At 51.7% G+C, this 110,000-nt stretch overlaps 4 protein-coding genes and 1 pseudogene across 7 annotated transcripts in view; 2 read left to right on the top strand and 3 right to left on the bottom strand.

Annotated features, from left to right (window-relative positions):
* Positions 1 to 3,682, bottom strand: part of LOC119112759 (sorting nexin-4) — a 9,004-nt gene extending 5,322 nt beyond the window's left edge. The window contains exons 1-5 of one of the 3 annotated variants that reach the window (XM_037237040.1): positions 3,663 to 3,682; positions 1,826 to 1,975; positions 963 to 1,286; positions 552 to 657; positions 260 to 369 (exon numbers count right to left, since the gene is read on the bottom strand). In XM_037237040.1, the coding sequence (XP_037092935.1) occupies positions 260 to 369; positions 552 to 657; positions 963 to 1,286; positions 1,826 to 1,948 (663 nt within the window). In that variant the 5' untranslated portion in view covers positions 1,949 to 1,975; positions 3,663 to 3,682. The other 2 variants (XM_037237037.1, XM_037237039.1) reach the window with 2 other exon arrangements.
* A 930-nt stretch (positions 3,683 to 4,612) lies between these two features.
* LOC119113109 (hexokinase type 2-like) lies at positions 4,613 to 17,668 on the bottom strand (annotated as a pseudogene).
* A 13,925-nt stretch (positions 17,669 to 31,593) lies between these two features.
* On the bottom strand, positions 31,594 to 47,435 carry LOC119112609 (transmembrane protein 134). Its single transcript, XM_037236828.1, has 4 exons — positions 47,321 to 47,435; positions 37,108 to 37,421; positions 35,596 to 35,746; positions 31,594 to 33,029 (listed from the first exon to the last, which is right to left on the bottom strand). Exons 2-4 carry the CDS (start codon positions 37,378 to 37,380, stop codon positions 32,851 to 32,853), a joined length of 603 nt encoding a protein of 200 aa, XP_037092723.1. The 5' UTR covers positions 37,381 to 37,421; positions 47,321 to 47,435; the 3' UTR covers positions 31,594 to 32,850.
* Positions 47,436 to 53,297: 5,862 nt separating this feature from the next.
* LOC119112209 (cyclin-D-binding Myb-like transcription factor 1) lies at positions 53,298 to 99,620 on the top strand. Of its 2 annotated transcripts, XM_037236305.1 has the most exons (15): positions 53,298 to 53,410; positions 53,608 to 53,691; positions 55,529 to 55,630; positions 55,906 to 56,062; positions 57,535 to 57,773; positions 58,464 to 58,628; positions 66,733 to 66,860; positions 85,181 to 85,353; positions 86,729 to 86,844; positions 87,275 to 87,387; positions 88,140 to 88,297; positions 88,702 to 88,875; positions 96,660 to 96,899; positions 97,240 to 97,353; positions 99,407 to 99,620. In XM_037236305.1, exons 2-15 carry the CDS (start codon positions 53,623 to 53,625, stop codon positions 99,475 to 99,477), a joined length of 2,019 nt encoding a protein of 672 aa, XP_037092200.1. In that variant the 5' UTR covers positions 53,298 to 53,410; positions 53,608 to 53,622; the 3' UTR covers positions 99,478 to 99,620. The 2 variants fall into 2 exon arrangements, with proteins under 2 accessions (XP_037092200.1, XP_037092201.1); XM_037236306.1 differs by lacking the exon at positions 53,608 to 53,691.
* Positions 99,621 to 108,248: 8,628 nt separating this feature from the next.
* Positions 108,249 to 110,000, top strand: part of LOC119111753 (astacin-like metalloprotease toxin 5) — a 26,413-nt gene continuing 24,661 nt past the window's right edge. Inside the window, exon 1 of the mRNA XM_037235566.1 lies at positions 108,249 to 108,437. The gene's annotated coding sequence lies outside the window, so the exon portion shown is untranslated. The remainder of the gene's footprint in view (positions 108,438 to 110,000) is intronic.

Below are 110,000 nucleotides of genomic sequence, written 5' to 3'. Positions count from 1 at the left end.
AACTCGGGCTGGGGCGCATGGAATGCGATGGCACTGTCCGACGTCTGCCACGCTCTCACGCGGGGCAGGGGCGTCAGCCAACGATGCCACTTTCTGACACGCCTGTCGATTTTGCAGGGTCACAGGCAACTGTTCTAAGCCACGGTCGATACCAAAAGGTGCAAAACGAGCTATAACGAAAATAACAGCAATGAAATGACAGGAAGCCCTGGAGATAAGTTCCACACAGCACTGGATTGGTCGCCCCCAAAATAATCACCTCCAGTTCCTTTCCATAGCTGAGTAGCTCATCGAATCGGCTGTCTCCCTTCTTGACGCGGATTGTGGCGTTCAACGATTTTAGCTGTTTCTCCACCTTCGCCAAATATCCTGTTTCGAAGCGAACAAGGGTTATGTGAGAGAATCATGCCAGGTTTAGCTCATAGTTGTTGTAAGCCATAGATGGTGCCAGTGCATCCGATGATAGCGCAATATTGTTAAACAAACCCGATCGTAGACCGAGCCCTACAAAAAATGAGCCATCGACGTGCCACTGATGAGACAGCTCTTACCAGTGCCAGTCACTATTTCCTTCCAGTCTTTTTCATCTTGTAAAAATCGCAGAAAAATCGGATCCCAAGACAGAATTGGGTGCGATGCCACGCGCAACAGGAAGCTCTGTGGACAAGGAACAACACCGACTGATCACACATGTCGCCTAACTATCGGTGACAACCAGGGCCGAGTCTACATCTCACCGCACAAATCACAGGTTGGGACCAATGTGAAACACAGCCCTAGTTACCAGGCAGACGACAGCCAATACATCACCTCCGGCAACAACATCCCCGCTTCAAACTTCCCCACGTTCCCCCATCCCCGCAGACCCGGCCGACCGTCACCGGCCAGCGCCGCTGCCCCAGACCTGCCCCCGCCTCGCGACCCTGCCGTCAGGTGACGGACGCCGCGTCCCTGCTGCCCACCTCGAGACCGATGCGGCGCCGGTCGATGAACTCCGAGTCGAATGGGTCGGTGGCGAGCTTCTGCCAGACATGCGAGGCACGCTTCTCGGGCAGCGGCGGCACAACCACGAACGGGTACGCCTCCACCAGGTAGGTGGAGAGCGTCTCGAACTCGCTGTAGCGCCGCCAGAGGGCGCCCAGCCGCGTCAGCGCGCCGCAGAAGCGGCTGTCCGAGACGCGTGTCTCGATCAGGTAGGCCGTGTAGTACTCGCTCAGGTTGATGGCACCGTTGTAGCGTCGCTCCGACTCGGACACACTGATCTCCAGCACGGACGAGAGAGGCCCCTGGCGGCTAGCGGCGGCAGCCTCCGTCACACGTGGGACTCGGACGGCAGACCACGCAAGCAGCTCAGACAACACACGGTGCCGCACGCAACTCGGCGCTGATCTCCAACAGGGATGAGCAGGGCCCCTGGTGGCAGAGGCGATGGCGGCCTCCTTCCCATGCAGTGCTCGGATGGCAGGCCATATGAGAGCCCCAGACAACACGCAGTGTTGCTCGCAACCAGGTGCACGCAACAGCAGCTGTACAATCTGATGTATATTGATGAGGAAAGTGACTAATGGAAATAATCATCCCCAAGATCACCAGAAAGCAAAAAAATGTATTTCCAAAGTAAACAAAGAACTTTCCCAAAGCAGACATCCAGCAATCTCAAAGGACAATTGAGGCAACACAAACCTACACACTTAAAATGACCATCAATTGTGTGACACTAGAGCATGCTGCAGGTTATATAGCAGGGACCTGCCATCAAAGGTGAAGACAACTGTCTTTACCAGTTAAACTATGCATGATTATGAGCAAAGCAAAATTTACATACCTTTTTAGTGCCTGGCTCTTCAGCATTTTTGGCTGCTGAAGGTGTCTCTGAAGCTGCTTGGTCGTGCGAGGCAACTAAATTACCCTTATCAGAACAAACAGTTTCACCCCTGTCCTCTTCCATGCTAAGTTAGTTACTTTTGCTGGGTTACTGTGACAAAGTCATCATATTTTCATCAGCACAAATGGTTCATAGATTAATCAGGATTGGAACATCTCATCCCACTGCATTTGATGTGATATGAACTTCGGCTCATGAAATACATCACTGAATCAAGGATAAGAATTGCTTAGGAACAATCTACCCTGCCACCATGAAATGAATGCAAATTTGAATTTTCATGAACCTAAATACATTTATGAATTTGAATAATGATTCCAACAGTGAGTCTGTACATGAAGTGTGTCAAAAAAACTTGAGTGTGTTGAACTGTGTTATGCATGGGGATAAGTATGGCCTAATATGTAGCATGCATGGAACTTTATGATCTATACATGTTTGGACACATGCAACTTACTTACTTAACTTGATTACCTAGAGTTCCTTGTCCTTACTTAGATGAAGCTTAAATGTATAATGGAATTTATGTGCATGTGCATCTTATTGACTAAACTTGATTACATAGAGTACCTTGTCCTTACTGAAATGAAGCTTAAATGTATAATGGAACTTATCTCAACTCAACATACCTGCACATGCAGGTTTACCATATCTAGGTATCCATGTCTGATAACTATGCTTCTTTTTGCTACATAAAAATGCAACTAATTGTAAGAACCCATGCTACCCTTTTTTCTTTTACATTAATATAAGTGATACAGCACTTTAAAGAAATCACAATTTTGAAGTTAAGCTAAATCATTATACAACACAGCAGTTTAAGGATCAAACTTTTTGCACAAATATTCAGAGATTACTAGGAACCAGTGGTGTCAGGAACAGACATAGGTCTAATAGGCACAATATCCAAGCATAAAACACTGGTGATGAGTAAAAGTGCAAAAGGTCAATAATAAATATGTTTGGCCATCTCAGCCTTTAGCCAATGTTTACCTCACTTGACTTTTCAATGGGTGCATACATAAAAACAAGCACAAAAGCTATTGGAAACTTCTTGTTAGTGATCATACAAAATGCCTAAAGGCTGATACTCTTAGTTACTTTTTTGCACACAGCCTGCAATGAAGAATGCACCAAACAGAACATGTATCATTAATGTTTGTTTCTGCAAAGTATTCATTCTTTCCATTAATGTATAAGCAGTATTTTTAGCCTCAGGCAATTTGGACATTTCTTAGCATAATAATCAAGAGATTTTAGCCTGATTGGGCCCATGTTGGATGATAATGTGGGCTGGAGTGCATGAGTTATTTTGTGAAGGCATCACGCATTCAGCCTAACACAGAAAGAGGGGCAAAACCCATCTGGACAATAACAGATATACCAGCTCCTACAAAGGAAATTCTGGAAATGTACAAAATAGATGCATGATGGCCTTCATAGTGATACAAATTGCATGCTCTCAAGCAGATGCACACATCACAAAACATGGCAAATTAATATTTAACCAGTGATTTCAGGGTGAAGACTTGACACTGAGCACATTTCCTTGCAGAAAATCGGCCCTGCTGAGTGTATATCATATTGGAGACATTCTATTGGCATGTAAACAGCGTTAGTGCTAAGCCTCAGAGGGCGTGGGACAGGATATTTTTGGTGGCAAAACATTACAAAATTAATATCGTTGTTCATGATACAACTATGTATTCAGTAACTCTCAAAATTTTACTCTAATTTCAAGACATCCCAAACGCCGGCAATCAACTGCAACCTGTACCCGACGACAATGAACTGGCCTTACAGCACGACTAGGATCAAGGACCACGCTAATCTCAGCTGATTGGGGGTTAGCAGGAACAGCTTTAAAATGCTGTCAAACGACGCGCTTGGCATACATAAAAGTTGGGCTTGTACACTATAATCATGTCATTCGCATCTTTCGAGTAGTTGGATTCGTTTGTTTCAAAAGACACATACTGTATGAAATTTAACGTCTCTGTCTCAAAAATACCCTTATATAACACCTAACAATTACGACAGTCAGGTGTCTGTCGTGCCGCCACTGCTAATCAACTTGGCAAATAGTCGACCCTCGTGTTATCCAGACATGGTTAGAACGGCTAGGACTATTAAAGGCCATTCCACGCTGGCTGGTGGTCTGATAGAGCTGGTGGAAGTCTGTATGTCATGACACAACGAGGTGTCAGTCGAGCCCGGCGGGTTGCTCGCCGCATGGAAAGAACTGCATCCCAACCGCCTTCGCAACGTTTCTACGCCATGGCTTGACGCATTTAAGGCCAGGGGGCGACCAAGGGAGAAGAGGGTTCCTGAAATCCGCATGTGTTCTTTTTCACCTTGGATGGCTGCTGACAAAGTTAGAAACCGGCGTGATGTGCTCTCAACGAGCTCGGGCCTGAGCTCAATGTGTTCCGTCCCCCCCCCCCCCTTAACTGAACAGAAAAATTACACCCCTGTCTCCTGCGAAAACAACGAGCAAAAAGCACTTCATGGAAAGCACGGGATTTTTAAACATATAGTTCGAGGCGTTGGGAAGGATGTTGGCCTACCCGCCCCCCCCCCCTCAATGAATGATTAGGGCTTTCTTCAGGACACGACGGCCGAAATCGTGTTGTGCCCAACACAACCTTCCCAAGCGTACCCTCAGTGGTTTACAACGAATCTAACAGCCGTGTTAAACGGCGTCTTCTGTGCGCGCAACCGCGAAATGTGATACCATCTAGAGGTGAAGTTTTCGCGACGATTTTTCCCGTTTCTCGCGCGAAACGCCACGTGAACGCGACAGCCATGGCGCTACGTTCCACCGCGCGTGTCGCATATATTACACATAAGCGTGTTTATTTTTCAATACACATATCGCACATTTAGCAGTCGGCTGTTGAACCAAGGCTATTCGTTAGATGTCACTGTAGCGTCGTAGTATGGCCGAGTGTTTGTCGCGGGACGCGCGCGGTAGTGCAGTCTGTACTCAACCTCTGAGTAATTCGGTGCCCTGTGGTGATTTGCCGTTTAGATGCGTGTTTAAATCATATCTGCACACGTCATAGGCATAACAAGTGGGCTGGGTTTTTGGGCGTGGTGTTCGTGGTTTCATCGAGTTACTGACTGACCATTAGCCCTGTCGAAGTGCTCGTGGCAGCAACAAATAATGTCTCGCATAGAGAAGAAGAGGGGCACGGAGAACCATGTAGCATCATCTACCTCACATGGAGTGGCATGTGAGAATGGAGCAGCACGTAGCATCACCTACTTGCAACGTGGCACACGATATTTGTGATTACTCAGCCAGGGTGGTTTTATTGTCCGCAGGCCAACCAGGCACGTCACTCGCCATCAGTACGAGCCCGTCCATTGACCGCAACGGCGTAACAGCTGTGCAAGGCTGCCACGCCCACCGTCAGCAGCGTGTTTCACGGGCCTCAACCTCCGCACACGGGAAACAGCGTCATCTACTGACCCTAACGGCACGGCCGACAACACTGTCAGCCAAACCAAACATCGTTGGAGAGGCCCAACCGATAACACTATATAAAGACACCAATAATACAAAATGTCTATTACCAGCACCAGAGAGCATTTAAGGAATAAACACGGCAGCATAGCCTCCCTTATTGCAACAAACTTACATACGCTACCATGAGTCAATTTTCGCCATAAAATATCAACCTCAGGTCAACAATACAACAGATTTAACAAGATGCAGTCTATTCAAAAGAGCATATTACGCATCGTCCCAGGTCTGGGGATTTAAGTACATGATCATTGCTGAAGACGGGTCAGCGGAAAATAACAATGCACCACAATCCACGCTAGATCACTTCTTTTCAAGTCAGGAGGCTGCAGCGGCGGGCCCATCGGCCGCCCGAGCCCTCTAGGCCACCATTTCGGTCTGGCGCGCGGACCGGCGCGCGCGCGCCGCGCCGCCGACCGGGTCGGCCTCGAGCGGCGCCACCTTCGCCTCGCCGCAGTGGAATGCGCTGCCGGCCGGCCGTCTCCGAGCGGCCACCTCAGCGGAAGCCCGTGGCGCTGGCTCAGTGGCGCGGCCGCCACACAGAGGCGCCTCCGGCCGTCTCCGAGCGCGCGGGTCGACGCCAGTCTCACGTGGTGGCCGCGCGGCTCGCCACGGCCGCCACCAGGGCGGCGCCACGGCCGCTGCCGTCCTCCGACAGCATCAGCTGAAACTGCGGCCACGAGCAGACGATTAGCCAGGACCGGACACCCGCGGCCTCCAGCGGCCCCAGCCTTCCTCCTCCCGCGAGTTTAGAGCGGCCCACCTACAACGCAGACAGGCTTCCAGTCGCTGTATGGGGCCGGGCCGTGGCGGCCGACGATCCCGTGACCAGTCTGGCCGGTAGCAACAGACAGCCCCAGCGGCCGGCCGCGCCACAACCATGGAGCTCAAGCATCGCGTTCAGGGGTACGCCGCCGACGTGTCCACGGCGGCGGCGCTCAACACACGATTCTGCCGGCCGACGCGGAGAGAGCGGGGCGGCTGTCGGGCTGGTCGCAACCCACCTGCATGCCGGGCCGCACCAGCCGCTCGATCTGCTCACACATGAGCCGGTGCACGTGCGGGTGGTACCGGTACACGGATCCGTCCACGCCCACCGTCACGTTAGGCCGGTCCATCTTGTTGAGCAGCACGGCCAGGCCGGTGCCGACCAGGAAGGCGGCCCTGCGCACGCAGTCGGCGACAGGTCAGCACCGTGACGCCGGCCCAGCAGCACCGGCGTTACGCCACTACACGGCGTTCAGGTCAAAAGCCAACACTCATGATAGCGGCTCCACAGGTAGGTGCACAGGTCGCCACATTCTCCGCGCGCGCGCGCACGCGCACGAACGCACGCACACACAGCACGCACGCACGCACACAGTTAAAGATAGCCCAGGTGCCTGCCCCAACTGCCCCAACTTCGAACTGAAATCCGTGAGGATTGTCATCTGCACTGAGCAAAGAAAAACAAGAAGGCTTCATGCAATTATGTAAAGACCGCCATAAAGCTCGACAGCACGATGCTCGGAGGTTTACGACCCAAAGCACCCTGTCCCTTCCGCCCGCTGCCGACTAGCGCGCACCGCACGAGCGGACACGCCAGCCGGCGTCCCGCGCGGCAGCCGTCGCCCACCTCCGGGAGACGAGCTCGCACACGTAGCGCACGTGCTCGCAGTCCTCGTCGGTGGCGTCCTCGAGTCCCAGCTCCTCCAGAATCATGCGGCAGTTGGTGTGGTCGCCCGGCTGGTCACTGCAGCGAAAGTGCCGCCAAGTCGGGTCAGGCGCCAGCGCCGGGAGACAGCCCAACGATGGGCCGACGGAGAACACGCTCGCCACGTGGATACGATGACCACTGAACACGGCCAGGCGCCAATTATCATGAACCAGCGGACACGCAGGAGGGTGGACAGCACTTACACGCCACTAGGATGGCTAAGAAAAAGGAGAGTAGAGGGCAAGACCGTAGACAGTAGATAGTAGAGGGCAAGACCGTAGTCTGTAGACACTGGCCATGTGCTAAGAGTATCAGCGGTGGCAGTCAAGCAAAGTTGCTCGATGAGGACCATGTCAACAGAACAAGTCAGCCAGGTTCGTGACGCACCTCTCCACCTCGGTGATGTACTTAGTGAAGAAGCTGCCGCGCTCGTAAAGCATGTCCGAGCCCTGGCCGGCGAACAGCAGGCCCTGCTTCGTCAGCTTCTGCAGCACCAGGCGCGCCACCTCGCCCAAGTACATGCCGCTGATCATCTTCTCGAACAGCTGGCGGCCAGGGTTGATCGAGTGCTGGTCGATCTCGCGGTCGTACTCTGAAAGCGGCCGGCGGTGGTAGCGAGGGCCGACGCGGCGCCGAGAGCGACTCGGAGTCCAGCGCCGACAACGGCCGGATCCTGCCCGGGGCGGCTGGCGGCGGCAGCGGGCGCGTACCGCCAACCGGAGGTCACGCGCCGCTCGCTACCCTTTCCCCATCGGAACACCTCCAGGTTCAGCCCACCACTAGCACCACACACACAGTCCAGTGACCCCAGCTGCTGGGCCTCTGGGCCTAGCGCGCCGTAGCCGGCCGGCGCCCTCGACACGCGCCGCCCCGTCCGCCTCTCCAGCGCGTCCCGCCGGGTGCGCACGACCCAGACCCACCGCAGCTGACACGGCCGGCACACGCAGCGGCCCGTTAGCCAGCGGCGCCAGCAGCGAGACACGACGTCCCGCCGCAGACCGCCGGTGCCACCTACCGGTCAGCACCGAGTCGAGGTCGCCGCTGTCGCCGAACGCGCCCCACTCGGTGTTGATGAGCACCTGGCGCGGCTCGTCGCAGCTGCCGTCCCACAGGCCCACGTTCTCCAGCCGCTCCACGTAGCAGGCGTTGGTGCCGGTGCCTGCCGGTCGGCCCCCGGTCACGGCTCGTCGGATTAACACGACCCAGGCGCGATCACCAGCGCGAGCACGAGCACGAGCCCGCTCCGGCGCGTCCGAGTGGCACGGGCGGCGGGCGCACCGCCGCTCGGCGTGGGGCACCTCCTGTTACGCGTGGACCGCACGCTAGTCACCAGCCGGACGCGTGCGCCCACGGATCCCCAGTAACCCGCCTGTCATGCTCACTCTCAGGTAAACGTTGCGATGACCGGATGACCTGACGCATTGCTGGTGCTGGTAATACAGGAAACAACAACCAATGCAATGCCAATTCCACGTAAGGATAGGATGTGCTGGTCGCTGGACGTCACACGAGTACATTGGCACGCAACGCGGGAATCACACTTAAATGACCACAGCATCATACGCAATGATATACCGCGCACCGCACTGAAAAAAGGCCGAGGCATCGCGTCACAGGCGTGGCCAGAGGACTTCTTCGCCCCGCCGCCGCCGCGTTCCGAGGGAGGGCCTTAGGCGTGTGCAAACCTACCGATGATAAGGCCGACGTAGGTGTTGTGGTTCTTCCAGGCGCACGACATCAGGGTGCCAGTGGTGTCATTCAGGACGGCACACACCTTGATCTGAACATCCTGAAGAAGCACAGACGCTTTAGACAGCACTGGGCGCAGCAGTGAGTCAGCGGCTGCCTGCCAATACGAGCGGGCTGTGGCGGCGGGCTCCGTACCGGCGCAGGCCGCGGTAGCCGGTCCAGCACTGACACAGGAGACTGGGCACGGATCCCAGGAACTGGGCAGTGGCACCGATGACTTCGTGCTAATCCCACCGACTCTGCACGATGTAGTGGCCATGCTCTTTGCCTCGATATTGACACAGCTGACTCGGTTTAACACTGGTGACTTGGTTCTCCCCCCCCCCCCCCCTCGAAGAGCCTAGTATCGATCTCACTGACTTGACACTAACCCCGATGACTTGACTCTGACACCATGACTCAATAGGGATCTCATTCGCTCCCACTCGGTACTCGCCCGCTGACTCGATTTTGAGCCCGCTAGCTCGGCACTGACTCTGTTGACTCGGTGCAGAACCCGCTGACTCGTCACGTCCACTGACACCGCTGACCCGATGCTGGCCACACCGAGTCACGAACTGACAACAGTGACCCGATACTGGTCGCACCGAGTCACGCACTGACACCATTAACCCGACACTGGCCGCACAGAGGCGGCCCTAACTCGGCTGACTAAACACTGACCTTAATGACACGGTCCTGACCCACAACACCTGACTCAATACTGACCCCGCGCCGCTCGATGGCCTCCTCCAGCAGTCGGACGACATCCTCGCCCTCGACTCCGCTGCAGCTGAAGCCCTTGGTCCACTGGGCCAGGCGCGCCTTGGTCAGGACCCTGCTGGCTGCACGGGAAGCTGAAGGTGAAGCCCAGCGGCAGAACCTCGCCCTCGATGTGCTGGGCGTGCGCGAACGTCGAGAGGCACTCGGCGATGTGGTCAAACAAACGCTGCAGGAGCACACCGACTTCGTGGTCCGACGGCTGCAGGCGCAGTCAACACAGAGGACGGCTGTGTCCGACGACTGCAGGGAAGCAGGTGAACAGGGACGGCGTGGTGGCTCAGGGAAGCGTGCACAGGACGGCGTGGCCGACGACACGGGCCGTGCAACACATGCCGGTTGTCCGACGCTGGGGAAGCAGGTGCAACACAGGCGGACGGCGTGGTCCGACGGCTGCAGGGAAGCAGGTGCAACACAGGCGGACGGCGTGGTCCGACGGCTGCAGGGAAGCAGGTGCAACACAGGCGGACGGCGTGGTCCGACGGTACCATGGGAAGCAAGTGTGCAACACAGGCAGCGTGACTGCGTGGTCGACGGCGTGCAGGGCAGGAAGCAGGTGCAACACAGGCGGACGGCGTGGTCCGACGGCTGCAGGGAAGCAGGTGCAACACAGGCGGACGGCGTGGTCCGACGGCTGCAGGGAAGCAGGTGCAACACAGGCGGACGGCGTGGTCCGACGGCTGCAGGGAAGCAGGTGCAACACAGGCGGACGGCGTGGTTCCGACAGGCTGCAGGCGATAGCAGATGCAACCACAGGCGGACGGGCGTGGTCCCGACGCGCTGCCAGGGAAGCATGTACAACACAGGCGGACGGCGTGGTCCGACGGCTGCAGGGAAGCAGATGCAACACAGGCGGACGGCGTGGTCCGACGGCTGCAGGGAAGCATGTGCAACACAGGCGGACGGCGTGGTCCGATGGCTGCAGGGAAGCAGGTGTAACGCGCGGACGACTGCGGAGCCGGCACTACAAAACCTCCCCTGGATGGATGCAGCCATGCGGGGTGCCATCCATCACATCTTACATGCTATACGCCACCTCAGACACCTGCATCGAGGCCAAACAAAGCCACCACTACTTTCCATTTTTCCTGATAAGTCTTTGAGTTCGGAACTTTGTCAACTTGTCTAACGGAACCGTGATGAAAGAAATATCCTTGATGACCGGTTCGCCTTTAGCGAACTGTTATTCGCCAAACTTCGCGCCTGACCTCCGCTCCAAGGGCCTGACGACGCAGACCGACATAAACGTACCCAAACCTAAACAGACCAGTAGCACAAATTGCACATGGCCCACGGCCATACATATATAGTTCGCACGGCGCTGTCCTGTAAACAGACCTGGCGTCTGAAGGTCATCCACACGTTTAATGAGATAAATCATGTCTAATTTGTCTAAAACGGCCTTAAACCAGCACGCATGAGCGTGTGCTGGTTCTCCCAGCGTTACAGCACTGTACCAGTCAAAACACAAAATGGCAAGAGACAGCCTGACCGACTGGACGACAGGACTTGTCATGAACAAGCAGTGGCACATGGCCCCTACCAAAGGATCGATATCCGATCTGCATTAAAAAATTAAACACACGACTGCGGTGTGCAGCACTCCACCTTACGATTACATTACGTTACGTCACCACTGACGTTACGTTACCACTGAGCCGGGTCCATTCATGACGGTCCCGTCCCTCTTACCCCCGAGCTGGGACCCTCCATGACTGCCCCGCCCCTATTACCCCTGAGCCGGGACCTTGCATGACGGCCCCGCCCCTCTTACCCCTGAGCCGGGACACAGAATGACTGCCCCGCCCCTCTTACCCCTGAGCCGGGGCCTTGCATGACGGCCCCGCCCCTCTTACCCCTGAGCCGGGACCCTGAATGACTGCCCCGCCCCGCTTACCCCTGAGCCGGACCCTTTATGACGACCCCGCCACTCTTACCCCCGAGCCGGGACCCTGCATGATAGCCTGCGGCACGGCGAAGATCTTGGACTCCATCTTGAAGCTGCCGTCATTCAGCTCGATGAGCAGCACGCGGAAGTTGGTGCCGCCCAGGTCCAGCGCCAGGAAGCGGCCCCGCTCTGCGGCACACGACACAAGCCTCAGGCACGGGGCAGCCGGCACCGGACACCGCAGGCACCGTCAGAACACTGACTACGAGCCGCCCAGCCCACACGCCACGAGCTTGATATGTCCTGGGGAATACTCCATGGTACCATATCTTACTTGTGTTCTTCGCATGACTTTGGCGCATGAGTACGACTGAACAGATGTAACATGACGCCTTCGCTCGGCGCATACCGTACACATTTCGATAAAAATATAAAAAGTAAGACAGATGGAAAATGCTTGCACAACGCTTTGGAGCAAACGAAACTAGGTCATATCGAATATATTTAATTAACACCAAACACATGGCTCTGACAAGGATCGGTAACGTCTTCCGTACGCCAGTGTGTCACTGCTTCCAAGAAAGTACCAAGCCATGTTGTTGGTCATGCGCATACTCTGGTTTTGAATACAGGATAACACCTCACCCGGTCTGAACGCTGAATACCTTGGATAAGCAGTTCAAGTTCTGCCACATGGTAGACTGATAGTTACAATCAAAGCAACATATCATCCATCATATCAACACTATCCATATGGCCGATCCACATGCCTGCAGACTAGCGAGCAACAAATACACGACATCCATAACTCAGCATGTATTTGGAAGCGAACACGACTCTCGATCTTGGATCATGATTGCATGCCCCACATGCTGACGCAGGTGTCCCGATGAAGCCATCGATCAGTCGATCAGCTCGCAGTCGGCAGGGAGTCGGACCGCTGGTCCTGGCGCTGAGCGAGCCGCTCAACTGAGCGGCGTGCCCTGAACGCCGCTGGCCGAGATCGGCTCCGCACCTGGGCCCGGCTCCAGATGAGAAGCTGTCAGCTCGCCGGACGGCCGCATTCCGACCTCTTTTTCCGGACGTTTTTTTTGTGATTGGCCGACTCACACGCGTGGCTGGGCGCACATGACCGGAACACGGACGCAGCTCAGGCCGCGCGGCGCCGTCCGTGCGTGAGCGAGGAGCGGGCAGCGCCGGCTGGCGGCAGGAGCCGGTACTGATGGCCGACCTACCCTGCCACGAGGGCGGTGAACGGCCGGCGGAGAACGAGGCAAGGACGCTGGCGTGTCTGCTTCGGACGGGGCTGAGAGGTGACACTCGGGCCGCGACAGGCCGTTCACGACATCCCAACGCAGCCCGGCCGCGACGCTGTTAAGCCATATCGTCACGTGTTAGCTGTTCTCTTGCGAATATTTTGCAACCCGTTATCGACATCGCCCGAAGCATTTCCGCACGGGCGATACGGCCGAACGTGGTATTGCTTATCCACTCGTCACACTCACCTCTCCCACAACACCGCTTCACCGCGAGAACCGTCTCCTATTTGATCGGTGAGGCTGTGTACTGTCTGCTTCTGTCTAAGAGTCGCCTCAACGATGGGAAATCGCTTCTACACTGGCTCATGCCTGCGTGAGCAGCTCGGCTAAGCCACAGCGCATTATCTACTGCGAGGAGCCCCTGGCGTCAGCACCTAAACCGTGCTCTTCACGGTGCGTCAATAGCTTTTGATCCACCGCCACCACTGGAATGGACAACCACGAATGAACGTCTCGCACTGCCTGTCACGCCGAGTGACGTCGGCAATCATTCACCGGCCATTAATTCACATAAAACCCATCGCCTTTCGACTGGTAATCGGTGACGAAGGAATTCAGTCAAGAACTCATCACCAACAACGCGAATACTTTAGTTCTTATCCGACAACCACATCACAGGCGCTCATACCAACTGGCGCTCCAATCGTTTTTGTACTGCATAGTTCACATGATAGACGCCGGGGGATTACGACCAGGCCAGTCACACCGATCAGGTCAGTCACGTCTACCAGGTCCGTCACATCGATCACGTCAGTCTCGCCGATCAGGCTAGCCACACCGACCAGGGCTGAGCGTGCCCTTGGTACCTGGCTAAAACTGGCACAATTCTGCTCAGGCGGATCAGAAGTACCCGTTAAATCTAGACACTGGTATGACAAGTTAGCAGGTCCGTCTGTGAGGTGGGGACAGACCCATGGGGCAGTCTTTGGACTTACGACTTCCACCCAATTTGTGCGACAGGTTAACCCTACAATGAGTTAACGTTACATACAATTGTTGGAGAACAAGAGGAAATTGGGTTGGACTTGACCGACATCGATGCCGGACACCGTCATCTTACGGGACGAACAGTCGGCCACGTACCGAGAGGGAAAACGGCTGTCACAGAATGTGCGTCCTGCACTCGTCCGGTATCGGTATGAAATTATGGGATTGAATGTCATATAAATCGGTGCATAATTCTTCCCGCACTCCAACTGCTCGCCAAAGTTACAGCCGAGCCTCCACTATCCCCGAGACAAGACTAGCGGCGGGTTCGACATCAGCCTCACACACATGGCGTGCGCATAATTCCCTGCCCCCCGATCCGTGGGCGACTGGCGTGGCGGGCCGGCCGATCCAGGCCACCGGGCCTGCCCCTAGCGCGGCGGGCCGGCCGATCCAGGCCACCGGGCCTGCCCCTAGCGCGGCGGGCCGGCCGATCCAGGCCACCGGACCTGCCCTCAGCGCCGCCGCATTGGATGTCTGCCGGGGGCTATCAGTCTCAGCCGCCGCCGGCACCAGTGTAAACACCAAACGAGCCGCCGACCTCGGTCCGCGCCGTCAGCCCTGACCCGCCCGGGTACCGCCCCCTGCCCCTGCCCCGTCATCCGTGCGACCTTGATCTGACGACGGCCGGCCCGCGACGGCGGAGGCGGAGGGGAGGGTGTGCCCGTCCGGCCGCACGTACCGTGCCCGTTGGGTAGCTCCTGCACGTATGTGGGGAAGCACTTGACGGACGCCTGCGCGTTGGTTGTCTTGCCAAGGCCGAGGTTGATCTGGTTAAGCAGTTTGTCGTAGACATTCTTCACCTGATCCGGCGTCAGCACCAGGTTCTGGCACAGCTCCTCAATCTGCCGGTCACCACCCAATGGTCAGTGAGCATCCTTAACCTGCCGGTCACCATCCAATGGTCAGAAAGCATCCCTGCTCTGTCGATTGCTACCCACTGCTCGGTAATCATCCCTACTCTGCCGGTCACCACTCAATGGTCAGAAAGCATCCCTAATCTCCCGGTCACCACTCAAAGGTCAGTAAGCATCCCTAATCTGCTGGTCGCCTTCCCATGGCCGGTAAGGGTCCCTTATCCACCGGTCACCACCCAATGGCTGGGAAGCATCCCTAATCTGCCAGCCACCACTCAATGGTCAGTAAGTATCCCTTCCCTGCCGGTCACCCCTCTATGGTTAATAAGTATCCCCAATCTGCCGGTCATCTACCTGTTGGTGATCAGATCATTCAACGATCAGTCAAAATGAACTCTCCCGCCTTTTGGTCATTGTCTATTCAGAACGGGGTCCTAAGTTCGCCGGTCACCAGTCAGTGGCTGGTCAAGGGGTTCAACGTCCTAGACATCCGTCGCTGACCGTTTTAAATAAAGCCTTCAGCGTCCTCGTGGCAGTCATCGGATCCACTCGCACTTCGCACCACAACACTGAGCACCACAACACTGAGCACTACAATCCAGCACGAAAGACCTTGATGTGAAGAAACGAGGTAGAAGCCGGCCGGTATGGTATTTGCTTCCCGTTATCTGCTGTCCGAGTTGGGGTAGCAGCCAGACGGCGCCGCCGTGCTCGAGTGACGGAAACTGAGGTGCAACCGAGCGGGGTTCGCCGAATGTCTGGTGACAGACAGGCCCGGGAAGTGGCTGCCGACGACAGACCCGGAGAACTGACGCAATCCACCCCGCCGGGGCCTCCCATCACGCAACGCGCGAAACGCGCCATCGGCCGGCTGCCCGCTTCCCTTCAGAGAACGATGTCGGGAACCCCATACTTATTCGTGCCCTTGGAACGAATAATGTAAGTCACATAATGGCACCGATGGATCGAAAACAACTGCGTACCTCTCGCTTGGCTTGATGTTGATATCACACCAGACGGAATAGCTGCCCCACAAATCACTAGCTGTAAACGTACACCATAAAAAGGAGATATAAGGCCGATGCGCCAAAAACGCCGACTTGCGGTATCTGGTAAGCGGCGCTGTGCTGTACATTCCGTCTGTTGGAGCCCGTCACCCTGGTCAGACGAGCCTCTGCCGCTGGCTCTCCCGTCGTCAAACGAATCACCCCACGGTAATGCATGACAAAAAGCCATGACTTGCAGTACAAATGCCGTGTTCCCTCGTCGCGTCTGGCCCGTTCCTACGGCGGGTCAAGCTGCAGCCGCGCTGAGGGTCGGGTACCGTCAGGTGCCGGCCGCGGCGCCAGCCGACCGAGACACCTGTGGCGCACCTGACAGGCGCGGCGGCCGGCGCGCCGACACGTGCCCGTTTGGCCGGCTGTCAAGCTCTCACTCCCGCCCGGCCCGTCGCCGGCAGTCCACCCGCCGGGCCAACACGCAGCGCACCGGTCTGCAGCCGCCAGCAGTACGGGAGTGGTGTGACGTTTGGGGGGAGGGGCTCCCATAATCAATGCCGTCGATAAGGTGGTAAGTCATACCGAACAGCCAGGAAGCGCATTCCTTAAAGCTCTGCAATAAGGGGAATAGCAAACACCCCTGCAGGTAAGCTGTTCCGTAGCTAGCTGGGACTAACAATCAGAATGATTGCATACATATACTTGTGCTCTCACGCCGCACAAGAAGTAGCCTGTTACAGCAGATCAAGATGTTGGGCGGTGGACCAGGTTGACCAGCCGCCTCCGCCCGCCGGAGAGTAAATGTGTTCACGCCAAGCGCCAACACTGAGGTAAAACCAAAGGCCTGCCCAACACAGTCCCGCTGCGCCGATGGACTGACTCCGCCACCATACACCAATCCAGCCCCTCTGCGACACGCCTGTCGTGGGACGCCGCCCATCCCCACCCCGCGCTGCTGCCGGGCAGCACGGCTCGGTCGCTTTACCGGATGCGCGCGCCGCCTATCGATTTCCAGTTGCATCACGCCCTCTCAGGGCGCCAACGGGAGAGCCCCTAGCGGCTGCCCACTCAAGGCCGGCGAAGACCACGACGCTGGTGCGGGTGTGGGTGAGAGTGCGAGTGCGGGTGTCGGGTGTCCGGCTCGGCCGCGGCGTCGGATCCGTTGCCCGCGCTGGGTTGAGCACGACCCGCGTCTCAGGCTCACGCTACACAACCAACACGGAGCACGGCGGCCCGCCGGTAAAAATAGGGGGAGGGGGCCAGCCGGTTTCACGGGTCAGCTGCGATCCTATCAGCACCGGTTTTACCGCAATCCGGCGCGTGGCGGGCGCATAGACGTACTCCTCAAGGGTGCTGGGCGTGCGCAGATTTCCGGGCTCGCCTGGGTTGGCGTTTAGACCACGCGGAGCCTGAAGTCAATCATTGGGGGAAAGAAAATATGGGTTACACTAAGCATTTTTGGAACCCTACGAGCAATTAAGGATAATTTATCAAGCAAAGCAAAATACTGAAAAGCACAAACTTTAAATGCCTCGGACCGCAACAGACTGGGAGAGCAGGCAGGTTGAGCAGCTCCAACTGGCCGCTCATGGCGAAGGCAGAGGCCGGTGCAGCTAGCAGCTGAACCGGTCGCAAATCGGGGTAGCTACGTACCGGGCCAGAGCTGGGGGTGGCCGTCATCAGTCCGCGCGCTTTCTCGGCGACAGTCGGCGACCTCAGACACTCGGGCATCATCCACTGGACCCCTCTCTCTGTCTATATCTGCCGCTGGCGACTGGCGACTGCCGGGCGACTGCACTGTTCTGACGAGACTCTGCCGCTGGCGAATGTCAGACGACCGCACCGTTCTGACGGGACTCTACCGCTGGCGATTGGCGACTGTCGGGCGACTGCACCCTTCTGATGGGGCCGCCGTCACCTTCGGGCGCCCTTGAGCCGGCGCCGCCCCCCGGCGCACGCGCCGTCGAGCCGCCGACGCGTCGGCGCGCCCCCACACGTGACCGGCGTCCGACGTCACGGTTCGGCCCGACGCCGGGCGCCGCCACTCCCTGGAGAGGGTTACCGACTGAGCGGAACTCGAGCGCACGCGCACCCTGGGGCTGCCCAGCGGTGGCGCGGCGGCGGCGGCGGCGGCGCCGCACTCGCCCCGCGGCCCCGACGCCGGCGATAGCGGCCAGCTTCCGGCCGTCCAGTGTGTACCGCTGAAAGATAGCCGCGCAGATGTCGGCGCCCGGTCAGCGCAGACGGCGGATTCCGCGTCCTAACAGAGGTCAGGCACGCCTGGCAGGCTGGAACGCCCACTGGCCGGGTATGCCGAGAATGCCAGCCAATCGGTGGTGCGGCGGGATGGCTTTGGTATGGGACGGGAGGCCAGCCTGGAGCTAGAACAGGGTTGCCCCGGTCACACGGCCGGCCAAACATTTGTGAAAGAAGCACCCACACAGCTTCCTCGAACGACTACATAGCAGAACCTCGGAAAACAGTTAGGATCACAGGCGTGATGCGGCGTAAGATGTGGAGAAAGAGTCCATTGTCGATACGCTCTGATTAACTTATGAATCGAAATGAACCAGCGAAGAGTCGGAAACCCGGCCATTGTATCAACAAGAGGGCATGTCCCTTTCGATAATCCGGTGCGGGGAGCTTTCAACGACCGCTGAGGGAGCTATCGGGGGTCACGCGCGGCGTGACTGATCGGCCGATCGTGGAATGGAGCACGCGTCAGCGGACGTCCCCGGCCGCCGCTGGGCGAACAGGACACCGGACGATCATGTATAAACATCGGCCCGCGCTCCGGACAGCCCGGAGGAGGCGGCCCGCTCGTCCGCCGGCAGCAGCGTCCGACCGGCCCCGCCGATCCGGGGACTCCCAGTCCAACCTGCGCCCACTCAATCCCGGGCACGGTGGCTGCCGGCTTATTCCCGGTCCAATGAGTCACAGTCGTCCGGGATTACATGGAAAGACCCGCGGGCGCAGCGGCCGCCTTCAGCAGCCACACAAACTCTCCACAGATTTCTAAGACACAAGTGCCATCGGCACTCATAATCTACCTCCCAATATACATGGCAGTCAATGAAGAGTAATTATTGTTGCTGCACGACTTACGACCGTCGGACCGCAATAGAGTGTCTGCCTGCTTATCCCACCAGGGCGCGCTCATGTAGCTGTTACCCGCCGCGGAAGTCGAACGTCCCGTAGAAATCGGCTGGACACAGTGAAGTCAGTGCTTTACAGACAATAACACCCGCGTAGTTGTTTTAATTTTATGTTTTCTGGACGAAAGAGAAAACTCTTATTCCAAAAACTACTGGCTCAACCCCAACGAGTTTTGCCCCCATGAGTCCGTGTTTGGGCCCTAACCTCGCGATGGTTGACGTCATGGTACACGTCGCTATACCGGCCTTCAAACATATGGGGACAATCTAGGCCACATCCCGACAGAATTTGCCTCAAGATGTACCTTCCAATCGAGGTTTTGAGCAATGTTCATGCAAAGCTATCATCAACCACGGGAACACGAGCATCACAGCACTTCAGAATGTCGTAAACATCCAGTTCACTAGCCCGCATGGAAACAGACCGGACGAAGTGCAGCGGGCCTGACAAAGGGATCCACGCCAAGAAACTAACTAACCCCAGATGCCGAGATGCCGGAATCCCTCAGCAGGCGACCCGCACATGAACGAATGATTACGCACACGCGGCATTGGGGGATGACTAGCCCGCAAGATTGCATAGTCAGGACAGGTCCTCTTCTGAACATTGCACATTCAGTACACCCAAGTTTGGGCGTAAAATAGGACTGCGCATTGGATCGCAAGGAATCGTAATTTTGAACATGCCGACCAGACTGCAATTACTCTTTAAATTAGAAGTTCCCTAAAAACCAATCATCGTAATTCCAGTGGGTCAATGACTTATAAGGAAGCCATTGCTCATTTTAACGGCCCAGCCATATAACACAAAATGGGTGACGGTTATAAGTAGCATATCATTAAATTAACATCCGCATTTATCTAGCCGAATTCAGACGATCAATCCGGCAGTCGACGGATGAAGAGCTGATGTCCCACCCACTGAAACTAAACGGTGGTTTTAAACTCCGCACTTTTAAACTTACGGAATATCTGAGCAACCAAATACAACACCACGTGAATATGTGGGATACGGAGTGGAAATGCCACTCAGCCCATGCATCTCCTTCTCTTTCCTTTTTCGGATGTCATGACAAAACAGAAAATACATGATAATTAGTCATCTGATGGATCAAATACCATGATCTGCTTTGGATCTTGAAGGCACCAATGCCCTATCAACGTTTCACGTCATCTGCATGAAAGAATCTCCTGCATGAGCTATGAGCTTTGTTGATCTGCTCTGAACATCTTTACATTGTCACAATCTGTTCACTTCATCTTCTGTACGAAATTTGCATGTCACATGTCATCAGCCGTCAAAAATTCTGGAGGCGTCAACGCTGTGTGAGCTTTGCCTGGTATGAACAATGTTTATGAGCAATGCCTTGTAACAGTTTCAGGTACAGTAACAGTAAAAGTTTTAGGCACGATTGCGAATCGCCTCGCCGAGAGTATCTGAAAACTTCTCGGAGGTGGTCATCATGCCATACCAAAATCTGGCTATTGATAACGTAGTATTTACCTTTTTCCTGGCCTCTCCCATCTCCACAAAATGAGCTTTTCTCCGTCAGTTCCTGTGAATACGGAAGTCATCAGAATGGTTCGATTTAAGACGGGACAATACAGGAAATATAAAAGGAAACATGCTACTCCAGGTGGTTCCCAAAAGCTCGAGGTGTGCGTTTTAAAGTATGATTTACGTTACTCAATTTCCTTGGCAATCAAGTCAAACATTTCATCACTGGCATGATATGACACATTATGTGCAGATACTGCCTTGTGTGGTAATATGGACACAATGTTTCGGACAGTTACCTCTCCGGCCCATGCCATATGTTGATTGGTCCCCAAAATGACCAGCTGTTTTTAGGCTTCAAAAGGATAAAAGGCTTTCCACGTTTCCATGGGATTTTGACCTGAGTTTCTGTCTTGAAGATCATTCGGTGCAGTTCGCAGCGCTGCCCTGCTTAAGGCCTAAACCCTTCTAGTTTCTGAGCTACACGCCCACGATGATGTGGAGATTATTTCTGCGAGAGTATTTCAATGCCACAATGGTATTCACGCCGTCGTAATAACGTACTTCACATCCTGTCATTATATAAGCCCTGTCGCGATCAAGGCCAAGAAAAGATAGTAGTCAAGTCGTTCACATTTGGCGTTCGTAAACACGATTTCCACATATAACGACCGTAAATTGGCTCTCAATCAATGATGTGCAAGGTACTAATAACGTAATCAAACAGTGACGTACCGAGGCGTGCATTTACTAAACAGGGAAATTTTGTTGCTAAGCAATCTTTTCTACTTACGGTAAGCCAATAGTTTTACTGAGCTTGTTCCATCATATCTGATGCTTGCTTCAATACCTTCAAATGTGAAAAATTCACTCTAAGCCACACATGCGCCGTAGCATCACAATGTTTTCGGCCCATTGGGGTGAGAGGATGACCAAGGCCGTTTTTGTGAAGTGAAGTTGCGACGGAGGAAAAAAAACACAAAATGCTCCAGCCTGCGGTGTAAAACGACATCAGGCCAAGATCGGAGTCGTGTATAAGTCGCGTTCTATCCCGAAGTCGAAGCCGAAGACAGCACTTCGCACATGTGAGGCAGGGTTTGTGTTACACGATAATGGTTATCTCTTTTGTTTACATTAATTAACCAAGTGTGTATGGTTGTGGTGTTTCCAGCAATTTCATAAGTCAGTTAACCAAAATCATGTATTTTTGTGTGGGGTTGGCAGCCCCTTGTTGGAAATTTACAGCCATTCTGGAAAGGCATCCCTCAATCGCAAAAATGTTTGATTTACCCCTATATCCGTAGCCAGCATAAAAAGCTAGAGCTTCCTCTGAAATCATGGTGAGCAAAAAATCCTGGATTTACCTATGTAGTCATGGCCAGCAAACCATGTCTAAAGATAGCCTTTGAGGGATACTTAACTTTTCCTTCTCTTTTGTAAAATCCTTTTGAATCCTTCAGCTTTTGTAAATCCTATTTTAAAAATGTTGTAAGGCACAATGCCAAGGTAACATTTGGGGGCAACTCAATGTTGGGGGGCAAGACTCTCGCAACTATAGACTCTCGATAAAAACTGGCATTAGTGATAGCAGCCGCTGTCTCGTTGAAAACACCAATACTTATTATAAGAAATTATTACAAAGCTTCAGCCTCCCAGATGCTAGGCTCTGCAAGCTGCCCACATGACAAACATAACAGTAAAACAAAACCAATGAAGGCTGCTACTTAACAACTGGATCTGGTGAGTATCTATGTGCCATGAAAAGTCTATCTATCAAATTTAGAGTGTAGGAAACACTGCAGAATGGCTTCCATGAGTGACTATATGGGGGACAGACAGGAGTTCAGAGTCATATGAACTGATTGGGCTTCAGGCAATATGTTAATGTGCAGTAGGGGTGTAGTTTTGTGGCATATGTTAGCAATTATGCAGGGGAAATGGCCTTATCTTCCCCTTACCCACAAAAAAAGATTTTCCCTGGAGTTGAACACCTTTTTCCAAAGTTGCAGGATAAGGCACCACCCAATGGAACACAAACTTACACCCCAGCATACAGAGATACTGTGCTACACCAGCAGTACTAAACACAGTGCATGGGTATTTTGTTCTGCCCAAATGCCTTGATGTGCACACCTGAAGCAAATTAAACAATGTAGTTTACAATACACTTCATTAAGCAGCTAAGGAACCCAAGCACAAATTTTTGCTTTAGCTCAAGGTTTAGCCTATCTTAAGCAGGGTTTACTTTAGCTTATACAACACCATATTAGCATTTACCTTAGTAGGTAGTACCCGCTACACACCATAACAAAGGGTATTGCAATCATTATTAGACAGTCACTATTCATCACGCACCCTGGTCGCCATTTCATCACGGCAGAACCTGATCGAGAACCTGATCGAATTTTTCAGGAAAATCAGTGTTCCAAGTGTGTTCTTGCATTTGATGAGCACAGCGTATGTCCACCATGCTGTGCAAAAGAACCTTCGATGTGTTTCGACACATGTCAAGCACTGAGAAAAGCCTGGCGCGCGAACGACAACAACGTTTGTAACCACTTCAAGGATTACATTTAGTTGCCACATTATTTAAGCCTTCAGGAGAAGAGCAAACTCGCCATCGGACCTACCTTGATCACGTCTCAATGGTGTGTGAATGGAGGACACACACACACACCCCACCACGGAACCAGCACTGATCCCACAGCGGCCTCAGTTCGACAGCAGACGGCAATTTTCAAGGTCATGCTCGATAGCACGATTTGTTTGATCACATTAAGAAGATGTTGCTGCTGTAACGTATAGTCAGCCAATTGTTTTGCTAATTAGCCATCATTAACCAATGAACGAAGTGGCAATCTACCACAGCTGATTTTAGCTAGCTTTTCATTAAAATATCAAAACAACTACGACAGTACCTCAGTGCCTCAGTACGACAGTACCTCAGCTGGTCAAACTTGGGAAGAACTAAACGACTGACAAGACCAGCAGGGTCTAAAAAGCCAGCATAGGAAGCAGATACGCTCGTTTTCCCAAACGATTCGTTTCATCATAGTGAAATCTTCACTACTAAATTTCATGTCAGGAGTTTAGTCGTGGAGTGGCAGCATCTAGACCTGACCTGATGTCAAACACTTTAAAAACGCGAACGGAAAACTATATGTGCAAAAGCAGACAACTCAGATCTCAGAGCTTACTGCACCGATCGCTGCGAAACCTTCACCATAGCATGCGCTATACCTGATTTTTTTCTGACAGCAAAAATTCACTGACTCTAGGTGTGGCCAAAGTCAGCAAATTTTACAGATTCCAAAATTTTTGCTTACGGACGACTCAGTTCTTAAAACCTACTGAGTCGATCCCTGCGAAACCTTCACCATTGTGTATGCCATCAGTGGCGGCGTATCCGTGGAAGGAAGGGGGGGGGGGGGCAGCGGGGCAGAATGTTCCCCCTTTCTTTTGAGGCGGGGGCAGAAGTATTTCCCCCCCCCCCCCCCATAATTTAAGGTGACCCAAAATGAGCCCTCAGGTATGTGGTAGTGCCTGTTCCTTGTGTTACCAAAGCAAGCGTAGAGGGTCCATGTCTGGTCCCAAAAGGGCCACCTTAAGCTCAAAAGGGAATTGTCTCGTGTCCGCCAAGGGCCTATCTTAGGCTGGAAATGGCTCATTTTAAGACGGAAAGACATACTGATTTCTTCAAGGCTCGGTAGGGGCATCTTCCTGGTCCGGAAGGGACTCATCGCAAGTTCAAAAAGGGCCTGCCTCAGGTCGAGAAAAGAGCTCACCGTAGGTTTGCGGAGGGTCCTCTCAAGTCTGCCAAGGCTCATCATGAACTCAAAAATGGCTCGTCTCAAGTCAGGTAGGGACCCAGTATAGGCCAAGAAACGGAGAACTTTGGGCTAGGAAAAGGCCTATCTTACTTGTTGGGCCTGGGAAAGGTCTACCCCTGGTCTAGAGTGGGCCCATCGTAGGCTCAGAAAGTCGGTGGCAGTGTATCCGCGGGGCAAACTGTCACCGTGTATGAGGTAAGGGCAAAACTATCTTTTCCCCGGATTTAAAGTGGTCGAAATGGGCCCCCGACGGATTTGTGAAAGAGGTTTGCGTATTGTGTGCCATCAAAGTAAGCAGAAAGATCGCATCTCCGGTCCGGAAGGTGTCAGTTTTAAAGCAGAAAGCCCCTTTCACAGTTTCAGGCACGGAAGGCCCCTTTCCCGGCCTGATAAGGGCCCATTATAGACTCAAAAGGGCGCGTCTCTGATCGGGTTAGGCCCATCGCAAACTCAGAAGGAGTCCGTCTCAGGTCTGGGTGGGCCCCATCACGAGCAAAGCAGGGCCTTTTTAGGTCCGCAAAGGGCCCATGGTAGACTCAAGTAGCGTCCATCTTAAATCATGAAATGACACTATGCCGAGAAAACGGGCATCTCAGGTCCGGAAAGGGCCTATCAAAATCCTTAAGCCTGAGAAGAGCCTATCCCAGATCCACAAACTCCATCTTATACCAAGGGAGAGACCAAAGCTTTGACAAGAGTGGTTGGGACGGCACACTGCTGGATAAAGGGCTCCCGGTGAAAAACATCGGAGAAACCACCAGGTTACACGCATTTTTCGAAGGGCCCCAGATTTATTCATTTGTTATCATCATGCGTAGAACTGCGTTCGTTGACGGGTTCAGTGGATAAAACACTAAGGAGGCCCCTTACCTTTCATGGGCAGGGAACCCTGTAAGTGGAACACAAGGGGGCCCATTGTCTTTCCCGGCCAGGAGTTGAAAGGGGATTTTCATTCCAACCCGCTACCCGGGGTACTTGATGGCTACTATTCTGGAGACCCTAGCCCACGGTCGATCAGGAGGGCCGTAGAGGAATGCATCATGCATCAGTCCCGGCTAACGCGGAAGGCCCTCAGACCGGATCAGTTGGTCTCGGATCGACGCAGGGGCCTCATTGACGCCAGAGGACGACTAATCGACGCAGCGGGTCCCATAATTAGCAGATGACTCCAGTTCGGTTTATCGGGCCCCTGACCGAAATGGGATGGAGGCCCGGGGCCACGTTCGTTACTGGACCCGCGTCTGACATAGGGCCCTTTCACTGTTTCGTTATGGAACCTTTCATTGCTATTTGTCCGATCTCCTTTCATAATCAGCGGGCTCGGTGAACTTAGGAGGCTCCCTGACATTCGGGGTCACGTTCCTGTCCCCACTCAGGAAATGGAACCATGGCCGACACGGGGCCCTTGCCGATATAGGGTCCCTTGTCAGGCGTACTGTAACCCCATAAGCCAACACAGCAGTTGCCCCCCCCCCCCTCCCCCTCCCCACCTATTGCCTCAGGGACCCCGATCAATGCAAAGAGTCCTCTGAATGACAATCGTGGGCTCCAGGACGGTTCCGGTGTCGGAAATGGGTCCTAGACCGCCAAGGGGCGGACTTTTTAAATTATTGGTCGCGGATCGACTTGCGAACTCTCATTGCCTCTAGGGGCCCCAGTCAGCGCAAGGATCCCTCTGATGGATATTGGTCTGATGGGGCCCCTTGATACAGCCTATGGCCAACCCTTCGGGCCCCCTAGTCGGGCCCTTTACCGTCGGTCCCGTCGGAGCCCTAATGGCCCATCTGGACCTAATGGCCCATCTGCGCGCTCTACAGGGGCCCTGAGTCGATAAGGACCTTCATGTCGGTCAGACATTTCCAGTAACGCGCAGTTGGCTTCGTGGCGACATGAGACTGAGGGCCCAATTCCAAAGCAGGGAAAAAACCGAATCAGCGAGTTGCATTGGTCGGGACCCCAAAGCGCACTAATGGGAACCCTGTGCTGGCAACGGGCCCCAAGTCGGAAAGAGACAGTGTTCTAGGAGGCCCGAAGAGCCTGGAGGGCTTACCGGATCCAACGATCAGGGGTCCGATTAGAGGGTCTCAGGGCGTGGAGACCTGGTCAGATTCTTATTCAGGGGCCCAGTCCGTGGGGACGGGCCCTCAAATGGCAGCCAGAGGTCCCTTTGTGCGATCAGGGACGCCCTGAGTCGATATGGGTCTATATGTCGGTCCAGCACCATCAGTGCGGCAGTTTGTTCTGTATCAGTATGGGCCTGAGGGTCCATTTCTTAACTAGCTACAAAGCCGGGGCCAGCGATTTACACTGGATAGGACCGCTGTATCTGTCAGGGGCCCAGGGGCCCTAACAGAGGGTCCTGTGCTCGCAAGGGGCCCAGAGCCGACCAAGGACAGTGTTCTATGAAGCCCGAAAAGGGGTCTGGATGGCTCAACGGAACCGACTATCAAAGGCCCCGTGGGAGGGCATAAGAGCCCGAAGAATTGGTTGTAGGCCCGGCTGTAGATCATATAAAGAATCACAAGTCGGCCAGCAACCATGAATACCGAACAGTTGGCTCGCTGCCATTCTGAACCCTGGGGGCATATTTCCCAAGCAAGAGCAAGACCGAGGGCTAAGATTTGCTTTGATCTAGTCTGGGTCCCTGAAACAGTGGTTTGGGCTTTCGTGCCGGTCAGGGCCCAACAGTGCATAACAGGAGGTCATGCCTCGGCTAGTGGCCCCTAGTTGGTCACGGGCTTCGTTTGAGGAGATCCGAAGAGGGGCCGGAGGGCCCCTTGGGATCAAAGATCGAGGTCCCGATTAGACTCAAACCCGGCCTCCACCTGTTATGCCGTGACCTGAAATGTCAGTGGGAACCTATTAGGGCCCTCTTATAAGGGGTCTCTAACCCTCTTATATGGGGCTTCGACACGGAGCCAAACAGTCGGCTCCATGTCTGTGCGAGGCTTTGGGCCCATTTTTCAAGCAGGAACGAGGCCTGTGCCCGCGATTTGCAATGTTTGAGGTATCTGAGTCGGCGAAGAGCGGTGCTTGCGGGAGACGGGGAGGGGCCTAAGGATCTCTTCAGACAAATGATCAAGGGCCCGTTGGAAGGATGAACAACCCAAAAAGGGCTGGCTGTAGGTCACATTGAGGATCTCCGCCCGCACAGTCGTGATCTTAATTGCCAGTTAGACGGCTTCTCGCACGCATTGGGGACCTCTGAGACAGTATCTAACAGGGTATTATGTGTCAACAAAGGGCCTCGAGTCGGTCAGGGGAAGATTTGGTTATCAGGGACGGGGACGGGACCCGAAATGACAGAGGGCCTGTTGCGTTGGCCATGGTCCTCTGACAATAACAGGAAACACGAGAGCTTATGATAATTGTTCACACTGAGGCAATGAAAAGGTGGTGTGCTGGTCAGAGGCCCCGGTACCAAACGGTGGGCCCTTCAACCCACTGTCAGCATGAGCCCGTTAAGCCGAAATGGAGTTTATGTGCAAATTAGTGGACCACCTGCGGCGGTCAGGGATGTTGTGGCGTCAATGAGGGTTCCTGCATCAATCCGGGTTCAACTGTGCTTAGCTCAGGTCAGCACAACTCCCGCGTCAGGGAGGGACCAATGTGATATGATACATCCCTCTAGGGGCTTCCGGATTGGCTAGGGATCCCGCACGTGCCGTCAGAATGTCATCCGGAAGACACAACGCGGTGGGACGGAATGACCCTTCAGCCCTTGACCGGGAACAATAATGTGCCACCTAGTGTTTTTCTCAAGGGGGTCGCGTTGCCGGAAAGAAATAAAGGGTCTCATTAGTTGTTGAATCGACTGGGTCGAAATGAATTCAGAAACGAACGAGACCATCACATGTTTGCCAGAAAATATATATACTTTTGTAGAATCAACCCGCGAAACAACTTAAACAAAAAACAACTTAAAACAACTTAAAAAGGGTTTGAGCCTGCACGCCCACAATCTCAGAACAAAGGGCAGCGATAGCCTGGGTTACAGTTTCTATAAAACCCAACGGCGTTGGCCACCGCAAGTATAATCAGGCGGCGGGTGCCGTGCGCGCGAGAGCGACCGTCGTACCACAATGTTTTTCAATGTCCCTAAACAATAGTTCGTACCATTCAAAGATTAACCTGTCTGTAACTTTTTGCAACTTTTCACATGTCTTCTAAACAGATTAACAGCTACAGCAACACTAAAAATGGAGATTCTACCTTTACTCCTCCAGTTGTACCGTCAGATTCCAGCACCCCTTCGTGGTGCTGTGAAGGCCAATGCATTCATTTCATCGAACTGAAAGTTGTAGAGGTAAAATATACGCCCGGCTACCTTCTAAAGTTGTACGGTTTGATATCCTAAAACGTTCAAAGATACCGCTTTTAAATGCGTCATCATTTCCTTCCATCCGTTGGCCGCGGTTTGATATTAGCCACAAGCCCGACGCTGCGCGGGCATGTGGAGACTGCAACGCCTGGCATCAAGGTTTTTGTTGCAAGATTTGCGAGCGCGCATGCTTAAAACTGCAGTGCATAATTTGTATCACTTATAAATTCTGGTTGAATATTTAACGTTTCCATACAAATATGGATTGGCCATGCTTATGCAAATTATTGACCCATTTCGATCTACATTTGCAGGGGCCTTCATTCTCTGTACAGCTCATATAAGTATTTTTAAAAATTCTGAGCTATATCGGTGTAGGAAGAGTCCCCTGGACCATTGTAAAATGAAGAGCTTCGGTGATTTGTTTTTTTCACAGTTGTTTAAGGCATGATTTCTTCATTTGATTGACTATAAAATTCAGGCAAAGTGATCTTGCGTAGCTTCTGGCTTCTAATCCAGTCAGAGGGTCAAATGAAAAAAATAGAAAAGTAAATCCTCATTGAAAATAAGCCATGTTCGGCGATTTTGGGGGAGGGGGCTTTTACTATCATGCGGCCCTTTGTCAACTCCGTGCCCATCTCTTGCCAAGGCTCTGGCTGCGCGCCTGGGCTGGACCAAAAGGGAGGCATGTATGTTTCTGATACCCCCGGTGTTCGCTCCGCCTTCAAGTTATGATGGGCCCGTCTTGGGTCAGAAAAGAGTCCATTTCCAGATGAGAAACGCCCATGCACGTTTATGCCTGGAAATGACCCATCTCTGATCAGGAGAGGCCTATCGTAGACTCAGAAAGAATCTGTTTTCGATTTGACGACGGAATAACTAGCCTCAATGTAATATAGGGGCCCATTGGTTTAGGGGCGCTTCGATAAGTCTTTGCCCCCCGGCCCCATCCCAACATCGGATACGCCACCCGTGTGGCATACCCGATTCACTCTTGCATTTGAAAATTTGGTGACCCGAGGCCAGGTCAAAAGTCGTCAAATTTCACAAATTCCAAAATTCCTGCTTGTAGACAAATCGGCTCTCAGAACCTACTATGCCATTTGCTGCGAAACCTTGCCATTCAGTACTCCATTTACCCTAATTCCTTGTTGAAGCTGCAAGTGTGGTACCAGTTACAACTCTGCCTGTTCCTTTGATGTTCAATCCCAAGAAACCGTGCAGCTTAGTTAGGCTGGTTTTATGAGGTTCCTGATGTTATTTATCCCTTTATTTCCTCCTTAGCGGAGGTGTTGTACTGAGTCACGCGCTGAAATGTGCATGGTGTTGCCGCGATTAACAGAGCCACGGCCATGGCCCATAGATATAAAGGACCATAAATATCCTATATGGCTATGCCGTGATCCATGTCACGGTTACTGGATCTACAGGTTAGGTGGATCTGGCAGCCAGAACCATACTTGCGGGTACTAGATTTTCTTCTGGATATGGCGTCTTATTGGCTAGATCACTGGGTTAATGCACCTTTCCTCAATAATATCGCCTCCCAGGAAAAAATGATCACATAAAATCCAAGATCGTAGCGTATACTATCGCATCTTGATTGACTTTTGCTATTCGAATATGTAATGTAGGTAAGCCGGCGTAATTTAGTCGACATTTCTGTTGTACGTGAAACGCTTCAGTAGCACTGAATGTCATACCTTTACAAAACCCATCGTTTTGGTTACGGGTCACACCTGTAGTATGGCATAAGTTTGCGGAATGAAATTAAAGGCTTATAAAATTGCCATTTTTCGCCAATTCACATTCCTGAAGATTTCCTGCGCAGCATTGTTCGAAGAGAGGCCGGAGGGCCTCTCGGGACCAAAGACCAAAGGCCCGATGGGACCCAGATCCAGCCCCCACCCGTAGTACCACGGCCTGAAACGTCGTCTACTATACCACGACCTGAAACAAGGGCTTCCATTAAGTTCCGCTTATTAGGGTTTTCTATCCATATTATAAAGGGCCTTGACACGGAGCCAAACAGTTATCTCCATGTCGGTCTGAGCCCTCGAGACCCATTTCCCAGGCAGGGACGGGTTCGGGACCCGCGATTTGCAATGTTCGGGGTCCCTGACACAATGAGGAGCACCTGTGTCGGTCGGGGGTCACAGTGCCGGGGAGTGGCCCGAGTCGGCCAGGAGCGATGTTTGAGAGGGCCCGAAAAGGGCCCGAAGGGTCTTTTGAGAGGAAAGACCAAGGGGCCCATTGGAAAGCTAAATGGCTCATAGGGTAGGTCCCATTAAGGGCTCCCGCCCCTAGGGCCAGTGATATGAAATGTAATTTATGGGGACCCATGCACCGATTATGACCCCTGACACAGAGTGTTACTCTTTTCAGGCTGGAGGGGACAAACATCGAACATTTGCCTCCGCGTCGGTCTGAGCTCGCAGTGGGACCGCGCCACGGGCTTTTTGAATGTCCAAACGTATGCGCCCGTGCACGGTTGTGACCTGAACATCCACACACCGTGCATCACGCTCAGGCCCAGAAGGCAGTCACTGCTCCGCAGTCCTCCGTAGAGGCCATACGTGCACGCGGTCCACACGCAGCGCTGGTCCCAGGCACACCGCGGAAAGCCTGCCAATCGGCCATCCAGGGTCCGTAGACGGCCCGCCGCCCGCGTTTGTCGTCGGACGTCGGAAATACACTGGTATCATCGCTCAGCACCTCATGAGCGGGAAGTCATCTGAGTTCGCTGCGGTGCCAAGTACACGTACTACACGCACACACACGCACACACCCGGAAATCGGAAGAATCACGTCGCAGTTTCATGAATGCATGCACACATACCATGCATCCGTAAGGCAGCCGCGTGCGTGCGTGCGTGCGTGCATGTGTATGCGTATTATGGGGACTTTACGGCGCACTCAGCTACTGCGGTTGTATGGCGTCGCCTGCCTCTCACCCCAGCGGGGGCAGCGGGCACCGCGGGAATGGAACCCCGTACCTCTGGTTTCCGACGCGCCCAGCCTCACCACTACACTATCGGAAACTCCGTAAGGCAGCGGCCAGGCCGTTTCAGTTTATACCTTTCGTACAAAGACAAAACATCACCACGGGTAGTATATTGTAATTCATGGCAAGATAATACCATTCAAAAATAGCATGGTGGTATTTCATCACAGATTCACAACGCACATATAAATGCCGTGCATATCATGTACCAGCCTTACTCGCGACGGACGGGGCTGCAGACAAGGGAATGGTTCACCATCTCACCTCCAGTGGAGACTTTGGCAAGCCACTACAGGCGCAGGGTGACAACGGATGCGTACACCGAACAGTCCCTGTTCACACGAGATCATACCAGCGAGGCAGGCGACGAGAGAAACCGACGGTAGCCGGACGAGCGCACAGCTTAACCACCGTCAGTGGCGACCGGCGCGGTCAGCGCGGTGGCGGGGGCGACTCACGCATCAACGACAGACGGAGGCGCTGCGGCGGCTCTGAATGTGGCAGACGGGTGACAGACGCGGCCGGCGCTGCCACGGTCGGGACCGACGCCGCCGGGGCGGGTGAAGGGGCGTCATCAGCGGGATACCGAGGCGGTGACAGACGCCTCGTCGCGCCGTCCCGGCCCCGGGGGCAGAGCGGGGTGGCCGCGCGCCGGGTCAGTCGGTGCCGCACGACAGCCGGTCTGACCGGCGGCGCAGGTCTGCAGCAGGCCCCAGGGCTGGAGGACGGCTCCAGCAGGCGAGGGTCGAGCAGCAGAACTCTCACCGATTCGACGGCAATACGCGGCCATCAGCAACAGCCAGCTCACAACGGTGCTCGCCTGCGTACAACACTACACGGACAATGACACTGAGCAGCATGTGTGAAGCACCGCCTCCTTGCCGGCGCAGCCAGGTCATAGGGCCATCACGTGTCTATCGTCAGATCTGTCCCGGGGCGCTGACCCTCGGCAAGATAGATGGCTTCACGGTCGCTGCTCAACCGTTCAACGCAGGCGCACACCACGACCGCAGCACTTCTATCGAAAAACGCAGTAAAAACAAAAAATAATAATGCAAACAGTGCACTCACAATCACAGAACTCCCGAGATCAAAGAGCGCAGAAGCGTCTGCTGCACACGAGGTGCCACCAAAGCACATTTGTCACATACAGCACGCACACCAGTAGCACGGGGGAGAACGCATATCCACCCTGGCACGGTGCGAAGCCTCGACAGCTGGCCACGAGGCAGCCGGAGCGCAGCCGCCGTGAGCAGCGGCGTCCGAGCCCGCCCATAATATCACTGGTAGCCTCCGCGGGTCAGCGGCGGCGCCCGTCGACAGCGGAAGCTTGCGCTGTGAACCGGCGGCACGCTGCACCAGCACAGCTGCCGTCTCAGTTGAACAGCGGCAGCTGCTGGAAGCTGTAGCCGCGGCGGCCCTTGACCGCCAGATAGATGAAGGCGATGTGGTAGGCGCCGGGGATGAAGCACAGCGCGCCCGCCATGATGAACACGAAGCTCTGGAAGCCGGCGATCGGCACGGCCGCTATGATCACACCCGTCGCCAGCAGCACTGAAACAGCGTCACAAAACGACGTGACGACTAGCAGCGTCTTCGGCCGAGGGATACGTGGCACCACTGCGCATCACAGTGAGAAGTGAAAACATTTGCGGATACCTCTGGAGCCAGAGTATTCGCTAAAAAGAGCTTGGTGGTCACGCGAGCCGGCACCAAAGTTATGCTCCAAAAGTCCATACGACAATTTCATATGCAGCCTTCTAAAGCCAGGCAAAAGTCCGACGAATCTTGTCATGCCTTATCAGACTAACGCGGGGAAAGCACGCCAGGCCGTCCCGTCCTGGCCAGTTGTCAGCTGGCATTTTCATGACGGGCGAGCAAACCAATGCGCGCCTTCCGGGACTTGCAAGCCGCAAGAAAATGAGTGAGCATTCTTCTCCCCACGCCACGGATGCCCAGAGACTGGAGTTTACAGTGGCAGATGAGGCCGTAACTTCAAACTGGCATTCTGGAAACGTTAGCAAAACCAACTAACCGTGTCAGACTCAGAACGTGCCTGGTTCCCTGTATTCGTTCTCATTTCCATTGTTTCTTTCGACAAAACAAAACCCTGGCTCCTGGTTATCGGTGGTTTCTTAGCAGACCATGGGCCTGGTCCTTAGCTCTCATTGGTTGGTTCATGGCCCTGTCCTTCATAAGACCTAAAACTGTTGTTTCTAAGCTACACGCCCGCGAAGACGTGAAGAGATCTAACAGCCGTCAGCTGGCTCTGAATTAATGTTGCGTGGGGTAAGATAACGCAATCAAACAATGACGGATTGACGAGCACAATTACTAAATAGAAATCGCGTTGTCCATAGCAGCCACTACTTCTTATATATATGTCAATAGTTATATGTATGCTTATTTCATCAGATCTGTTGCTTGTTTCTATATATTTAATATGGAACATTCCCTTTAACGTAATTACATGCACACAAATTGTTCCAAATTTAGTTATCTGACGAACACCAGTTGGTCAAGGTTATCCGGTATGATCTGTGCTGTTGTTCGGCTCGGTGCTACCCATTTTCTATTGCCTTGGCCAACAGGGAAACATAGCGTGATATATCAGTTAATAAGACGCTGGGTCGAATACCGCCGCTATTTTACGTGCAATAGCACGCACTTTCCAATCATGTTGCTACGACGCTGTCGTGGGAGCTTACCATCACCTGTATTTGGCGCCACTGAGAGCTTATTTGGTTGGAGAGCACGTGTCATAACAGTCACCGGTAAGCAAGGACTTGTTGGCAAGCCCATTGTGTAGCAAAGAAGCGATGACTTTGGTCAACCTGAGGTTATTGTGGTGGGCAGCAATTTTTCACGTCGGCAAACGTTTCACTAACCAGACTTGGAGGTAAGCTTATGTTTCAAGTGGTAAAATTTGATGCTGGAGCCATTAACATCACACTAAATGGATGCAGAAAAACATAATGACCAGCTTCACTATGTGCATTCTCCATATTCCACTCTCCGAAGTGCGGCATTTGTTTGCAAGATCTCATTGTGACAGAGGTGCATCAAACAACGAAAATTAGGGACAGCTCTCTGAAATAATTAATGCACATTGCTTCTATCTATGTCATCGAATTAAACAGCTGATGTGTGCTCCCATATTGCCGGGTGGCTTCGGCACAACCAGTTCTAACGAAAGAAGTAGGTGTGAGTTAGCCATTTTCCCTGCTCCGCCTCCCAAACTATTTTAAAAGACTGTACCCACGAGGAGTACTTCGCTAATGTTGATCCCAGAAAACCAAGGCTTGTAAGCAGCAAGGACCAGAATCCTACCAGGATCCCTGGTAGGATTCCGGTCCTTGCTGCATGCTTTGTCATCACTCCAGCCTAGATATTAGTTCTTGTTGAATCCCAGCTTGACCCTGAGCTGCATCTTGGTTATTGCTGGATCTCTATGTTTTTTTCAGACTCGGTATTTGTTCTTACTGGATGTCTACATGTTCCAGGCTGAATCTTGGTTCTTGCTGCATCTTCCAACATCATGCTTTGAGACATAATGCCGGGCTGGAGCCTGGTTCCTGCTGGTTTTCTTGGCTTGGTATCAGATTAGATCTTGATTCTTGTCGGACCTTTCGGCTGTTGCCATGCTGGATCTTGTTTCCTGCTAGATCTCTCGACTTCATACGAGGCTGAATCCCTGATCTCGCAGGATCTTTCAGCTAAATGTGACGCAAGATCCTGGTTCTTGTTGGCTGCCTTGGCCTAATTCCAGCCTGGTTCATGTTTTTACCTAGTTTCGAAACCAGGAGCCGATTCCCGGGAAGAAATTTTGGGGACGAAGCACATGTCTGGCTCCAGTAAAACGTAAGTATTTCGAAAAATAGCAAATGTGCCACAGATAGATGAAAACTCCGATTAGCGACCTCTTCGCTGCTATGAGGCAACAGCCATGGTGCCTCGTCGCACAAACAAATGTTTCGTAAAGACAACTGAGCGCAACATTTTAGCCTATACGCTTATAACGCGCAGTATATTGGAGACCAAATGAGCACCGAGGCGCCCTTGGACACTTACGAATTCCAACGGGGACCAAATGAGCACCGAGGCGCCCTTGGGCACTTACGAATTCCAACTATCATCAGGCCGAACGCGCAGATGACGATTTTCTTGTTGTCCTGCACCTTGGGGTGCGACCACCACACGTCCGCCTGGGACGGCGGCAGGCCGTCCACCGAGCCCTGCCCGATCAGTGACTCGCTGTCGTGAGAGACGCTCTGAAAGGGCGGCCACAGTTCGTCAGTCCGGCAGCTTGGCAGTCCGTCAGGCCGGCAGTCCAGCAGTCCGGCAGTCCGGCAGCCCAGCAGTCCGTCAGGCCGTCAGCCCGTCAGCCCGGCAGGCCGGCTGTCCGTCAATCCGGCAGCTCGGCAGAACGGCAGTCCGTTCATCCGGCAGACTCGCAGACCCACAGTCCGACAGCTAGTCAGCCCGTCAGCCCGGCAGCCAGTCAGCCCGTCAGCTCAGCAATCCGTCAGCCCGTCAGCCCGTCGGCCCGTCAGTCCGTCAGTCCGTCAGTCTGTCAGCCAGCCTGTCCATCAGCCAATCAGCCAATCAGCCCGGCAGTCCATCAGTCTGGCAGCCAGTAAGCCTGTCAGTCCAGCAATCCGTCAGCCCGTCAGCCCGTCCGTGCGTCAGCCAGTCAGCCGCAGCCCGTCAGCCCGTCATTCCGTCAGCCAGCCAGTCCGTCAGCTAGTCAGCCCGTCAGCCAGTCAGTCCGTCAGCTAGTCAGTCCGTCAGTCCGTCAGTCCGGCAGCCCGTCAGTCCGATGGCCCGTCAGACCGGCAGCCCACCGTCCCCACTCCGCGGAGCATCAGTCCGTTGATGACGGCCAGCGGGGCACTGACGGGCCGCCTAGTGACGTAAGGGTCCAGAAGCCCACTCACGACCACCACCTACTTTGCCATCAGTGGTCGAGGTAATCAGCATGAAAGGCGTATCACACATTGCAACGTATTACGACACCTTGCGTATTAATTCTGATCCACCACAGCTGACAAACCTGCAGCCAACACGCACTACAATGAACTATGTTACTTACCCCTAGCAACATTTGTGAAAATAAAGAAAGGTCATTTAACAGCCATTTCCATTTCATTATTCAAACTACCAATGCCATTCAACAGTTCAAAGCAATCAATCTATACATCGGTGCACTGCTATTTATAATTCGATTGAGTCAAAAATACTCAACTACATAACAAATAAATCCCATTCTAATCCAAGTGGTCAGGACCAAGTACACGTAGCGGTATTCATATCAGCCAGTACATACAGGTATGCCGCCATGGGGAGGGCCAATGGGGAGGGGTGGGGCTGACCCAAGAGATTTACGCCAGGTACTGGGCGATTTCGCCAGAATTTGGTCGCTGTTCGCACAATTTTGGACATATGATGTTTCGCTCACCACCTGAGCAAACTTGTTCCCCCAAAATGTCCGTTAAAAATGACAAAGAAAATGCTAAATAACAAATTACCGCACGCACGCACGCACACAGCCAGTCTGCAAGTCCCTGGCACCAGCCCAGAGCCACACTACCGCACCGCGGGTGAGTGACTGGCGCACCCCGACCATACTCACATCATCGAACGACCGATCGTGGCCCTTGGGTCCGCCTGGACAGAAGTGCACGGCAGGGTCCAGCAGGGCAGCCGACGGGTTGGCGCTGGCCAGGTGGCCACCAACCGTCGAGCCGCGCGCCGGCTGCGGCGAGCGGACCCGGTACTTCTCGCTCGAGTTCAGCGGCTTCGTCTCCATGGTGGAGCCATACAGTCGGATGGCGTCCTCTGGCTCCTCTTCAAAGGCATCCTCGATAGTGAAATGTTTTGGCTTCGCCCAGCCAAACGCTGCCATACTGCTGGTATCTTGCGATCTAGATCCCGTTTCTTGTATGTCTGAAAGAAAGCCATGTCTTACGCCAAATCCGGAAAGCGCGCAGACATATGATGTGGGTAAACTGCACTTCGATGCGTCGTGAAATAAAAACCAAACTATTCCAGTTAGAAATTGACGTACCTCTTCTACTGGAAGACGTGCGTAACATATGGATATGTATGCATGCTTATACGTGATATACGCATAATGCATGCACAACTTATATAAGTGTATATATATATATATATATATATATATATATATATATATCATAATGGAACATCCATGAATAGCAAGAAGCAGTAAAAACCTGACAGCAAGGACAGACGTCGCTATCATTTACGCAGTTGGTCACGTTTCGATACCTTGTGCAACATCATCAGGACAAGGGCACAAACGTACAATCAAATATGCGTACATTTAACCGACATAGGTAGACACGTAAGTCACAGGTAGCACAATCCAGGCCCCTGTCAGCGCTGCGTAAAGTACCATTCACGTGAAGCCGAAGAGATCAAACAATTTCCGCAACCTTGACTCACGTCGATGCACGTTGTTTGCTTTTGGGGTCTCCCAAACATGTGGCCACGGTTGTGGCCGCAGTTGCGGCCCAACTATAACCTCTCTATGAAACGTCTGGTGACAACCGAGTGGGCATCATTCAGTAGGAAAGAGCAGTTTTGTCAATCGAGAAAAAACGTGAAGGCAAAAGCATGCGCACATTGTAGAGATATTCACGGAGAACCTCAAAAGGAACTGATCGGCCGCGGGCATGGTCGTGGCCACGATAGCGGCCAAAGTCTAACTTTCACACCATTCCATATAATTGGACAAAAATGATGCAAGTAGAATTCTCTGCATGCCGGTATCAATCGAGGAAAGTTTTAAGTCAATCAAACAAGCGATATGCTATTAAGAACTACCTCAAGCTTAGGCAGTTGTGGCGTACGTCTAACTTCTGTACATGCCGTTTCATTGGCATGAATTGCACACCGTTCGATTGGAAATCTCGAATTTAATTATCGATACAATCTGAGAGAAAACTATGCATTTTACGAGATATTCAAGAGCAACAATACAAAATCGCCCACAAGTGCAAGTGCAGCGCATTTTGTTTAGCAGGCGCGGACGCGCTACCAATTGCGGAAAACCAGAAAAACCTAACGACAGGTGAGAAATCGAGATATTGCGTGACACTCTGCTGCGAGTGAAGAGCGAAGAAAAATCGCATTTGCACGCCACATACAGGTATATTTAAGAACGGAGTTGCAAAACATATGACGACATTTATGATCATGCTACAGTGAGCAACCACAATTTTCTTATAGAGAATGGTTCACATTTGAAGATCTTGGATATACCGTCGTGATGAAACAAGCTCGCTTATAATTGTAAGTATACTTTTTGGCAGAAAAGACTGCTCTAGAGAACACAACTTCTCTGTTTAATAAGTACGCTCCTCGACATGTTATTGTTCGATTACGCACCTTGCACAACACTGACAGACAATTGAGGGCCGGGATATCTGGAAATCATGCTCACAAGCGTCAGATATGAACCACTCGAACATTGTCTTTTCTCGACCCTGATCGCCGCATGGGTTACTAATCGGCAGGATCTGAATGGCGTTATCATGACGTCATGAATGACGAGGTGACCTGAAATAATCTCCCCCATTTCTGGGCGTATAGCCCAGAAACTAAAGGGGTTTATGTCTTAAGAAGGATAGAGCTGCGATATGTACCAAAAGGTCTTCAGGGTGACTTTTTCAATTAAAAACACCCTAAAAATACGGAACACTCCTTTTACCCCTCGCCCAGACACGGAGGGGGGGGGGGGGGTTGATGCACCCCTCAAGTCTTTTGGGGTTACCTCGCCAGCATGTTGTGCAATCGCATCCGAATTTTCAGTAACCTATGGGGCACCCATTATGCGTGTTTTCAAAAACGTGCTCCTCGCTTTCTTGGTGTCCGCGCAGTAGCGGTTATTGAGGATCACGGCACGGCGATCTACGGTCGGCGGGCGGCAACCGGTGATGTCGCGGGACGTGCGCGGGCGGGCCGGTATTGCAGCATTAAATGGAATGTTCCACAATCAAAGATATCGACGCAAACATCCTACATGACTAAACAAACCCACTTATAACTATTGATAGAAATTTAAGTACAATGCTGCTCAAGACAACACAATTTCTGTTTAATAAATATGCTCCTCGATATGTCATTGTTTGATTACGTCATCATGCCTCACAAAACGATGATTCAAAATATCTGGAAATCGTGCTCACTAACGCCCGATATGAATGACTAGACCATTTTATTTTTATTGGCCCCGATCGTCGCATGACTTATGGAATGGCAGAATTTGAATAATTGTGACATTTGTTGACATTGTAACACACAAACATTATGACCTCACTGATGCCAAGGTGACCTTCAAATACTCTCCCCGACATTGTCTTCCAATCTTCGCGCACCAACGTAAATGGCTGGCCCCGGCTCTGTCACCGCTAGGGAAGTGAGCCCTCAGACTCATGCCGGCACGGAGCCGACTGTACGACACTGGTCGTGCCTGACCCGACATATACGACCTTATAGACACTCAGGGGTCACCAATCGGCGCAAAGGGCCTCCTGAGTCATTTCAAGACCCATCTCGCGGGCCGGGTCTCTGAATAAGACTCCGGCCAGCACATCGTGCCTTTGGGCCCTTCAATCTGGCCCTCGATCACCGGTCCCGGTGAGCCCCCAGAAACTCTTCGCGCTTCTCGAACACTGCCTACGGTCGACTCGGGGTACCTTGCCAACACAAGGTCCCTGTTAAGCACAATATGTGCGCCTGACAGACGGTGGGTCCCTGACCAATGTAAATTGCTGGCACCGACTCTGTCCCTGCTTGGAAAATGGGCCCTCAGACCAATATCAATACGGAGCCGACTGTAAGGTAGCGGTGATGTCTGACCAACGTATAGGCCCTTACCGACTCAAGAGCCCCCGCTCGGCGCAAAGGGCCCTCCCACAGAGCCCTTGGATTCCCGAACCCCCCAAATTTCCTGGTTTTCCGGGGCCCGAGGGCCCGGAACCCCGATCCACGCATGCTCTCCAGCCATGGGAGGCAGCATGGCGGGGGCAAACCCGGAAGGGGGGGGGGCGTCCCCCCTTTAGACCCGCATTTTTCGTCATAGATGTCTAAAAATTTTACATTAGCATTCACGATGAATAGCACAGGGGAGATAGACGTATATAAATGTTTTGAAGCATTTATCGCATAACCAAGTCAAATTGTCATGCGACCTAGGATATGTCACTGACCTCACTCACCATGGCATCAGCATGCCAGTTACAAAGCGTCATCATTTAGTCAGAGTGCATACTTTCTACGGGGACGAAACGTAGGTTAGTTTATTGGACCCTTGCTTTTCGAGAAACCTTTCTACGATGTTTGTCCCTAAGCCTCCCAGCCAAAGAAGCTCGGCTGGGACGCTAATCAATCACTGAATAAGCTTCGGGTTAGTATTATGGTCTTGTCCAACAACAAATAGTCCTGTTATATTCCAACCGAAGTATCAGGGAGCTTGCGCTCTTACGTTGTTTCAAAGAGTTTAGCGACATACAGTATGCATACATCCGTCATCCACCATCACGGCCGAGTACACTTATGACGTCATCAGCCCTAACAGCAGACTGACCGGACGTCTTTACCTGTGGTCACTGGGGCTTGACCAGAATTACACGAGACCCCTCTTCGTGCAAATAGGGCAGCTTGAAAGAAACACAAAAAAAAACAAAAACAAATCACGCGACAAAAGACGTTTTAGACTCCGTATAACGAACAAGCTACCTTGGACTCCTGTCATGGACTCCATGCCATAATTACGTCGATGACCAGACCATTATATTCCGACCACGATATGCAGACCCCATGGCATTCAACGTCAGCTTTTATTGTTGAAAACGAAGTGATTTCAAAATTCCAAAATCTACAGAATTGCTGCAACGCCTTGATACGGAAGCTTTTTTTACGTGAAGTGAGTGTCACACGCAAGTGAATGGTCTCGGATAGGCGAAGGGTCCATTGTTGTTAAGGGTACATACAGCATTCTTTATAACCAAGACCCTTCATGTCTAATGGTGTGAACTGTGATCGTTGCCATCTCTAGCTATGACCAATAACTGAAATCCTATTGCATTGTACCTTTGTCCCTTGTTCTGATGATAAACAGTGGATTTAAATTTTGCTAATCAGATCAATGATAGGGACTGCTGTCGTCAATACGTTGCTGCGTCATACACGCACGCATATATATATATATATATATATATATATATATATATATATATACATATATCTACATAGCAGCTTCTTGTACGTTTCCTCGACTATATGAATTAAATTTTCGTTGTTTTCGATAAAGTCGCATTCAAGATAGTCTGAGTCGAACTCAAGATAAAATCTGTCGAGGTGTGATGGAGGATGCGGGACCCGGCAGCGTTTTCAAGCCGCGTGCCTATGTGGAAGGCGGATACTCGGACACCTTTTTAAGGGACCCCGTGCGGCTGGCAATAGCGCACGCATGGTCGGAGGGGTCGGATGCAACAAGGATTCCACCTGCACTCTTAAGCAAGACCCACGAGAGGCAGGCCCGTGAAATCGAGGGGACCAGTCACTGTCAAGCGTTGAGCTGGTGGCAGCCCGGGTCCGAGAAAAGTTACTACCGGCTGAGAAGAGGCGTGCTGTTTTGCATCAGTTTTACGAGCTGAAGACGACCCAAGCAGATGATCAGCACACGTTTGTCTGCAAGCTACACGCGCTGGTGAGGGCTCGATGCCTGACCTGAGCTCTGAAGGCCCGATCAGCTGGCGTTGGAGCGAATCTCGCGAGCTGTGCCATCTTAGTGGCGACTACAGGTCCTGAATTGCGGTGCTGTAATGGCGGAGTCTGATTGGGCGTTCAGAAAGGACCAAGACGACGGAACGACTACAGCGAGGCAGGACAGGTGCTCCAGCTCTAGTTCGAGGCGTCGAGGCATCAAGAGACGTTAAGACGTTGGGGCGCAAAGGCATTGAGTGCTCCCCGTGTGGAGGCAGGGGTCACATTAAACGTCAGCACCACTCCCGACCCCCGCAAACTCAGAGGTCGGTGGGGTGGGTCGAGGGAAAGTGCGTGCTGTGCTCAGGATAGAAAGAGCAGATGCACAAGCAGATCTTCAAAGAAGTACTTCAAGCATCCTAAGTGACGAGTTGGCAAGCGAGCTGCGCCTGGATTTTACACCCATAGATGATCGTTTCAGTGTAGCAAAACGCATCAACGATCAGCGATGGGAGGAGTGCAGGTTCATCTGGAAGCTGGTGCAGTGGCTTCGTTGCATAACTTCGTTGTTGCTCGTGACCTAACCGACTCCATCCTTCTAGTCACGGATATTCTGCAGGGAGTGGGGGGGGGGGGGGGGCGGCGATTGAGAGCAGTTCAACGGAGCTGGTGATCAGGGGAAGCAGGCCTCCAAATCAACAGCTGGTGGCGCCGAGAAGCCTAATGCCATGTGCTCCCAGATCCGAGATGTTCATCAGTGTCCAGCGAGCGTCTGAAGAGAAGGCAGTCGTCTTCAGTCCTGAAGAAACTGAAGTAGTAACAATGGCATCAGCAGTTCAACTGGCGCATCGGGCTGTGCGGAACAGTGTAGCTCACCGAGCCGGTCATAAAGAACTCGTGATCACAGCTAGGACTGTTCTGGGAAGAGAAGAGCCTGCTCAGTCTTCCGCATCATGCGACAAGGCCTCTGCTGTGTTGATGTCGGGGCCACCCTACCAGACGATTCTCATCAGCCTAATTAGACTAGAGAGCGGTTCCCGCAGGTTCCGAAGGAGCTCCAAGGGGTGTTTTTCAAGGACCTAGCGATGTTGGAGTCTACACAGGATCTCACCAGCTGGCGACCAACACGGACGGAGCAAGACTATCAAGCGGACGTTCTATCATACTCCTTTGCATCTACGACATCAGTTAAAGGGGCAGCTGCATCAACTGGAAGAGCAAAGCCTGATCGAACCATCGTCCTCGCCACAGGCACCATTACTGGTACTGGCAAGAAAGACGAACGGGAGCCCGAGGCTGTGCCGTGACTGCCGAGCACTCAACCAAGTCATCAAGCACGAATTGTAACCCCTGCCAAGGATGAAGGGCTTGCTCGAGATGACAGAAAGCATCTTCGATCATCTTCATTGAGCATCTTCACTGTCTTGGGCCGGTGTGCTGCCTACTGGGCCATCCCAGCAGAAGAGGAGCCTCGTGAAGTCACAGCCTTCACTACCGCCTTTGATATTCACTAGTGGACAAGAAAGCCATTTGGGTTGGAAACCAGCCCTGGCTGTTTTCAGCACATCATGGCAAACTTCTTAAAGCACATGAGCTGGGAGCATGAGCTTTGACAGAGTGAGGCTGCCGTGATGCTCTGAACAGCGTCATCTAAAGGCCCTGTGGCGCCGGCTCACCACGATTCAGCACCTGTTGACCGGCAGGATTTATCTGGAGCAAAGCTGGGTGACGGATGAGGCAGCAGGATAATTTCAAGAGACAGACACCGTCTGGTGTCCAAGCTTCCGAGCAGAGGGGCGTGAAGGGCAAGCTTCAACTAAAGTTCGAAGGACCATACGAAATGGCGGATTGCAAACTGCTGCAGACCTACTACATCAAAAGATGGCAGATGGCGGAGGCGACGCCGCTACAGACGGCAGATGTGCCGCCGCAGCAGACACGGTTCTAGAAGAATTCCTGCTTTTGGCATGGCCCAGGTTGTGCAGTGAAGACACTGTAAAGTTGTGGGCTGAGGTGGTTCTGGGATTTGCTTATATGGGTTGGTGCAGGTGGTTTGGCTTGTCAAAGTGGATTTTTATGGGTTGCACTGAAAAATAAAAGTATCAAAAAGCTGATGTACCCCTAAAAATAGGCAATCACAAATATCTATAACCAAGAACCATAAGCAGACAAAGTTCAAAGGAAGCAGAGCAGAAACAGACCAAGGAGCTGACCCCAGGCCACCACCAGTTATTCTCATTATTCACTGAATACAAGTAGTCATGCATATTTTCAATGAAAACTTCTGCAGGAGGCCATGTCTGTTACTTAAGTGCTGCTGTGCAGATAGTGTAGTGGTTAGCATGTCTGCAGAAGCTATCGCCCATCTGGGAAACCAGAGGTACAGGGTTTGGTTCCCAGTGGTGCCTGCCCTTTCTGCCAGGGTGAGAGGCAGGTGATGTCCCAATGCCTCAGCAGCTGAGGGTGTTGTAAAGCCCCAATGACACCCAGACACATACTTTGGTGCTGTGTTGCAGCTGGTTGGCAGATTCAGGCTATCGCTATTGGTACTGAGACCATGAGGCTAAATGGCTACATGCATGTTAACATGATGATGATGATGATTTGGGCTTTGGGGCGCACCAACTACGTTGGTCATATGGCGCCCATAACCTATGCATGTTAACATGCTTTATTTTTGCTTCACCTCAACAGCCAAGTCTCAAATTATCAATAGTGCATAATGAATCCCCAATAACAATACCCATTGCCAGGATAAAAGGAGTGCACCCAATGGGCACACAATGAACTGTGCTACTCTCCTATTGTCAGGGGCATGATATTGGTGATGAAGCACCTCATACAGATAGCTAGCTTTCACACCTCTTTACGCATGCATTGACTGACCCCACATTTTGAGTTTAAGAGCTGCCTTTTCATATCAGAACATTATTTTCAGCCCATAAATTCTCACAAGTTGAGTTTGCAACACCCACAAGCAAATTTTGATTGCCTACCCCACATCATGTTGACAGGAAGAATTCACAAAATCATCAAAGTAAAAAATGAGAGGCCACTTACACTGCAATGCTACTAACTGTTCAGCATGCATTGGGCACTGCTGACTGTTCATGAGCTATTTCATGTTTTCAGGATATATGGATAGATAAAAAAGAAGCTGAAGGTATGTTTACCATTGTAAGTGGCTCTTGGGTAACAAGTTAAACTGGCTTGAATTCTCTCATGCTGCCTTCATGGTTCATAATTCTGATTGGTGTCTTACTATCTAGGAATTAGCAGAAGTTTGGAACATGCTCATTTAGATTTACCATCTACTGTCATCAAACATCTGGCATATCTACTAATCTCACTCCATAATTGCAAATTGGTGACTTGTATTGATTATTGAGCACTTGATCAGCCTCAAAGGAAACAGTGAAAATATGCAATAAGTGTAGTGACAGGTGTGATGATGCATGTACATCTCCTTCATGGCTATTTGCAATATTGACATTGTCACATATGGTTGTCAATAACTAACATTAATGTTCTTATTCATGTGTTGTCAAGAGCTCTTAGAAATATATGATTGTTCATGCTAAATGTGAGAGACTCTAAGAATATCACCAAATGCTCTCACTAGGTGTTTAAGGTACTTTTATAACATTCAATAGTATTGGCATAAGGTTTCAATTAGGGAGGCAAGTTATAAGTGTGGTACAAGGGGGCTGATGGAGCAGCACTGATGAACTTGTCAATTATCTTAAAGGCTTGGTGACTGAAACAAAGTGGCCATGCCATGACTGATCTTTTTTCATTAATACATGGCACATTGAAAAGTTTTATATAGATTTATAAGCTGGACTGGAATGGCCCTATTTAACCAGTGAAGTTACACTCTTAGCAATAAGCAAGGCCTCGGAGGTAGTCTAATCATACCATCTTTCTTGCAAAACTCGTGACAGTTTCTATCAGAAAAATCCATATGGCATGGTAGTTACCTGACTATTAATATTGCCTTTATTGTTGCTTGCCTTTTGTGATAAGCTGCAGCTAGGAATCACTGGAGCTCAAGTTCCTTCCTCAATATATAAATAGCTCCAGCCCCTGCATAGGGCAGACCAAAATGTATATTTCATGAGCAACTGGCTAGAATTTGCCTTCCATGATGTTACACCAGCTAATGCTGAAGTGCTACTTGATGGGGTTCTACAGCAATAGCTCATTAGTGCTAATATAAAGTCTCCTGCTTACAGGAGTGCTATGACATTACTTCTACTACAAATGCTCATCAACATTAGTGCTATGCAACAAAAGGTACACTGCAAAAACTCACTTTCTCATTGCTTCCATAACAAATACTTATAGTCATTACTTAACCACCACCCCTGTTCTACCGCAAAAACATATATGCAATGTTAGTGCTAGTCAACAAACCTCACAATTTAAATATTCATGCTTGTCACTATTTCTACTGCAAAGACATGGAGTCATGACTTACACACACAACTTTACTTCTAATGCAAACACATCCATGAGATGTAAGTGCAATGTGACAAAACTTTTCTGACAAAATCTTATCTGTAATTACCTCTCCTGAAAAGTTTAATACCTGCCCCTTCTGCACAGCTTCTACTAAAGATTTAGACACAACACTAGTGCTATAGCACAGGCTTATAGCCAAGCTGCCATGGAAAAAATAATGTTTAACTTTTAGAAGCATAGTCTGTTGCATAGCACTCATGTTGCATTTAAGTCTTTGCAGTGGAAGAAATATTGTGTGTTACTTCAGTATGTGTACATGACTCATTCCATAGCACTGCTGTCGATGATGATGATTTGGGGTTTTAGGGCGCATCGACTGCTGCAGGTAATGCAGCGCCCATTCTGCTGTCGATGTTTTTTTGACATAGCACAGCTGTTGACATACAAATGAGATGGTGGCCACCACACAGTCAGCATAAATATCCATCTACTAGGCTGGGCGCCTACACATCTGGGAATTCAGTTAGTTCACATTTTTGAGAAGAATCATCACCGTGAGCGGTCCACGCATCACAGTGGTAAAACTGATAACACTGTATACCATACTCATATACCCAAAAAACTATGAGCTATGTATAGACACCTACCTCAGAGTCCAATCAACCCTGCCATCTGGGGTCCCACAAAGTGCGTAGGACCTATCATAAATATATTACGACCGTGATTGCACCGCGTTGGTCCTGGGCACCCACGCACGCATTCGCATCGCCAACAGCGTTGCCGTTTTCGCCTTGGTGAGCGTACCAGACAGATCTGCAAAATAACCTGGTTTGCAAACCAGCGTACCCGAAAGGTGTCTAAAATGTACCAGGTTTGCGAGTCAGCGCACCATGGGACTTGTTGGCCGCGTGCGGGACTTAATCTTAAGTGTTTTAATTATCAGCTGCTCGAATGACGTTTCAGGAATCAGGCACGATAGACGTTTCTAATGCAAAGTTTTTCTTTTCTTTTCTAAATATCGTCAAAAGCGCAAAGCGTATTTATGGTGTGAGGAGCAGTGGCGGATCCGGAGGGGGTCGGATCCAGGGCCGCAAAAGGACCAAAAGGCTCTGAATGGGCCCAAAGCCTGCCTTCTTCCATGATAAAAAAGCTTAAAATTGGGAATTTTAAGCCTCATCACGCTGTCCATGGGGCTCTTTGCTGTTTCCGAGGGACCTCATACACCCACTTGCAGAGTCATTGCGATCGTTCAGGAGCCGTCCACGTTGCCCTCAATGTCTTTGCATTTGCTCGGAGGGACCTGCACTGTTGCTGGGCCCTTTTTACTAGCGTGCCGGTGCGCTCTTGTCAACCAGGGTCTGTCCATGGATTCTTTCCATTTACCAGAAAAGCTCTGTGGGCTATAGCCCGGACCAAATATGTTAACCCACCGGGGTATTTTCGGTTGCTCAGGGGCCCCCCGCGTTGGTCTCGGTTAATCTACCGACAGACTCTCCATATGCTCACGGGCCCTCCAAATTGGTCTAGAGCGCTTTCAATTCTCTGTCACTTGCTTAGGGCCCTAGGTCCTTGTCAGGGGATCTGTTAACCTGCTTGGGAACACTTAGGTCTTGGATACTCTCTATTTCAATGGAATGCCCTGCACACTTGTCGGGGTACAACCTGTTAACCTGCTCGGGCACACTGGATTGTTTGGGGGCCCTGTACGTGCATTGGGTATTTTAATGTAGGACCCTACCGCCCTTGTCGGGGGCCATCTGATGGCCTGCTCGGGTACACTCGATCTTTTGGGGGCCCTCCACGCTGGGCCTTGGGTATTTTTTATATGGATGGGGAGCCCTGTGCTCCTGTCGGGGGCCTATCTGTTAGCCTTCTTGGGGACATTTGATCGTTCAGGGGCCTTCTACGTTGGGTCTTGGGTACTTCCTACTTGAAAGGAGGATCCTACGCACTTGACGAGGGCCCTCTATGTTAAACTGTTCGGACACACTCGATCGTTCGGGGCCCACAACAATGTGTCTCGAGCATTTCTTATTTGAATGGAGCATGGATGTAGGAACAGGGGCCAGGGGGACCATGCCTCCCCCCCCCTTTCGGTGTGAGGGGGCCAGCATTGTTAACTGACCACCTCCCACTTTTCAGATTAAGGCTGTAGTTAGCTTACTTTTGCACTACATTAAACCTACATGCCGGTTTGCCTACTTCACCAGCCACCTTACTCAAGATGTATCATCTTTTTTCGGTTGCTCATTGGCCATCATCTAGCGTCACAGCCGCAAGGCCGACCGCGGCCCATGGAAGCTGCAACGCCGGGGCGTCGAGGTTGTTGTTGCTGTGACTTGCAGGCGCGCATGCTCAAAACCATATTATATAGTTTGTTATACACAAACAAGGTTGAGAAGTTGTTGTTAGGCGCGGGGGGGGGGGACTTGGGGGCTGTCCAGGGGCAAAAACGCTGCTTCCCCGGGCCCTATATGTCCAATTGCCGGGTCAATCTGATCGCTAAGGAGCCTTCCACGTTGCCCTTGACCTTTGTTTTTTCTCGTGGGGCCCAACGCTGCTGGTTGGACACTATCCGCTTCCTTGCCTGGACTTGTGATCGATCAGATTCTCCACCACGGATTCTTCCCATTCGTCCGAAAGGGCTTATACGCCTTTTCTGTTGCCCCACGTGCCACGATACACTCAGTGGCACGTGTGGCAACCGACGAGCAGGTCTTTGGTCTTCTTCACTAGGCTGTCATTAACACGCGCCACAACTGCCAGTGCCTTGCTGGTGGAGCGGTGCGCCGTCTCATCGATCACGAGAGAAGCAGTTTTGCCTCATCAGAGTCGACACTCTCGCCAGCACCTCCACATTAGTAGTGTCTTAAAATACCACGGTTGTCTTTCCTCTGGCCGAGTTAATCTTTTCCGCTATCCCGGAGTCTGGGCAGACGCTTTCGTGAGGGTAACGCGGTGATCAGTCAGAGCCATCAAAAGGCTGTGTTCCGCGATGAGGCCGGCTATGAGGGGCCCACCGGTGGTCCGTATCGTTATACTTTTGTCGCTGCCACCTGGCCGGCCGTAGTCACCGCGATGACTCGTTACGTCATAACTGACGAGCTGTCGCCAGGTGCGCAAGCCACGCCAAGCGCGCTCGACAAGTCTTCTCACCACATTTAACACGCGCTCGGGTGGGGGGTCAAATTGCCCCCCCCCCGAAGGTTTTTTCCAGAATGGTTTCCGAATGGCGCGGCGTGGCCGCGCCAAATTTTGCATAGCTGTAGACAACTGAATAGCGGATCGTTTGACATAAACAATTTAGATGTACCTTGTAAGGTCGCTGACCTATGGAAAGTCAAATCAGGCCATGGTTTCAGCGAAGGCAATTTCTAGGGAATCCTTCCAATAACGGAGTGTTAGACGAAGCCATGCATCTCTGAGATACTTTCTTAGGCAACACAACAGTCTAATGAGCAAATTGCATTGACCTAAGGTCAGGTATAAAGGTCACAGCAAGGTCAAAACCAACCTGTTTTGTGAATCTAGGGCTTGCTGTATGGGATAGTTTCTGGTGCTCATTTCGAGTTTATTAATAGCAGGAACTGCATTATAAATCTTCCATGGACTTCTTAGAGGTCAGAATAGGTTTTTGACCTAACATGACCCAGCTCAACAATTTGTTTTAGGAACATACCGCCTAGCGTAATCTTTGTCGCTTAGTCAAATGCAAACTCAAAAAACAATCTTGTATGATTTTGGTCACCACGACCTTCAAAAGGTCAACCAAGGTCACTGGCCTTGAATGATAATGTGACCTTTTGCTTAGAAACGGTCATCTAGGTTCTTGGGGCACTTTAAAGACCAACCTGAAACTTGACCTTGTTTGACCTTTTTTGACCCGAAGGTCATGATCTAGGAGCCTGAAACTTTGATCTGAGTGAGTTCACGTACAGGTCAACACACCCTGTAAATTTTGTGTCCCTATCTTTCTTAGTTTCCGAGATCTCAGGGGGGTCCCCCTGACCCACCCCCACCCGACCGAAGGGTATCTAGGCTGCCACCCGGGTGCGTGTTAAGGAAAAGATGAAAACCACCGACGGACAAAAATACACAGACAGATACCCGCGACATGCGGCACATTTCCTGCTTCGCAGTAATTGAATGCTGACGCTTAGGATACTGACTGCAGAGTACAGATTATTGCTGTGGCTCCCAAGCAGGAAAAATAAATCTACTACCGATAGGGATACATGAATACACAAAATGTTACGCTCCGCGTACGGCACATCTCCTTGTACATCCTTATATTTCGGCGGTCTCAAAGACTTTTACACGTAGTTACAACACTGACTTCTAAGTAACGAAACAAAATCCTGACATTTAGAGCACTGACGACTTCACCATCCCTCCCGCTTAAATGACGTCACACCCATCTGGCACATAATCGGTCAGGTATGTTAAGGGCCGAAAAGTCCGCCCTGCTCTGCGAAGGGAAGTGCGAAAATCGCCTGAGGGGCTGGCTCAGAGGCACTTTGCTGAGACACCGAGGGTGATATCGGACCTGGGATCTGAGCCGACATCAGTTATTAGGCGTGGTCCTCAGGGCACCCTGCGGTGACCGTGGGGGTATCACCGCCAGACTAACGCCACACTGTGCCGGGGTGATCTTCTCAGACATCGGTCGAACAGGCGGATCGAGTGGCTCCACACCCAGTGGACGGAGGCGGGTCACTGGTAGCCGGCAGTTGACGACGGTTACGGTGGTACACCACGCCATCGGCTCGGCCCCAGAGCGAGAGCGGCCCTGCCATTTGCACGTACACTCCAGGTGACCATGTCCACTGCCCAGAGAGGCGCATCCTGAAAGATTGGCCTAGGACCAGGGGCGGCAGCGGTCTGGCCTTTCGATTATAATAGGAAGCTTGACCGGTTTTCTGGCACGCGAGTATCTCGGGTTCTGCAGAAGGGTAGTGCGGAAGGAGGGCGGATCAGAGTGTCGGTAAGGACGTGCGGCCTACACGATTTAACAGTTTCTGTGCCGGCGAAACAGTCCTCCTTTCATTCGGGGTATTCCGCTACGTCATTAATGCCCAGAGCGGAGTTCTACCATCTTCCATGGCTTTGCGCACCAGATTTTTCTCACAGTTAAGATTCAATTTTCTAATCAACCATTACCTTAGGAGTATCGCCGACTGCTAGTCACGTGGCAAACGTCGAAGTCTTTGATGAACGCACAAGTACTGGATCTACCCAGCAAGTCTTAGAATGTACCAGATTTTGGACGTTCCGTATCTGCATACCAGATTTGTCGAGAGCGTACCAGCTTTGGTATGATCGTACCGTAGCGGCAGCGTATATTGCCAATCCCAAATTTTATACAAGTGGAGAATTATTGCTTGCGTGCCAAATAAGGCAACATTGCCCGAAGTTACTCATTTTGTGCCACCTTCAGGATATATGAGCTAGTTTGAGGTACTTTTATGCTTCCTGAAACTTGAACCTAGTTTACCGCCGATTCTGACTGTTTTTTTACCTGCTTTTGTGTTGAAAGTAACTTACTTGGTCTACATGAGGTACATCTGTACTAAATTTGGTGCATTTCTTTGTGATCTGGTATAATCATACAAATTTGTAAGCGTTCTGATGGAAAAAAACACAACTGACCCGACTTCTATGATATTATCTAGGGATATAAGCATAGATTTACAGGACTGGATAGGACACCCGAAGGGGTGGTCCGCTTGCTGACACTTAAAACCAGCCGCCATCTCAGTAAAGACAAAAAACATAGACCCCGCTCTGACAGAGCCATTATAACGCACGGCGAAGTCTCTGTGCAAGATCGCGGAAGTAAAAATTAAAAGTGCAACCCCTTTTTAAAAGCTTTACGTGGCATGCCAACATATATATGCCTAGGTTAATGTAATACACGCAACGACCGCAGCCCTCAGTGAGGGGCGATGAGCAGCTTCCAAACCTGACTGAGATACGTCCACAACATTCTTTGCAGGTAGTAAGTGCTGACTGAGTACCTTGATAGGCAGTAGGAACCAATCAATAGCTAAAAGTATGTTATCAAAAGTGCTGAGTACCTTGATAGGCAGTAGGAACCAGTCAATAGCTAAAAGTATCTTATCAATTAACATTTCAAGTTTGAATGCGTTTGAGCAAAAGCCTAACGCCAAAATGAATAATAACGTCATCACCCTTGTGCAGCAATCACCCCTCCACCAAAAAGTCCAGCTCGCATTCGGCTTATTACGCTTCAGTTTCGCCAGTTCATAGTGTTCAGGATAATCGTGTTGTTTCATTCGCAAGCGTACACGAATTTGCACGATCATAGCGTAGAATACAAGGAAAGGTACCAAATAATTAGCCGAAGGTTGGCACCATATGGCACGAATTGAGCTAATCATAGCACAAAAGCAGTTTAAAATCCGGATTTGGGGGTGAAATAGCCAGAACTTTTAGATAGGGCAAAGTACCAATAACTAGCACACATATTCGTAAAATAGCACAATGTAAGTAATTTAGCACAAATAGAGCACTATTTAGCACGCAAAAATTACCACACTGTAAGCTTGTCTATTAGACATGATTCCTACTAAGCCAGCTGACTGAGGAGCCCCTTCCAAGGCCATCCGATTTTTGCGGCTTTTAGACAAGCGATTAGGTGGTTGAGTGCATGGTGGGCAGATGGGGGTGCGCACAAGGTGTATTTCAGGATAGTATCGAAATCCGAACGAGGGAAGGTATGAAGGCAACTCCAGACTGAATGAGTGACAATTTGTAAGAGTATGCCTGTCAGATGTCGACCTTATTTTGTCAAAGGCTGTGGTCCCCATCGGGGCTCTTATGGGCGCCATATGAACATTAAAGTCGACGCGTCATAAAGTCTACATCATGATAATATATATTGTCAATCATCACTAGGACTCCATGCTTACAGCATTGCCAACAAGCGATGATGCTAAGGCGACAGAATGGAAGTGGTGCCATCCAGCTTGGTGATACACAACTGGATGAGGAAAATGTACACCCAAGAGTGCAAATGAGTGCATGCGGTGCATTTAAAATTCAGGCATAGTTACATTCATATTACCATCCAAGCATGCCAATGAGATGCTTTGCTTTGTATTTTTGTGCAATTTGAATTCCATCTGTGCCTGTCACATGTTTTGGACCTCCATTGATATGCATGAAGCTCTGAGTCTGCATCCATTGGTTCAAAGAGCACCAGCTACAGGTGTATAGGGCATTTGTGTCAATTTTTCTGATGCAGCTATCATTCTTTGAAAAAAGCTCAAAAAAACTTTGAAAATATAGGTATTCATAGTTTGTTATCGGCCATGTAAATTTGAGCAACAATATAAATAGTTGCTGTGTTAAAGTATAAGAGAAAACTGAGTGACAGGAAAAAAGCATAAATACATGAAATAGATTATGTAATCAAGAAACTGTTATTTAGAAAAATAAAGAAGCTTTACAAAATCAAACCTTTTACTCCTCTCCAGTGAGCACACATATTGGTATACATCTTGGTCTCTTGTGCCACATGAGCACATTGCCTAATTACATCCAGTGCATATCAATATAGATTGCTTGTTTGAGCTGAACCATGCTGTTTTGCTTAAACTGCCGTGAGTTGAGGATGTGAGTGCACTCTTTATTAAAGGGAATATTCCACATTTGAAGGCATTGAAGCAATAATTGAATATGATGTAAAAACTCACTAGTAATATTTAGTATACTTTTAAGTGGAAAAGACTGCTATAGACAACAAGGTTTGGTAGACATGCTCCTTAGCATGTCATTGTTTTATGGCATCCCAGAATGTATGTATAATGTTGGCTGTGCTGCCAGACTTGTGTTGTCAGCATGGCCATAAGTCATTCCATGACATGTCTGTTTTGTTACTAGTACCACTACCCAACTCCCCATCTTCTGTTGCTCAAAACATGAGTTGTATCTAAATTCCCCTTTATCATTGCCCTTGCTTTATTCTGCATACCTGTGACACACCACTTATCTGGGGCAGGCTGCATTTGCCAGCCAAGAGTGGGTAGGTTCCCAGATGCCTGTCATCCTCCCGCCACCTTATCCGCTCTCTTTCATTCCATAGCCCTGAAATGATCATTCCTGGTCAAAGGGGCTCTAATCAAAATAAGCAAACAACTTAGTCATGCTTGAAACTTTCACTGAGTGCATAACATTGATTGAGAGCCAAAGTCCACTGTTTCTGAAAACCATGCTCATGCATGCCAGACTTGCATGACTCCACAAATATAGATGTCCTGGCCATGACTGCCACTCAACCAATGGCATAAAAGTATTTGAATGCTGTTTGTATGGTGTTTGCATGCTCAAGTGTCCTTGAAATAGCATGCATAACTTCACTAGTGTGTAGCTAGGCAACTGGAGGGTTTTATGTATTAAGAAGGGCAAGGCTGTGTACTGCACTGAACAGTCTTCTAGGTGGCCATTTCAGTTCAAAACCCCATAAAAGTGTGGAGCACTCCCTTTAAGAGCATGTCAAAAGCATTTTAATACACTGTGTAACTATCTTGGTGTGCCGCAACGCCGCACAAAAAAAACGGAACAATTTGGGTTTCTGAAAAACTGTGGTTTCCTTAGAAGTACAGTTGTGAAGGTTTCTGAGATGTTGTGAATGCATGTGATGTCATCACAATTTGTCTTTTCACCTTAGTCCATCATTACACTCGTGACCCTTGTTACCCATGCGGCATGTGAGCAGGCGCCGTCGTCGGCCGACACCAGGTGACGGTCGGCGTACTCGCCGCCGACTGCCTGGTGACGCAGGTCGTCCAGCCAGTGTATAAGGGACTGTGACCTTCACCGCCCTCCGGCAGATGGCCGACGACGAGCAGGCGATGGTGCAGCTGGTGGCTGCTGGTGGGCCCGAGTACATATCCGGCCTCGGCTACACGTTCCAGCTGCAGGATGGCAGCCAGGTGAATGAGGGGTTGGATCCGGATTGGGGAATGTTGGTTGTCAGGCCAGTCAGGTGTTGGTGGCAGAGCAATAGCGACAGCCGTCGTCCCGGATCTAGCTGTAGTTTGGTGCAGATTTGACGACTGGTGGCAGCTACCGTGCAGCATTAGTTACCGCGGTCCAGATGAGCTGCCTCGATTCTGACCTGGTGTGCTTCAACCCCAAATGGGTGCTGATTCGTACTGACTCCAACCCCAAACAGGTGCTGATCTGTACCGACTCCAACCCCAAACAGGTGCTGATCCGTACCGACTCCAAGCCGCCGGACGTCTGCAAGTCGGAGGAACCGAGCTCGGCGCTCGGCACCCTGGTCTCGCACGAGGCGTGCGGTGGCGGCCAAAGTCTGGTGTTGGACGCCGTCCCGGACGGCCCGCTGGACTCGGGAGAACACGGTACGCAGCTCCCTGGTGTCGCACACACTCGTCTGCAGGACACTGAACTCGGGACAACACGGTACGCAGCTCCCTGGTGTCGCACACACTCGTCTGCAGGACACTGAACTCGGGACAACACGGTACGCAGCTCCCTGGTGTCGCACACACTCGTCTGCAGGACTCTGGACTCAGTACAACACGGTGCGCAGCTCCCTGGTGTCGCACACGCTCGTCTGCAGGACACGACTCGGGACAACACGGTACGCAGCTCCCTGGCGTCGCACACACTCGTCTGCAGGACTCTGGACTCGGGACAACACGGTACGCAGCTCCCTGGCGTCGCACACACTCGTCTGCAGGACACGACTCGGGACAACACGGTACGCAGCTCCCTGGCGTCGCACACACTCGTCTGCAGGACACGACTCGGGACAACACGGTACGCAGCTCCCTGGTGTCGCACACACTCGTCTGCAGGACTCTGGACTCAGTACAACACGGTACGCAGCTCCCTGGCGTCGCACACACTCGTCTGCAGGACACGACTCGGGACAACACGGTACGCAGCTCCCTGGCGTCGCACACACTCGTCTGCAGGACTCTGGACTCGGGACGACACGGTACGCAGCTCCCTGGCGTCGCACACACTCGTCTGCAGGACTCTGGACTCGGGACGACACGGTGCGCAGCTCCCTGGCGTCGCACACACTCGTCTGCAGGACTCTGGACTCGGGACGACACGGTGCGCAGCTCCCTGGCGTCGCACACACTCGTCTGCAGGACTCTGGACTCGGGACGACACGGTGCGCAGCTCCCTGGCGTCGCACACACTCGTCTGCAGGACTCTGGACTCGGGACGACACGGTACGCAGCTCCCTGGCGTCGCACACACTCGTCTGCAGGACTCTGGACTCGGGACGACACGGTGCGCAGCTCCCTGGCGTCGCACACACTCGTCTGCAGGACTCTGGACTCGGGACGACACGGTACGCAGCTCCCTGGCGTCGCACACACTCGTCTGCAGGACTCTGGACTCGGGACAACACGGTACGCAGCTCCCTGGCGTCGCACACACTCGTCTGCAGGACTCTGGACTCGGGACAACACGGTACGCAGCTCCCTGGCGTCGCACACACTCGTCTGCAGGACTCTGGACTCGGGACAACACGGTACGCAGCTCCCTGGCGTCGCACACACTCGTCTGCAGGACTCTGGACTCGGGACAACACGGTACGCAGCTCCCTGGCGTCGCACACGCTCGTCTGCAGGACGGACGGCCGTCACGCCGCTATGCTGTGTCGGGTCGACTCGGCCACGCCTAGCGGTGCACCTTGCCGCGGTATGGGCATCACATGTCGGATGGACGGCCGTCGCGGCCCGCTGGGCCCGCTCATGACTATGTTCCTGACATGCCACCCGGCTCTGTGGACCGCGTGTCGCCGGCGGCCGTCAGTTGACCGGCCGTTCATAATCTCCCGGCCGGCCCACAGTGGCCGGCGACGCCAGCGCCGCGGCGGCCGCCGCCGCCGTGGAGGCCGCCGGAGCGGACGCGGCCGGCCGACGCCGCGTGGCTGTCGTGCTCAGCGAGGAGGGCGTGGCCACGGCCGTGCCGCTGCACTCGGTGGTAGAGGCCGGCCTCAGCCAGCGCGTGCTCTTCCAGGAGGACGGCCAGCCCGTCATCCTGGAGGTCCTGGACCAGGACCAGGAGGCGGACGCCGCCTCCGCAGAGGTGGGACGACCTGACGCTGTGGTGTCAACCCAGCCGCTAACAGCTACTGGTAGCAATAACTCAGGGACAGTGCCGCCTGACGGACTTGTAGACAAAGCGTCAATAGACTGGATGTTAATAGCCATGAGTGCCAAATTCGTTGTTGCGCCATAATCACTTCACGTGTGACCTTTGTACGCTAGGAACACAGTTCCTCTTTTGTGGGCGGGCTATCCTTTATTGTAATGTGGCATAGAGCTCAGGAATCCGAGTCCATGCCACGCGTAGCTTCTGTCGTGGACATTGTCTCCGCAGTCAGGCTGTTGCATCCTGGCAAGTTTCTCGCCATTCTGGGAGGCAAAAAGCAGTGAGGAGCATTCATCCTGTCATACAGTGCCATGATCAGACCATCGGTGGTACCGCGCTGTGCTTCCATGCCCAAAGAGGGGAAATATCGCGACCGCATTTCGACATTCGGGATAGCGCCTCGCATCGCGTGAAATCCGTCTATCGTTGCTGTAACCGCGGCTAGCTGTGTAACTGTTTGCTGTATGTACGCCAGGTAATGACCACTGGATGCAGCGCCGGGTGCGGGACGGGTCGGACTGCCGGTGTTTTGCCTTCGCTGTCGGGCATTGCCGCTTACATCCACCCTGTGGGCGGTGGTGATGCCGGAGCCGGTGGTGACGGTGACGCCGATGCCGTCCCCAGGGGGGAGACCAGTGCGCCACTGACTCGGCGCCTGACGACGGCAGCTCGCAGTCGTGGTTCAGCAGCGCTGACCGGGCCGCCGGCGACGGCCGCCAGATGAAGACTGGCATGTGGAGTCGCGAGGAGGTCGACACGCTCTCGGCCAATATGGAGCAGTTCTGCCGGGTCAGTCGGCGGCGCCGGCCCGCCCCACGGGGCTGATGGGCCTGCTCTGCTGGGTGGTGCAGCACTGGCTGTTCTGTGCTGTGCTTGGGTTTCTCCGCAGGGTCGCACGGTTTTAGCGGCGTGCTGTTTAGAAGCATAGTGGTGGTACTGTTATGGGATATATGGTGGATTCCATGAATGATCGGCCTGTGAAATGCCAGTCTGCGGCCTCGCTCTCATATTTCGGCGAAAATTACCCAATGGACTGCCTCAGGCTACCACGCTCATTAAACAGGTAAAATAGAAAACGCCATAAGATCATACATGTTATTAGGTGCCAAAGTGCCGCTAATGCTTTTAAAATATTATTGCCTCTTTAAGAAACTATCTCTGCCCCCTTTTCACTAACTTTTCTTCACAAAGTCGCATCAAATTGCGGTGTTCGATAAATGAAAGCACATACGTAATATCGCAGCATGCACAAAGTAAGCCATATGCTAGGTATGTCCACACGTATCAAGTTATTGCAGTCCAAGCCAATCAAGCCATGCGTGCAGGGTCTCACACTGTTGTGTCGTCGGCCAATCCGCACATTATAGTCGCACCAACACACCTCTCAGCCACTTCTGGAAGGTGACGTCAGTCCGGCAGACGACTACATATGGGCATGATGCGATACGGTGCCGTTACCAAAGTGGCGCCCAGCCTTCATTGGTATGTGTCCAGCGCCCATGATGGCTGGCTGAATGCGGATGTGTGTGTGTGTGTGTGTGTGTGTGTGTGTGTGTGTGTGTGTGTGTGTGTGTGTGTGTGTGTGTGTGTGTGTGTGTGTGTGTGTGTGTGTGTGTGTGTGTGTGTGTGTGTGTGTGTGTGTGTGTGTGTGTGTGTGTGTGTGTGTGTGTGTGTTGTGCGTGCGTGCGTGCGTGCGTGCGTGCGTGCGTGCGTGCGTGCGTGCGTGCGTACGTACGTACGTACGTACGTACGTGCGTACGTACGTGCGTGCGCGCGCGCGTGCGTGTTGCGTTTAATCCAAGCCTTTTAATTGAATGGATCTCCGTGATCAGAGCTCATGCTAAGCAGTGCTTGTTGTGTGAGCTTTGAGCTTTACCACCTGATCTTGTAATGTCAGAACAGTGACAAAATTTGGTGGCGAAAATCTAACGTGCCGCAATATTCGGCACAGTCCGTCCTGCCGAATGGCTTCAACCGACCTTTAGACCTTTAGCACGGCTTTTTCTGGCCTTGATTTGCCTTAATCGCGGCATGGCCGATGAAATGGTGGGATTTGAATGACGTTATTATGGCGTCATGGGTTCCTGGGTGACCTTGAAATAGTCTACACGAAACAGTCTGCACATCTTTGTGACCATGTGGCTCGGAAACTAGAATGGTTTAGGTCTTAATAATGGCGGCTGTGAACTGCGCCGAATGATCTTTAGGATAGCTATTTCAGTTCAAAGCTCCATATGAATGTGACCTCTACTGACCTGACCTCTGACCTCTACCTCTATCCTAAATACCTCTTATCAACAAAATATCGCGGTGTTCCAATCAGGTGCTCGACCTCATTCGACCTTCAGAAGGCAATGGTGTTAAAATCCGTCGGGGTCGTTGTAATGTTTTGATTTACAATCAGCGCCAGGTACTACCCTAGGCGGCACGCACCTCAAAACAAAATGTTGATCGGGTCCATTTTAGATCATTGACCTCTCGTGACCCACATGAAGTCAAGATAATTTTGTAACGTCGCTGTGATCCAGGAATTATGAATAAACGCCAGAAACTATCTCATGAAAAAGTTTTCCAGCAAAAAGGCGGCATAGTTTTGACCTTAGTCTGTGTGCCTTTCTACCTGCCGCAAGGTCAATGCAGTTGGTCGTAGTCCCAAGTTGAATTGTCCTATTGTCTAAGAAACTATTTAAAGAGGTGCATGACTTCGTCTAACACCCTGTTATCGCTTCAGCTTGGACAATTCCACAGGAGTTGCCTTCGTTGTCTGGCCTTCGCTGAAAGCCAGGGCCTGACTTTTACCCGTCATAGGCCAGCCTTTTGCGAGTTATATTTTCTATGCCAGAAGATTTACTCTTCAGCTGCCTACAGGTACGCAAAGTTTCGCACGGCTATACGGTGTTGTTCGGAAATGATCCTAGAAAAAAAAAATCGACGCTAGGGGAGGCGGGGTCAAATTGACCTCCCTTACCCAACTGTGTGTCTCGCTGCAACAGCCCGCCGAATCACCATGTGAGCTAGCTCGTGATTACTTCTTTTTAGGCGCTTTGCTGATCGCCTCGGATGCCGTCCGGTGTAATATGGACGCTGCCATATGCATTAAATTAACGGGACGTGCTCCTTCCGAAGACAATGCTAGGGCAATCCTGACCGCACCTGCTGTCCGAAGCGCGATGGTGCATGCGCTAGGTCGGCCGAGCCCGGCTTCCAAACGGTAGGCTTCACGTGTGTCACGTCTGCCAAGTTACATCAAACGATGTCATTTCGCCGTTTTGGGCTCATTTTCAACCGCTTGCTTTTGAACCACGTGGAGGGCGTGGTCAAATCGCTCTCATATTGGACTGAAACCTAGTCAGGCTTTATGACCTGTCTCGGTTGGCGGCGCGTCTACGCTGGTACCGGGTGAGTGCAGATACCAAGATGCGGGCAAATTATGATACTGTGTGAAACGAAAATCGTGTGAAATACTTCATTTAAACAATTAAGGCATTAAACTTTTGTTTTTTTCGGCATTATGAGTTGGGAGTTCTTAAGCTGAGGATGTAGCCCTCCAGAGACCAGAAGGAGCGATTGTAAATTCTGAGATTTACATGTCCCCAATTTTCTTAAGGTGCGGTTTTTGTGCCCTCCAAATTTGCCCTTTAGATGCACGTTTACCACCTTTTCCCATGAAGCATGCCATTTTCAGGTCAGGTTGTTTCCCCAGCTCCAAGCTTGACCCCGCCAATCCTGATTTGTGCTCCCCGGTATCAGAGACACCCATGCCAGGAGATGACACCTACACCCATGCCAGGAGATGCTGGTTAAGCTGCGTCATTAGGCAAGCGATGGTCATGTTGACAAAAGTTGTTTTGTCATTACAATATTATAAGGGCAAAAACTGTGCGAGTTTGCCAAAATTATCATTGCGTGCCTAATGACGTCGTTAAACCAGTACCCATGGCGTACTGAGCGTTTATTATTGTTAGCACAGGAGCTTCCAGCTCATGCTTTGCATAGCATGCGTGTTATATCATTATCAGCTATTGCTTGAACGTGCTACCGCGTCACCCTTGCAAATATTTGAACTGATCTAAATTAACTTAGAAAGTAAAGTTGCGTTTTAGTTGATTCAAATTGAATTTGTTGTTTTGAGGTGACTGGCGTATTGAACGTTTATTTTTACTGATTTTCAGTCAAACTTGGACCTACTTTGATTTGAACTTTGCTTACTTAATTTGGGAACAAAGCGGCGTGAGCGACAATATTTTGCACACCCGGAATCTAGGTCCGCTTTTAGCGATCCTCTTTTTCAAAGAGCAGCCCATGTGGACGGGTTGGCAATATCGTTCGTAATTGTGACAACTTATCTATCAGGCCGTCCATTTAAACCCGAGCTCCGAGCACAATGAAGCCTTGTTTTCGACCCTTTAGCCAATGTGTTTCAATTCCACGTTGCTCAGGTCCGTCTTGAAGTCCTGAGATTCTTTCAAGCAAATATTGGAACCGTATCTTGGAAAAAGAATGATCGCTCCATCAAATGCGTCACATGATTTACTCGAAGGGACATTTGCAATCGTTTTTGCCAGTTGGAATGTTTTCAATGCTTGTATTTGGCGGATCGTGAGTGCTAACGGCCCAGCGCAGCAAAAGCAGAGCTCATTTTAGAAGGCGGTGTTTGGATCGCCTGGGATGGGCCAGGCTTCAGGTTCATCCGAAGAGAAAATGGTGCTAATAGAAAGCCCTTAATCTATACGGGCTCTCCACTGCGTACCAGTGCATTCGTACCGGGATCGATTGTTCTAGCGGCGCTTTTTAAGTTGTCCAGTGCATTACCGAGGAACATTATTCACGTAGATAAGACAGTAGTAATAGCCTCATTCCTTGGAGAAAAAAAAACAGGAGACTAACCCAGCTGTATCTCCATTCTCCTGGTTTTTCTTTGAGAGGTAAGGCTATTGCTCCGTCTTAACGGTGCTTTGGTTGAAGGTTTTCATTGCAGTATGTAATTACTCTCATGTAGCGGTATCATTGCTATCGTCTACGCACGATTTTTGTGTGGTGTTCAGGAGGCTAAGATAGTCTTAGGTTTGTAGAGAAGCCCTGTATCTCAGGGGACAAGGAAGATTATGTGCTGTGTAAGACTTCTTGGTAGTATGTTACGAAGTGCGCGTTCGTCGAGCTTTTCCGTAGCTCTGCAGCTTACCGAGCTCATTACAGAATGCTCTTAATCCCTGGCTGAAGCCGACCGGATCTGAACTAATGGTTGGCGTCATGTTTAATGAGGATCGTTAGTGGTTTTCGTCCAGTGGGCTCCTATCAACTACGGCATCTCTCTATACAATATCCGAAAAATCGGCAAAAATGGGGGATATTCGTAGAACCTTGGAATAATTTATCCTTTTGAGCATGCACTCGCAGTATGTCGTGGCCTGTGTGATAGCCCACCAGTCCTCGATGTTGCCAGGTGGGTCTTGCCGACGGTATTCATTTCAGCGCTCCGCTTCTCAGCGTCATTTTTTAAAGTCATATGCCTGGCTCATTAAATGGGGTTAGTCTAAGCTTCCCACCTGGCATGCCGCCATTTCCCAGGCCTGCAATGCTCAGTCGTTGTGCGAGTCAGGTATATGTACTAAATTTGATCCAGCGCAGAGCTGAGACTGGAGGTCATGAAAACAATAACGAAAATGGTCACGGGATGTTGAAAAGAGTGTTGCACATTTGTGTGGGGACTTGAACTGAGATGGCCGTCTCGAAAATTATTCGGTGCAATTCACAGCTCTATCCATTTTGAGACCTAAACCCTTCTAGTTTCTGGGCTACACGCCTGCGAAGGTGTCATACTGGGAGACTGTTTATAGGTCACCCAGGCATGACGTCACAATAACGTCATTCAGATATTGTCATTCCATTGGCCATGTAACGGTCAAGGCCAATATAAACATAATTGTCGAGTCTTTCATATCTGGCGTTCATGAGTTGTATTTCCAGATCTAACGGCTGTAATTGGCTCTCAATGTTGTGCAGGGTACGATGACGTAATCAAACAATGACTTATTGGAGAGCATATTTACTAAACCGAGAAATGATGCTTTCTAGAACAGCTTTTGCGCTTAAAAGTGTACCAATAGTTAAAAGTAAATTTTTATCATATCTGATGCTTGCCTTAATATTTTTAGATGTGGAACATTCTCTTTAAAACAGGACTCGAAACAGGACGTAGGGTTCACTTTTACGGCTTGCTCAGTTTCAGTTTCTCAACGTGAAAGATTTCACAAGCTAGCAAAATTCTAAGTCTCGTGTTTTTTAAGTCCAGGACGATAGCATTAGCCAGAAGCCCCTAAGTTAAATGAGCGGCACACGAGCGATCACAGATCACAGACCACAAGCGATGGCCACATACCATGGGCGAGTGACATGCGGGACAGAGATGCCACCAATGGTGGACGCGAGTAGTGTGGGGGTGATAAGCCGCCACGATGAAGCACATGCCATGCCCAGTTTGTGGTCGCCAATGGCCATTGATTCAACTACTTTTAGCACGGCAACGTCCCTGCAAGCACGCAATTTTTTTGTTTGAGTTTCCGGTGAAATGGAATCTGTGGGGTGTTTTCTTTATAATATGGTCAACGAGAGGAGTTCTGTAAGCTTTGTTTTTCGCCTTTGTGTCTCGAAGATGCTCATTGTTTCTTCTTCACTCAGCACGCGCTTTCTCACCAAGGTAGCGGGATCTTTTAATCAGTGGTACACAACTGACAAGTTACCAGGCAGATGGCGTTGCGTTTTGTGCATCTGCCCATCACACCCGCCTGGCAGGCTTCACACGTGCGGTTACCTACGGAAGGGCTTGTTGGAGGGTCAAGGGCAGACTGGGAAAATTGATGTTTAGGCGCCCGTCCACTTTTCTATGCCACTCGAGCAGAGAGGCCCGATGAACGTATTTTCGAGTTTAATGTTTTAGAAAGGTTGTCTACGAATGGAAGCTAGTTTCTTCTTCACTCAGCACGCGCTTTCTCACCAAGGTAGCGGGATCTTTTAATCAGTGGTACACAACTGACAAGTTACCAGGCAGATGGCGTTGCGTTTTGTGCATCTGCCCATCACACCCGCCTGGCAGGCTTCACACGTGCGGTTACCTACGGAAGGGCTTGTTGGAGGGTCAAGGGCAGACTGGGAAAATTGATGTTTAGGCGCCCGTCCACTTTTCTATGCCACTCGAGCAGAGAGGCCCGATGAACGTATTTTCGAGTTTAATGTTTTAGAAAGGTTGTCTACGAATGGAAGCGAAATTGATGTGTTATCTTTCGGTGGATGCGAGATGTTGTCGTTTCCATTTTTGTACGAAGATGATGTATTACGCTTTTTATTTTGCGCAGAGGGTAGCTATTTTTAGTGAAGATTCTCCCTACCCCCATGGATGCGCTGATGTAGGGAGCTGACAGGGACGCACTGATGTAGAGCGGATCTGACAGTGACGCGCTGATGTAGAGGGCATCTGACAGGGACACGCTGATGTAGAGGGGATCTGACAGGGACACGCTGATGTAGAGCGGATCATGTAGAGCGGATCTGACAGTGACGCGCTGATGTAGAGGGCATCTGACAGGGACACGCTGATGTAGAGGGGATCTGACAGGGACACGCTGATGTAGAGGGGATCTGACAGGGACACGCTGATGTAAAGCGGATCTGGCAGGAACTCACTGATGTAGAGGGGATCTGACAGGGACACGCTGATTTAAAGCGGATCTGGCAGGAACTCACTGATGTAGAGGGGATCTGACCCGCCGACATGCGGTGCAGCCGGTTGCGGCTGCTCAGCAGCGCGCCGCGTACGGACGCTGGACTGGCATGTACGTACGAACCGACAGAGAATCGTTCGTCAACCGCGGCGTCTGAAATCTGTCAGCTCGGGCACAGCGATGCCCGTCTAGTGACCTGATGCATAGTCGCGGCCGGGCACCACCGAAGCCGCGACGGCCGACGCGTGACGCAATACGCAGCACACTGCTAATAGTGCTGCGCCGAGGCCGTTCTCCGTAGGATGTCCGCAGCGCCGGTAAAACATCGAACTCATCCAATATGTCTTCCTGCGCCCCGCAAACACCCACCGCGCGCCTCACAGCGTTACGCCCCGCAGACGTCCACCGCGCGCTTCACAGCGTTTCGTCCCGCAAACGTCCACCGCGCGCTTCACAGCGTTACGCCCCGCAGACGTCTACCGCACGCTTCACAGCGTTATCGGGTTCCTTAGCAGTGCTGTCCTTCTCAACCATGCGTCGCCATAACTCCTGAGTTTTTGTGCCTGATGCCCCTGTGTGGTTAAGTTTAGTAGGGGGTATTTTGAAGTTAGTTTTTTTACTATTTCAGTCATTCGTCCCATCATATTTTGAAGGCATTTACAACTAGTTGTTACCGCAAAACACTATTTCGTGGATTGTTCTCGATAATACCGGCATTTTGAAGACTTGCGTGGTCCGATCCGCCCCTGCTCCTCACTTTTAATTAGCCGTTTAAAATGACTGATATCCTAAATTTGGCACAAATGGTTACCGTCATCTCCGTGAAGATTTCACCGTCGCTGCCCGGCACGGCGTAGCGACCATCGGACGCCATATTCAGCGATCGCTTCACTTTGGCGCATCAACAATGTAGACGACCGCTTCAGCTTTAACCGTCACTGCTCCTCACAAAACAGGCGCTGTCCCTGGCCCGCTGTCGGATTCCTTCATTTATCGCCAGCTGGACGACGCTGACCCGGTCGGGTCACCCGCCACCCACTGACCCACCAAGAGTCTGACGCGACAAATGAAGCGAAGGGCGCGTGACCCCTGGACCAGAACCGTGACTGCTTTTTCTAGTGGAAATGATGTGTGTCTTTTCCGGCTTTCGCAATGTTTCTCTGTGTTTTATGCAGGATCGGGGAATTAATAATCCGGAAGACATAATATTCCGCTGCTCTAAGGACGAGAGGAAGAACTTCTACCGGACTGTGGCGCGGGGGATCAACCGGCCTCTCTTTTCTATCTACAGGCGCATTCTCAGGTTAGTGCAGCGATTGCTTCTGTGAGCAGTGCGTGCGTGCGTGCGTGCGTGCATGTGTGCGTGTGCGTGCGTGTATGTGATACCGTCGCCAATATAACAGAGCCGTCCGTATCCCTTGGTGGACTTCTGACATCTGACAGGAGGCTCATCGCTATTTCCTAGAGGTTTAAATGCCTTTTTGAGTGAGTGTCCCATGAGATAATCGTGTGATAAATGAAAGTGTCCCATAACCCAGAATTCCAGAACGAAGGGTAGTGACAATTTTTGAGCGCATCATGCAAAACGAAGAAATCAACGCTTGGTTACAATGAGTTTTTTTCCCTGCACGTACCTGAGCTATTCAGCGGAAGACGGCGTGGTCATTGCCACTTGATTTTATGCATTGCCTGGTTTCGGTGAGCAATGTCAAACGTGTAGGAAATACCAGTCCTGCGCGTCACGCATCATACAATTTCAACAGTCATAAAAACGTGAAATTTTCTGCAACCATTGACACAATTTATGAGAAGTTGTGCGGTAACGTTATTAAGGCACTTAAATATCAGCTGTTTGGGCAGGCGGCGTGTTGCAACGTTGATTTACCTCCGCTGTTTTACCTCTCCATTCAATTAACAAAGGACGCGTAAGATCTTCGAATCGCGGAAAAGCTGGAGGACACTGGTCGGGGACAGGATAAGATCTCGGGGACTAGACGTCGCTGCGACATGCGTCTACCTAGTGCTTACGGAGGAGAAAACGGTTAAGCTTCTCACGCGAGTGGATCGCGATTTGGAGACTATCGCGCGGTATTGTGCGCAAGCCGTAAATCCGCCCGCTCTATGGGTTTGTATGGACCAATATCAGACCTCGGCAACCACACCAGGTAAGTACGTGAAACCAGTTGTACAGGTCAGGAGAACGTACCGTTCAGAAATCACAGGCGATCTCGATACTGGTCGGCCCATAGGGGCGTCAACTGGACCTAAGAGACTGGGAGACCAGAAACAGCTAACGACTCCAGGTTGGGAGTGTTAACGGGACATTTATTGCTAATTTAGTCGTCCAGTGGTATGATGACGTCCTCCTTCTGCACTGACCGCTCGCACCATTTATATCAATTGCGAAACACGTTAGATTGACCAGTTGATATGAAGCGAAGATTTCGGAGCTCCGCCGGGCTAACACTGCCCGACGCATTTCCACACAGCCAATAGCTGGGAGGCGACCAACGCGGCATTTGCGGAACCGCTCTCGAACTTAACGCACTGACGCCTAGAATGAGGGAAGCTTAACCTTGAAAATTGTTCTAGCAAAAACAAAAACCCCTTCAGTTTGCCATATATTGGCACGAAAAAAGTCCTCACAATAATCCTGTTCCGTCGCTTAAAATGTAAATAACTGCAAAGTTCCCAACTCTGTTGGCGTCAAATGGTCACGCTGTTTCGCCATTTGGCTCAGCCCCATCAGGGGTTTTGACGATACCTTGGGCGTGACTTCTGCTCCGCGAGATGGCGCACAGCGTTTATCGCGAACGGGCATGAAGCGCATCGGTAATATACGGCTCAATATGATATGGAAAACATGTTTTCTTCGCATCTAAGGAAAATTTCAATACAAGCCGCTTTTCTGAAGGATTATGATGGAAAACTTTACAAAACTTTCACAACCTTTCAGCGCGTATTTTCCTACCGCACACCTTTTATCAGCGCTTGTCAGCTAGGAATGGACCGCAAAAATTTAAAAACGTTTGCAAAGACGCCTAATCTGTTATAATTGCGGTAAGCTGGCCTTAAGAAAGATCATGCTTTAATGACAGGTCTCATGACAGATACCTTCCTGCCCAAAGTTTTCAAAACTTAAAAAACCGGCGGCATCTCTGGCGCAGACGCGACAAAACAAACGCTGCTATCCTTATAGCAGGGGGGTGTCATCCGTATCGGTTAACACTATCAAAAAATGGCAACATCGAGCTTACGTGAGAATACAGGTATTTTGGCAGCAAAGCCTGCATGACGTCAAGTATACCATATTTGATGACGTCAGTGGCACGGAAGCCTCCCAATTAGCCAGCTGACTGCTACACAACCCACTAGTTTGAATGGTGAGTATGTTTTGGGGGCGTGCGGCTGGCGTTTCCCGGTTGGACTCTGAATGAGTGGTCCACGGTTTTTTCATGCAAACACAATTCTGGCAGGGAGATTGAAGCCTCGGAATAGTTTGACCTCATCAGAATTTTATATTCTTCCGTGGGGTGTACATAACTAGGGGTTAAACGTCATGCGGCGTTTGTAGCGCATCGCGTGTCGCAGTTGCTTGGCGCCTTATATCAGTGGGTTGTGGCCAGTCGCCATGACTACGCCTCGTACGAGAGATCTCCTGAGCAGTTTGTCTTGAACAATTGGTAGCATTTAAAATGCTCAGTCTGTGAACATTTTATTATGCATATGTGTACAAACCCTGATGTAAAGAAACACTTGACAGTAGCATCATAAAGCCAATATCATAGGGTTTTACTGTACTTACCTTACTGCACTCACATCACTGTGATAAGAAGAGCGAGAGCTATTACAAATCAATATTGCAAATGTTCATATAATCATACTTATAGGTAATGTAAATTATGCAAGTTGAGCTGTTCAACTCTGCCACCAGGCACAAACGGCACAGACAAGCCTAAGGCTATCTAACGACAAGCCTGGTCATGGAATGCAATACGCCACAAACGCCGCATGACATATAACCCCGTGTTATATCATCATACATGCAAAAATCGTACATTCTGATTAGGCTTAACTGTTCCATGACTCACTGCTCATTCCAGAAATGTGTGCGAATAGCGAAATGACGGATAATTTCTTCTCAGTCCAACGGGGAACAGCCAGCCGCACGCCACCAATACATGCCCACTATTCAAACTAATGGGTTGTGTGACAGTCAGCTGGCTAACTGACAGGGCTCCGTGCCACTGACGTCATCAAATATGGTATACTTGACGTCAGGCAGGCTTTGCTTCCAAACTACCTCTTTTCTCAAGCAAGCTCTATGTTGCCACTTTTTCGGACCAGACGGTTCTACCTCGTTAGATAGCCTTGCTATAAGGCAAGGCTAAACGTTAGATAGCCTTGCTATAAGGCAAGGCTAAACGAGGTAGAACCGTCCGGTCCGAAAAAGTGGCAACATAGAGCTTGCTTGAGAAAAGAGGTAGTTTGGAAGCAAAGCCTGCGTGACGTCAAGTATACCATATTTGATGACATCAGTGGCACGGAGACCTGTCAGTTAGCCAGCTTACTGTCACGCAACCCATTAGTTTGAATAGTGAGCATGTTTTTGAGGCGTGCGGCTGGCTGTTCCCCGTTGGACTGAGAAGAAATTATCCGTCATTTCGCTATTCGCACGCATCTCGGGAATGAGCAGTGAGTCCCGGAACAATTAAGCCTCATCAGAATGTACGATTTTTGCATGTATGATGATATAACACGGGGTTATATGTCATGCGGCGTTTGTGGCGTATTGCATTCCATGACCAGGCTTGTCGTTAGATAGCCTTAGGCTTGTCTGTGCCGTTTGTGCCTGGTGGCAGAGTTGAACAGCTCAGCTTGCATAATTTACATTACCTATAAGTATGATTATATGAACATTTGCAATATTGATTTGTAATAGCTCTCGCTCTTCTTATCACAGTGATGTGAGTGCAGTAAGGTAAGTACAGTAAAACCCTATGATATTGGCTTTATGATGCTACTGTCAAGTGTTTCTTTACATCAGGGTTTGCACGCACATGCATAATAAAATGTTCACAGACTGAGCATTTTAAATGCTACCAATTGTTCAAGACAAACTGCTCAGGAGATCTCTCGTACGAGGCGTAGTCATGGCAACTGGCCACAACCCACTGATATAAAGCGCCAAGCTACTGCGGCACGCGATGCGCTACAAACGCCGCATGACGTTTAACCCCTAGTTATGTACACCCCACGGAAGAATATAAAATTCTGATGAGGTCAAACTGTTCCGAGATTCAATCTCCCTTCCAGAATTGTGTTTGCATGAAAAAACCGTGGACCACTCATTCAGAGTCCATCCGGGAAGCGCCAGCCGCACGCCCCCAAAACATACTCACCATTCAAACTAGTGGGTTGTGTAGCGGTCAGCTGGCTAACTGAGAGGCTTCCGTGCCATTGACGTCATCAAATATGGTATACTTGACGTCATGCAGGCTTTGCTGCCAAACTACCTGTATTCTCACGTAAGCTCGATGTTGCCACTTTTTGACAGTGTTCACCGATACGGATGACACCCCCCCCCCCCCTGCCTTATAGTGTCCCTGTTTATAGGCACGCAGTACTTCAGAGCTCACTTGCAGTACCTGTAGAGTTTGCTTACGGTACATGCAGAGCTTACAGGGTTTACATGCCTTGGCATGTTCCAAGATAAATGATTCTTGAATGAAATGTTCTTAAAAGCCTCCCTTGCTCCACACAGCACCGATGTAAAAACAGCAACAATGGCGCAGCCAGCATCCAACGCGCTGGAGCGAATCACAGTGCTGATTGTCAGGCCTAGTATTTTCCAAGAACTTCGGTAAACTGAGGGTGTGGGCTGAACAAATGTCCCCAAAGGGTCTCGTTTAATACAACAAAATTGTTCTGGGTGGATACTTTGTAATGTATCTATTCCAGCTGATGGAATTGCACGAAAGCAATGTCTTCTCGACAGAGTGCGTAGTATATACTGCGTAGCAAACTTATTAAAAACGTTTCATTGCATTTATTTTTTGTGCGAACGGCTACTGCCAGGTGGAATTTTCTGAAACCTCTCATATTTTGCAATAAATATATATTTTTTATAAATTTGTTCTCAGTGGTATGCACGCTTGGCTTTGGGCTCAGCGCACCTGCTAAGCATAGCTTGTTGCGTGTACCCAGAACCCACCATCTAGATTGTGCCGTCAAATTCAACGGGTGATTTTGTCTCCTCCCTTTTCTCATCCGGGAATGCGGAGTGTCTTATTAGCAGCACAATGCTGCAGCACGGCCGCCCCGAGCCTAGGTTGATTCTCGTTGGGCAGCGGCCTGCTGACCTTTCCATTTCAACCAGTCCGAACAGTGCGCCCGCTCTGGGACTCGTACCTAGTGCCACTGGATTGATTGGTTCGCATTCCAGCGTCTTTCCCCTTGACCACGAAGATGACTCGTACTGCCCTTCTTAATAACTCGTTTCCAATATTGATGGCACAGATGCAGCATCACGTCTATGATTTGGTTGGATGCATAAGAGACCGGGATGAGTATATTACTGTGTAGGTGGTAAGGTAAGGCAGCCACTATAGAAGATATCACATGATCCGTATACGACTCCCATTATAACGGCTTAGGAATGCCGCGTCGCACAGTGGGCGGCCGGCGCGGGGCATTACCGGACGGTGCGCACCAGCAGGCTATGGCAGGCACACAGCATTACCGGACGGCGCGCACCAACAGGCGATGGCCGGCACACAGCATTACCGGACGGCGCGCACGAGCAGACGTAGACGGCATGGCGGGTCGCATATCCGTGCTCTGGATTCAGCCAGCACTTGCCTCATTCCACACAATCCCTTCCTTTTTTAACCGTCATTCTCTACACCTCGTTCTCGTTCACAGCCGCAGCCTTCCTGAGAGGAAATGGTCGCGAGGTGGGTGGAAGAATGAATATAACCCAAAGACGACGCATCCTATTCGCGCGTGAGATCAATACAAAATGCAGAAAGATTACAACCGCGAGAAAACTAACAATTTCAGTGTATATGTTGCGATGTACCGGACAAAGTGCGTCTGCAAATGATCGAAATGCGGTACAGATGTACAACACGATGCCGGACTATAGTATGTTTACAGGATGCGGCAGGCGGAGGAACCAGTAATATATAAATATATGATATATAATATATAAATATCTAAATAGAGTAAAGTAACCAAAGGGGTCGATAGCAGTGGACAAGCAAAGCGGCATGCGTCCGCATTAGGACACACAGAGCTGTCCCGAAGCCTTTGCGTCCTGGCCAACTGATAGTCCCACGATGTTGTCGGGTGGGTGCTACCTGCCGTGTGCGTACCAGAACCAGGCGTACGAGCAACGTGCTCACCAACTCCAGGAAGCGTGTCGGGACCAGGAACCTGGTCATGTCCCCCCGTCCAACCAGCGGAACGACGAGAAGTTAGTTCTGTCGGCCCGAAACTTTTACTGCCGGTCAAATGCGTCGTCATTAGCACTTTAGTGGTTAGCGCTTCTATTAAGGCACTTCAGTTATTACCTAACTAAATTTCAGAGACTAGTTCAGGATATTTTCAAACGTATTTGACAATTTTAGGTGGCTACAAACGTAGTTTGTTGCGACACATTTGAAATACATCTAATGGGCTGCGCTTATCTAGTAGCCCGTAATCATCAATGCATTCGTCGAAATGTGCTCTGAATTTTTAGTTTGAACATGTTCATGTCATAGTGATATTTCAGTAGCATTTTACTTTTATTCACCCTATAAGAAGCATGGTCTGGCAGCGCGACGAAAATTTGGTCACTTTGGTATGTCTGACTCAGCGTAAGCCAAGTTTTGGGACGTCCGTCACGCCGGCAGCCGTTTTATATCGAGCTGTAGATCGATACTCCAAAATCTCACGATCTGGCTGAAAATTGGTGGTGTTTTGCCCAACAAAACTGGGCTTAGGCATCTCTAAATCCGAAAAGATAGCTTAGACATACACGATCCCGAAATATTACAGGTCATGGTCAGGATATTACAGGTCAATCAATGGTCAATCAGAGTAGACCCCGCTGATGAAGTTCAGAATTTAAAAACATTTTCATTATGCTATAACACCGCGCCAAGTTTTGTATGTCCAGTTCAGCTCTTCGTGTTTTGAGTTGCATGGGTCAGGTTTGTCCGCCCGCCGGTTTTCAGCTGGATCGTGAGAGTTGGGTGTGTCGATCGGTGACTTCACGCATGAAGCAGCTAGCTTGACAGGCGTAGTTTTGGGGCTAAAATTGTGAGCTATGGTACAGATTCTGCCAACATCTTGGCCAGCGATGGACGTTTGACACGACTGACGTGCCTCGGCTTTGCTAGTGGCATTGTTATCGTCGGCATCATGTGAAATCAGATTGCGTCTGTTTTTCCGACCTATCCGGTCAAGAAAATTTATGTTGTCTCTTATAACCACTGTCGCCTACTTGCTGGCTGAACGCTCGAATCTTTCAGTTCCATGTGCCTGGCCGTTCGCTTAAACGTTTCACCAGTTTGGAGTTAGCTGTATCTGGACCGCTAAGCCCGAAACCCGTCGGTGACAGTGTTAATGTATTCAGATGTTGGTCAAAAGTCAAAAGCATTGGGTTCAGTACATGGCGTCATGATTCGGACTGGTGTTTGAATGCGTGACCAATCACATCCGTTTTGACCCTGGGTATGGCTTGGAGCCAATGACAAATGTCTGTGATTCACTTTACAGGAAAAGACGGTTAAAAATGCTTGAAAACGATTACTGAAAAACCCGCTATGTGATGTCTTCAACACGTAAATGCCCTCTAGCATCATCATGGTGACTTCACTGTGGAATTATCAAACTGGTCCCCACAAGAGCCCCCTCACCAGAGGAGCAAGGCCAGATTGTGTCGAAATGTGACGTAAAAAATAAATTTGAAAGGCCCATTGTATCTCGAAGGATTTGTAGAGTTCGTGAGCGCATTATTGTTACTGCTCCTTTAGTGTGCCTACACAGTGTTTCAGTATTACTTGGTGCACTGTTCCTTTAGTGTGCCTACGCCATGTTTCAGTATTACCTTGGTGTATTGTTCCTGTGGTGTGCCTACGCTGTGTTTCAGCTTTTGCGCCGTGCGCCTGTAATGAAATATTTGTTTCGATTTGTTTTCAGTTCCTCTTGTCTGGGCAAGATGATACCTCCTCTTGAGCCGATATCTGTTTAACTTGTCCCTCCTCTGGGCAAGATGATACCTCCTCTTGAGCCGATATCTGTTTAACTTGTCCCTCCTCTGGGATAATCTTAAACGCGGAGGTAGCATTTGATTATTTGACAGACATGTTCACAAACATCGAATAAGTAACAGGTGACGCGCGACTCCAAACCTGGGATATCATGTCCTCCTGCGACAGGAAGCGGGGCTGTGGCAGTTCCAGTACGTACATTTTGTTGGCGGTGCTTCAAGGACGATAAATCAGGAACACTATGCCCACCACTCCCTGACACATTTGTCAGGATTACGCACCGAACATTACTAATGACGCAACGTACATCCTGGCGCTCCCTGGCTCCCAGGCTGGCCGTTGTCACCCGCCATGCATCGTCGGACTGGCGCTTGCTCCCGCCGTCTTGCTGGGTCTCCCAGGCTGGCCGTTGTCACACGCCATGCATCGTCTGACTGGCGTTTGCTCCCGCCGTCTTGCTGGGTCTCCCAGGCTGGCCGTTGTCACACGCCATGCGTCGTCTGGCTGGCGCTTGCTCCCGCCGTCTTGCTGGGTCTCCCAGGCTGGCCGTTGTCACACGCCATGCATCGTCTGACTGGCGCTTGCTCCCGCCGTCTTGCTGGGGCTAGGCGGCGCTGCGAGTTTCGTTTGACTTGAGTACGTGTCAAATAAATACACAGCGCGATAATGTGAAATGCCACGAATACAATCATATAATCATTCGTATATTCTAACAGCAGCTTTCTTATACCACGGGCGCGGGCGTGGAGGGTAATTGGAAGGAAACGTTAGAGGCACGAAGATCATCTACAACTATCTCCAACGCCAGGAAATCACGCCCGAGAACGTTCTCTGAAATGCGTCGCGAAACTCGCGGTTAAAGATGACGAAAACCAGGGGATTTGATACGGCGGTGATACTTTCGCTCACGCTTATCAGCATCCACGACGTGATACGCGTCTCTGGCATGGCTAAGCAGTCGAGTTCCTTCTCGTAGAGGAGAAACGCGATGAATGGCACGTGCGTGGTGACGTAGATGGCGATGCAGGTGAGCAGCGAGGCGGTGGCCACGATCTCCACGCGGCCCCGCGCGGCGGGCAGACTGTGGCGGGCGGTGGCCGTTTGACCACCGGCACCGCTAGCGCTGGCTGCCGGCCGATCGCTGCTGGACGCTGGCTGGCTTTCTCGGGCAGCCATGCTGGGTCCCGAGGTTTTCGCGCCGGCTTGTAGCAGACGCGCCGCGCTGAGGGGTTGCGCCGATCCGGTGACGGCCGGTACCGCCGGCAGCCGGCCGGCCTGGCCGGCAGCCGACGGCAGCCCGTCGCTGGGGCTGTGCTGGTGCGCCAGACGTCGGCGGCTCCTCCAGCGCACCAGGCACAGCTGATTGCCGACCTCGCTCGCTTCATGACCTCGCATGCGCCGTCGCGACCCCACGGCCTTGAGCAGGATGCTGGCGTGGCAGAAGGTCATGATGACCAGGCCGACGCTGTACTGCAGCGTCACGATGGCCAGTGTCGCGTTGGACCTATGTGGCGGCCGGACGACGGTAATTGCGAAGCCTTCGGATGTCCAGCCGAAGATCAGGGCGCAGGGGGAGTAAATGCTGTCGTAGAAAACCGAGCAACACACTACCGCCATAAACAGGGGGAGCGTGACAGCACATGACACGTTGCGCTTGGTAGGTGGGTACTTCTTGTTTTTTACCACTACCATGTAGCGAAAAACGGTGATGGTCACCACTGTGATGTACGTGGACACTGATTTTCCCATGAATATTAAGAATCGCAAGTAGCACAGCTCTTGCACCACGTTGTTGATCAGGTATGGATGTAGGCAGATGGTGATGCAGCTCAGCAGGTTTACTGAACAGATGAGCGCAACGAGATAGTTCATCACCGTGTGCAGCTTTCGGGTGCGGTGGATCGTTGTCGCAGTTATCACATTGACGACGACAACCAACATGACGAGGGGGCTGCTGAGGGTCACCAGCGCCACAAACCTGGCCGCGCTATCGTCCTTATTGTGCACGGGCGAGCAGACGAGCCGTGAGCCGTTCCCAGCGTCCGAGCGAGTCTCACAGCTGAGCCCGAGCGTCTCCAGGGTGCACGCGTTGGTGGACCTGGCCAGCTGCTGCAGCCGGAGCGAGCCGTTCATCCTCGCCGACCGCCGGCAGCTTGGTGGCACTTCTGCCGAGCCCGGCCGACCGACGGCTCTCGTCACAGTGCGCGCGTGCGCAGGCGAGCGCGCTGCCCCCTGCCGGCAGCGTCCGCTCTAGCGCGCATTAAGCGTCGCGTCCCCATTTGTGGGATGAGAGCAGCGGATTTGTGGTGTTTTAATGGCTAATGGGCATTGATGCCGTTTCCAGCTCCCTCGGGCGCCCGATTAGTCAACGTGGCCGTCGAGACCAATCGCTTATAGCCCATGTGACATTATTTTGTGGTCTTTGTTATTGTCGAGATCAATCTTAAGTGGGAAGACATACATAATTTTTTTTGTCTTCGTGTTCTGAACAAGGCCGTGGTTCAATACAGTATGTATTACAGCTGGTCGGCGAGTTCCATTGACGTAGTGGCAACTTAACAGCGTTTGTGATTTATTCGGGAGTTAGCTGGTTGCGTAAGTCACGAGATCGGTGAAATCTGTCTTTTTACGCAATACCACATGCGTCCACGTTTTATGCGGACTTGCCATGGGCCATGGGCATCGGTGCATGCGTGCACATTATTTACACGGATTTATTCCACACATTGACAATTGCTGGCAAGACACCTAGCGCGGCGGGTGACGAGCTAGATGATGCAGACATAAGTGATCTGTTACCGTGATATAGATGAAACCAAAAACTAACGTAAGCCAGCTGTATTTTTGTAGAATTCATGCAAACGCCTATGTGTGTCTGAATGTTCTCTTTCTGGTCTCTTTCAGTAGACAGAGGTTGTTTGATGTACGTCTGCGTCCTACTGGTATTGCTTGAAAATTGACTATGAGTTGGATGGATGTTGCGATTTTAGCTGCCATGACGGCTGAATTTGTTGTGATGTTCGGTTTGGCCGACTGATTAAGACATCGCGAAAAATACTTGATGCAGTTATAGGCCTTGAGCTCCTTGATACGGTCATCGTCGTCTCGGTCAGCATATGTTCTTCCTCCCTCGTCACCATGAACACTGCTGGAAATATTAAATATTTCCACAGCGTGTCGCAATGAGTACTTGATCTTTGCTTGACCAGTTCTTCGATGATCAGTATAAGCTCCTGCAATGTAACATTGACCAAATAAATCTATAAATTTCAGGTGGGCGAAATTGATGCCCTCACTGTGCTCACATTCGCACCATGGATGTAGCATTCAACTAGAACTTGCTGTTGGTTGCCGTAATATTTCAACCGCTACATTCTCTGACGTGCCGTGAGGTGGGGCTCCATGTGCGCTGTGGCAGGCAGGGCTCCGTCCCCAGGTGCGCTGGGGCAGATGGGGCTGCGTGCCCGCTGGGGCTCGCCGAGGGGGACCGCGACGCTGGTGCAGCTCCGCCAGCTGAAGGTGACTCGCGGATTAGGCCCCGCCTCCTGTTGTATCAGGACAGCAGGAAAGCAAACATGTTTTTAGCCGAAACAAAAACGTTCGGTACGTTGCCGGGCGCCGGGGACCCGACAACACATGCACCAACAATTGCAGGAGGGTACGTCAGCAAAAACTGCCTTTTCGGTAGCCATGTAAGGCTGGGTAGTCCATGTCCATGCATCATGGGCGCATGTGGTAGAGAGGTTTGATGCAACTATCCCGGATATTTAGGTCGAATGTTAGGACTGCGGTCGGTGTCACATACACACGTGTACGACTATACATCACCGCTTAGTATTTTGCCAGAACTGTGACCTAAGCGAAATACATTGTTGGCTCCAACACCATCATCATGCACCAATTGTTGTCGGTCAATCCGTTTCACTTGGCACATGCGACTTCCATTTTCGTAGTGAGGTTCTCTAACAGCCTTGTGTTGTGATGACCTTCGTTGCTGGCTTCACTTCGCGTTGAGTACTCCCTAATGCCGCATTTACTGACTCGGCGATGACTCTGCCACCCAACTGTCCGTGTCGCGAGGTGATATATGTCTGCTCCCGACCCCGGCCATGGGGTCGCACATCTTCCTCATTCGCAGTGCAGGGTGTTGAAATACTTATACCTACACCAGTGTGCCGACGCTACTCGGCCATCATTATGGCAAGAGAAATTCTACACATTGAATGTTCATATGCTCATACAACCTATCTTCAGCGCTCTGCACCGGCACTGTCTGAAGCATTCTTCTTGGTACTAAGTTATCCCGCACAATCGGCCTTAGAACACCCAGTGCAATGGAGCTGGGCTGGGCTGGGCTGTAACAAATGAATGGGAACAGGACAGTATCTTGTACCTTTTTCTCTGGTCCAGAAGACGAGGCTTAAGCACTTTCTAAAACTTTGCACATGACATTCATTGTAATTCTGTCCTTAACTCTGCACAACGGTACCTAAACTCTAAGTGTACACGTAACTTCCAAGACAGCCGTAAACGGCATTTCATCGCTTTCTTTAAAGGGAGTGTTTCCAATTTTTATGGGGTTTTGAGCTGAAATAGCGATCTCGAATATCATTCGGTGCAGTTCACGGCCCTGCCCTTCTTAAGGGCTAAACCACTCTAGTTTCTAAGCGATACGCCCGCGTAGATGTGCGGACTATTTCGGGGAGAATATTTGCAAGGTTACCCAGGCATCCATGACGCCATAACGTCATTCAAATCCTGTCATTCCGTTGGTCATGCGCCAAACAATACCAAGAAAAATGTAATTGTCGAGTCTGTAATGTAATGCAACCTGGCGTTTGTGGGCACGATTTGGCGTTCGTAAGCACGGTAGCCAGACCTAACATCCGCTAACTGTCTCTCAGTTAAGTTATTCAAGGTACGGTGACGTAATCAAAGACTGACGTTTTGTAGAGTATAGTCACTCAACAGAGAAAGTGCCTGTCTAGAGCAACATTTTCTGCTTAAAAGCGCACCAATAGACATAAGTGAGCTTATTTCACCATATCGGGTGCTTGCTTCCATATGTTCAACTGTAGAACATCCCCGTTAAGGTAGTATGTTGCAATTTGAAATCAGATTAGGCGCGTCTGATTTTATCGGTAATACCAGTTTTCTCGAAATCCCTCTGAATGGCTCAGGATTGCGATTTGAGGTAGTCGCTTCGCGGGAAGAAATCTCACTGGACTCCTTTGCTTATTTCCTTTTCATTCGCCTTGCTTTTTCCGACATCTGTTTTCTGCGACGTGCATGCTACTTGCATTCGCATGCTCGGTGACTGCACCATTCTTAAGTTACGTGGTTTCCAGTCATATTTCCATCATAGCAAGTACCACTGCCCAGATTTCTGTGTTAGATAGCACAAAACGTGATTCGTGATCGTAACTTGCACTGAACGTATGGAATTGCTTGAAGGCCGACTGACGTCCGTTGGTGCCACGAATCACACTGCCGAACGCAAAACGGGTTGACTCCAGGATAAATCGTAAGTTCCTTACACCCTCATGCTTCAGATTTTGCTTAAATTGATCCACAGGGATTATCGTATGCGATGAAGTCGCTTGTGACATTTCTAAATATTTCAGTTGCGCTGTTGCGTAGTTATGGCCTTCGGGAATTTCGACTTGCGTGCTTGCAAGTCTACCTTTGATAACGATTTTTCCACTTGCTTGAAACATGATTTGTCAAAAGTTTATGATGCAACGATCAGAAAGCTGTTCTGAATATTTCTATGCCGCTCTTGAAATCGTCATCGCACAAGGAATAGTAATCAGGGCATTGTGAGCTTTTGCAAGACACGAAGAAATATTTTCCCGTGTGATACTGATCTTGAGCTCATTTGCATGTGAAAGAGTGTAGTTTGATCCCCAAATTCCGAATATAAAAAGGTGGTTATCCGCTTGGAAAGGTATGGTCCACGCACCGATGAATCATGCGTCACGCACGAAGACTGCGCGCGGCGCACCTCCGCGGCCGGCTTCCCTCCCCCATGTGTTCTGTCGGGGCTGTGGTAATTGGAGCAGGGTGAGGGTGAAGGTGAGTGCGTACTGTTAAGGTGATGTTCCTTGTTCAGGTGGAGCGAAGGCCCAGTGATCAGGCCTTGGGCCAGTGCCTGTTTGGCTGGAGAGCGTGGCTGTAAAGGCGGGGTCGTGCGACAATGAAACGCTCAAACAACCCAGTTGTGCCGATCCATTTGGGAAGCACAACATGAGATCACGGCGAGATCTAGAGGGAGTTTGCCACATTTTTCGTGCTTTCATTTATTGTTAGATCAGGCGCGTCCAATTTCATCGGTGATGCCAGTTTTCTCGAAATCCTGAAAAGCTCCGAATTTCGATTTGAAGTAGGTACTACCGCGGGACAAATCTCATTGGACTCCCTCCGCACCATTATGAAAAAAATAAATTTCATTTGCATTGTCTTTTCCACCGGGTGTGTTCTGTAATGCCTGCAACAAACTATGATGTCTTGCTATTATCCCGCGAATTTTACCAAGCGTTACACTATGGCCTTGATTCTCCCTTAGGGCGTTTACCACAGTGGCTTTTTCGAAGCGCACTTTGGCTTTTGGAAAGGGAGTATCACATGGTCTAAAGTGACGCATTGATTCAAACTTTAAGCAATGCGCTTCATGGTAGCTCATTCTTGCCACCTGCTCTGTCAATCAGAAACACTTATTTGTGCTGACTTCATTCACACCAGCAGAGGTGCCACTTTTTAGCCGGCGGGTCCGCGATGTGCCGATTAAAACAGCTCCGAAGTTATTACCTCTAACCCGTAATAGCTGACCTTCAGCAGATTCTGACGTCGCATTGACGACAGCGGTTGTCATGACGGCGGTCGCGACAGGGGTCGACCATGAGGTGGGTCTCGTGGACACGTTTGAGGTTCGAGGCCGTCGGACTGTGTGCAACCTCCAGCGCCTCCGAATAACGGTCAGCTTGACATACGACCGCCTTAGGGTTTTCGAGGATACATTTGCGGTATGCCGTGCAGTCGCGCTCGAACTTTCGGTGTCATCGGGACATTCAATGGATTTGTTACGTAAAAGAACGTGCCCCGGGCAAGTCTGGTGTCTGAGAAGCCGCTGTCTATTAGGGAACACCGCACGGCGATCCACGGCTGGCACGGGCGGCGGGTGGCAACGGACGATTCTGTGGACCGCGCGCGACTGGCCGACACCGTTACATCAGCGCATTCTTGCAATATGAATATTTGCAGAAACAGGCCTGTCTAAAAAGCGTGCGGTTTTGACCTTGAGAAACGTCAAAACTAACCTTTGACCTTTGGTGTGGTGTAACACAATCAGTACATGCAACTTACGTTAAACGCGATATGTTGTTGACGTCCATCCGCTGTTTTTCCGCGAGGCCTTTTCTTTCTTAGTTTGAAAACTCAAGGGATATCGCATCAACCCCCTCCCTCCCCATCCGTCCGCGCTATGAAAAGCGGCGATCATGGCGAGGGTTGAACGCTCCGCAGCCCAGCGCCAGCGCCATCCAGCCATGCGTCGGCTTCTCCTGCGCCGGACACGCGGCCGCTCCAGTGCCGAGCGTGCGCACGCTCCAGTGCCGGAGACGCATCCACTCCAATTTTTGACAAGCGGCCCCTCCTTTGCTGGACATGCAGCCTCTCCTGTGCCGGACATGCTGCCTCTCCTGTGCCAGACATGCTGCCTCTCCTGTGCGGGACACGCAGCGGCTCCAGTGCCGAAGGTGCGCCCACTCTAGTACTGGAAGGCCTCTCCTGTTTCGGGCAAGTGGCCCATTCCGCGCCGGACATCCGGCCGTTCCTGTGTGGGACATTCAACAGCATCGGTGATCAAAGCGGTGACGCTCCAGTGACCGGGTCACCGCCGCTGCAATGAGGCGCTGCTGCCGCACGCTGTGTTAAGATACAAAGCATTAAAATGGCACAGTGCGGCTAATGCAGTAAGCATTTTGCACCTGACTTTTTACGAGTTCGCGATGTGTAGAAATAAGGTTCTCGGTCCGTTGCTGGTTCACCGCCGATGCAATGAGGTACTGGTGCCGCACGCTCTATAAAGATGCAAAACATTAGAATGACGCAGTGCGGCTAATGCAATAAGCATTTTGCGCCTGACTATTTTCACGAGTTCGCGATATGTAGTCATAAGATTCTCGGTCCGTCGCTGGAACATATGATGCGCTGTACGTGAATATGTCCATAGCAGGTTAGCGGGCAAGCTAACCTGCTATGCTAATAATGTCAGATATGCTATGCACGCTGCCTTAATGCTACTTAGCCTCGATTTTGTTCCATGAGCGGCGGTGAGATTAGCATTGTGCCATACACTGAACAAGGTCGTCATATAGCGAAATAGGCGCAGTGCCCGAAATCCGAAATAACCAACCAATCACGTGGAGCACGGCTCGTCACGCGGACTTGGGCCCGCCTTCCATGTAACCCAGTAAACCAGACCATGGGTTACATGGACGGCGAAATTTAGTGTTGGGTTTCTGGTTGGTGACTCTGGTTTGGGGAGTAAATATTTCCCATGCGCGAATTGCAACTGTTCGGAATATTATTTTGGGCATCATGAAAAGCTTCGAGCTTTCACTTTAGACGCTGCAGTTATACACACACGGAATATTGAAAATAACTGATATAAAACAACATGGCAATTCTCAACGCAGTTTGTGACATTAAAAAAATGTACATCTGATGGCAAAGCGGTTAAGAGTGATTTTTATGGATGGATTGAACCCCAGCAGAGCTCCTGCTCCGACACTGGCATTGCCCCAGCGTGTCGTGAAATAGTGCAGTTATGGTTTGAAGTGGCCGCTGACCAAACGTGTTCTGGGTTTTCTCCGTACATGCGACGTCTTCGGTTTGAGCCGAGCTGACGTGCTCACCGGCCTTAAGCCCGCTGCGCCGGCCACTCACGCACTAAGACCAACGCCCTAACCACCGGGACTTATGGCACGGTCAGCATACAAGTGAAACTTCCGAAGCAAAAATATGTATTATTTTTATGACGCGTTACACTTCATTGATCTTAGTTGTGTGTGCTTTATCGCTTTTGGAGTTATATTTCAACGATTTCTGATAGGCTTGGCTCCAGGTGATAATTTGGGCTATTCCAAATTGGTCATTGGCAGAAAATCATTCCTTCTTCACCGACCCCACTGGTGGTTACGCCCATCACTGGGTGATCGTTACGCCCATTGCTGGGGACGGGGTATCGAGTATCTCTTCTTGAGGAAGATGTTGAAATGCGGACGAGCTCAACGGAAAATGCCGACATGTTCCAGCCCCTTCTTTCCTTGCCACGAATGCAAGCAATGCACCGCTCCGCGACCCGGGGTCCATTTACGGGAGGCAAGCGCCACGGGTAGTGGCGTAGCCGGCATTTTGCACAGGAGAAAGCCGATTCGAGTCGTGGGCAGGGGCGGCGCCACGGATTTTGGGTTGGCGGGAAGGGGACACAGAATGTTACAGGGGGACTTGGAATCAGCCTCGTTTTCATGATGGGCACCGTTTTTTTTGGGGGGGGGGGCACGTGACCCGTATTCCCTTATATATTCATTATATGTATATATATATATATATATATATATATATATATATATATATGTGTGTGTGTGTGTGTGTGTGTGTGTGTGCGTGCGTGCGTGCGTGCGTGCGTGCGTGCGTGCGTGCGTGCGTGCGTGCGTGCGTGCGTGCGTGCGTGCGTGCGTGCGTGCGTGCGTGCGTGCGTGCCGGTGCGTGCGTGCGTGCGTGCGTGCGTGCGTGGTGCGTGCGTGGTGTGTGTGTGTGTGTGTGTGTGTGGGCGCGCGCGCGCGCATATGTATATGTATATATTTTTAATCTAAAATAAGGATCTTCGGATAAATGCAGGGGCTTCTTGGTCATGCAAAGTACTACACTATATTAAAACAGGCCTCTTGCTCCACCAAAAGGCGTTCTGGTGTGTTGACGGACCTTCTAATTCAGAACGTGATCCTTCCTTGTCATAAAGGGGCCAATGCCTGATTACCCGGAAACAGGACATCCTGATCCGAAACAACATCTTTATGATACCCGAAAGGATCTTACTGTTTCAGAAAAGGGGCCTCCTGATGGCTAGAGGGTGCCTCCTTATCTAGAACGGAGGCCTTCCAGTTCATAACGGGAGCCTCCCGAGCCAGCCAATGAGCTTCCTTGATACCAGAAAGGCCTCACGATCGGGGGTGTGGGCTACGCTATCCATACAGGTGTACCTGATCCAGAAAGCGAACCTTGACGCAGAGAATCGCTCCGGCTGTAGCCGTTGAGCCTGTGCATCTTTGTTCCACCCAGCTGATGGCGCCCCCGCCGCCAGGATGTACGATCACAAGAACCACGTAGGCCGCTACACGGACGACGAGGTGGAGCAGCTGCGTAACCTGCGCGCCATCCACGGCAACAAGTGGCAGACGATCGGCGCCCTCATGGGGCGCTCGGCGGCCTCCGTCAAGGACCGCGTGCGCGTGCTGCGAGACAACTGCAACCAGGGTCAGTGGAGCGGCGGCTGGCGCCCCGTCGTGCTGGGCGAGCACAGCGACACCGAGCGGCGGGCGGCCCGGTGCGGGGTGCGGCGCTGGCCAGGGTCAGTGGAGCGGCGGGCTGCCCGGTGCGGGGTGCGGCGCCGGCCAGGGTCAGTGGAGCGGCGGGCTGCCCGGTGCGGGGTGCGGCGCCGGCCAGCTCACCGGGCTGAGGGGCGCGGCGGTCAGGCGGGCGCACCATCTGCAGTCGTGGTCAGCAGAGGTCCCGTCCGGGCGGATTGGTCGCCTTCAAAACGGAGTTGGGACTGTTGGGACGGCTTTCATCGGTCGAAGATCGCCGATGACCGTTAGCCGTTGACATGTGGCACCTAGGTTGGGTGTTTGCTTGTGCCCAATCTGTAAACAAGCCAAAGTGAAACACGACCAATCAGCCTTTGACTGGCTCGGTATATATCGGGCACACCAAACTGGTATAGTTACCACCGTGATCATCTGGAGCATATCGATCTTCTATTGGGGCAATACAGATGAAATCGCCGAGCAATGCCAAAAAGCTCGCTGCGGTCGCAAAGATCGACGGGTTCCAAAAAACAGCCCCGCTGTCCTGCGGCAACGAGGACCGATCGCATGTGGTTGTGTTTCATTTGGTGAATCAAATTCCATTTCTGTGGTTAAGTTGGTAGAATGTTGGATACTCGTACCGATGTGAAGCAGGAAATTTGGTTGAAATATCAGAAACTGCGCATGGTCGTCTTCGGCGATCATTTGGCAGAAACCCGAACTAGTCTGAGGCAAGCGTGGCCGTGTCATGGCTTTGCTTACCACTTTTAAATGTGTCGGCAAACATCGTCCGTTCAATTGGGATGGCTCTTGTGTGGGTGTGGGGTTTCGGTTGGCGTTGGTTTCGGTTGGCCCTTCATCACGTACGTACCTGGGCTCGCCTGCGAGCGGCAGGCCTGAGTACCATTGAGTTTAAACGCAAACAGCGTGCTCATGGCTGTTCCAATTGGCGTGTAACTACGCAGCCTGTCTTGAACACACGTACCCATCTGGGACGCATAGATTAGACAGTGGTAATGTCCTTATTCCTCGGAGAAACAACAGCAGAGTGGAGATATAGAGCGGTCATAACCCATCGATATCAGCATTCTCTCGGTTTTTCGTCGAGGAATAAGGATGTTACTACTGTATTATTTATGCGAATAATGTTCCTCGCAAATGCACTGAACAACTTACGTAATTTTGAACCGTCTGGAACTCTGTCATAAGAACGCTGCTCGGTGAGACGCAGCAGCTCTGTGCCCGGTTCTGTAGTCTGGTCAGCCGGGGTCGGGGGCCGCGGCCGTCCGCCTCTGTCCGTCACTGCAACCGGGCCCTGTCGGCAGGCAAGTGGCTGAAAGAGGAGGAGGAGCGACTGGAGCAGGCCGTGTATGACCTGACGCAGACGCTGCCCGGCCAGCAGGTCACCTCCGGCATCAACTGGGCCGCCGTGGCACAGAAGGTAGTCACGCTAGCCGCAAACAGTAATGGGCCGGGAGTGCTTGGATTATGTCATATGTCAAGTTAGCATGTGACGGCACATTACCGGTAGGCTGAGTTGGGCGTCAGATTTGACGCGGGCTTAGTTTTATCGTGAAGAAGAGTAGGTTCTATGTTATGTTGAACTAAACCGGAGCCGATTTTTATGCTGAACTAAAGCAAGCATTATCAGCGTAACTACGCCTGGTATGCATTTGGAGTGCTTCCGTTGTGCCGCGACTTGAAAGCACGATTCCGTATATTTGAGACCCAAGCCTCGGGAACGGTATCAGGCCCTACTTTTGTAACGTGTTTCCTGGAGTTGATGGCGCGTACTCCGCGTGTATTTGTACCGCCGTGCCATGGCACCTCATCGCAGCTGGCGTGATGCTGACCGGACGCGCACTCACCAGGTGATAACGCGCTCGGAGAAGCAGTGTCGCAGCAAGTGGCTGAACAATCTCAGCTGGAAGACGACCGGCGGAGAGGAGTGGACCCGCGAGGACGACAAACATTTGATCGACGTGTGAGTGTTTCGGGTGCTGCGCGCGGTCGTGCGCGCATGGCCGTCGCCGCGGCGTTGGGCTCTGCTGGCCCTGCTGGCCAGCCGTACCGTACGCAGCGGCCTGTGCCGGATGCTGCGTGCGTAGCTGCCAGGCTGAGTTGGAGGCCTGTGCCTGATGCTGCGTGCGCAGCTGTTAAGCTGAGTCGGAGGCTTGTGCCGGATGCTGCGTGCGCAGCTATTAAGCTGAGTCGGAGGCCTGTGCCGGATGCTGCGTGCATAGGTGCCAGGCTGGGTCGGAGGCCTGTGCCGGATGCTGCGTGCGCAGCTATTAAGCTGAGTCGGAGGCCTGTGCCGAATGCTGCGTGCATAGCTGCCAGGCTGGGTCGGAGGCCTGTGCCGGATGCTGCGTGCGCAGCTATTAAGCTGAGTTGGAGGTCTGTGCCGGATGCTGCGTGCATAGCTGCCAGGCTGGGTCGGAGGCCTGTGCCGGATGCTGCGTGCGCAGCTATTAAGCTGAGTCGGAGGCCTGTGCCGGATGCTGCGTGCATAGCTGCCAGGCTGGGTCGGAGGCCTGTGCCGGATGCTGCGTGCGCGGCTATTAAGCTGAGTCGGAGGCCTGTGCCGGATGCTGCGTGCGCAGCTGCCAGGCTGGATCGGAGGCCTGTGCCGGATGGTCGCGGGACGTGCCTGATGCCTGATAGCTGACGATCGTCTGAGCCGGCGCCGGGGCTCGGGGGCCTGTGTTGGCGCCAGCTGACCGGCGCCTTCCGCAGGCTCTCCGACTCGGGTCTGGCGGAAGAGGGCGACATCGACTGGAGCTCACTGACCGAGACGTGGCCGCGCAACTCGGTCCGCTCGCCGCAGTGGCTCCGCGGACGATGGTGGACGCTCAAGCAGCAGCTGAAGAACCACCACCGCATGAGCTTCAGAGGTGGGGCGGCGCCGGACGCAGCAACTCGGGTCGCGACCACGTGACTCCGGTGACTGATGACGCCCTGATGGCGGGGCGGACGTGGCCGTGCGAGATTGGCGTGACCGACGCACGCGACCCCGCCAGTTCGTCTTGATCGAGCGTTTGGACCTGGTGCAGGCCGTGATGCAGGCACGCGTGGGGCTTAGTGTACCGATATCATACCGATTGACTCATCGCTTTCAGAGTGTGCATAGTGTGCCCCGGGCTGTGCTGTGCACCGTGCTGTTTCTGCGCGACGAGTGTCGTGAACCGCGCTATTCGCGGAACCCGGACTCAGCGGCGGCTGCGGCAGTGGCGCTGGCCCAGACCTGTCCAGCGCTCCAGCGGATGTGCTGTCCGTGATTTATCCGGCGCTCCGGCAGAGGTGCTGGTCGGCTTGCTGGCCATGAAGCCGCGTAGCCTGCTGGAGCAGCAGCTGGAGGCGGAGGCGGCCGCCGGCCTGGAGGACACCCCAGGCTCGCCGCCGCCGGCGCCGGCCGCGCCACAGCCTCTCATCCCGCCGGGCGCGCGCGTCTTCGTGGACCAGGAGGGCCGAGGTGGGTGGCTGGAGGGCGGGCTTTGGCCGCCGCGGTGGGCGCTGCGTGGCCCGCCTCGGCGACGCGCTCACACCTCCTTGCTGTGTATTGTCTATGTGGATGTATGTATCGACCCATTGAAGAGGGGTGATCTTACGTCGCAGTGGCTGTTAATCGTCAAATTAAACATGAGGGGCGCATGCACATGGGGCTAAAATCATAGTGGGTCGCCTAGCAATTCGTCATGACGTCACGATTTCGAGCAATGCACACGTCCAGTTAGGAGCCAATGGCATAGGTCATTACGATTGCAGGTTGAAATAACGAGTGCTCATGCGAAGACTTCTCAGTTGCTGGCGCGCGTGGTCACTCCGACCCTCAGGAGATCGCAGTTCACGTCACTGCACAAATTACGGGTGCTCATGCGAAAGCTTCTCAGGCGCTGGCGCACGCGGTTACTTCCGACCTTCAGGAGATCACAGTTCACATCACTGCACAAATTACGGGTGCTCATGCGAAAGCTCCTCAGGCGCTGGCGCACGCGGTTACTTCCGACCTTCAGGAGATCACAGTTCACATCACTGCACAAATTACGGGTGCTCATGCGAAAGCTCCTCAGGCGCTGGCGCACGCGGTTACTTCCGACCTTCAGGAGATCACAGTTCACGTCACTGCACAAATTACGAGCACTCATGCGGAAGATTCTCAGCCGCTGGCGCACGTGGTTACTTCCGACCCTCATTTATCACAGTTCACTTCACTGCACACCGTCACGGCAGTGGCGGGTTGACGAAGGCACACCGCAGCTGGTGTTCCAGGACTTCGAAGTCCGCCTGTGGGGCCGCGACGGTGTGGCGTGGTTGGTGGTACGGACTGCCAATCACCAGCTAACGTCTACGGTCCCTCCTGATGGCGGCCCACAGGGTCTCCATCTCGCCGTCCCGGCTGCGGGTATCCATCGATCTTCAGGAGAGATGGAGAGATCCCGTGATGGCGTTTCCGGCGGCTAATCGCTCCGTCGCAGGCGCGATTTCCTGTGCGGCGGATTCGGAGAGGGGAATAGTCGGGGAAGACCGTCAGACGGCTCGCCGGCTTGGCGTGCTGTACCGGAGCCAGGTCTTAGGGAGCGCAGCGACGTCGTGATCTCGACGTTGGAGCTCGTTGGCAGCTTAAGCGGCTTCGATTCCAGAAACTGTATGTGGATGGAGTCGATGAACAATTGTGTCGATGTTCTTGTTGCGCAGGGAACGTCGCACCCTGGTTTTTGGTCCTCACTGGTTCTTTTGCGAATGCGAGAACCTAGTTTCCGGTTCCCGTTGGCTTTCCACAAACATCAGGCCCTGGCTCCCTGGTTCCATTAATTTTATTTCACAAATACCAGACGTTCGTTTATGACTTCCACTGGTTCATCCGCAAAGACCAGACCCTGGGTCATGGTTCCCACTGGCTCCTCACACACACAGCAAAGTTGGTTTTGTGGTTCCTATTGGCTTACTCAGGAAACACCAGATCCCATGTTTTGCATCCCGTTGACTCATTTATTAACATTGCCACCCGGCTTCCATCCCAGTCGGCTTTTGACCTTTAAGACTTTTCGTCAATTGATTCCCGTCCGTTTTGGCCTTTACTGCTGTCGGCTTTTTGTCTGATTAGTTTTCCAATTGGACTTATCCCTCGAACTTTTTCCTCTCGGTTTTTTGTCCTTGAGCTCTTTTCCGATTCGACTTTTTGTACCGCAATTCGACTTATTCCGATTTAACTTCAATCCCTTCTGGCTTTTTGTCGCGCGAATCGGTATGTGTCTTATTATTTTTATCCCTGTTAACTTTTCGCCTTTGATTTTTCCCGATTTGGCTTTCAACCTTGTTGGTTGATCCTTGTTGAACTTCACGGTCAAATTTTTTATTCAACATTTTGTCCGGACACCGGCTACGTCTGTGAAAATAAATGCTGAATTACATTGACAGCACGCGTCAACTGTTCGCAATCAGCTCATACTCCGCGGGCAATAAGGTACAAACGCCCTGGGGCGGCCGGGCTGGAACGCTGCCAAGTACAGACACGGTGGGGTACCGACTGTTCTACCGAGGAAGTTTTGCATGTCTTGATTGGAAGTTGGAAAATTCCCTGCGTCGTGCTGGAAAACATTGACCCGGTGCGTCGTAGGGCCTTGTTTCCTAGGCCGGAAGGTGATTAATTTGTACAAGCTAATGGAACATTCTTTATTTTGGTGCCAGTTTCATCGAATCGATAAAACATATTAGAAAAAGCACGCCGTCAAGCGTTAATGCTGCCACGAAACGCCGTTCGGGCTGAGTTCTAGTGACTTGAAGGAAATGTTCCGCATTTGTAGATATTGAAGCAAGTATCACCTGCGATAAAGTAAGCTCACATAACTGTTGGTGCACTTGGGGAAAAGACTCGAGTCTTATTTCCGTAATCACCAGGAAGAGCGTGCAACGTTTTGTATTAAGTAGCGCACAACTTCATATGTGTTATCTTGCAGAGCTTACGCAACATTGGTTGAGAGACAATGGACGCCTGTTATATCTAGAAGTCATGGTTACGAACGCCAGATATGAACGACCCGACAACTATATTGACCTTGATCGCCGCATGACCAGTGCAATGGCGGAATTTGAATGACGTTAGAAAGGGTCATGGATGTCTGGGTAACCTTGAAATTTTCTGCACGAAATAGTCTGCGTGTCTTCGTGGGCTTGCAGCTCAGAAATTGGAGGGTTTTAGATCTTAAAGGGAATGTCCGATATTTGCAGATTTTTAAGCAAGCATCAGGTATGATCAAATAACATCACTGCTCTAATTCCCAATACGTCATTATTCAATACGTCATCTTATGTATACGATTGATACCATCTCACCTGTACCATTGATTGAGAGATAATTGACGGCCGTTGTTTTTGCAAATTGTGCTCGCGAACGCTAGATATGAACGACTCAACAACTACATTCCTCTTGGCCTCGGATCACCGCATGGCCAATGCAATGACGGGACATGAATGACGTTATTGTGCGTCATGGAAGCCTGGGTGATCTTGAAATAGTTCCCGAAAAGTCTGCACATCTTCGTGGTCGTGTAGCTCAGAAACTAAAATAGTTAAGGTGTTAAGAAGGGCTGAGCTGTGAACCGCACGAAATGATCTCCAAGATGGCCCTTTCAGTTAAAAACCCCATACAGCTGCGGAGCATTCCCTGAAGTGAGTGTACGGAAGTGAACTGCACCGAATGGTCTCCAAGACGGCTACCTCAGTTCAGGAGCTCATACAAATGTGGAACGCTTTAAAGTACTCGCTATTGGCCCCTGACGGAGATGGTCTGCGGCTAGTGGCATCGCCGGCACTGAAGGTCAGATGGTGACGTTAGATGGTACGACGGACTGTGTCGAGCTTCGCGGCACAGCAAACTCTCGCACAAAATCCTGCCGCTGACCTGGGATTTCCCAATCGGATGGCAGGGCCGGAGCTGCGCTGAGCTGAGCTGGACTGGGCTGGGTGAGCGCGGGATCTGTTTCCAGAAATCCACCCAATCAAAAGGTTTGGACTGCATCCTTAAATAAGGAATAAAATAAGGACGGGTACGGCTAAGCCGGGCTGGGCCAGCGTTGGCTCCGTTCCCAGGAATCTGTGCGCTGGAAAAGTTCGATGGAATATCTGATCAACAGGCTCGGGCTAAAGGCAAACATGGACCGTGACACTGTGCAGTCAGTTGATTACAGACCTTGATGTTGCACTGCCTCGGGTAGTTTTTCATCCGTGGACTTCGGTACAGCCTATTTTTTATTGTTACTCGTCTTAGTAATGGATATAAGCCTTCTTGGAATTCACGAACTCGGAGCCGTTGGTGCCCCCACAGACCTTCTCAACGAACGCCCGGATAGGGGTCAAATTGATCCTCCAAAGGTTATTCCGGAATAGTTTCCGAACGATGCGGCGCAGCTTCGTCAAATTTGCATAGCACTAAACAAATGAATAGCGGATCGCTTGGTATCAAAACTTTGATTTACTTTCTAAGCTCGCTTACCTACGGCAGGTCAAAGTCAGGCCATGGATTCAGCGAAGTCAATTTGTGGGAAATCGCTCAATCTGATCTACAGCGGAGTGTTAAACGAAGCCATACATCTCTGAAATACTTGCTTAGGCAATACAATAATTGAATGAATTAATTCCATTGACCTAGGGTCAGGTATGAAGGTCAGATTACGGGCAAGACCAACCAGTCTTTAGTGCTCTAGGGCCTGCTGTATGCGGTAGTTTCTGTTGCTCATTTCGAATCTATTGATAACAGGAACCGCATTGCAGATATTTCATGAACTTCTTAAGCGTCAAAATAGGTCACTGCCCCGAAATGATTCAGATCAACGTTTTGTTTTAGGGGCATACTGACTAGCGTAATCTTTGTCGCTTACTCAATTGCAAAACTTAAAAGCAGTCTTGTATTATTTTGGTTACCATGACCTTTAAAAGCTCAAACAAGGCCACTGATCCTGAATGAGCACGTGACTTTGTGCTGAGATCAGGTATCTAGGTTCTGGGAACACTTTGGAGACTAACCTGGAGTGTGACCTTATTTAACCTTATTTGACCTGAACGTCATGGCCTAAGAACTTCAAACTGTGACCTAAATGAGTTCACGTAAAGGACAGCACACCCTGTACATTTGGTGTCTCTAGCTCTGTTGTTTCCTGAGATCTCAGGGGGTCAGATTGACCCCATCACCTGAGCGAAGGGTGTCTAACCGGCCACCCGGGCGCGTGTTAATCTTCCTGCAAGCAAAGGAGCCGCGCTTGAGAACTGTAATAAGTTGGGAGAGCCGTTATGCAATTGCAAAGGCAGTGGAAGGGTTTTATGCCCAAACCCCGAGTTTGAACGTCGACTTTCAGATACCTGCTGCTGATTCCAATAGGCCTGCAAATAGTGCAGTAATCGGGCTTTTACTGCATTGTCTTATTAAAAGCTTGCACTGTTTATCGAAACACGTCATTTCATCTCTGCTCCCCGTGGTTTCGCTGTATCCTCGCTCTGGTAAGACCGTCGCTGCCCCACCCTCCCAATTATAAAAAATTAGCTCAATGCTTCACCTAACACTTGGCAGTGTGGGAGGCGTCGTTCCCGTGTAGCACCGGGCGGTGACCACCTCCCGAAGGAGTGTTAGGCCATCGTCCGGAACTAGCACAGTATACGTCCATCTCTTGGGTTCGGAGGCGAGTGGAGGGCCTCGGTGCCGAAATCAACAGCAGCACTGCGTGGTTTGTTCCAACCAAAACCCTCCCGCCCCCGGAACGGGACGGACTGCGACGAACTTCGGGCGCAGCGAGGGGCCAGCTCCACTTACCCCAGGCGTTTTTGGTTCCCGGAGGGATTTAGGGGCCTGGCATCGCTTTCGCCGTTCGAGCATCCAAACGGGTGCGAAAGGCTCGGGGATAGCTACCCGCTGCGATAAGCTGAGATATCGCGCGATTGAGGTGGAGTTCACCAACGGTGTTTCAAGCGTTGTACAACGGTGTCTCTTTCTAAGCTCATGGCAAGGATGGTAATCGTCCGACTTACCTGGTTTCTGGAGAAACACGATATTTTTAATAGCTCGCAGTATGGCTAAAGAAAAATCGGGGTACATTAGATCGCCTTTTAGCTCGCGACGCCACGATTCGTGAGACTTTCAAAGAGAAGAGACAATGGAGATAGTCTTTTTTGACATGGGTGGCGGCTATAACATAACTTGGCACCATGGTATTCTTCTCGAGCTTTTTGAATATGGCATGCGTGGCTGTATGACTACTCCTCTTCAAAGGTTTTTAGCTACCCGATGTATCCGTGTCTGCGTCGGCAACGTCGTCTGATGCGCACTAATAAGCAAACGGTGTACCTAGCGGCGACGTGCTAAGCGTTGCGCTGTTCGCGGTGGTGATTAACGATATTGTGATGTGCTTCCCCAGTCTGTCGGACGTGTCCTTTTTGTTGGCGGTTTTACCATTTGAACCGATGCAGCGAGCGCAACATCTAGAGAACGACGTCTCCAGCTGGCCGTGCTCCGTGTAGAAAGATTAAGTAGCATGGAAGGGTTTTGTTTTTTAGGTGACAAGACCGTCGCAATAATTTTTGTCGCTGCCAGCAAGTCGGCGACGTGAGCATCCGTCGATATGGCGGTGTATTCCAACTGCCAACTGAGACCGTGGCCAGGCGCCTATACGTTAACCACCGGATTTCACACCACGCACATCTCAAAATGTTACGCGATCGCTGCGTCAAATCTCTTAACATTCTAAAGTGCGTGTCCTGCACATCGTATGGGACGTACAGAAGCACGCTCATGCTAATATATCATTCACACGTCCGCTCCACGCTGGATTATGCATGCTTTGTGTATGATAGCGTGTCTGCATCCAGCAAGAATTGTCTTGACACCGTGCATCATACCGCTTCTCGTACTGTTACTGGAGAGTTCGGCACACCACCCGCTGGTAGTCTTATGGTAGAGACATGTGCCGCCACTGTCGGCGAAGATGCAAATTATCGACATGCGTTATGCCAGTAAAGGGAGTGGACCACATGTATATGGGGTTTTGAACTGAAATAAACATCGTGAAGACGTTTCGGTACTGCTCACGATCCTGCCCTTCCTAAGATCTAAGCCCCTAAAGTTTTTTAGCTACACGCCTGCGAAAATGGGTAAAGATAATTTGGTGAGAGTATTTCAAAGTCACCTTGGCATTCATGACGTCATAATAAAGTTAATGAAACCCTGTCACTCCATATGCCATGCGACGATCAAGGTCAAGGAAAATATAATTGTCGAGTCGTTCATATCTGGTGTTCATAGGCGCGATTTCCAGACATAACGGCCGTCAGTTGGCTCTCAATCAGTGTTGTGCGAGGTACGACGACGTAATCAAACCTTGACGCATCGATAAACATATTTACTAAACCGAATTGTGGTGTCTTGAACAGCTTTTTCCTCTTAAAAAGGTTATCAATAGATAGAAGTGAGTTTGTATTATGTACACACACACGCACGCACGCACGCACGCACGCACGCACGCACGCACGCACGCACGCACGCACGCACGCACGCACGCACGCGCGCGCGCACACGCACACACACACACACACACACACACACACACACACACACACACACACACACACACACACACACACACACACACACACACACACACACACACACACACACACACACACACACACACACACACACACACACACACACACACTCTTCTTCACACTCTTCACTCTTCAAGATGTGAAGCAAGCATGCCATCTGGCCTCTTCTTGGCAGGCAGTCAGGCAAGATGCTGTTAACATCCGGCTCTGCCCGTCCTTTGTGTAGTAATCCCGGGCGACTCGCTCGTGCAGCGGTGACGCGACATTCTCCCTCTGTGCAGTGATCCAGGGCGGCTCGCTCGTGCAGCAGTGACAAGACATTCTCCCTCCGTGCAGTGATCCCGGGAGGCTCGCATGTGCAGCAGTGGCGCGGCATTCTCCCTCTGTGTAGTAATCCCGGGCGACTCGCTCGTGCAGCAGTGGCGCGGCATTCTCCCTCTGTGTAGTAATCCCGGGCGATTCGCCCGTGCAGCAGTGACGCGACATTCCATCTCTGCGCAGTGATCCCGGGCGGCTCGCTCGTGCAGCAGTGACGTGACATTCCCCCTCTGTGCAGTGATCCCGGGCGGCTCGCTCGTGCAGCAGTGGCGCGGCATTCTCCCTCTGTGTAGTAATCCCGGGCGATTCGCCCGTGCAGCAGTGACGCGATATTCTCCCTCCGTGCAGTGATCCCGGGCGGCTCGCTGGCCGTGCAGGAGGACGGCACGTACACGCTGGACCCGCTGGCAGAGGTCGGCTACCAGGGCGCGACGCTGGTCATCGGCGGCCAGCTGTACACGGCACTGCCGCAGCCGCTGCCGCAGCACCTTCTGGTGCACGGCATGGCGCCCGGCGGCGGACAGCTTCTGCTGGAGCGGCCGACGCAGCCGCTGCTGCACCACCCCGCTGTCACGCTTCAGGCTGATGGTGCGAACGTCAAGGCCGTGCGCGCCGTGGGATGGTCACTGCATGTCCGAGAGTGTCTGTATGATGTGGACCCTTATTTTCACAAAGCTGTATTTCAGTGATTACTTGCTGTTTGAAAAGGTGGGCGCTGCCTGATGCCAGAGGTCGTTAAGCCTTAGAGCTCCGACATTAACTAGCTTTGCGTTCCCACGGATATCTTGGTTTCGTGGTCTGTATTAGTGATGCCAGCTTATGTTAATGTGATTTGTGTACGGTCGGTTGGAGCATGTCCTTGTTAATCTCTGACTGTCCTCAAAGACCCGCTGGATTCAGTTGACGATATTTTAACGTTTGCCACCAGAGCCCGGTGTGGCGCTAGTATCGGCGCCGTCGTTACCTGACTCGGAGTACGCGGACGAGACTCTGCGGGAATCGCGACTGTCTCAGCAGAGTCACACATCTGTCATCCGGGGAGGTCAGTGGCGGGTCTCAGACTGTGGTGTGCGTCTCGCACGTGGACCTGCACGTACACATCATTTCACAGGCCCAGCTGCTGCCAGACGCCGCTCGACGTCGCATGGACGGCTGCTAAGCTGTGCGAGCACCGCTGTTGACCTTTGTAGTTGCTGAGCCTTTGTAGCCTGACCAGCAGCAGCGCGCGCCGCCGAACATCTGTCAATCCGTTAAGACAATGTGATGGCATCGACATTGCCATTATCGTTGCTATAACAGCTCAGACATCCGTGTGGCCTTCGGCTCTGGGGTTGTTACGTCCCGTCAGAGGAATATACGTGCGGGTAGGCGTGTAAGGCTCATGAGCCTATGTCAAAGGATATGCTGGTGCTGAGCTGTTGTGATATCGTGGATGATAAGGATCGGATGAAAAGTTCGCAACACAGTAAGAAACAATATGAACTAGAACATTCAAGGTGTGCATATGCGTTGTTTGGTGCTGATACCATCGGAAATGACAATTTAATCGCATTTCAAAGATGTACAGGACAGCCCGGTGATAAGAATCGGAGTTTTCAGTAAGAATCGGTTTGTCAAGTGTCGTGCAAAAGTCTGCGGATGTGTCTCAGTTTCTGTTTCTCGTCACTCATTTAGCTAGGCGCACGCTGCCCGAGTTAAGTTCAGGTGTACCACGACATTAAAATCTTTGTTGTTTTTGCTAGGCTGTCTCAGCTATCAACACCGTGATGTGAGAAGCTTTGGAAATGTTTATAGGAAAAAAAGCGTTTCCACGAATTTTAGCTGCACATTTAGATTGCTTGCTCATGTAATTGCGTTTGTATAGTTCGTTTGTGGAATATTCGAAATCATAGTGTCAAGCTCATTTTTAGTTATTACAATGCCTTGTTTGTTACAAAGTTAAAGTGAGAACATGTCCATGCGTACATCAAACCGGGGAGAACGTAGTGCAGGAACATTTCAGATCTGTCACTGCTTACTGTGACCGGGAACCGCCCATGATTTTCAGCGAAAGTTTAGTAGTTATACAACATAACGATGGAAGCCCAGTAGTGTCAAGCCCCTTTCTGGAGGCGGCGGTATTTCGTTACAGTAATGACGTAAGGTTTGCTATGTTGTGAGCAAGCGCCCTCAGCTGGATTTGCTCTTTTTACGTCTTCCTCATGCTTTGAGGGTTATACGAAATTTGTATCACGTCACGCGCTAAAAAATGCAATCGACAGGGTTTTAATAAGAACTCGCTTCCATTCAAGCTATTGAAAACCGACAGAGTTTGCGTGCTGATGCTCATACAGAAAAGTACTAGATAAAAACCGAAGTAGCTCTGATACCGCGTGATCGGTTCTGGCTAATACAATTGCAAAACAGAACAACTTTTCCGACCGTGTAGTGAAATAGCTCACTACCTTTACACCATATAAACTAATATGGCTTCAATTGATTGGAAAGTCTTGTGCATGCATGGGAACCATTCCCGTCGCTCCATGCTCTAACCATTCCCGTCCCTCCGTGCTCACGAAAGCGGAAGAGTGGGTCTTATGGAGCTTCTCGCAAATAATGCGTATGTGATTTACGTTCAGCCCGACTTGTGATTGCGAAGGTTTCAAACGTCAGGTAACCTTAGAAACTGCCTGGAGACGCAGCACAAGCTTTTGCTCAGTGTTGCGCGAAGCATTTTTCACAACAAATGTCCAGAACTGTCGCAAATTATTCGTTTTCCGGGGAAGTAGTCCTCCACTTCATTGACGCGGGCCATCTACCGCGCTTTGCGAAATACACATATTCAGCACCCCCCGACCATTCCGATTCTGCTTCCAGCCGCTTTGAGTGCCAGCAGCGTCTGCTGATCGTCCGTTCTTTCCCAGATGACCACCGGACTACGTGCCCGCTAGCTGTCAGAAAGGCCATTGATAACGTGCCGTTCACCAACAGCGCGTGGCGTCGCAGCTCGCCGTCACCCTTGCGGCTATCATCCGCGCGCTCAAGTCGGGCCCGCGCCGTGAGGGTGTGCCGCGGGATGTGTGCTGGCGGCTGACCGGCGGCCCGTGTGTCGCCAGATCCCATCATGTCCCGGACGGCCCCGGGTGCCACCTCCGAGGAGGACGAGAGCCTGGACTGCCCACAGTGAGGCGCCACCGTCGCGTCGTGCCAGACGCGGGCGCACCAGAGGACGACCGACCGGGCTGTGTGCCACCGCTTTGGGATGCGCGACTCTGGCGCTGTATTTGATGATGCATGCACCTGTCAATACACGTTTTATGTGTACGCTAACGCCGTCAGTTGAATGCCAGTGGGTGAAGTGATGTGCTCAAGATAGCAACGCTCAATTATGTAAGCTGTCAGTTGCCATTGTCGGAGGTCGAACCACTCTATTCTTGATCGACTGCCTTTTGCTGATCTAATTTTATGTTGGCCTGTGAAGTCACACGGCATAGCGCGTCTAGCAGCTACAAAGGTTCACTGTACGTGTCTGATGCAAAATTGTGCGGCACTTACAAAAGCCCTGGCGCTCCACCATTCCTGCTAACGCGAGATGCGTTGCGTCCGTGTCTCCGTCTGCGTGCTCAAGGACAGCGTGGGTTGGTAATGGATCTTGAGAACGGAGCGCGGTTGGTTGTCGGTCCCGAACCGACGATCTTCAACAACTGTGCACAAGCACGAGCGTCTGTATTACGACCTTTCGGCCATGACACCGACGATGCCAGAACCACGGAGCGAAAACGCCGACCGCCGACTGATTCACTGTGGCACGGCTCGCCGTGACTCGCCATATCTGTGCGAGCATGCGTCCGCGGCGTGCTCGGTTGACGACAGGACTCTCAACCGGCGGTTTGCGGCGTGCGGCGCTCCCATGTCAAGGTGATGATTGCCAGTGTACGGGCCGCCGAGGACGGCGGGCGGGCGGTGAACTGCACGGTCACCGCCGGCGGCGCGGTGGCCCCTCGACTGGGAGTGGTGACGGATGTTTGAGGGACGTCGGATGCCAGAGGGGCGTCGTTGTTGGTCCACCACGTCAGCGGGGCTCGGCCCTCCTACGCGGTCGCCTCGGCCGGCTAGAGCAAACGCGACAGCCGCTCTCGGCTGCCAGGCCGGTGGACCGAGGGTGACGCAGGGCGGCTTTATGTCGAAGAGCGACAGCAGCCCGAACCAGGAGAGGTAACGGCAGCCATCTTGAATGACACAGCCGCACCCAGACCCGTCTTCACTTTATCATGAATGTGTATTCTGCTTGCATGACTGAAATTGCCCGTTTGTGGATTTCAGCCAAAGCCAGTTGATAAAGCAGGTATCAAACCAAATTTGCACTTAATGAAGCAAGTCTTTCCACTGCTGTGAATTAACTTTTGTTTCGGCACCTTCTCCCGCGGAAAGCCGAAAACTGTCACCGGCAACAGTTCTCGGTGCGATCATCGATTCGTGACCCATAACGATAAGCTCTATAGTTCAGTGAAGGGCAATGGCATGGCACGGCGCCGCGGTACATGTATCGCGTGTGTATTATCCGCCCCACCCTCACCTGGATATCCGTCAAGCTATGCCTGCCCAGGTCGTGAACCAGTGCACCGGGAAGAAGACGAGCAGCGGAACTAGCTGCATTGCCTAATCATGCAATGTAACCCATTTGCCCGAATGTTTGTCCCGCATAATGAGCCTGCTAAAGGATGGGCCGTCACGGCAGTGCAACGGTATTCCAGGCCTTCCACCTTGCCCACACATTAGGATTATATATATATATATATATATATATATATATATATATATATATGTATATATAAGGCGCTTATAAGGCACAGTGGGGGCGCTTGGATTATCGTTGAAGCGTCAGTGTTTTGACTACTCACGGTTCATATGCATCCGCACGTATTCAATGCGCGTTGTATGCGCATCTTTTCTAAATAACTATATGAAGACCGTGCGTCTGCCCGCGTGACGTCGTTTTGCATTGAAGCATGTGCAGGTCGAACGGCGCGACGTTTGAGAGTGTAAATTTGACACGGTGCACGTTCGCACGTGACGACGTGGCATGGCGAGTTCCGTGCCGGTGCGGTCAACGGGCGGCGCGTGGCGCGTGCTGCAAATCGCTTTTTTAGCGGACTGGTTTTGCTTGGGCGGCCCGAAAAAGTGACCGGCGCCGAAACCGGAGAGTGGTCGTTGGAAACCGTGGGCCACTGGGTAACCAAGTGGGCCCCGGAATATAGGGCCCCAACTGAAGCGCATGGAGCCTTTCGGGCAAATGGGACGAATACTGACCCTGACCGATCAAGAGTGCCCAGGAATGTTAGCAGATAGTGTCCCAACAGCAGCTACGACAAAATGCTGCAGAGCAGGGGCAGCATAGGAGACTCCAGAGCGATCGGACCTTAGAACAGGTATCTAGGCTCACGGCGGGTGCATGTCGTAGTCTGGAGCCGTTTTGGGCATCAATCTGGAGTTAACCTTGTTTAACCTTATTTGGCCCAAAAGTCATGATCTATGGAGCTGGTCCGGCAATGATCATCAAAGCAACACAAGGCGTTTCGAACGCGCCTGACGTGAGTGTTCCATTGCAATCTGAAGCTCGCCGACCGGCTATCCGCCGGGGGTTTCCGTGGAAGCATCCAACAGTAGCGCACATCAACTCACACTCTTGAAGCCCGAAGCCATGCACGCCCAACATCGTATAAAGCCACACAAAATCGATTGTACGTCGATAACCGAGACCTGGCTTTGTCTATCCGGGCCCAACAAAATTATAATGATGTTGGACGACGATGTCTCACCTAGACAAAGTGAGGAGGCGTACTGTAACTTCCTATGTTGCTGGGGGATAATCCAGCTTGCTTCACTTTGAGAGGAAGATAGGTGAAATTTGGATAGAAAAATGCTTTTAGTGCGTTTGAGGGGCAGGGTTAGCTATTTCCCTGCCCAGCGCCCCAAACCTAGTTCGCGGAACTACACCTTTTGGTGGACGCCGAATGACAGTGACACGTGACGGATGCGCCACCATAGTGCTTCACTTCCCACCCACAGCATCGCTCCAAAGTCACCCAACCCTTAGCACCGCCCCGAAGTCACGCAAGCATGGTTTCAGCGAAGGCAATTTCTAGGGAATCATTTAATCTGATTCAACAACGGAGTGTTAGACGAAGCCATACATCTCTGAGATACTTTCTGAGGCAACACAACAGCTGAATGACCAAATTACATTGACCTAAAGTCAGGTATAAAGGTCACACCAAGATCAAAACCAACCTATTTTGTTACTCTGGGGCTTGCCGTATGGGATAATTTCGGGTGCTCGTTTCGAAGTTGTTAATAGCAGGAACTGCATTATACATCTTCCATGGACTTCTTAGAGGTCAGAATAGGTCATTGACCTAAAATGACCCAGGTCAACGTTTTGTTTTTAGGAACATACTGCCTAGCGTAATCTTTATCGCTTAGTCAAATGCAAAACTCAGAGCAGTCTTGCATGATTTTGGTCATCTTGACCTTCAAAAGGTCAAACAAGGTCAATGACCTTGAACGAGTGTGTGACCTTTGGTTAGAAACGGTTATCCAGGTTCTGGGGACACTTTGGAGATCAACCTGGAATTTGACCTTGTTAGACCTTTTTTGACCCGACGGTCATGACCTAGGAACCTAAAACTTTAACCTAAGTAAGTTCACGTACAGGTCAATTCACCCTGTAAGTTTGGTGTCCCTAGCTTTCTTAGTTCCCAAGATCTCAGGGGGGTCAGATTACCCCCTCCCCCACCCGAGCGAAGGGTATCTAGCCGGCCACGCGGGCGCGTGTTAAGGGCCGATTTGAGCGCCTGAAGAGCCCGAAAGGCCGGCCGGAGATTGTGTTCAGGCGCCCGGCCCGAAGGGCCGGGCACCCTAATGCCAGCCGGAGGGTCTTGTGCGCTGATCAGGGCCCCTTGAGCCGATAATGGCCTATATAATGGTCAGACCACAGGCAACGCACAGTCGGCTCCGTGGCGGCATGGGCTTGAGGTCCCATTTCCCAGGCAGGAGCGATGCCGGAGCCAGCGATTTTCATTGGTCGGGACTGCAGCGTCTGTCAGCGCCCCACAGCGTCTGACAGGGGTCTTGTTTTGGCAAAGGGCCCCGAGTCGGCCAGAGACAGTGTTCGAGGAGGCCCGGAGAGCCTAGAGGAGGCAACGAGTCCGACGACCAAGGGATCCATTGTAGGATTTGAAGGTACGAATGGCTGGTAGTTGTCTTATTCAAAGGCCCCGGCCTACGGGGACGAGCCCTTAATTAACAGCCAGAGGGCTACTGGCGCCGATCGGAGACCCCTGAGTCGATATGGGCCTACGTGCCGGCCAGGCACCACCAGTATCCAGCGTTTCTAGCGTGTGTAGCGGACAGCGTGCCCTTGCGACAGCGCCGCAGTTAGCCGCCGACACTAAAACCCAGTGTACACAGGCGACTTTGCAGGCGATTTTGCTGCCTCGTCGGCAGCTGCGGTCGTCAGCGCAGTAGCGACCACCTCACTCGCCGATCGGTGGCGTTGTGCTATACCGGATGACGTAAGAGAGCATTTGTCCAATCAGAGAGTGTGCTGGTGTTGCCGACCCTGTCGCCGTAGCGACCGACCGAAAGTTCGATTGATCCAACAAAACGCCGCATGGGCGGCGTATCCCCATGCCTGCGCCAGTACCGCAGGCAGGGGGGGGGGGGGGCACCGGCACGTGCTCTCCGTCAGATTCCGAGGAGCCCAGAGAACTGTTCGGGTCTCACGATTACATGCCCAGTTCGAGCGCCCAAAGGGCCCGAAAGGGGGTCAAATCGAACCACAGGTGGACGTTCAGGCGGGTGGGCTGCCTCTCCTTCGTTGCTCCAGCGTCGTTTTTTCACTCAAGGTATTTTTGAGGATCAAGATCCTATTCAAATGCCTCAAGAGCCTATTGCCTATTGCCTATTGCCTCAAATGCCTATTTACGCCTTAGAAGTCCTGCGGAACAACCTTCATGCGTGTTGTACTGCCAAAAAGATGCTGAACTTTCTGCCATCACAGGGCTTAAGCCACTTCCAGCGAACATGGCTCCAGGAGCTCCCCCTGATTGCCCCACTGCCTCTGGCCGGGGTCACTCAGCCAAACGTTTCCCTAGTCCTGATTTTTTTGGGATGAACCACGGAGGCACGCGTTAAGAGCGGGATGATTGCACAGTAGCCCAAGTCTAACAACGCCAGCTTTTCATTTCTCCCAAGCTAATGTTTATCTCATGGAAACATCTTTTGAGCAACATTCACATTCGCCCCCACACCACCACCCCATCGTCGGCCGCATCCCCCCCTCCCCCTCCTCGCTCTTTCCGTCCTCTCCCTGGCCGCCCGGCGCCGCGACAAACCGTTGCTGTGGTAACCGGACGTCAGCGGCTGATGTGTGACGCAGCCAGCCAAACGTGTGACGTCAGCAACCGCGGCAGCACGCTGGGCGGCTGTCGGTGCGCCGCCGGCCGCCGCGGCGACGCGGAAAGCCCCTTGTGTGCAGTGGGCTTTACTTGAAGTGCTCGTACGCGCCGCAAGGTGGCAATCTTGATCCGCGGTGCGATCGACATGGTAACTTGCGTGGTGAGCGCGTATGTGTATCTTTTTGTGCTGTATGTGCTATTCCATGTGTGGCTGCATGGTGTCCTCTTCCGTTGACATTTTCATTTACATCGTTTTTCAAGATATTCATCTCCAAACTCATTTCTAGAATGCACGCCACACGTCTCATGTTATTTAAAACGAACCGCGCTCACACTGAAAGAATGACATTTGCAAACGTGCAAACAACGTTAAGGTAGTGACGGATGTAAAAGCTGCGCGCGATTATCTTGTGGCTTGAAGCGAGTGGGTGCTACTGTTGTGTCCTCCTGTCGAGGAGTCCTTCCTCATCAGTGCCCAGCGCTGCACATTTCGCACCCGCTGCGGACATACGCTTGTCAGTACCAGTTTGCCGATGCCTGCCCGCTGCTGCACTTTGAGGAGACATAAGTGCAAGAAGGATGACAACGACAGGGGTTCGAACCTCGGCCTTCTACGTTGACACGCCCTTGGACATAGATGACGCAAATGTCGCCGGCCCCGCAAGCCACGGAGACGGCGGCTTGACAGCAACCGTCACGGTTCCACGCCCCATGGTTCGCTCGTCTTTCGTTCGTCTTTTGACTTCACTTCTTTAACCACTCAAGTGCATAGGCGGATCCTGGGGGAGGGGGGGGGGGCACGGGGCCATGCCCCCCCAAACCTCTGAGAGTATGTTTTGCCCCCCCCCAAAAAAAATAAACATTCCCAGAACTTCATGGAAGTTTTGTCCACTTACCGTCTGTTTTAACTTTAACTTTTTAACTGTTTTGTTTTAACTTCTGTTTAAGATTCAAGAGTATTTCGGTGCTTTTTTCGGTTTTGAATGATGTCCCTACTAGGTACTCGCGAGAGGCACCATGCACTGGACCTCGGATCCCGCACCAGCCAGTTGGCGACGAACGGTTGCCCCCCCCCCCCCCTCCCCCAAAAAGCTCCAGGCTAGATCCGCCCCTGTTCAAGCGCATGCTTGTCCTGATGCTAACCCACGCCCGACAGTGACCAGTGTCCGCCTGACTTCTGGGCCAATTCTGTATCCTCTCGACTTGTTCGTTGTCGGGCCCTGCGATGAGAAGGTGACATTTCGAAAAATCAACGTTTTCTGGCCATCAGAGCAAATTATTGCTATCTGCGGCTCATGCGATCTAAAAATTAAATCATCGGCAAACAGATCACTTCTAATTAAAACAACCACCCGTCCAAAGACCAGGGCTCTTCTTAAAACAACGGAGTTCTGTGGCAAGCATGTAAAGGTGTCCCTTCACCATGCTTGAAACAGCACCAAAGGCACCATCTTTGCACCTGAGCTCCGTTTCATGACGGAAGAGGAGATCCTGGCGGAGCCTGGGGCGAAAATGTTTGCCATGTCCGACGGCTGACGACTTCCAAAGATGGCCAGCGTCGCGACGCCAGCCTATTTGTTCTCACCTTCACTACCACCCGACTTCTGGAGACGCTCACAGCCGGTTACCTCCGCCATGAAGTCACAGTATATGTATATATATTTTTATATATATATATATATATATATATATATATATCGAATCCACTCAGATATTTCAAATGTTAACGGTTCGGACACGGCAGCAAGTACTGCAAGCAGAGCACCAAATACCTTAAGTGCGGCGAAACTCCTCACGAAACGCCTACACATCGCCGCAGCAATGTCTCAGCCATGGGAGCTCTGATCACAGCGCCAACTCCTCCCAGTGTCCCACATGGAAAAAATAAATTTGCTTTGAAATAGCCGAGACAGGTGTGCCGTATCCCGAGACACGGCGCACTGTCGCGGCAAAAACGCTCCCACAGTTTAGCAAAATATGTGCACTCAACTATCCATGCACTGCACTTTATCGGTTCATTGAAAAAGCACGGCTTCGAGTATCAACCATACAGCACATACGCACGATGTCCCTCGACGAAAGCTTACTATGAGTATCTATCGATCAACACAGTGATATTCTTTGCCTACAAGCCCCTCCAAAATAGGATGCTGCATAGATGATGATATATATATATATATATATATATATATATATATATATATATATATATATATATATATGTTAATAAGAGTGGCTATATGCGGAACACTCGATTTGCACAATCGTATACCACAGGAAAACGTTCGGAGTGTGCTTGCACTCCCGGTCTTTCTGCCGGAGATACCCACTCGCTGCTTTGGGAGCAGATCTCTAATCACGGGAGACAGTTGCATTTGTTTTCCTAGCCTTAGGCATATTTTTTCTCTCCGGTCAGCGAGGGTTTCCATGCATTGCAAACGTTGCGAGATGTGCGGGTACTTTTCCGCACGGCCAAAGATGATTTTTGAGGCACTTTTTTGCACCTTCTTAAGATGTTGCGCCTGCTTGGCAGCGAATCCCGCGTGAAAAACCGGTGCACAATATTCTAGCAGTGGTCGGATGTAAGTAACATACACCCGAACAAGCTCCTCCTGTGGTAAATGGTACTTCTATCTTATGCAGAGCATATGTAGAGCTTTCGATGCTTTGGTTACAATCTCTTTCACACGTGCTTGCCAAAACATGCCATTTTATATTGCTACACCTAAGAGCTTATTTTTCGTGGCAGCTGGCAGGCTTTTTCCTTGAATCACGATGTCCGGTAGTGGTGATGGTTTCTTGGCTGTGAAAAAATGCATGACTTGCCACTTGGCGTTTTGTGTCATCTTGTTTGCTGTTACCCAATCACAATGTCACTTTGCTCTTGCAACTGGCAGTGCTGATCTTCTTGATTATTTCGACACTCCAGGTATATGGTAAGATCATTTACATACTTCAGTTGATTTTCAATATCAGCGGTGGTGCCGTCAACCATAACCAGGAAAGCAACTGGGCCAACTAGGGTGCCTTGTGGAGTGCCGCATGTCATCGTTCTCCAACGACGCTTGGCTTTATCTGACATCTTCACCCGACATAGCCACTTCGCATACCCGGAGCTAAGTCCCATTGCAAGGCGCACTCAGCTGCTGAGGCTATATCGCATCGCCTGCCTCTCAGCCTGGCAGGCAGAGCGGGCACCGCGGGGAATCGAACCCCGTACCTTCGGTTTCCCAGCCGCGCAATAGTGCACGCAGACACGTAGATCACTGTGCCATCGACACCCTGATTCAGGTGACTCAGCCAGAGCATACGGTGACATCACGGGGAACGGTACGGACGCGCTGGGGCGCTCCCTCAGAGGGCCGGGCGCCAGAATCGCCGGGCCCACGTCACCCAACTGCGGAGAGGTCAGCACTGCAGCGCCGCGAGTGACTCGCGGTGCCGCCAACTCGCTGGAGCTGAACCGCTAGCTAATCCGCACGTCCTGCGGTCGGTCTCGCCCGACCTGCAACGCGGCAAGGTCATTTAGAAAGTGTGGGCGTCCACACACGGGCGCCACTAGCGCCGCCCGGCGGCCCCGACGACAGTAGCTCGGCGGCCGGCGCGCGAGCCGTCAACGACGCGAAGCGAGAGCGTGAGGTGACCAGAGCGAGCCAGCCACCACCGTCCACAGGGAGCCAGCAGGCAGGTGAGACCGACAGACTGCGACTGGTCCGAGTCTGTTGGGCGGCCGAGCCCGACCCAGCGGCCATCTGGCACCTGGACGGGCGGCCGCGGCAAGGCCGCGCCCAGCTGCCGGTGCCGGGAGCGTCGCTGCCGCAGTGCCAGAGCTGGCAGCGGCCACTCGGGCGGGCTCGGACGGCGGCTGGGCGGGAGGGCGAGGCGGCCCGCTGGCGCGCCGGCGCTGAGCGGCACCGCGGCACTGCGCCGCACTTGCGCTAGGCCGAAGTGAACGGCTCTCCATGCGGCGAATGGTTGTGACCAATTCGCGAGTTGCACGAAGGTGTCGCAACCATTCGGTGAGTTGCACGAATGGTTGCGACCAGTAGAAACCTACTCGTGGAAGGAGACGGGAAGGCAAAGCAGTTGCTAGCAGAGTACTGCTGTAGTCCTCTACAGAAGCGTGCTTTTTTGTTTAATTCGCGATCGCATGGAAACCTCCCTTGTCTGCAAATTACACATCGCTGGGAGTGCAGAGCGACACGCAGCTCTGAAGCTGCAGCACGCTCCACGTTGTAACGCACAACTGCACGCGCATCGTCACACGCATGTCGAGCGGGGTGGGCGCGCCGCCACGCTTCCTGTTGACCCGGTCACGCGTGACATCGCTCTCGGTTTCAGCCCTTTATTAGAAAGGTTGTTGTTGTCGAAAAGTTACGTGTGGGGAAGGAATGTTTCTCAATGACCGTGTTGCTAACAGCATGGTAGTTATGTGCGTGGTTTATTGTGCTGCGGTAGTACTCCGGAACAAGTTTTAGAGCGCTCTGGGAAGTTGAACTGCACATGGGTGGATATGTCCCCCAGAATTGTTGTAATGAGTTATCTGCATAGCAAAACTATGTCACGGCGCGGTTTTAACATGGAGTCGACCATCAAGTACTATCCATAAGTGCGACGACTGACCTCACCGCAGTCACATCACGTTCGATCGCGCAAGCACTGCAAGTTTCACGAGGGTGGAGACATTCATCAGCCACCATAAAAGGCAGACGTTAAAAGATCAATATGGTACGCGTCTGACACCGCGTGGTGTGCCGTCACGAACATCAAAGGCATCAGACGTTTGGTTTCGACCGGAAGTGCCCCGAGCCAGCTGGCGTCTGACTCGACTTATTCTGAGCGCGTTATCATATGCGCCAGCCGAGCAGCACACGCCGGGGTCATTCGCGGCTGGAAACAGCTGCAGCTGACGCCATTTACCCGGCAAAGCCTGTGCGATCGCACAGGCACGGTGCCAACAGGAAGGCAACGGAAGCTGTCCCAGGTGGCCGTCGACAGCTCTGCAGGGAGGTGTTCTGACAGCCGGACCGGCGAGCGATGTGCGCAGTGCGTCCCTGACGCGTCCGTTGGCAGGAGCGCACGTCTGAAAGTGAAGCCCGGACATCAGACGGCACAAGGCGCGAAAACTCCTGCAGAGCCGACCGAATGATGATGCGTAACCAGCCGGGCTGGCGCGTATCCTCGGATGGCTGAGCTGACCTTGCCGCTGTACAGACGGCCACGTGCACTGCCACCGGACGGGACGGACGGC

Source organism: Pollicipes pollicipes, unplaced genomic scaffold (assembly GCF_011947565.3).
Source record: "Pollicipes pollicipes isolate AB1234 unplaced genomic scaffold, Ppol_2.1 Scaffold_7261;HRSCAF=8764_pilon_pilon_pilon, whole genome shotgun sequence".
NCBI lineage: Eukaryota > Metazoa > Arthropoda > Thecostraca > Pollicipedomorpha > Pollicipedidae > Pollicipes > Pollicipes pollicipes.
Note: the sequence above shows the minus strand (reverse complement) of the source record. Positions and strands in the feature narration are given on the sequence as shown.

What these genes read in the sequence shown, in the direction of transcription:
- LOC119112609 (XM_037236828.1), bottom strand. Translation starts at nt 37,380, where the DNA reads ATGGCAGCGTTTGGCTGGGCGAAGCCAAAACATTTCACTATCGAGGAT. An exon ending in ACGATCGGTCGTTCGATGAT is followed by an intron (nt 35,747 to 37,107) that starts GTGAGTATGGTC and finishes CCGCCCTTTCAG; the next exon opens with AGCGTCTCTCACGACAGCGA. An exon ending in CCTGATGATAGTTGGAATTC is followed by an intron (nt 33,030 to 35,595) that starts GTAAGTGCCCAA and finishes ACGCTGTTTCAG; the next exon opens with TGCTGCTGGCGACGGGTGTG.
- LOC119112209 (XM_037236305.1), top strand. Translation starts at nt 53,623, where the DNA reads ATGATGCTAAGGCGACAGAATGGAAGTGGTGCCATCCAGCTTGGTGAT. An exon ending in GCGAGACAACTGCAACCAGG is followed by an intron (nt 85,354 to 86,728) that starts GTCAGTGGAGCG and finishes CCCTGTCGGCAG; the next exon opens with GCAAGTGGCTGAAAGAGGAG. An exon ending in CACATCTGTCATCCGGGGAG is followed by an intron (nt 97,354 to 99,406) that starts GTCAGTGGCGGG and finishes GTGTGTCGCCAG; the next exon opens with ATCCCATCATGTCCCGGACG.